At 42.1% G+C, this 144,179-nt stretch overlaps 4 protein-coding genes across 5 annotated transcripts; 1 reads left to right on the top strand and 3 right to left on the bottom strand.

Annotated features, from left to right (window-relative positions):
- Positions 1-5,310: 5,310 nt before the first annotated feature.
- Positions 5,311-10,239, bottom strand: dusp6 (dual specificity phosphatase 6). Its single transcript, XM_030053950.1, has 3 exons — positions 9,137-10,239; positions 8,381-8,815; positions 5,311-7,158 (listed from the first exon to the last, which is right to left on the bottom strand). The coding sequence occupies exons 1-3, from the start codon at positions 9,537-9,539 to the stop codon at positions 6,845-6,847; spliced, it is 1,152 nt and encodes a 383-aa protein (XP_029909810.1). The 5' UTR covers positions 9,540-10,239; the 3' UTR covers positions 5,311-6,844.
- Positions 10,240-44,050: 33,811 nt separating this feature from the next.
- On the bottom strand, positions 44,051-104,273 carry poc1b (POC1 centriolar protein B). The gene is made up of 12 exons (XM_030053142.1): positions 104,003-104,273; positions 102,811-102,895; positions 102,154-102,325; positions 101,406-101,585; positions 100,617-100,724; positions 100,219-100,334; positions 99,892-100,025; positions 99,700-99,768; positions 99,236-99,388; positions 97,893-97,970; positions 48,178-48,504; positions 44,051-44,918 (listed from the first exon to the last, which is right to left on the bottom strand). The coding sequence occupies exons 1-12, from the start codon at positions 104,015-104,017 to the stop codon at positions 44,760-44,762; spliced, it is 1,596 nt and encodes a 531-aa protein (XP_029909002.1). The 5' UTR covers positions 104,018-104,273; the 3' UTR covers positions 44,051-44,759.
- Positions 104,274-104,648: 375 nt separating this feature from the next.
- cep41 (centrosomal protein 41) lies at positions 104,649-117,832 on the top strand. 2 transcript variants are annotated; one of them, XM_030053143.1, is made up of 11 exons: positions 104,649-104,781; positions 106,652-106,715; positions 106,862-106,909; positions 108,088-108,149; positions 108,490-108,559; positions 109,288-109,438; positions 112,103-112,269; positions 112,827-112,894; positions 113,029-113,143; positions 114,323-114,519; positions 115,762-117,832. In XM_030053143.1, the coding sequence occupies exons 1-11, from the start codon at positions 104,749-104,751 to the stop codon at positions 115,897-115,899; spliced, it is 1,113 nt and encodes a 370-aa protein (XP_029909003.1). In that variant the 5' UTR covers positions 104,649-104,748; the 3' UTR covers positions 115,900-117,832. The 2 variants fall into 2 exon arrangements, with proteins under 2 accessions (XP_029909003.1, XP_029909004.1); XM_030053144.1 differs by having other exon boundaries at positions 104,651-104,781; positions 114,323-114,541.
- A 584-nt stretch (positions 117,833-118,416) lies between these two features.
- LOC115360439 (carboxypeptidase A1-like) lies at positions 118,417-139,414 on the bottom strand. Its single transcript, XM_030053358.1, has 3 exons — positions 139,205-139,414; positions 119,585-119,669; positions 118,417-118,678 (listed from the first exon to the last, which is right to left on the bottom strand). Exons 1-3 carry the CDS (start codon positions 139,412-139,414, stop codon positions 118,491-118,493), a joined length of 483 nt encoding a protein of 160 aa, XP_029909218.1. The 3' UTR covers positions 118,417-118,490.
- Between the last annotated feature and the right edge of the window lie 4,765 nt (positions 139,415-144,179).

Here is a 144,179-nt window from a genome sequence, read left to right as displayed (position 1 = left end):
TCACTGTGTTGACATACAGCAGAAATTAGTTTCCTCGTGATGTTGTCTGAACAGAGCTTGGGAGGCTGCTGAGCAGAGGATTATACATCTAAAAATAACAAAATAATAACACAAAAACACATGCTCGCTGGATACGTTTACATGGAGACGAGTAATCTGATTTTAGCTGATTAAAGCAACTCTCTGACTGAAGGAATTGTCATGGTAATGCATTACTCTGATTATTTTAATGGGTGCTGGCAAAACCAATAACCAAGATCAATCAGTCGCTTGGCTATGAAAATACTTCAGCATTTTATGATTGCATGCACCTTCTATAAAAGGTCATAGAAGAAACTGACCGAGATGTTTTTGTTTGTTTGTTTGTCTTCACTCAAATGATATGGCGAGCGGTGGTGGCTACAGCCAAAGTTTTAGGGAGAACAACAATGAACAACAATAACTTGCTTCAGGTTTATCTGTGCAAATCGGCACGGAAATCCATGCAAACATGGATTACTGAGGGAAATCTTATTTCTACGGACCATGTGAACACTTCAGTTCAATAATAACTGAATAATTTATTAATGCCAGTAGGAATATTCTTTTTGTTTTGCTCAGAGGTCAGGATCGGCTACGGAGCAGGAACTTTGGGGCTAGTAGGGATTCAGTGTCTTACTCAAGGACACTTCAGCAGGGCAGATGCTTGGTCTGGCCACTTGAGCCCAGATTTGTCTCCCTTGTGTAAGTCATAAGGTCAGGAATCATCACATTCAAAATTTATTATAGCCCTAACTTTAGCCCGCGCTTTGATCTCTCTTAGGATCATGTGACTACTCCTTAAACAGAAATAGAGATAAAGAAAAAGCAATTTTAAGCATTTTAAATTAGCATTTTTTTGTCCATAGATTTTTATTTTTTAACGTATTTTGTGACAGTTTTGTAAGTGCTCCATACATTCATGATTTTATATAAGTTAATAGTAATTCTTAGAATTTTTTCAAAATACAGAAATTTCTGACGTTGACGCTCAGGAAGAAACTGAAAAAGGAGCAGCCGCTGTGGCTGCTGAGCCTCAGACGCCTCCACATCAGACGCTAATCAAAGCAGAAGGGCCGACAGCGTCTGTGGGAAATCGCTGATGTTTGATTGTCAGCTATGACCTGGCAAGGCAGCTCATGAGAGCAAATTAATAGTTTCATTCCAAATTAAATATGCACACATGAAAATAGTGACAGACAGTATTACATAATGGCTAACCGCACATCACTGAGGTGAAATATGGAACATTTTAAAGCCTAACAAGTGACTCTGATCTTTGACAAAAACTTTTTAATTGCGTGAATACTGTATTTTTTTACAGGTTTCTGATGATGAGATGATGATATCAAATATTATTTTTTAAATTTCCCAAAGACATATAGCATTTTGAAATAGAACTCTGTCAAAAAATATAGCTCTCAAAGTATATACAAAGTGCCAGTCAGGAGAGACTGACCATTGTTCTCTGTTGCAGCCCTGTTAGGCTGATCATACATTTGTACTTTTACATTTAAATATTGCCTAGAGTAATTTTAATCTCTAACTAGGAAGTGTATGAATGCGGTGAACAATGACTTCAATATTTTTCCATAAACAAATCAGTCACAGTGTAGCATGGTTACATTCAAAGTTACACAGAGTTATACACGTAAGAAACTGGAAGCCACTATAGGTACCAAAACTTGTATTTAACTCTGCTAATAAGTGCAGCGGTCAATAAGTATTTTGTGTGTTAAACATGTCACATTGAAATGTTAAGACAGCCACAGTGGAGAAACCAGCAGGGTGCCATCTTTCTGTGTTTGCTCTTAATGTGCCACTGCCGTGCTTATTTCCAAGTTCAATAGTAGTTTTAATGCTTGTAGTGGCTTCTAGGTTCCTGACTTCGTGGTTAATTTAGAACATTTTGCTCACAGCAAATGTAAGAGCTCACCATCCCAACCTCAAACACATACAGGTATCACAAATGAGGCACTAGCGCAAACGACAGCCATATTCCACTTTGAATCTTCGCCTCACTATACTGTACTTTTAACAGCAGGCCTCTCAGTCATCTGACCACATGTCCACATGCCAACCCCCTTTACCCCCCTCACCACCTCCTGGCGCTCCCTGTTTCCAGATCCGTGTATGGTCTGCCCTGTCACAGCCGAGGTGCGCTGGTGATGAGGGTGCTGATGGGGTCTGCCAAACCCATCGACATGCCTGTCTAAAATTAGCCCTGGTAGTTTCCTGTGCCCCCTAATCCTGGGCATTAAAGCTGCGAAAGGCCAGACCGCGGACAGGAAGAGCAGCCATGAGTCCCCGGGGCGCTTGTCATGCCGCACATAGCCCCCCCCCCAGCTGTCAATCACATTTCTGCTGTGACATCACTGAGGCAGATTCTAACTATAACACCCTCTTCAGGCCTGGTTAGGCCTACAGGTGGCTTGAGGTGTGGCGGATGATATTGGGTGGCTAAAGAGACTCGTCCTTCGATCCCCTAGCAGCCGGTGTGTTCATATCTCTCAAAGCGTCCGTGAAGGAGACACTAAACCTCTACCTGCTCCTGGGCACGGTTAATAATTTTTGTCTTGAGAAATTACGCACCGATTATCACCGATTGTGGGTGCAATTTCTGTTTGTCATATCTTAAACACGTGCAGTGGTGATGTCTCCTTCTGACACTGTAAGCTGCACTTTAGTCTTTACGTACTGGAAACTCTATCAGGCTTACTTGGCCTTACTTGGCTCAATCCATTAATTTGTTTTCTCAAGATAACAGGAGAAAAAAAGCATGAATGAATTCTGCCCCCAGTGTTCATACTGCATTGTGTGCTGTTGTTTGTTTTGGAGCTACAGCTACTGGGTTGCCACATCTGATAGCTGATATATGGAGTTTTAAAAAGCGTTAAGTAATCTGACTTAAGGTGTTAAGACAGCCTAATGTATGCAAAGACTGGGCAAAAATCTAGGTTTGTTAACTAGGATATGCTTACTCTGATTATGACCTTACCCCCAATTACGTTAATGAGCTTAAAAAGCAGATATGACATTTTCTGTAGTGTAAAGAGTTGCCTTAAATGGGTTAAGATGAAATTATCATCGTGCATGCGAATGTACAACTCGCTCAATATACACAAGGGAAATTGTTTAGGAAAAATGTTAAGCTCTTTTCACTCTGCCAACTGTTAAAATATGATAAAGAATGGTCTAGAAAGGCCTTGGCTGAGAAATGTGAGATTTTATTTCTTTAAATACATTTACCTGATCCTATTGTGTGTGGCACGATGGATCAGTGGTTAGCACTACTGCCTCACTGCACGTAGACCTCGATTCCTGGTCCTGGCCCTCTCTTTGTGGAGTCTGCGTGTTTTCTCTGTGGGTGCCTCGGCTTTGTTTTGCAAATCTGTGGGATTGGAGCGTCTAAATTGCCCACAGGTATGAATGTGAGTGTCAGTGATTGTCTGTCTACCTGTGTTAGCCCCGTGATGGACTGGCAACCTGTTCAAGGTGTCTCCCTGAATTCTACCCAGTGGGATAGCTGGGATAGCAAGACCCACTTATGACCCTGAATTGGAATAAACATGAATAGAAAAGTAATACATGTTGATTCTTCTAACATAAGCTAACATAACATCTTCTAAAATAACACAAGTTATTTAATAATGGATATGAGTGGAGGTAGGCATGAATGGGGCTTCCTACCATAGCTACTACTGTGTTTTAGTCCCTTGCAGACACACAAATCCCTGTGTGTAATATGGCAGGTGAAGTGCTGTAACACCCCTAAAAACTAAATTAGAGGTGTGATCGGTACGCCAATCATCCCTCATTAATGTGTGTGTCCGCAGGTGGCTTTTCTGAGCGGCGCCACTGTGAAATGATTACCCAGGAAGTGGAAAAAGAGAGAGAAGGGGCAGGAGGGGAGTATGCTGGCACAGATGCGTGAGGCTTTTTTTTTTTTTTTTTTTTTAATAAATCATTTGCGTCAGGGCATGAGTGTGCAGGTTTAGTCTTTTGTTACATAGCCAATGATTCACTCACTTTGTTCACCTGCATATCAGATTGTAGCTGCTGAGTTTCCATTTAGTTGTTCTAAACTTTGCACTCTGAGGAGCTGCAGACATATCACAGAGCATAATGTAGACTGAGGGAGTGAGGCTATTTGTAGAGTCTGTCTAGGAGGAGAGAGTCTGTTTGGTACTCTGTTCCTGCTGTCCTGTTGTCCCTGTATCACATATCAGCGTGTTTTGTGAATCTCAATAAGTTGTTGATGTGTCTCTGCACCGGTGCCAGCAACATTGCACATGACAATCAAAGCCATTTGGACTTTTAACAGCAGGTAATCAAAGTAAAGGCTGCTGTTTGTCTCATATAGTGAGTCACACAATAGACCTCAGTCTGAGGATTTGATCCCATGACGAGTACGTACATGCCGCACACATCAAGGGCTCAGCAGACAAAGAGCTGTGAGTGAGTCAATCTTTCAAAATCACCCGTTTATAGTCAATCGACGTCCCATGTCTGCCAACTTTGATCTGCGATAATCAATGCCTCACTCATTGGGTTTCCCCTCGCTCCTGAGAATTAGCGCATTCAGTTACACACGCTCTTCTATTGGTGTTAATCAGCACATGTGGGAAAGCTGGTGAAGAGCGGGCAAATCTCCGGAGCTGTGAAGCGAGTTTCTGCTTGCGTGAGAAAACAAACCCCTCCCATCCCTCTGATTTTCAGTGAGGATCATCTCCCGGGCCTCCAGGTCTTTACTGCTTGTGTTTGGTGTCAGATAACACGTGCTTTCAGCCGCTTTTGACGCCCGGCTTTCAGCTCCAAAAAGGACCCGCCTTCAGGAAGCGCCCGAGGGAGTGTTTGTGTGAACCCAAAACCCTCACCACGGGGCAGGATCTGGAAAAACCAGTCAGGCTGTTTACAGATTGACTGGAATCACTCTGTGTTCTACCTGTTCAGTCACATTTCGCCATTTGTAAATGATTGTCACTTCCCCAGCAGCACACGGTGTGCTTGATGCTTTGTTATACAACCGTCTCGTGACACGACATTCTAATTTTGCATTGGAAAGTAAGGTGGGAGATGTGTCAAGTGCCGTGGTTAACAAATAGCGAGGCCTTTGTGAAGAGCTGCGTGATTCATGGCGGTCAGAGACTGTTTTTGTTGTCGTGACTTTGCCTGCTGGTTAACACTCAACTGTACTGCAGGCGAGGAGACACTTACATAAATGTGTTACTGTGGACACAGTCAAAACACCAACACTCGTGCGAACAGAAAAACAAGCATGGAAAGCAGAAAGTGTAGACAAAATAGCAATTTATTAATAACTTATCTTTTCTTTACATTCGTAAAAGGAGTGTGGAGGGGTGGCAGAGGTCGCCGAGATGGCTTCCTCTAGAAACAGGCCTTCTCTCTGGAGGGGAGGAAACACGACCCTCCGAAGCTCTGATTCTTTTCTCTCAACATGACAAATAAAAACTGCATTTCACAGAGTTTTTCCCTGAAGAAGCGAGGCGAGCAATGCCTCCTGCTTTGTCCACATCTCAGAGACTTTTAACCCTTGTACACAGATCGGTATTACTCGCATTGACCTTCAGAGAGCCCCGTACAGCCGGTCACAGGTTGGGATTCATTAATGTTACCGTAAAGCTTTTGCAGTAAATTTGTGAAGTACCAAATTACAAGTTGCTCCAGCACTTAGGAAAATCGGTCCTGTTAAAAGACGGCATAAGGTTTGACCTCTTTTTTGTTTGTGATAGAAAGAGTAAAATCTTTAGGATGCTGTGATATTGGGGGAAGTTGTGACAGCTGAATTAAGGGAGTTACTCTACAAGGTTAATGCGCAGTAAAACCTTCTGTGCACAAAACTAAGGCATACAACCAAGGTGACTTTGATTTGTGTGAGGGTGGGTGTAAAAACAAGGCCTATCGGCTGAATTCACACATAAAGCGATTATCAAATATATTACACATATACACATTTTTGCACAATTCTTGGAAAGCCTACTTGATTTTTGGCATAATCAACTTAATCATACTGATCAATATGCAGTTTGTTTGCTTACATAAAAGTAGAAGATGAAACAAAGAGAATCTTCAGTACCCACTTGTTGCAAAGGGTATATACTAGAGCAAGGCTTTACTGTATTGTCTCTTATATTAAGATATATACACAATGTATAAATGTTTCAAAAGACTCCACACGTGTAAAATTGAGTCCAGTATACTGTGCCATCTAAAACCAGGGGCTCTTCAACCCCACACAGGCAAGTCTTCACAGAAGACGAAGGACATATTGCACCCCGAAAAAGTCTTGAGGGTGCGAGTGCTAGAATCCCACAACCCCAAAACAAAAAAATAAAAAAGGGTTTTTATATTGATTTCTACAATTTGTCCATTTTGAACAATCATGTCTCTTTGGCACACCAGCCTAGGAATTTGAGGCATAACATACAACTGTCCGTCAAATCACTTCACGTTTCCTCAGATGCACTGACAAAAAGAGATAAAAGACTTCAAGAGTCTGACAGCGATATAGGATTGAAGAAAGTATCTGTGCTCTCTCTAAATGACTGTTCCCCTTTCTCTCTCTCTTTCACTGTCTCTCCTCATTTAGTCTGCAGCAGCTGCGTCTTGGTGTTGGCCAGACAGTGTTGGCCCTCCGGCGACCGCGCTTGGCAGCTGTCGCCTCAAGCCAGCTGTATCAATAACGTCAGGAGCCCAGTCACACGGCAGGCGACGGATAAAAGAGAAACTTTTTTGCAGCTTTTCCACAGGAGGCCCACGCACCTCCACTGCCAGTAAAAAGGGGGCGGCAGCGCCGGACGCGTCCTCACGTGGACTCGAGGGGGTCCAGCTGGAAGACGTTGTGGTTGGTTGGAGTGGTGAAGTAGAGCGGCTGGCTCGGCGCTGCCATGCGGTTGTCACACGGGCTCTTGAGGCCGAGCGTGCGCTCAAAGTCCAGGAGCTGACCCATGAAGTTGAAGTTGGGTGAGATGTTGGACTTCTTCATCTTGACGATGTCATAGGCGTCATTCATGGACAGGTTGAGCTTCTGCATCAGGTAGGCTACCGTCACTGTCACTGAGCGGCTGATGCCGGCCAGGCAGTGAACCAGGACGCCGCACTTCTGGCCACGTGCCTCGTCTGTGAGAGAGGGAACAGGGCAGAAAAATTAGAGCCCTCTGTCGGAAACACACAACAGATCCAGAGCCAAAACCTGATTAAAAAACCATCCATTTGAACTGAACTGAACCCCTCGTTGTTTTGAGCTTTTAATTTATGACCTGTTCAGGACGCATTTATGCAGACATGCAGATGAGGTGGTGTTTGTGTGTGTGTGTGTGGTAAAAGGCAACATTTTCCTACACAGACAGAACAAACTCTGTGATAAATGTCTGTCACATTCAAGTCAAGCTGTGGTGGAAGCTGGAGCAGGTCCAGCAGGGAGAGGAGCGGAAGTTATTATCCTGACTATCTCCCAGGCGTGTCAGTCAACAAACAAGGGCTGTGGCGGTAGCACATAAACAGAGCCGACATTCTTTCGTTTTGGCCTAGAGTAGCCGGCTGGGAAATTGACTATTACGGTCTATTAAACCATTCTTCCGCTCGCCAGGGTTGCTCTGACAATGGTGCCATTTGGGCGTGTAAACGTAGGAGTCATGAGGGCACCCTGTCAAGGCGAACAGGATGTCAACAGGCCCTGTAAATGGCTCTCTTTGTAATGTGGAGGGAGGGGGGGGGGGGCATTGCCATGTCCTAGATTACTTTCAATGCCACTTCCTTCCTGTTGCGCTCAAATTACCGCCCTCCCTTTGCTCACTCTCCCCCTTCTCCTGTTTCAACGTGGCCCTTTGTGTTGCAATTACACAAGCCCCAGGACAACAGACAGGCCAGGATGTCTTCTATTGAAGTCAAATCATTTGTACTGTGCATTTTAGCCAGCACTCCATTAGGGGCTCAATTGTATTCCTCTACCTTAGCACAATAGCCTTAATCTGCATACTGTGTGCGTCTCCGCTTGATTGACTGATAAGACAGCGGCTCAGGACACCTTCTCTAATCTCTATTGCACAATAAGAACCTAAGAACTTCCTAGTCATGATAAGGCCTATTACGTTAATAAAGTTATGCTCCTGACTAGGCCTCTGCTTTTGCTCATGACGTCTGCTTACATTCATGCTTGTTACAGTACTATGAATACTTTATATATTACTGTATTATATTAAGTACTGTGAGTGTGAAAAGGCGAAACATATGTGAATAAAGATGTAAATAAATGCAATAAGCGAGCAAACCAGCGGCCTGGGGATAAACATTTCTGCAGCACCAAAAGTTCAATGAGTTCTCCTTCAAGCTGCTCACTTACCAATAAAGCTGATGGCCTCGGGGAAGAACTGTGAGAGATTCTGGCTCCAGTGATCCGAGATGGGAATCTGTTTGTACTTAAACTCCCCTGCGTTTTCAAAGAGGTTGGGCAGGTTGGGCGTCACGTTCAGGATGTACTTGATGCCGTACTCCTCCAGGATGTCCAGGTTGGTGGAGTCCTTGGCGCAGCCCAGATACAGGTGCGGCAGGATCTCCACCGGGAAGGAGGGCTGCGGGTTGGACAGGGGGCTGCCGTCCGAGTCCGTGGCGCTGCTCGGATCCCGGTCGATGTCCGACTCGATGTCAGAGGAGTCGGAGCTGATCCGCAGCCCGCCGAGGCCCAGCACCTGGGCGGTGGGGGAGCTGCTGTTGGAAGAGCCGTCCAAGTTGGTTTCGCACAGAGCGGGGTACTCTGCTTGGAATTTGCTGAACCCACCTGTAAAACATAAATGAATGCATTAGTCACGTGCATTCTGAAAACAAAATATCTGAGAAGATTCCACTTGTTTCATGCAATAATTTCCTACTAATAAATATCTTGAAACAAATGAGATGGCCAGCTAATGCAAAAAAAGTGACATTACCTCAGATAGCATATTGTTTTTCAGAAATAAAATACAAGACTCAACACGAGATATAACGAATCATCTAAAGGAGCAGCGTATCTTAAACCCCCCTGCATCACAAAAAAAAAAAAAAAAAATGCGGCTTGTGAATGAACAGCGGGGCCCTGGAAACGTGAATGAACCAGACTCACCCTCCAGATAATAGGCCTTGTAACCCTCGTCCTTCATCCTCCTCAGCAATAAGCCCAGCACGGATCCCCCGTCCACGTTTTCGTTCCACTCCCGGCTGTATTCGTCGTACAGCACGATGGTGTCCGTCTTGCACCGCCGCGCAAATCTCTCCCGGTCCTCGCCGTCGGAGAGGAGCGACCTGACGGGCAGGTTGCCCTTCTTGAGCCGGCGCAGCATGAGGCTCGGTATGGCCACGTTGATGGCTGTCTCAACGTGCGAGGACTCATAGAGCTCCTGGGCCCGGCAGTCCATCACAAGCAGGCCGTCCCTGCGCGTCTCCAGCTGCTCCCGGAGCCATTCCACCGTCTTGCTGATCGCCATTACCGAGTCGAGCTGGGCGACGGGCTTGAGCTTGTCAAGCATTTATAAGCAGGGGTGTGGGGTAAAAAAAAAGATTAAAAGAGAGGCGAGAAAGAGCTGGAGCTGGACAGTTCCTGGCTGCAGAGAGGAAGCAAAAATAATAATAATAATAATTTAAAAAAAATCAGAATTCTTGCACAGTCGGGTCCGCTTTGGCTTCAGCTTGGAAGGGCCCTCAGCAACGCGAGCAACCCCGGCGCCGACTGGAGCAACTGAGGTGTAAAATTAAAAGAAGAAAAAGAAAAAAATACACAAAGGCTGTTTAAAAAAAAATCAGACGAAATCTTCTATTCGTTTCTGCGCCCTTGCGTGTCCGTGTGAGATGGATCACTTATTAAAAACGCGGGTCTCTTTCACAGATTTCCCTACACTGGCGCTCATTCATGCATCTGGCCAGAGAAAGCCCATGTTATTTATCAATGAGTCACACCGGCCCTGCGACGAGGTTGACGCTCTCTCCGCTCTTATATAACTCCCCGGATCGAAGCGCAAATATTTTCCACCTTTATCTTCCTTTTTAGAAATCCAAAGGAGGGGGGGTCTGGTCGTACAGCTGCGGATGTAAACCATGCGGGAGGCTATATGCGCGATTTCTACCGTCGGATGCCGTCTGTTCCCCCTCCGTCGGCGTTGTGAATAGACTCTCTACTGGCTCTCGCTTGATGTGCTCTCTGCGGCGCCAGGCTGCTGAATGGTTACAAACTGGAGGCGTTTCATTGGATACATTATGCCGGCCGGCCAATCAGAGGAGCCCTAATGGCGGTCGCCTTGGAAACGGGGGCCGGATGGAACGGCCCGTGTTGATGAATTGTTAATGAGTTTGTCATTCACAAAAACGGAGAGGAATTTCCGCTCCGGATCAAGTGAGTGCAAACAAACAGAAGAACTGCAGGGAGAAGGAGGGAAGGAAGGAAGGAAGGAAGGAGGGAATGAAGGCAGGAAGGGAGGACGGGAGAGTGGCCTTACTTCAGACTGAAGGAAGAAAAAGAGAGAGGGAGAGGAAGGTGGGAAGGGAGATAGGCCTAATGGATGTCAAATGAGTGCCATAACATTGCAGTGGGGTAATGCATTATAATTCAGTTGTTTGCAAATTACAGAGCTTTTGTTAACACTTCCAGGGCATTATAAAAGCAAATAAAGACTAAAAGAAGATTCTGACAACATTATCGTCAGACAAACAGAAAATGAAATGTAGTTTAACATCACTTCCTATGCACTTAGACAACTCCATTACATACCCACTCCCCCTGTTTTAATATAATTTTTAAACTGCGTACTCTTATTCTTATTGCTATGACAATTATCTTACAATGTTATTATGTTTTATAATCAAGTAGCCTAAAGTGTTACCAACTTTTTAATAACAATTACAGTAGGCAATTTAGAAAACAGTTGTAGACAGTTGCAGGTAATAGGGCCTAAATAATGTAATAGATAGCTATAGAGATCGGCGTTCTTGTTTGTTTGTTTGTTTGTTTATATTAAGAATTTTGGAGCTAAAGAAATCAGGTTCATGTAGGCCTGGTTTCAGTTAAATAATGTGGATAATAATTGGGATAGCACAAATCGAAGTAGGAGAAAATAAATGATTAATAGCTCTCTGATTGCGCTAAAAGATGTAATCTTAGAAAAGGTTTAGGCCTATAGCCTGCCCCACAGCGCTATAGGAATTTCGTTGTTTTACCAGACAAAAAAATCTATGAAATAAAATAAAATAACTTACAACAAGGTCATCACGAGCTCACTGGATGGATATTGCGGAAAATATGATAGCGATGACATATATCAAATACCATAAGGCCAATGAGTTCATCACCGCAGACACACTCAAAGTCCCCACAGGTACAGACTATTAAAGGGTACATTTGTCACCTTTTGAATGAAAGCCATACAGGCCCAGCCCATATCAGTGGGTTTGAATACAAAATGATTAAATAGGCCTAATTGTTCATGGCATGATGAGCAGACAATCATACTTGAGCTATTCCTGTCTGTAGCCTTCACTGGAGTGGAGGGCCTCGGTTTATGTGGGTGGCATCAGTGTAACTCTCTCTCTCTCTCTCTCTCTCTCTCTCTCTCTCTCTCTCTCTCTCTCTCTCTCTCTCTCTCTTACACACACAAACACACACACGCACACACACACACACAAACCTGCCTCATCCCTGTAGGGGCTTTTTGCGTGCTTGCAGCATTCTCAGTGGCGAGTCTATAGAACTTGCAGCTATTCAGGTCATATATTCTTTAGTTTAAAATGTAGTTGCATATTTGTATGTCTTTAGTAAGCTTGTAAAATCCATTATTGGATTTACTTTTTTTTTGATAAACACTAAATCGTCCCTGGTGTGATTTCCCCCTAATGGTGTCGGGGGCGGCGGGGATCACTCCATCTCAATCAGCCCGGATCTCCGGAATTGTCAGCTCCTTCGCACCCTTTCCAGGCAGACAGAGACGAAACCCAACCAGTTCATACAGTCATCAGGAGCGCTGATTGCTTCCCATGAGACTGTTAATGGTCTCCAAACCACATCTGACCGCATCTGCGCAGCAAACAAAAGCAGGTTGTGTGTTTTTAACCCCATCTGCGCTTTGTTCTCCAGTTTAAACACACACAGTTGATAGCCGGTTGACTTAAAATCACCCCTCCGTCTCACAAGGTTTAATTACATTCAAACCGCAATGACAACTAGACGCCCTCATCAGATTAGATTAGAAAACTGCTGTCATCTCGCGGAGAGAATCGTTTTATATAGGCTACATAGTGTTTGTAAGGATATTTTAATATTAATCATAAAGATAGGCCTATTAAGTCTCACATAAGAATGTTTACATTGCAAATAGCAGAAATCTCCTTTAGAAGAAAGAATAACACTCCTTGACTGCCATAATGCATTTTAGAAAGCTGCCGTTTAATTATCACAGCAAAATTTCATCTTCCTATAGGAATAATATTGGGCACCACACTATAAATCTCCATAGGGGTATTATAGGAGTATTTCAGTGACGCCATTTGTAATTTCGGACAATACCATACAGTATAATAAGGTCACTAGAAGCTCACTTTTGAGAAGTCAACTATACAGATACACTAAAATGAATATTATAAGAATAGGACTATTACAGGGATTTTTTGTTAATGTAATGGAGGCAGTTACACACAAGAGAATCTTTATTCATATCTGAGAAATGTTCAGTGATAGACATGCAGCTTGAACTGGTATGACTCTTCTTCCTGTACTGATACTGTTTTCAGACCAAACAGTGAAACGTGTAGTCTAATATTGACATCAGAGTTTAGTCTTGTATCATATTCCTTTCAACATACACTGAGGTGACAGCACCGACTTCTTGTAAAGCCATCCTGATAGTTTCAGTCCAAATATAGAGCTGTTTTGACAGCGGCCTTATCTCCCTCCTGTGTCCTGTCTGTCTCACACCTTTGGGCACAAACAACCCTGTAACAAAAGAGCATCACTGTGGAGGAGTGAGCCCAAGCCCCATATCAATCAGTGACAGCCCACGCTGACACACACTTCATATTCTGAGGGTTTAGCAGACATGCTTTCTGTTCCTTTGTCCAGTGCACAGCATGTGATGGAGCTGGAACTGTCTCCTTGTGCTGTTGAGGCTGAGGAGCAACATAGAAATCTGGCTTAGATGTTAAGAAACAGGTGGGTGGGTGAGCACAGGTATGTCATTGGGCTTATGTAGACGTCCCACTACAGATGTTTGGTTGAAGCACTCTGACAACACCTGCTGAGAGAAGCAGGACAGTGAAGTTGAGCCTATGCAATATAAAAAAAGTCAAACACAGTTGCAAGTATTTATTATTTCTCCACAATATCAGGGCAGAAAAGTCCCTGTAAAAGCATTTAGATCATCATCACACATACCTTTTCAATAGCTTTACACAAGGAACCAATTACAGATAACAATACTTATTTCAACAGTTAATTATAAAATACTTTTAATAAAATTTGTGATATTAGGTGTTTAATAAAAGACAAATATCAACCTAATATTATCAGGAAACCAAAGTTTCAGTAAAGCACTTCTAAATGTAATGAAATATGTGTAGCTGTGCTTGGATTAATGGTGACTTGCCAAAACATGTACGCATACATGCATGCACCCATTTACACAACAATGCAGATGCAGCACGCACACACACACACACACACACACACACACACACACACATCAGCTCAAAAGAAGCAGCTGTGGCGTGACTGTGTGTGTGTGCCAAGGGTCTGTCTGTTGTGCAGCATCCCTCTGTGAAATAAGAAGAATGAATATTGTTTGCAGGCCTACTGTGGTTACTGGAGTTTGGCCAAACACATGCACACACTCAAACACACTCGTTCTGTCGCTCCCTCGTAACACACTCTAAAAGCTGATTTATGGTTCTGCATTACAGCGAGGGGTCATCGTAGCTACGTCGTAGTTGCAAACATTCATAATGTGGAACTCCTGTGTCTTTGTGTGTCACTTAAATGCGAGATGGCAGTGTAAAGATTTGATTATTGTCAACATAGGGCAGATAAAAAGTGAGTGTTTTTTCATTCCCTGAAACACAGTGTCGACACATTTGATGGCGTCTAAACTATTAAATCCTCCAGAGACACTTAGAGGACAAAGTGTCCAAGTTCTTGCAGTTTTGTGTACCCCCAACACACAATTACATTATTGCCTTTTTTTTTTTCCACAAATTTTGAATGTTTCGCAGCAAGTGTGTACGAAAATTTAAGTACAAGACAAAACCGTAAGCTGTCATGACACAGTGTTCATGAAAATGTGTTCTCCTCCGAAACAAAACCAAGGCAGGAGATTGCAAGTGCTAGCTGTGCATGGCTAATTAACTGGCAATGTCCCAAAGCATGAAGGAATGGATGTTAATAGTGCCAAAAGTGATTTAAGAAAAAGACACTGTTGGGCATATACAACGTATCCAAGGCTGACGGCAGCTAGTCAGCATTAGCCTGGCTTCAACACGTGGTTTCTAGTATGGCTAAGTTTATGATCACACCATATCGTTGTAATGTACAAACTTCCAACTTGGAAAAATACATCACGTTTTCTCCCTAGTGGTATTTACTACTTGTAAACTCAGGACCAGCTTCCTCTGCACGATTTCCCCCACTTTGCTACACAATGTGGAGGATTTTGACATGCATGGAGTTCATCATGGGAGCATGTCACTCCGATCCCTTTATGAGTGTTAGAATACATGCATGCTTGTGTCTCTGGGGTGGGTTAGCATATGAAGTGTGTAGCGGTCCCAGCATTAACATTGGCCCTTTGGCCCCCACACCCCCACCCCCACCCCCAGCCCCAGCGTGACAGCAGTCCCTCTGAATAGAGTCAAGCTGTTCCTATTCACCTTCAAATGCATTCTGGTCTCTTTCACCAGCAAATCTCCCCCCCGACCCACTATCACCTCCCTGCTGTTCTGCCCTATTCTTCTTCTGTCCTTCTTTTTCTCTGTTTTTTTGCCCTTGGCCCCCCTCTCTCCCTCCTTCCCTTCCTCTCTCACCCGCTCCAGCCAATTTTCCTTCTTTTTCGCTTCTCTCTTTTCACATCACCCACGACGAGCTCTTGGGATCCGTGCATGCATCACATCAAATATGCCAGTCACCCACTGATTCTGACAAAACCTGCGGAAATGATGCATCTCACTCTTTCTTGCGGTGACATTTTGACATACTTTGGGATGCACCGCTTGTGTTGTGTACAATATCTGAAACGCTGCTGACTTCTGAAATTTTGTTTCAATGTTTGGAATTGGCCGATCTGAGTCGCTGCTCATCGCCTTACGTGTAGTGAGATTATCAGAGAGGTGCATGTAAGCCACGACAGCACCAAAGATTGCGAAGTAAACTGACCTTTGCTTTTTATGTTTGGTTGAGTATTTAGTTGATGCTGTTATCTGAGGTGATTTACAACAAGTTAATGATTCAAGATGAGTCAGTGGATTGAGGTTCAGTTCCTAGACCACCGAAAACAGGGAGTGCAAAGGTCAGGGACACTTTCTCCCTTAAACTGGCTCTCTTCCCATCTGCCCCCCACTCCCTCCTTCTCCTCCGCCCGCCTCAAGCCCCCCCACCCACACACACACATACACACACACACGCACGCACACCCACACACACACACCCACCTCCACGCCTCCTTCTCTTTCAGTAGCTAATCTTGTTGCCCTCCTTGTTTTTTTGCCACCAGCTGCTCGTCTCAGACGGGGAAATCCTTTGTCCTCAAACAAAGGCTCACCACATGCACTAGTCAGCCAGGTCTGGAGTTAACTCTGTGTGTGTGTGTGTGTGTGTGTGTGTACATGTAATGCTGTGGACACCTGACACACACACACACACACACACAGGAAACGAGAATGGGTTATTGTACATTATGTGTGTGATAAAGAGAGGAAGAAAAAGAAAGAGAGAGTGAGAGACAAACAGGCAACGATGGAGTGTGTAAACACGATGGCTGCGTGACAAAGGGCTGACATGAGCTGATGATACATAGGAAGTGAGTTTGCGATGTCGTGCTTCGTATACCTGTGCACGCGCGCACTCCACAAAGAAATGCATCTATGACTCCATCCATACCTTTCATCAGCCATCTACCAGCCCTGATGCCCTACAGCCAAGTCATGATAGCGATTCAGCAACCTAGAGGGCTCGGGATAGTAATCAGCAACATTTTCATATAACTGAACCTCTGTTTTGGTCATTCCAACATCTGATTGATGAAATAATAATAGTAATAGTGATTCAAATGATAGTCTATTCATGAAACCTTCATACATTCGCTGTTCTAGACACCTGGCATCTGGTAGGTCTTTACTGGGAATAATCCTCTGGTGCACAGGAAGCGAGGTCTTTTAGATTCCTTGTTGTTTGGAATAAGTTCATTGGGAGACAGGACATGTGAGACAATATAAGCAAAGAGCGGTTCTCGGATTATGTCAAGAATCTGGATGCTAATGTAAAAGAAATGTTGAACCAGAAAACTGAAAATAACATATAATGCTACTACTCCAGCAAAAAGACTTTTGGGACACGCTAGAACCTAAGATTCTTCTTTTGGTTGAATCATTCTGAGGAGCCGTAGATCAGGGAAACATATGGCATTTGGGTATCTAATCTAATATGTAGGCATAGCTTGAGTGTTTAGTTTGTTGGCTTGTGTATTTTTTTTATGCCCACAAATATAAACTGATGCGCTGACACAAACTGCAGTATGACCAGAAATACAGCTCAGACAGTGGAGTGGCTGTTTGGAATATGTTCAAACATGCATTGGCCTTTGTATGATGCTGTCACATCACAGCCTGCATTGACTGCCATTCATTTTGGGATTACTTTCCCTCCAGTACACCACCAAATAAGAAATAGCAATTGTATTTACCATCATCACCATCACAATGTGTACTCTATGTAGATATTTGCATGCATCCTCTATGAAGAACTGCACCTCACCACGTTTTGAGCTTGAATACTTTAATCAGATGTGACACAACCCAGTGCGAAGGCAGTGCTGGCAGTAGATCAACTGTCAGGGATTTCAAAGCAAAAAAATTTCCTCAATGGCTGATGGCTGCAGTGAGGTTTAGGGCTTAGGAGAGACAAAACACGAGGAGTTGCCAGGCTCCTGGTCAGAGATAATAACCACATGCTTCCTTCTCTTATCGCAGTGCTGATGCTATCTGTCTGTACCGTGGCAAGCAAGTGAACAGGAACAACACACACCCACACACATAGATGTGAAGCATGCAATGCTTGCGTCAGCTTATTTTGTACATACTGCTAACCTGGAAACAATGTCCTCATGTAGCCTGTTGCAGGGTCAAACGCTACGGGTTTTTAATGGCTGATGCTGGCGCCAGTAGTTTTGGACAATCAGTATCATAAACTAAGACGAACACCAATAAATAAATAAGAGGTATTTGGTGTTTCTCACATATTTAACTCCCAGAACAAAGAAAATCCACAAGACTATACTAAAAGTTACTGTTGAAACACAAGAAAATAAGAATAATGCATTCCTGCATGATGGTGTGTAATCTGATCAAATTATCACATTGGAATAAATTCCTAAGTATCCTGTTTCTGAGTTGAAGTCTATGGGAGTCATTATGACTGGAAATGAGCACAGCCCTGACATGCAGGGACTGACAGGAAGTCTGCGGCCCTGCTGGTATTAACATCTGTCTCAGGTGAGCCGATCACAGGCAGACAGCTGAGACAGGAGGGCTGCTCACTCCTGGCATTGTCTTGCATCTCAAATGCATCCACAGTGACCGCCTGTGTTCAGGTTTGTCTTTTCTTGCTTTGATTCTACTCTAGTTTCCTCCAATGTTATCCCTTCCTTTCTTCCTCCACACCAGTTTTACTATCTTCTGAATATTCCCCACTCATCCTATTCCTTTCCCTGGTCTATGCAGTTTTATATACAGGGGTCCCTCGTTAATCGCGGGAGTTACGTTCTAAAAATAACCCGCAATAGGCGAAATCCACAAAGTAGTCAGCTTTATTTTCAATTATTCTAGATGTTTTAAGGCTGTAAAACCCCTCACTACACACTTTATACACTTTTCTCAGACAGGCATTAACATTTTCTCACTGTTCTCTCTTGTTTAAACTCTCAAAGTTCAAACCTTCGTAGAAAAATAAGTCTGGTATTATAGCGATCGAAGATTTATGTAAATTTGGCAAGCTGAACGCATGCTGTACTGCACAGGCAGGGGCGCCGTATATGGGGGAAAAGTTAGGACAATTCCAAGGGCCCTTGCCTGACAGGGGCCCCAAAAATAGGTAAAAACAAATATAAAATTATTAAACCATCATCGAGTAAATATATATATATATATATATATATATATATATATATATATTTTTTTTTTTTTTTTTTTTTTTTTTTTCATGGGGCCCAAAATTCCTGGCAGCACCCCTGTGTACAGGAGACACGGCACGGAGGAGATTGATTGACAATGGTCGACAGTCCCTTAGCCAATTAGGACGCAGAAAACAATGCACAGGCTCTCCCTTAGCCAATCAGGACGCAGAACACAATGCGCTGTTTAAAAAAAAAAAAAAAAAAAAAAAAAAATCATGCAAAATTGCACTAAAAAAAATCCGCGAAACTGCGAGGCCAGGAAAGGTGAACCACGTTATAGCGAGGGACAACTGTATACTTTTTGATCACCAGACAAAGATGCTGTCATCTGACCACAAAAACAGATCACAGTGTGTGGTCTTTTGTGCTGTCAGGGATGCGTTGGTGTTCAGTGACATAGCTTCTCTCATTTTTTACCTGGCATTTCTGCATTATTCATGATCATTTTAGGATTACGCTTGCAAACACTTTGACTTCTGACTCTCACACCACTGGCATGAGGTTGCTTGTAAGGTTCTGATCTACTCTACTGTTGCCGTCACCGTAACTTGCTCTGGATTCGAGTCAGTCAAAGAGCAAAACTGTCCAGCTGTTTGTACACATGTGAGGTGAAGAGGTGGCAGTCAAACCTTTTCCCCTCCGGTTAAAGGCGCACCAGTGGCCCACAGCAGGGTTCACTCTCTCTGCAGGCCTGACAGCTGCTGGCTCCACCACCCAGACTCAGCCCATTCGCGTGTTAATCAAAGGGCCTGTGCATTCACACCTACAGCACTGTGGGATGGCACACGTAAAACACACATGCGGAAACACACACATGCACATAAACAAGCAGGCACATGCATGCTCTGCATGCTCCTTCCTACACATAAACAAGGCACTCAGGGTCCAGCTGAGAGTCCTAAACACACACAGGCACTCACACACACACACACACACACACACACACACACACACACACACACAGAGGCCAGTTTGAACTCTGTGAAGACAATGTGGCTCCAGTCTTATCAAAAGCACCATCACCCTGTCTCTGCTCTACGTCTGTTTTGCCTGTGTATCTGTGTGTGTGTGTGTGTGTGTGTGTGTGTGTGTGTGTGTGTGTGTGTGTGTGCATGTTTCTGTAAGGAGTTCATCTAGAACAGACACAAGAGGTCAGGGCCTGTGAAGCGAAATGGTCAGCTTCAATAGAGTGTCATTCTCTTACATAGCTCTGTGTGTGTGTGTGTATGCATGTGTGTGTGTGTGTGAGAGAGAGAGAGACCAATAGGGAGGATTTCCCCTTTGCTGGGTGTCCACTTCCCTCTGCCTTTGGCCTATTTCTGTCTGTCTGTCTGTCAAAGCTGCTCCCTCTCTCTCCATTTCCTGATTCTGCCCGGGTGGAGTTGGCCAGAAAATACCCTGCGGTACATTTATAATTTCATTCATCACTTCATTCATTTTCTCAATAAAGAAAATTGTGCTTAAAAAAAGGAAACTACAAACAGAGAATTAGGGATATCTGCAGGTTTCAAAAAGACAACCACAAGACACAAAATGACAGAGTAAGAAAAAGAACAGCAGGAAAGAAATTATGAAGGCATATGAAGTCTAACTGTGCTTAGTAAAGCAGATAGGCTTCATATTGTACAACTAATTCTGTGTAATATTAATCTGGGAGTGGACAAAGAAACATTTTATTGCACTGTGGAAAAATCAGACCTCTAATGACCGTATTTACCACATTTTCACCGTTTTTTAGGTCTCAAATTGAGACTTGATCAGGCATTTTAAAGGGCCTGCTATTCATTTTTAACCATTTTTTTTCCCAGGTAGCAAAGCAGTGTTTGATCACTCAGTTCCACTGTAAACTGCTTTGTGCTGCAACACTGGCTGGTATTTAAAAAATGCTTTTGAAGAGTTTTTCAGACTTAAAAAGAAAGCACTATAATTACAAAGTCCACACTGACTTTGTGGAAGCATTCTGCACTAAGTCTCTAGTGTCAGTGTGCAAATGAAGTGTGCAAATCCTTCCAAACAGAGATTACCACCAAAAAAAAAAAAAAAAAAAAAAAAGGTTCCTACTTTTATTAAAAATAAGACAAATGTTTTTTTCTTTCTCAAAAACATTGAGTAACTTTGGTCCTTGGTTGCCCCTAGGTTGTAAAGATATTAAATGGTGATAATGTTTAAATACCTATATTAATAACAGTGTTTTGGAAATGAACTCTTCCTGCTTGCGACACAGTTGGTATCATACTGTTATACTACAAATAGTCATTCTAAAATTTCCACCTACTGAAAATGTGACAAGTACAACATCATCGCTGACTCTTAAATATTATGAGTCATGTGACTATCTTGAGATTTTAAAGGAAATAATGCTAATTAGTCCTTTTGAAATACGGAGAAATGAGCAATTCTCAATCATTTTTTGCTCCAAAATGTGTAAAAACATTTGGAAAGAAACCCTGATGCATGGTCCTTTTGGAGACGAGGTGGAGCTTCATGAGGACATTTATGATTCATCCCTTGTTTATTTCAAAAGATCACGCAGATCTCAGGTTAATGCCAGTCTGGTCCCATAACACCGGACGAGAACCAAATCAAAACAAACAAGACCTGCCACCCACGTTCAGGTTAGGACAGGGACACAAGCGCATCTGCTGTTGGGATCAATGGATTTTCTTGCAAAAAAAAAAAAAAAAAAAATAGGGGCTGGGTTTGTATGTGAATAATGACCTTAATGATTGTATTAGCATGTTTGTATCCTATGTGTAGCGACAGAAAGAGCCCAAATGTGCCTATTATGTGTTTGGGAATCAGCTGGTAATATAGAATGGCACAACAAAAACATTACAAACAATAAAATCGCACGAAATACTTCATACTCAAAGGTGTCCCTGTAACTCATCTGTTTATCTTTATCAACCCTATCTCCTTTGTGATTGGGACAGATTTAATGATGGAAAAATGTGACACCAACTCTGGAAAAACAATTGCTGGCATGAAAAGAGTACATATTGAGCATTATATAAATTCCAAACTATTTTAGGATCTTTGTTTAGAAGATGAAATCATCCTTCTCCCTCTGACTTGACTCTTATTTTATTTCTTTTCTCATCCATGACTCATGATCACTGTCGGATCACAAGAGGGCTCTGTGGCTGTGACCTTTGACCCCCTTAAAATTGCCTTCTTGTAATGTTCATCATCTATTTTACTGCTGCACTCACTGTAAAGATTTTGTAATGTATTCCTATGTTGATGTATCTTATAGTTTCTTTGGAATGAAAGTAATGAGTGTGTATGTTTCAGATCGGGGCCAAATGGGATTTGCTGATATTTGTTATGCTTTGGTTTAGTCTGCTTAAGGGTGCCAGCTGGGTGCGCCTTACCATGCAGCACAATTAAGGCAATGTGTGCCAGAGGGTTTAGACAATCACAGGAAACCATTTCAACGCCACTGTGCTGGACTTTTCTGTGATCAGCATCTTCCATGATGTTATCTGGACTGTCCCGGTGCATTTCATCCAGGTATCATGAGGTTATTTTTAAAGCATTTACTAATTTTTGCCAATGTAGGATATGATGTGATTATATTTTGTGTGATCAAAGCAGCAAGAGGTGAGAGTACACTTTGGATGGGAACTCACACAGATAATTTTTTCTAAATGCTGATCTTGACTCTTTTAGAGTTTGTTAGTAAAGTTGCATGCATTCTGATGTGCAACCAGACATCACATTGATGTTTTTTTCCATTATAAAAGCATTAAGTGGTGAACATGAGTGTTGTATTATTGAATCTATCAGCCACTGTGGCTGATACATAAAAAAGTTAGATTCCTGCCCTGATTACACTGCTCTTAAAAGCACTTTTCACATCACCATTGGCCCTGGGCTCAGACCCGTCTTAGCCCACACTTTCAACTTTGAACACTGGGTATCTCCACCTCGTAGCTCAGGGTTTACTAGACCAAGATCCAGAGCAGGGTTAACCCTGTTTATTGTGGGATATCCCCAGAAATCTGGGTTAAGGCCTGCAGGGTGAAGTGAGGGTGGATCAAAACTGTACTACAAGTGTTCAGGACCATTTTAAAATGTGAGCCCTTAACCCAGGACTAGCTATGAGGCCTGGGTTCAGGGGTGCCGTATATGGGGGAAAAGTTAGGATAATTCCAAGGGCCCTTGCCTGACAGGGGCCCTAAAAATAGGTAAAAACAAATATAAAATTATTAAACCATCATTGTATGTGTGTGTATATATATATATATATATATATATATATATATAGATAGATAGATAGATTTTTTTTATGGGGCCCAAAATTTCTGGCGACGCCCCTGCCTGGGTTAATAAGTCTGAGTATGAACTAAACTCAGCCCTGGGCCTACTGTTGCTGCGCTAGGTTGCATATTGGTGGCCCCAAATGGTATTGAGAGGTAACAGTTTTAAGAACTTTAAGGATCTTATAAACACAATATCATATAACAGGACATCAGTAAACAGCCCGGTCCTAAAAAAACAAATGTCTTAATGTCTGGTGTGGGATAGAGGTGGTGAAGAGTTATGGGGGGGGGCTCCTGTTGCACTTTCGCTGTGGCCCAAAATGAAAACAGGAAGCGTCAGGCTGAAGGGCGTCCCACGAGAGTCCGCAAACAAACAGACCCGCTGGAAACTGAGTACAAGCATGGAGAAAACAGGAAACACTGAAGAGGAAAGGAGATCCGAAAAGAAGGAGAGAGATAAAGGGAGAGTGAGAGAGGAAGAAAGAGAGAGCTAAAGAGGGACATGGGATGGGGGGGAGACAACATGTGTGGATGTTTGTGTTGTTTTCATGGGTTTGTTTAGGTAGTGTTTCTACCTGTTGGCCTGTGACACTATGTCATTGTTTGATTATATGCCTTCCATAAATAAAGGGGATTTCAAAATTCATTTTAAAGCATGAACTTGGTAGTTTTTCAACACAGGTTGTATTGAAATGTTGATTCCCATCATTTATAATCAATGCATATCACAACTTCACTGCTAGTTTCAGTGACAAAAAAACACTGCAGCTTCTTTCGAGCCTTCAACACAGTCCATCAGATCACACAAGTATTAAAAATGGCTGTTTTGAAGACAGTAAACTCACAGGACAGTCAAATGTCTTGAAATCGTTCTCTGAAACAATACTTTTTCACATTTCTAGGTGTTATTTAGCATTATGATAACCCACTGTTTAACGCTGCATTTACTTCAACTTGAAACTCAAGATTTCCCACTTGTAAAGTTGTGTTCTGCAACAGCACTGTGTTCATGGTGTCATCTTGGGTCACTGGATGCCAGCAAGGACAGGAAACTGCATTCTCTTCCAGGGGAACTTGTAAGTCCAAGTTGAGTGGCTGTTCTGTTCGGGGTTTTTTCCACAAGTTGGAGCCCAGTACACTGGCCGATTCACAACCCAATGCTTCTCCAGCTCATCCGCACATGCTGCTGCCGCTGAGACAACAAGTGATGATCCGCTGCAGTCCTGAGCCTCTCCAGCCAGACAGCAGGCCATGTCCTGTCATGAGTTCTTAGCCCACACAAAGGTTCACTGTGTTACTATAAATCACTTTGCTGGGTAAACAACACAGCCACAACAACAATCTGACCCACAGCACTGAGGTAATGTAATGCACATTGTCTCACATCCTCTTGTATGTTTTTTACTGATTCTATGTTGTAGGCTATTATTATGTTTTTGAACTGAACTAAACTAACTGAAAAAATACATTAGTATTTTTCAAGCAACCAAACTCAATAACTCTTATTCTGAAACCATTTAATTGAACTACTTGTACATACTTAGGGCAGTAACTTGTAAAGTGACAGTGCTTCTACTTGAGAGTATTTTGGCTCTCTCTCCACTTCTGGCCATCAGGAAAATGTCTTGAAGGAATGGTCTATTAAGAAAAATATGCGCCTGAATGAAAACAAAAGACAATAACGCCCCGCGTGACAGCAGATGATGAGGTCTGTTGCATTCTGGCACCCTGTGCCTCCCTGCCTCCAGCCAGCCTCCATAACATCCCAGCTATCTGTCCAAAAACCCAGCAACCACACACCAGGAAATGAGTGGAGACGTACGAGTTCAGACACGACCTCGTGCTCCTCGACAGCTGTTTCAGACCTGCACACAAACACAGATACGTACACTCTCGCATGGTGCACAGCTTCCCATGCAATGAGGCTCAAGTATGGGAGGAATGTGGTAAACACTGGGAAAGGAAGGAGGCCCTGAAACAGGGTGGGTAATGACCCCCCGGAGCCGGGGATGATGGGATGGCGAGCAGGATGAGAGCCATTATGTGGTTGTTTGTTGGTGGTTTGATGGTTGTTGTGTGACCTTAAGTGAGGAGGCCCCTGTAATTAGGTTGCTGTTCCAGTTATTACTATGAACATCCGGCGGGTGGGACACACCAGAGCAGGACAACCTGAGAAGTACAGCTCTCGACATGAAGCCTGGGGTGTGTGTGTATGTGTGTGTGTGTGTGTGTGTGTGTGTAAGCAAAAAGCAGAGAGTATCTGAGTGGGGACAGAGGCTGAGCTTGCATCTATGTAGTTATCTGCAGCTATCATGTTTTGGAGATAATTTCGAATTAATTAATTTATCTCGCAGCTGCAGTATCACTTCATAATGTCACATTGTTTGGTAAATTGTAATAGCTCACTATGTAGCATTAAGAAAAAAAAATAAAGTGGGTGCAACCATTGACAAAAACATAATTTCTTTTAGTTTTTCAATATTTACAAGCACTAGAGGACTATGGAGTTTTAAATAGCTGTGATCAAATTTTCCTGTTCATTAAAACAAATTCAGAGCTGACCACAAATTGATGGCTGATGACCCCCGAAAAAGTTAAGCCTTGGCTTCAGACCGACAAGCTCGTTGACCATCCAGACAAAGTATCACTCAGCTCTCGGGGACAAAGCAAGCCAGCATTTATCACGGGCAAATCATACATTGTTAGTATGGAGACGTTAATTTCAGCCACACATGAGTAACATCCTTACCACATCCTGTCTGACTTCCCACACCTCCTCCAGTCTGTCTGGTTTCCTTTCCTTGCACGACTTCCGCACTGGAAAGAGTTGCACAAGGTGTCCAATCACACGAGTCTGTACCCTTTGACCCAACTTTACCTTTACCTCTTCTCACATCTTCATTTTTATTTTAGCAGGCGGTCACAGCGACATTAAAGAGTCTTTAGCAAGCAAGACTTTGTCAAGATGGATATAGATACAGATAGATAGCTTTTGAAAGTAACTAGCTCTAAGTTAATGCTAGGGTGTGAAGAGATATTTACACAGATTCACACTATATGCATGGCCGATGTGGTTTTGGCTGACTTTGCACTCATGTCTTTAACAGCCAGTTCTCCAGTTGATGTTTGGTGGTTCCCAATGTTCACTCAATGACCACATGCCCTTGAAGTGACTCCGGAGGGTTCTGGGTGTTCCACAAATGTTAGAGAAGGGTTGGGGGTCTGGTCTTCACAGCAAAACTAAAACACAGTCTGAATGACTTGACCCCCCTCCTTTACCCTGTTATTTGGAATGGACCACCCAGGCTGTCACTCTCTCTCTCTCTCTCTCTCTCTCACACACACACACACACACACACGCAGTGGGTCACCATTGTTGAGATGTCTGGAGTCCGTCCAGGGGAACAGGACTTGCTCCGCTCCATCCCCTTGAAACAATTAGCACAAGGGATGACCTTTGCCCGAATGCGCTACAGGGAAGAAATGAACTTCTAGGAACACAGAAGGCTACAAAGCCCGGAGTCTTACACACTCCTGAAGATAAACAATGACTGGGTTTTTGAAGAGGCCAGTTCATTTGCTGGAGCTGAGAGGATGTGGTCTCTGTTTAACTGCTCCAAAGGTGAGATCAAAGACAAAAGGTAATCCAACATTTGTGACCAGAGCCCCTGAACTTTGGAACAACCTGCTCGGGCAGAAGCAATTAGAAAACACTGTGTATAAACACAGTTTTATAAACTTTCAGTTGAATCACAATTTGTTTTTTATTATCATTATTATTATTATTATTATTATTATTATTTTTGCATTCATTTTTCTGCGGCTATTAGTCCAACATGGTTTTTGAATTTGCTATGGCTCGCTATGGGTATTAATCGAGCCAGAAACACTAACCTTTAACACTAACCTTTTTTTTTTTTTTTTTGCAGCACTTTGTAACATTGTTGTGAAAAGTGCTATAAAGTACAGCTCTGACTATGAAATTATCATTTGTATTGTTGCAATGTTTCCTTATAGTTCTTAAATGTCAGCAGACTAAAAAATAACATAAGCACTGGCAGTGGCTATTTTGAACATTAAATCTTGTGTATCAGTGGGGGCATCATTTAGCTGACTGTGTGCTTCATGCAGTCTGGGGCTTCAGAGACAGGGGAGGTACAGTGTACACACTGTTAGCTGATATGAATAAAAATGATCTCAGAAAATCCTTTCGTAAAAGCGCTATCATTTGGTTTCGAGCAATACGTTTTAGGTAACGGACACATGTCTGCCACATGTTGCTCCACCACATTAAAGAGGGACTGTGGGACACACTGAAAGTTACAGGTTAAACCTAGCCTGAGCGCTGACAGCGTTTTTTTAATGGAGAGAAAAGGCTGGCAAAGAACCAGGCTTAATCCATGCTGATAGACCTGTCCATTTGGACTGAAATAACGGCCAGTGGGTGGAAAAGCGGCTTCAAAGACATAACCAGCGACCATAACCAGAATTTAAACTGACATTACACAAAAGCAGCCAGTGATTGCTATCCTGTGATTTTTTTTTTTATCATTTATCTAACAAAACTGCGCTACACTATATCTACACTAAACTGTACTACACTACAGTCAAGAAAACTACCAAACAGCAAAGAAAAAACTAAAGTAGCCTACACTAAACACACTTGGAACATAGATGAATGCCTCATGTTAAGGTTCTGTGACTTCCAGCATGAAGGTGATGTAGGTCACTTCAAACTGATTGTCTCTCAGTTACTTTAACAACATGGAGCTTGGTTACCACCTAAGGCGTGGTGACTTCCAGTCTGCTGTAGTGATGGTCAGCGTAGCAGCAGCTGTGACAGTGACACACAACGTCGGCGAGCAGACAGACACTTTACTCTGAGAGCCGACTGCCGCTGGCCAAACACCCTGAGACACACACACACACACACACCGATTACCACTGTCACTGCACAGCATCCTGCTTCGCCAACTGTCACCACGCTAGGTCTGTAACGTTGCACACAAATGACAGGCTGGCACGTGGGCACACACACACACACACACACACACACACTTAGTCCTACAAAATGCACCAACTGTCCTGCTCATCATCATGCATACCTGCCACTCCACAAACAGCCCTCTATATAGTCATTCATGCATGCCATTTTGATCAAGCCAAAAGCACACATGCAGCACACATGACCCCCGCCCCATCCCGACCCCCACCCCCCTATTCCCCACTCCCAAACCGCCAAACACACACATATTTCCGTTCCCCCTGTGGCTGAAGGGGCAAACACCTCTAATCCCCCCACTCCGTGCCGGTGACGTCAAGGATTTGGCCAGAGCTGGCGAGGCTGACGTGCCAAGCCTCCCCCCACCACCCCACCCCCCCTCTCTCCCAGACCCGACTCCCGGCGTAGCCAGCACTCCCTGGCTCCTTCAATCCCATCAGCCCAGGGGGCCAGCTGTCCGCAGGTCTCGTGCATGGCTGCAGCATCTTAAAGGATCTCCCAGCCGCTAATGCCACTTAAGCACAAAGCAGTTGAGCCAAGGAAGGCTCAGCGTTGACGGTGCCTCCCTGAAGATCAAACGTCACCGTCCCGCTGCCGGCTGCTCGCTGGCTGGCCCTGTGCCCAGCCCGCATACTACAGCAGGCTGCTGAGGGAAGAGGGGTGGGGGTGCACTGTACCCGAGCCAGAGCTGACTGTTGGGCTATAGGAGGCAGCCAGAAGGAGAGCGAGCAAAGCAAGCCTAATATGCCTGATGGGACGTGAGGCTGAGGATGTCGGAGGCCAAGCCGCCTGTTTTGTTGAACTGTGTGAACTTCTGTGTGCATGGTCAAAAAGGATTTCACTGCTTCATTGTTGCAGGATAAATAATTCAGTTAACTTTATATGTTACTGTTGTTTTGGTCTTCCAGGGAAACAGGCAAATGCACAAACAGGGATTTCCCCATTCATTTTCAGGCCGGAATGAATTTAGCCTGCTAAGTTGCTGAGTTACACAAAGAAACAGGGACACACATACAAGCACACACATCTCTACCTATGTAAAAACATGCATACACATACAAATATACAAATATAGTAATGTGAGTAATGTAATGTTCAAGATAAAGCTTTGCCGTGTGTTCACAGCGCTTGTAGCCCAACAGAACTCTTTGTGGTTACCGACGCTGTTACATGCTTATCGTCTTTATCTGTATATCGCCACTTTGTGAACAAACCGTTCTTTGACTTGTTCCGAATGAGCCCTTATGTTTAAAGAAAAAGTGCTGAAACATTGTGTTTATGTGAAAACCCACTTCCTGCCTTCCTGGCGCCTGATCATGACATAGCCACAACAGAGGCCTCTTTCCCATCTACCCCTCTGTTTCAGGAAGAGCGGCTGCGAGGTCATGAGGTCCCAAGCTGTTTAGCAGAGTGTGGCAGCCGGTGAGACATGGCAGGGCATTCTGGGTATAGCAGGACCGGAGGCTCCTGATGGCGCATGACTAATAGTTCAAAAGTCTTTCATTAGATCAAACACAGGGAGGAAGCCCGGCTCTACAATCAAGATTTACGAAGCAAATTCTCTTGGACGTTTAACCTGAGGAGAGACAAAACATCTCTTGAGGCTGCATTTTTTTCCCCCCTGATCTTATTACAACATCATTCGGGTCGACCTTATGTAAGAAGTTAGATGACACACAATGAGTAGTTAACAAACCAGGAAATCATTTCTTGGTAAGCATGATTTCAGTCTCAGTGTAAGACAGGATCTTTACTGTAAAAAGCAATGAAATCTTTGTCTTCTCTTGTCCTGAGGCCCAGTTTAATACACAGTTATACCCACTTATATTGATATTATGCAACAAGCCGCTATGGAGGAAATAAGTTTAGGAAAACCCTGATCTGGAGACATCAGAGAGTTCACCGAGGTGAAAGCAGCCAAACGAAAATAAGATGTATCTGGGTAATAAAATCCGCTTGTGGGAGACCAATGAGAGCGTGGGGAGCAGACAGGAAGAGTCCTAATCAAATCAATCAATTGACCGAAGGAGGACTTTCCCCTTTGGTCACGGTATTGATGGGCTTCAAACTGGGCGGGATCCCCTTTTCGCTATCAATTGCTGATGGATCTTCGGTCCAGTGGGACCTCTTTGAAGTGAAGAACAAAGGGTTCCTATTGGGTTACACAGGTCAGGATTGATGATGCGTGAAATCAAACCCGGAGAGGAGGAAAACAGGGGAAAGACACTCTCATCCCACGGGAAGATTACTGTGTTTCTCCCAAAGATGTTGTTACCCTAAAGCTCTTTGGAAAACCACTTAACAGTTATGTCCGTAAAGGCGGGGGAACCATCAGATGAAAGACAACTTCAAAGCAGCGACGCAAGGTCATAGATGCAGGTTCAGGGTCTGCTGGAATTGGCGAAAGCATGGGCCAAGGCGGGATGACCCGACTACGGGGCATTCACGGCTTGAGCAAATAAAAAATTCCTGTTCATCATTTCAGGAAGCAGATATTAGCTCTTTTGACAGCGCAGGCCCACTCATCCAAGGCCTTGGCTGATGTTCTCCCTTTCTCTCGTCTGTCGTCTCCTTCCTCTCTTCCCTTCCCCTCCCTTTCTCCAGTCTGGGGGATAGACTTGCTGACAGATGGGTCTAGGACATCCGGACGCAGTGGGGTGGGGGGTGAAAAGAGCATAGGAAGGAAAGAGAGAGGGGGAGGGTGGATGTGGAGGGAAGGAAGGGAGGCGAAAGGGAACAGCAGCAGCAGTTGCCAGGTACAAAGACTTCCTCCTCGTGGGCAAATGGGAGACGTCCCATTACGGGAAGAGTGGGTTGATAAAGGGGTCAGAGGAGGAAGAGAGGGCTGAGCGGATGTGGGAGAAAGGTGTGTGTGCATATGTTTTTTTTATTTATTTATTTTTTTTTTATTTTGGGAGGTTGGGGGAGTGGGGGGGGGTTTGTTCCCAACACCTGGTGGGGATTAGAGGGGGGTAGGGAGGTGTTCTGTAGCCCAGCACTTTGCTGGATTAGAGGCTGGGAGTGGGTGGTTCAGATGCCGGGCTCTTCCACAATGCACACACAGCAGTTATGGATCTTTCATTCATATAGCTTTCAATTTTTAGATTTTGGACATTGTTTTTAGCATGACTTTGGTAGTTTTAGTTTCATTCTTCCTCTAACATTGTGTTTTCTTTAATGTCAGTTCTCATTTTAGAGTCTTAAGAGGAGGTGTTTTTAAGAAATAAGGACATAAGTTCAGAATAGGCCTTGTCCCACTTGTCTTTAGTGTTTACTCTGCACATAAGCTCCAAGATAAAAACCAAAAACATTTTGCCACTATATATATTATTTTAATTTGTTTTACAAGTAGGCAAGATAGTTTTGTTTTTCTCAGTGTAGTTTTTAGGTTTGTTTTGGAGTTAATGACTATGTTTTTTGACACTTAATTTTTATTATGGATGAATCCACAGGCCAGATAATAAAAACACCACCAACTTTTTAATACCAAAAGTTAAGTCTTCTTACTTTGGATCACACTATTCACCAACTATCATTCATGAAGAACGGAAAGGAGCACTTAAAGGAACAGTTTACCCAAAATACAAAAAAAGAGACAGTATCCCACAGACCTCCATTGCAACTTTCCATCTTGGTTTGTACTCATTGGGGGTGGACAGACACAGTTTGTCAGTGTTCTTTGGCAGGAAATAGTTCCTTGCTAAACTCGCCACCCCTGATGACCGTGGGTTATATATCTACAGTCATGGATATATAATCCGTATCCATGTCGTTGTTTTTGGAATGAGCTATTGTTGAGTTTTTACATGTACATTTTTAACAGTTTCAGCTTTGTATTGGGCAACAGGGACACACGAAAAAGACAACGGTACTCTGGAAACCTCATCAAATCACACAGAAAACGATCTTGATGGAAGTGTTTCTGGGAATGTTTTATTTTTTTCCTCATATTTTGGATGAACTGTTCCTTTAATCGGCACGATTTGCAGGCACGATTGCAGAAGGAAGCCATGGGAGAAGATGATATTATTTAGGTGGGAAGAGGGAGGCATGGAGTGTTTCTTGAGGAGAGTTTTCAGGTTACAAAAGGAGCTTGGGAGTGACTCTGCTGTCCTGACATTCAGTGGAAAGGTCATAAGACCGTTGGGGAGCCAGGGAAAGGCAAGCTGGAGTGGTGACACCAAACCCTTCCCCATTAAAATTTGCCCTACAGCACGAAACTCTGTCATTTTGCATCAGGCTGAGGCAGACAATAGAGGTGATGATGTGCTGTGTGGTAGAGAGTGAGACATTTATAGAGAGAGAGAGACATGAACAGAAGAGTTGGTGGATTGATGTTTTAGAGAACAAAAGACAAACAAGAACCAAACAGACTGAGTGGAAAAATTTAAACCTACCTAAAATCAGTCTTACACACCTTTTTTTAAGCTGACAAGCATATTTATCACCAAATGTGCTGTTAGTCATCAAGTACGATCAGACTAGTGCAAGTTAAATAATGACAGGTTTTTTTAGAGTGTCACGTTTTCATTTATCGCATGTCGCTGAACTAGGCAAAATAAGAGAAGGGGGCATGAAAAGAGAAAAAGAGGTTAAAATGACTCAAATGAGAGAAGAAGTAGAAAACTCAAGGAAAAGCAACAAATAAAACACAACAGAAGAGCAGAAAAAGAAGAGAAAAAGAAGAGAGAAAGAGAGAGAGAGAGATGGAAGGTCAGAAGTGAAAGTGGTAAACAAACAGCAGAGTGTGTCAGAGGTGTCCATGCCAATCCAATCAGTGGAGGTAAAAGGATGGAGGGATGAAGCAGGGAGAAAAAAAACAAGGGATCAGGGCAGGCGGATGACAGGAGACTTCGCTGTCACGCACTGGCAAGAGGGCTGCAGAGAAGTGCATTGTGGGAACTGACCCAGAGGCCTGAGGAAGCAGAACAGACAGGACTCTGGCTTAGTGTTGTGGAAGTACGAGAATGGACAAACTCAACTCCCTCATCCATTCATAATATCATCAACTACAGATTTACAGTTCAAAACCATTATTATATGAGTGTCCACTGTGGAAATAGTCTGTTTTCACCGAGTTATTAAAGTTATAAAAATGCATTTAAAACATCATGCATTCACAAAAACACATGTGTCAGTGTAGAAGGGTCAGTGGTGCAACTGATTTATCATAATTTCAAATATTGCACTTAGGAATAAACCAATTTAATTTTGGAGCTGCACATTCATTACTTTGTACTAGTGTGCATCTCCAGCAGTTCAAGTAGATCAAGATTTAACTTTTTTTTTCATTTTCTTGAGTAGTTTCACCTCACATATCTTCAAAAAAAAAAAAAAAAAAAAAAAAAAAAACGATACCAAAGCATCTCTTATTTGTATTACAATAATAAAAAGGATTTTATTACTGTATTATCCATTTTGGAGCAGCTTCAGTTTCAACATATTTTAGCTATCAGGGCTTTTTAAAGGCATTTTAATATTTTGTCATGCAGGAGAGTCACTCTGGTGGCTTTTCTTAAATTCTTTTCTTTCAGGATTTGTGAGTAACAGTTTGGGATTTTTCCCCGTTTTTGCCCCAGTGTTCTTTTACGTTAAGTTGCATCTGGTTCTTTCTACTGTCTTGGCATATGAATCTTATTTATTTAGTTATTTATTTTTTCGTGTTCCATCAGGGTAAATTGTCAATACTGTAAGTTTCAGCAGCAATGGCACCCAGACTTTTTCCGAACTTTTTCTTGTGCCAAGTGATTAAAGTGATTGTGGCTTTGATCTGCCCTGGTTGTCAACATGCAGGTAAACCAGAGAAGTGAAACTGAGCCTGGTGTGACCGGGTCCTGTGATCCCCTGCCATCCCCACCTCAGAGGGCCACACAGGGACAGACTGTGACAGGAGGCTTAGGGAAAAACCATTAACCAGGAGAGGATCCTCGAGTCTGGAGCCAAACACATGACTGAACAGACACATGCCGGCTTGGCGAGAGAGGGAGGGAGGGAGGGAAGACGCAGACAGACAGGGCCAGAGATGAGCTGACTGACACACTTACTCACGTGAAGAGAAAGCGTCACTCCTTCAACATCTTTCAGGTTCTCCGTCATTCACACAAGCATTTAGAAATTTAATCCAGGTTGACATTTAAGAGGATGTGTGAGAGGTGTGTTACAGATCTGCATTCTCAAAACATGTCCAGACAAGCCTACACAGAAAAAAAAACAAAAAACAAATTTAGACCAGAGGAGTTCATTACACCCCTGGTGTTTACATGCACATCAGAAACCTCAAGTGTGATTAGGGCAATAACACAAGTTAATCTTTGCTCTTGCAAATGGAGCTGAATTCTGAAAGTGAGCATAATCATGATAACAAGTGAAGTACTTCAGTTTGTTTTGCACCAATAAACATGTAAACACCATGGTCGCACCTCTATAGTCTGCACTGGGCTGAATGAACAGTCAAGTTGAGGGAGTTGGAGGGAGGGAAGACCGTTTGTGGTATGTGTGTTGCAAAAAATGTGATGTCCCAAGTCCCCAATATTTTCCCTCCTCCCAACATCCTGTTATAACAGGAAATACATAAAATCAAGGAGGTAAGATGTCATAAGGTCTCTGAGGACGGTGTATTTGTCACATTAGCTGAGCAGGTTTGCATGTTTTGGAAAGCTTAAAATTGTAGAAGTTCTTTTGGTAACATCTGATAGAGGCAAGACTGGAAACACGCTATTAAAAAAAATCTTTATCCCACATTTCTCTCTGCATAATCAAAGTAGGCACTTAAGTGCTTGTGCAAACTGTGTTACAATCAGGAGTTTTCAAATGATGGAATTATGTAAGTGGCTTAATTGGACTATTGCCTCACAGCATTGGCAACAGTCACATTCCTGTGTGTATGTAAATGTAACCACTGACAAACCTCCATAAGAGTAAGTGCAAGAAAAGGAAAACTTTATAGGCTCTGATAAACGAGACAGTCCTACCAAAGTGAATGGCAAGTGAATGGCTGGAAAATACAATTTACAGTTTAGGATTTAGGATTTAGACCACTATTCATTCGTGTGAATTAGGGACACTGTGTGTGTGTGTGTGTGTGTGTGTGTGTGTGTGTGTGTGTGTGTGTGTGTGTGTGTGAAGGGTAAATGGATATGCCAGTCAGAGCTACCACCCACAGCCCAGATGGCGCTTCCCGGAAATCTGCGATCCTCAGGCTCTACTTGGGCCAACACACACACACACAACACACACACACCACACACACACACACACACACACACAACACACACACACACACACCACCACACACACCACACACACACACACTGTGTACCGATAATTCGGCTTTTTCGGAGCAGGTTGGGGTTGTGAGACTGCGTTTAAAACACAGCATCTAGGTTTCAAACCATCATTCTGCTGAAGACTTCTGCTGGACGAATACCCATATTATTATTACCTTTGATAATGAATAATGGTAAAGTTTGTAAAAAGTGAATAAATGTGGCCTGAAGTAGCATAAGGCCACAGAGCTAATAATTAACCTCTTTCTTTTGATAGAGTAAACAAACAGGGGAGGGGAATGACAGGAGCTCTATTCTCCAGGTTGTAGATGGGGAGGCAGGAAGGATGTTGTGATCCTCTGGAGCAACCTTCGACCTACATGGCCCCTGGACCAATAACACACCAGGATGCCAGGAAGTCCGTTGCTTCCTTATCTGGGGGTCGGAGACAGCCTGTTCCCATGTTTTGCCCTTTATCCCAGAGAAAAGGAACCAGATAAAACAGCTGATAACTGAGCCATTTCGGAAGCCGGCAGTGTTTATGGGAAGGGAACAGGATTTTTTTCCCCCCTTTTTTCTGGGAAAAAGAAAAGAAATAAATAAAAGTGCTGAGACTTGACCTCAGTAAAGCCGGTTGTGTGTTACTTGAAGGTCATGCAAGAGTGTAAAGTAGTGGTTAGTTTTTTTTTGTTAGTTTTTATTTGACCAAAGGAAGTAGACTTAGTTTTCAGCATCGTCTTATTCAAATAAACACAATGTCCTCACACTGACAACCAAGAGTTGTCAAGTACGGCTACAGTCTATTGTTATCTGTAAAGTCCCACTGGAACAGTCAGGAAGAACAATACCAGTCCTAGTTTCACTATTTGTCAATAGCTGTAATTGTATCTATCCAGCACAAATATTGGTTGCATAATTATGGACAGAATATTCTTTGGTTGCTTAGCAGTCAAGACTAATTTACCCCAATTCACTCTCCCATTTATGTTCCAGAATTTTGGAAAACTCTTCCGTGAACTTGAAAGTTGCTATGCATAGCCATCTTGTGAATACTCGGCTAGCACATATGTTCTCCAAAATTATTGTTTAATTCTCTTATAATCACCTAAAATTTCCACTTCACACCAAATATGTTCTTCCTTCAAAGCTCCAAGACATTTTTGCTCCAGTGAGACTTAAGTAGCCTAGCTGGAGGTGCCACTTAGTTTAAGCATATTCTGGGCTGAATAGCAAGCATTACCTCTGTTTCTAGGTTACATGTAAAAAGGCTCTCTCCCATCAGGGCCGAGATGGCTGACATGACCACCCTCACCACAACCAAGGCATGTTCCACGCAGCTGCTGAGTAAGTTTCAGGATAACACAGAGTGGCCTAGATAAAGATCAAGGCAGGCCAATCCAGGATCATTTCCATCATTAAAGGGAAACTGTCAAATCAACCAAACCACACTGCTGGCAAGCTAATAGTAACGTTAGCCAAGAAGCGAGTCAAAAGCCTGGAATGGTAGTAAGATGCAACCCTGAACGACATGGAGCAAGTAGACCAGCTGAGGCAGGTCACCAGCCTTGAGACAACAAGACTGTGCTCCCTGGCAGACTGAAGTTCGGGTGTCCTTTTACCCTGTCTGATGTGGCCTCTAACCATCTGCAAGGTTCCAAATACAGAGATTGACAAGCTAGAAAGGTGATCATCTTATCCATAAGACAGTGGCTAGGTCTACCCAGGTGCCTCAGCAATATAGGGCTCTAAGAAATTAGAGTAGATTCCAATGGAGAAGTCTTAGCACAAACTGCCCCCACCCAGTCGACTGGCAAGATATGGACTCCATCTCATCATTGTGCGGTAAGTGTGGCAGGGAAGAGGAGGTCTTGGCCTTAGTCAAGTGATGGAAGAGATTCGCTGGCAAGATCAGGCTGCAAGGTGTGCATAGGCCATTGCATACACAAAGCAATGGCAATGGATGAGGGAGTTGAGAATTCGACAATCTCTTCTAGAGGGTTGTAGGACATAAAATCATTCAGAACCAGCTTCAGGAACTGAGCCACTGCTATGATGTCCTGCCATCTCCCAAGAACCTCAACCAATGGTATGTCGAAGGCCCTATGAGCCCCCTCCGTCAAAGCAAACGTCTGACCAGTGGAAAGTGGCTGCAGAGGCTTCATGGCCACGTCTATCATCAGGATGCTGAGGGAATCGGGAATATGCAGACAGGCTCAACCCTAAGCCTTAACCCCTTTCTGGAGCTGCTGAAAGGGCAAGACAGGGGCTCTGGATCAACACTGGGACAAGATAGTATCAAGGAGGATGAACCTGGGACACCAGACTTCATTGGTGAACCCTCTGGAGGCGTATTGGGATTAACAGCAAAAGGGTGGTGCCCACTTTAGAACTCTGAAGATGTCATCGTCATCGTCGTCCCCACTCAGATCATCTCAAGGTGTGTGATCTACAGTAGGGAGTATAACACCTAGTCCAATTAAACAGAACTGATTATCAAGACAATCTTCCTGGCTCTGGCAAAAGCACATCTAAAGCACATCCAACCCCTACCAGTGTAGCTATTGCTCATTTAAGGTAGGTAAGGGTATGCTGCATTTGCTTTCTTCTCTGATGCAAATCAAGAGGTCTTGTGGTTAAAAAAGCTGTTTGCTTTGCCGATGAGCCAGGAGGCAGAAGGCAGACGGCAAACTACGTAACTGGAAACAATTCAGGGTCACTAAAGTAGACATGTTATGCAAATATCTTAACCCAACGATATGCATGTGTAAGAAAAGGCATCCAGTGCTTAACGGTGGTTAATTAGTTCTTCCTAGAAAATGGCAAGGCTTAAGTACAAAGTATTGCTGGCTTATTGGTGGTTAAGGCCGTTATGTCAGCACAAGTTGGTTATAATGTAAATAAAGCTATTTGGGAATAGGTACACAGTGTGTGCAGGAAGTTTAAGGAGGAACAAATGACACTGTGTTGGTCAGTTCAGGCAGAGAAAAGGGTAAACCCATTGTTAGAGGCCTCGTGTACATGTATCCCTCCGTTTCCTGTGTGCAAAACAGAGGAACAGGAAGGCTGAAAGAGAGAGAGAGATAGAAAATCAACTCAGGGATCAAATGACAACAAACAGATCATGCAGGAGCGGAGGTCCCTTTGAACCTTCTCTGCGGAAGTCAGCTTTTTTTTCCTCCATCCTCTCTCTCTCTCTCTTTCCCTCACTCTTTATATCCACCAACCCTCCCACCCCAAAACACACACACACACATTCACTTTCCACCGGAGATGAGCTTTCAACACACAAAGCCCTGTAAAAACAGGCCATGAGTGTTTCAACTGAGACCCGTCTGCAAAGGTGTCACAGCACGCTACGTTGCATCTAGCGAGCCAGACCACTGCTGCTCGGGTGTCCCCCCACAATATGTGTTTCTCCTGGTGGTGTGATCTAGCTCTGGCCACAGCAGAAATGTGTTTAGTAAATGTCAAGTAAACTAATGCATGACAACCTGCTGGCAGAATTGATGGAAGCCTGCAGTGCAACAGAAAATCCTAAACAAGTGTGACCTCTGCTCATTATGAGGTATTTGGTAGGTTACTTTCAATTTTTCAAATCTCATGAAATGTTTAATAGAAGAATTTGAAAAAACAATAGCAAAAAAAAAAAAAAAAAAATTGGCTACTTTTTAATACACACTGAAACGGTTTTGTTATTTTCTCAAGATTGTTAATGAATGAATGAAGGGAAAAATCCACCCTTGTGCAGTATAAGAGTTCATCAATCTGTAATGTCCCATGCATCACAGGAACTATTTTGTGATTAATTGTTGTAATTTACTTCTTGATGTACCCCAGTTTCCTTAGCCTGCATTGTCAACTTCCAACAATTCCCAGAATGCATTTTCAACATCCTCTGCCTCAAGGCTGCTGATGGTGTCCTGCCTCAGCTGGTGTACTTACTCCATGTCCTTTACATCATACCACCATCCCCATCCTCCATGTAGATAGAGGGGTATGGAGATGTATTATGAACTATATTAAAATAAAAATTTAAACTTGAAAAGGAAAATGCAGTCCCCTAATAGTATTACAAGTTCCCAAATACGTATGCATTACTTAGGTCAAAACTAATAATCCAATTTTCATTTTCATGTACTATTAAAATCATTTAAAATGAAAATGGAAAAACTGTTGGAAATTTAATTTTCAAAGACTTACCATGGTCTGTGCTTAACAATATTCAAATGTTTCAATTTGAATATTAAAATGCTCCATAAATAATGACTGCTAGCAAGGAAAATAGCAATGGCGATGCAAAAGTGCTTTAAGTTGAGGGAAAGCTTAAGTTGTGATTCAAAGTCAAAATGCAACATGGCTGCATTGCATTCTGGTTAACTGAAGCTGCTGTCAGTGGAGAAATGGGTGTATTTGCCTCTTTTACAGTGGATTTCTTCCTGTGTGATTGGTAAGCAGCAGTGTAGAAAAGGTGAATCTGGAAAGAAGCCCCGCTCTTTGATTCTGAGGCACCAAAAGCTGACGTTTACTGTTGATGCTTTAAATCACTAAGAAATTGTGATTTTGTCTACATTTAGCAAAGTAGATATCTACTTGTATGAGACAAATGCACCACCAAATAATAAAAAGCTCTCAGAAATGCAAGGATCATCTCCAAAGCTTTTTCTGAACAGTGACTGATTTTTTCCTTTGAATGTCAAAGCAGAATTCAAACTATCCATTGCAAGTGCATGTTGCGCACAAGGTGGTCATTGTGGGAAATGTTTACCCTGCACTGTTCCTCTATGTGAGTTCCTGATGTGTGTCATTAAAGTCTGGGCTAATTGTAAGCTGCTAGGTCTGCATCCCTCAGACCAATCCTGCATGTTTATGGTGCTTGGTGGAAAAAAGGATCTGATTTTACCAGATCAGCAGTAACAACTTTACTGCCAATCATGTAAAAATGAAAGCCCTTTTTTCACGAGAGAGACAACAGAGGCAGGGCGTTAAAGCCTTCTGGCAAACAGGCAGCTTTTCTTCCGGCACAGGCCAAGTTAAACAGACATAAAAAAAAAAAAAAAAAAAAAAAAAAACAGAAGCTACTAGACCACCAGTGTACAGGTTTTACAGTTTACCTGTCTGCTTCTGCACCTATTTGAACAGGTGTCAGTGTGTGTGTGGGGGGGGCGGGGTCTGAGTGTGCATTAGGTACACTACAATCGATTATTGTGTGGCCATATCCTGAGTTGGGAGCGAGTCCGTGCCATTGTAATTCAATAGGCGTGGGTGCGAGGCCCCTCCTCTCCTCTACTATCTTCTCCCTCCTCTTCTTTCTTTCTCTGGTCTGTCGTTCCACTCCCTCCTTTGTCCCCGGCCTCTGTTTATCGCCTCAATCCCTGAAAGGGGTTAAGGGGGGAATTTCCTAAAAGATAATCCTTCTGTTTTTCAGCGCCAGGCAGGAAGCGGCAGCAGAGAGAAGAAGAGTTGGAGGGGGAGAGGAAGAGGAGAGAGGAGAGGGTTTGTCAAGTCAGTTGGGAGCTAGAGATAATGTTTACCTTCCGCCTCGCGACGGTGTTGTCGGCTACAGGGGAACAGTTTTACCATGCTGGGCCTCTGAGCTAGCAGCACAGCTGCTTTCCGCCAGTCTGACTTGCTCTGAAAATGCAAAACACATGCACACACACACATTCACACAATATTTGAATGCAGCGACACCAACCCCTTCCCCAAGAGAACACACACTCTCTCCTCCAGCACACAGGACAGGCTGAAGTTATGTACACAGGAAGATGGACACACGGAGTCCAGCTGATCTGGGCTTTTGCCAGCTAATATTTATAGATATTTACACTGAAACAGCCAATAGTTGATATTCACCCCCTCTGCATCTATTGTTTTCACTGTTATGAACAAAAAATCAAAAGAAGTCAGTTTTATTGCCAGAATTTTAATATGGGGGTATCATGAGATGGCAAAACTCTCCACTGAAAATCATCACTGAATAGCTGAATAATTACAATGCACAGAGAAAATGAAATGTCCCTGCAGCTTTCACTGACAGACAATGGATGTGCAATGCATGATTTTTGAATAATATTTAATAAATGGCTATAATCAGCAAACTGAACATCAATTTAAACCTGATGAACTTCAACTTTGCTTCTGCCACCTGTAGACCAGAAGACAAACATGCAAACAAATAAACTCTCACACACATACTCACACACGCACACACACACACACACACAAGCTGTAAACCTGCACTGTGCATTATGTTTCGCTGCAGGTCAACAGTCCCAGCTGTGAGAGCTCCTTCCACAATATCAACAGGAAGTCCCGCCTCCAGGAAGCTATTAACAGGTTATGGGATCAGACTGAGAACACACTACAGCAACACACAAGAGGATTTACATGGTGCTCGTGTGTGTGTGTGTGTGTGTGTGTGTTTATGCTTAGTAAAACAAGGCCTGTGCACACATAATGAAGCAGACATGGAAAGTGAAGGTGGAAGATTTTTTTTTTTTTTTTTTTTTTTTTTTTAAGCGTGTGTGTGACTTTCTTTGTGCACATGAGGACTTGGTTTGTGTGTTTGCCCTTGCACCCTTGTGTGAGAACCAGTTTGAGTTTTAGACATATCTGCAAAGTGAGCTCATTTCAGTTTGAAGAGGTGAGTTTTAGGTTTGGGATTTTGGTTCAGAATATGAAAAAAAAAAAAAAAAAATCTATCCTTGGATGGTCGCACACTGCTACAAATCATGAAATTATGTTGTAATTAACCTTGTTGGTGCATGGACTTGCTGCATAGAGCTGTGAGTAAAATGTGTAAATGCAACGTCATAGTGATGCTGAAGTTTTGGAAATTGAGATAAAGCAAAAGTCTCCCCAGTTACTCAGTATGCCTTGTGGCTGCACTGCATTCTGGTCTATGGAGGCCGGTGAGTGCAGAAAGTGGGACCTCTCCCCTCTCCTGCAATGGATTTCTTTAATCCATACTTCTCTAGAAAGAAGCCTGAGCTCTTTGATTTTGAGTGATTTGACACCAAACCCTGACATTTTAGGTCACTGAAACATTTCCTGTAATCAGCTTCACAGTTGCTTTGTTCTATAGGAACAAAGAAAAAAAAAAAAGTAAAATGGACCCCCCCAAATGCAAGGTACATCACTAGTAGTTGCTTTTAACAATATTGAAGTCTTTTAAAAATGGAATTGGGTTAGGGTATGGACAAGTTGGGTTTAGGACTAGGATACGGTTATGCTAAGATTACGCAGAGGCTTGGCTAATGGTATATGCCAGTGGATGGGGAGGGTCCTCAATTATAGTATAATATACCAAATGTGTGTGTGCACATGTGTGTTCACTATAACACAGGGCCTGAGAGGATATACGGAGAAAGAAGCGGATGCAAAGTCAGACATCTAAAATTATAGATGCAGTTTCTTTTTTCTGCAAATTCATGCATCTGTGTTTTTACATCTCACCCCATCCGTGTGTCTTGTTTTGTTAATGTAGCATGAAAACCCCAAATCCTCCTCCAGTCCCACAGTCACCCCCCCCGCCCCGGCCTATGGCCTCTCAGCGCCACTTTATGTAACTGGGAGGGAGGCTCGGAGGGGAAGGGAAGGATGTGGTGGGGAGAGCAAACAGCAGCCAGCGGACAGCTCCCCCTTTGTGTGGCTTTTTTACTGCTTCCTCCCGACCTGGCCGCATCGCTCACCACATCTCCGCCGCTGGAAAAACATCAACAGCTCAAGACTCCAGGCGGGGCGAGAGCGAGCCAAACATCTCACAGGCACCGACAGAGACAGAGGGCATTGTAGAAGTGACATGAATCGAAAACATAGGAGCAAAACAGTAGATATTATCGATTCTGTGACCCCTCGTGTTTTGCTATACCTTCCTTAAGTAGCTTCGGTGTAATCTTGAGTGAAATATTCAATGTCAAGTGTCATTTTCTGTGTCTTGTCTTGTAATGTCTTTTCCACCAATAGGAGCAGTTTAGAAGCAGGACCTGGGCAGGACGCTCCAGCAAAATGCCGATTAAGGGACAACACTTGTTGTGTTGGTTGTTAGTCTGGACAAACCTGTGGAAACAAACTGCTTCCGTTGTTTTTTTGTTTTTTTTTCGTGTTGTTCGGCGGTTGGCTCGCTCACATCGCGTCCTGATGATGCAGTCACAGGCCAAGCATGAGCAAGAAAGACTCATCTTGGCCCCATGACCTCTGACCCTTCTCTATACCAGATAAAACTAGGAATCTCAGACTGGGAAATCTAACGCTGCACTGTTTCACTCCTGCCTGGCCCATGACGATCATTACCGTGTGTGTACACTGAAGTTTACACTCATACATGCAGACAGTCACCATCTTTTGAGCTCTAATTTCTCTCCGCTGGCGTTTTCCTGTTCTTTTATTATGTAGTATGCTTGATTCATGCTTTGCTTGTTGCTTGTTTACTCTTTTTGCAATATTTTACTTTTGATTTGATTTGAGCTAATAATTGCCCCCATTGCACACCTCGCCAGCCTGGAAGGGGCTTCCCTGTTTCTGTGGTCCTTCAAGATTTATTCCATTTTTTTTTCCCCTTCTTGGCTTCTGAGGTTTTTGCGCTCTTCTTCTTGCCCACAATGAGGGTTCAGGTCAGAGGCTGTCATTTTGTTTTCTGTAACATGTGGGCCTCTGGAGCCCTTTGACACTGTTAACAGTGGCTGAACTGAACAATGCATTTCACAGAATGAATGTCTTGTTAACTTCTATGTTCTGTTTTATATATTCTAGCGGAAGATGAATAAAAGCGCTCAGGGGTTTATTTTCTCTCCTGCACATTTTTTTTCTTTCATTCCATGTATGTAGTCTTTACTTTTTTATATTTATGCAAATAAATGAAATCCAAATCATGTTTAGGATTTTGGCTACGAGACACAAATTGCATTGACAAGCATGAAAGTGTGTGTTAAGCATGTCATACTACAACATGTGCAAGGAAGTCAAGTTGAAAACTGGTGGAGTGGTCTGTTAAGTCTTCAAGACAGCCTGTCAACATTCTTTTTGTTACATTAGTAAGTGTGAGGAGACAATCAGCCTCTTGTGAAACAAAGATACAGACAACAGACAGCATTAGTGCAATATACCATTTATTTCGAATGAATATAATTTATATGCAGCACAGCTTGGTTTTAAAAATTAAATGGCATTATGCAAAGATGCGCAATAACACGAGCTGTAATAACTAAAATGCTGATCCACAAGTACGTACACACACACACACACAGAGACACACAATTTCTCTCTCCGTCTCACATGCACGCACCCGCACCCGCATACACACACACACACATACACGCAGGTCATACAGCAGCCAAACAACATCTTGTTTTCATAGCTGCAGCTGTCCTGGGTGGATGTTACATCCCCGTCAACACACACAAACGCACGCACACACACACACACACACACACACACACAGGCGCAAACACACGGAATGTCCCAGACAGACTGTGCTTGGCTGTACAGCTGGATATCCTTAAGAAGTGCAGAGAGACAGGCAGGAAATATTTTGGAGTTACATACAAATGCACACACACACACACACACACACACACACACACACACACACACACACACACACACTCTCTGACCACGCCCCAATCCTGATTAAGCCACTGACCCCTGAGAGAGACCACCAAGGTGGAGATTCAGAAGCACGCGCACACACACACACACACACGTGCACACACACACACACACACACACACACACACACACACACAAAGTCCAGTGTTCTTGTGTAAGCAGGAGGACTGGGAGGGGCGGGCCGAGGTCGTCTTTAAGTGAAACGGGCAGGAGAGGCGTTCTTCCGCCCTCTCTCCCTCCTCCCCCTCTCTTCTGATGCTCGCACGTCCTTCAAAACCTGCGACTGGTGGACGAGGCAGTCCTTCAGCTTGTCTTCTGTCAGTGTGAGGCGTTCCTCCAGCACCGCCACTGTCTGTTGATGGAGGACGGGTGTCAGTAGGGATTAAGTCATATAGCTGCACCTCTCTCCAAAGAGGATTTATTGTGATGAGCACGAGTAAAAGAAGCCTCAAATTGAAGCATCCGAAAATTAGGAGAGCAAAGGTCACAGCCTTCATTCCCTGAAAACACTCCTGCCACCATCATGTCAGTGCAAAGTGTAAAGAAAATAATAGCATAGAAGCTAAGGAGTGAGTTGCAAAGAAGCACTATGGTAGCGTTTAAGAGACAGTAAGTAACCTTTGTCTTAAGCAATGTTTTTACTTCACCAAATACTCAAGAATGGTGGCCAGGCTAAGAGACTTTGGCGGAAAAACGATGCTATCATATAAACAGTGCACATGAACAAATCTCGATTTCTCATCGAAGGCATGATTTTCTTCTAAAGTGTTAACTATGTGGAAATAAACAAGTTTCGTAAGGGTTTCACGTTGTTGTGTATGAATTTCATGTATGCGGCTGCATTAAAATGAAATCACTACTACATCTGAAATCAAGTACCGTGGTACTTTTTCAGCACTGGTACCAGTCAGTAATACTACACCAGAACACACAAGATATTTCAAAATCTGGGTAAACAAAGGGATGACAGTGATATTCATTTTTCATTCATTTTTTGCCCTCATGTGAAACTTGTTCGGTGAAGCTATTTCAATCTAGTTGTGAGGGTGCATTCAAGTCTCAGTGCTTTCAAAAAACTGTTTTAGCTAAGAGCTGCACCAAATGTTGGTGCATATTTAGCTCTTCAGGACTCAGCAGTTTGGCTTCCGAACAGGTTGATTATGCTGCACAGGCTGTTTGGAGTCATGTTTGTAGCCATGTTTTCCCTTTTTGGAACTATTCTCTTCAAAAGATGAGATGGAGCTATGTAACGCTGATGCCAACTCAAAATTATTATGTTTGTGCTCCTTTCTGTCAACAGTCAGTTTAAAAAAAAAAAAAAAAAAAAAAAAAAAAAAAAAAAAAAAAAAAGAGATGTCAACTTTAATATGGCAACTGCTTAAAAAAGGTTAGCCTGATAATGTGATACTTTAATGCTCTCCACTGGGAAATTTTCTTTCATGTTGCCTGCCTTGAGAGAGGTCAGAGGTCAGAGGCAGCTACAGCATCTCTGGAGCTGATTCAGGTTCCCTGCAGCTTTACACAGAGGACAGCACATACTACATTACTAAAAGGACATAAATCAAAATGCCATGTTATTCATTAACCATGTATGATGAGCGGAGAGGGTGTTCAGTTCTGCGGGGCAGAGAGAAAGCTTCCTCAGACGCTGGCACACAGAACTTTGGAAAACAAATCAGCAAAGCTATCATAATATTATTTTTGTAATACTATATCTGTTCTCTACCCCCTTGCATTGATTAAATTGAATTGGTTTGTCACACTATTTGTCATACAATATGTTGTGTATTTCATTAGTTTAGCCAGTTGTTATGCAGTAGGTTGTATTTTAAGTTCTACCTCAACATTTTCAGTCACTTCTGTAGAGTCTTCCCTCATATCATGACATATAAAACATACTGTGATATGCACAGAGGCAACTTGTGAATGCAGTTATCCACATTACAACATAAGCAACATTAAGCATTATGCCCAGATTATTTAGCTTATACCAATACATTAAACATTATCTGAGTTAAAATAGACATTGAATATCTAATTTATGAGTGATGAAATGAGCTGAGGAAATAGCTACTGCAGTTCCGGATCCCATCTAATTCAAACAACACTAACAACAACTGGGAACGTGAGGAAATGCACAGTTAGTATCTGTGCCTTCCCCCTCTCCGTGTCGAGGTGTCAGGGTGGTCTTCACCTGCACCAGGTGTTATAGAAGCTAATTAGGAACTAAAGTGGTAGCCTCGTTAGTCTGTGGTAACGGCATATTTGCCATTTCTACCCTCGTTACAAGCCTCATCAAATCTTATCATCTCTTATTGAATCTTATCAAATGATGCCAACATTGTAGAAAGGAGAGAGAGTAGGATGAGGAAAGCTGCGAGTTACAGCTTCCAGCAAAAATTCCTGGCCTGTGTACACACCTGGGCACAGTGTTTTACCCAAATCTAAAAAAGACAAATTACATAACTGCCGTGTCTGTGAAAAACATCGCTTTCTAAAATTCCTCTTCAGCCCTCAACAAGCACACTGACGTAAGTGGCACATTGGCTAAGCTGGTTACTGTTACATTAATCAAGGTTTTTTTTTTTTTTTTTTTGCAGTTAATTTGTCCAAAAATGGAAAAAGAGAGGAACAGAGAGGAGAGACAGTGGGAGATTGATGACATAAGATAGACCTATATTATTATATTATATATATATATATATATATATATATATATATATATATATATATATATATATACATATACATATATACATATATATACATATATATACATATATATACACACACACACACACACACACACACACACACATATATATATATATATATATATATATATATATATATACATACATATATATATACATATATACACACACACACACACACACACACATATACATATATATATATATATATATATATATATATATATATATATGCACACACACATAATACATATGTGTGTGTGTGTGTGTGTGCGTGCGTGTGTATATATATATATATATATATACATATATATATACATTTACATATATATAGATAGATAGGTAGATATAGATATAGAGATAGATAGATCTATCTCTATATCTATATAGAGATAGATATATATAGATATAGATAGATATATAGATATAGATATATACAGTACACATACACACAACAAGTTCAAGTGTGTACAGCCCCCCCACAATTTGTCTGGGGGAAACCCTGGCCTGCATACACTCATTTTTTTCTTTCTGTTTGGACCCTAAAAATACCTCATTCTGGATTCTTGACCTTGTTTTTAGTGCTTTTTGCCACATTTCCAACTTGTTAATTGACCAAAATCACAAGAAAACATGTTCACACAATATAACGCCAATGGAGAGCGACGGGATAGGCGGGATTTAATTGCACTCTGTCTCTAATGCATTGTGACATCCAGATCAAATATAATAATACCATGTTGCCTATGGAAGTGACTGATTGAAGGGCATGAAACTAATCTGTTTACCCACCACATTTACATATTTCACAATTCACCAGCTTTTCTTTACAGTGGTTAATGTGAATTTCTGTCAGCAGCTTGGGCTGCCAGGCTGGACGTTTTGCTGAAAACTAACCTGTGTGAGAATATCCAGCTGTTGAACAATGTGCTGCAGGGTGGTGTCCAGGGCCACTGGATAACCAGAGAGAACCTGCAGTGGGTATGTCTGCCCTCTCTCCTCCTCCTCCTCGTCATACTCCTCCACCTCCTCCCTCCTCCTTCCTCTTCCTCCACCACCGGCCCCAGCTTGGCTCCCTGCAGTCAAACTTGCCCCGTTGGCACGTTCATGCTCCTTCCATGCTTCTAGTCTTGAACTGGCAACTTGACCTGCTGGCAGGCTGTTGGAGTGGCGACTGTGGGTGGCTGCCTGTGCTGGCGACAAGCGTCTCCGACCGTTTAAGAGCTGGAAACAAAAGGGAGAGAGAGAGAGAGAGACACAGAGAGAGAGAGAATCTGGCGGTCAGCTGACTGTTTTTCACTGCACAGGTGCTTTCTTTGACATTATTATAGTGAATATCATCCGAGCCGTCCTCATCGCAGACGCATTGCATCCTCCAGGAAACTCGCAGTTAATCACAGCACCGTTGTGACACCCAGGTGTTAAATTGAAAGACATGCCACAGAAAACAATGAGCTCTCAAAATAATAGCCATTAATGGCGCCTTGAGCCTCCAACCTACTTCATCACCTCACTGGAAATGTACAGGAAGTACAGACAGGAGGAGAGGAATAAAACACAGGAGTATTAATTAGCCTGGCTAATGTGCTATGGTGATACATGGTGCTATACAGCCGACATCCTTCCTGTCTTATTGTTCTGTCAGGGAGTCTGTTATGACCCAGGAGCCTAAAGGAGGTGGATGACTCACTGCTGAATTGCTGACTGGATGACTGACTGGCTGGCTGAGGACGAGGGACAGAGTTCACAAGGTTACATTCCCACTGTAAGGCAGCGAGAGCCTTGGCGACATAGTGAACTCGTGAAAATCGGTTTCGTTTGTATCTGACCTTTACTTTTACAGAGAGTCAAGGGAGTCGATGATATTAGCGCTTTTCTCCCCCCTTTCGTCAAATACAGCATGACGGAAGGATGTAGCTACCACTGCGGAGAGGGAAAAAAAAACAACCTGTTTTTGCTTCAGACACTTTCTAGACAGCTGGACTTGGCTCAGTGTCTGGAGCCTACACATTAACTAACAGCAGCGAGATAAGCCAAGCGGGGCTTTGCGCCAAAATAGTGGTCGGGTAATATCTGTGTGTGTTGTTGTGGAGGTTAAAGGGGGATGGAGGGGAGGCGGGGGTGGAATGGTAAAAAAAAAAGAAAGAGGGAGACGGTGGGAGGAAGGAGGAAGGAGGAGGGTGTCACACATTCCTCGTCTAATGCATGGAGCAATCGATTCCGGCTTGCTTCCTGTGCACTGTCCTCACTTCAAAGAGAGCGAGGAGGGAGGGGAAGAGAGGAAGGAGAGGATGAGTGTGTGTGTGTGTGAGTGTTTAATAGGGGTGAGGAGTGGCGGGGGGCGGAGGGGGTTACTCCAAGTCCTGAGTGGAGGTGAACAAAGCTGTCACTGTGCGTGAATGGGGAGTCTCTCCCTCTCTCTCTCTCTCTCTCTCTCTCTCTCACTCTGTCTTTTTTCCTCTTAATCCATCTACATACATTTTCGCTCTTCCTCTCTCTTTATCTTCTCTTTTTATCACGCACACACACACACACACACACACACACACTGGCACATCTGGCCTACATCTGCTCTGATCATTTATGTTCAGCAGATCCAGACCTCCATCAATTTCGCTATGAGCCCAAACAAATTATTATTATTATTATCATCGTTATTATTATTATTATTATTATTATTATTATTGCTATTGTTATTAACACTGACACTGATGTCAATGTATACCTATTTTGTTTCTGCACTTCCGTTGTGGATTTTTGGTTGGATATTAAAAGATGGCTTGCGTCACACACAATTTGACTAATCTTGTGGCCTCATATTGGTGACTGAGATGATAATAATAGAAACAATGAAACAATAATCACAATAAGGGTCCTCTTTGAGATTACACCCATCTGCCCGGCTATGAGGAATGCCAGGGGTCATATCTCAGTGCAGCCGTGGCCACTGGTAACGGTAATGTGATAATGGTGTGCTGCCAGCCATGCTTTTCTTCCCGATGGGAGATGAGTGGGCGGTGAGACAGGGCTGGCACAGCGCAGCAGAAACCAGCCTGGATAATAAGTGGGGGCAGCGGGAGAAATGTCTCAGTGCCCCGGTGCTCGTAGTAAGGAAACAATGTTTGAGTCCTGTGCGCGTGGTGTTGGGAACAGAGCGCTGTTTACGAAATCAGGTTCCCAGGTCACAAGGGACATGAGGCCATGCTGGTGGCACGCAAACGAAAAGGATGAATGGCAGTGGTATTGCCTCTATTGAATGGCCGACATAGTCGTGTCCACATTATTAGTCCATATTGTGCGGTGTTCTCACGCTTTGCTGCACTTCAGTCTTTGTTTTGAAGATTTGCTGGAGCGCTCGCTATCAAATACAAAGGGAGAGTGAGAAAGAATGCCAGCTTGAGTGACCATTTGACACTTAATAGCAGGTAATAGTAGAGGGCTACTTATTGTTGATAAAAGCAAATAAATGTTGCGAAGGATGGATCATTATAGCTGCTGTCTTGGTATGAGCCAACATCAGCTTTAAGAAGCAATAACGCTATTAATCCATTATTATTTTTTACTGGTGATGTTTGTCTGATCATGAAATTGACATATTTATAACTTTGTTTCCCCAGGGGTTTTTCACTTAATGCAATGGTAAAATCAGCAACAGTGAAACTAACATGGTCTTAGTCATCTTACACAAGTTTTTACAGTTTTCTTACAAAAATGCATATCGGTATCAGACAAACATATTGATCCATCCGTATCTGTTGCAGTACTAACCCAGCCCCTACCATTTGGGTGGCAAACTTTGCAGTGTTATCTGAAGAGCGGGCCAGAGCAGCGGCTGTGATGCTTAGGATCAAAGGGATTCTAAGCAGAAAGCAGATCAAAAATAGCACCTATCCCCTCGATTTTTTTTTTTTTTTTAAATCAAATCACAAAAGATGCCTGATCAAAAACAAGATTACCATGAGCATCAGAATTAGCTGCTCGCTCTCTCTTTTGGCAGGCAACCTCAGACACTAAAATGTGACCCTTGAATAAATATTAAAAAAAAAAGCTGTTTGATCTTATCTGAATAGCCCCTCTGATGATGTGCCTCCTCTTTCTCCCCGCTCTATCCCCCTGCTCCACCTGAAGCCACATATTCATCTTGTGGGAAAAAAAATGCTCATTAAAAAATACACATCCTTACGTCCTCTAAAATCTTGCCGTTATATGCGCAAAGGTCTTCCGAAAACTTGTAACTCAACAATACTTCATATGTAGTTCCATGCCAGCATTCATTTTGTCAGATGTCGCTACCTTAATTTTCAAACATGGTGCATATTTTTCTTTAGGGAGAACCCCCTCACTTTTCCCTGATCATGCTCTAATCTTATTTAAAAAAAAAAAAAAAAAGTCCAACTTTTCTATTTTTCTGTATTGCACTTGTCATGATCTTTATGCCTGTGGTTTTGTTATCTTGGTTGTCTAAGGAGTTTACACTGACTGCTAGACAGCTCTGGCTAAAAGACTAAAATGTAAATTGTAAAATGTAAATCAGCATGGCGAGAGCGCCTTATAAGGTGGTCTGTCACGCTGGTCAGAACATTCTGTCCTGACACTGAAGAGGACACAGTTGGGCTCTCAGCATTGTGATGTTCAGTATTCACACAATGCTGCCTGTTCCCACGTACCAGGCTAACACAATTCCTGGCTATATCTGCATGCTCACAATAATGCCACTATTTCCAATATCAAGCACGAGTTAACACATGAATGACTGAAATAAAGGAAAGTGACAACTATTACAATCCAGTTTACATGTATTCAGATAGAAAGACAAAAAAAAGCCCAATCCCCTTGCATTTTCAGCTACTTAAGAACAGAGGGCAGTACTGAGAGAGAGAAAGAAAACACATAAAGTGGGATTATTATTACACTTATGATGTACAGGTGAGTTCTTTGTTAAACCCATGACCACCTGCCCTGCCAGGAGACCCACTGGACCCATTTTCATAACACCCTGAACCTGTCCACTACCTGCCACCACCCAAAGGGGAAAATATACACAGGCAACCGGATAATTTTCCAAAAATTTTCATGTACGAATGCCGTGTTGGAGAAAACGGAAAACAAAAATGGTAAAGAACACAAAGTTAATGTTAATGTCTTCTCTGGGATTTAATCTATAACTATGCTGAGTGTTGACTGCCCAATCCAGCCGAGCTGCAAAGTGTGCGTGGCTATTTTAGGCAGCCAGGATTCATGAAGTTAAAAAAAGTATTTTGCTCACCTGATTCAATATAAGATTGCATTTATGAGTACAGATATTTACCTTATTTTTAACAGAAATACAGAAGCAGCCACTTGGATTTTTTTTTTTTTTTTTTTTTTTTTTTTTTTTTTTTTTAACATGTGCGAGGCGTCCGGTTAGACACTTCCGGACATTGGCTTTCTAACTCACTTTTCACCACAGACAACCCAAAAAACTGACTTTTAGAAGAGCTCCCACAACATTGTCCAATACGCTGGTCAAGCTAGTTAGAAAAGATATCAAACAGAAGTGTGGCACAAAAAAAATAAGCTGGATCGCTGGTGTCTTCACCGTAGTAATGATCAACGAGGCTCAAGGGGACTGTAGCATTTTGACATCCTGAACCAACGGAAAAACGCGATCTCTGTGAAATGACACTGAAACATTTCTTTATCCAAAAGACTCCCATGATTTAGTGTTTGGTATTATTTTAGTTATTGTTAAAGATAAAAGTCCAAATGGGGAACAACAGTGGAGAAAATATTTCTAGAACGTGCAGTTCCGCCCACCTTGAAATTCTATAGTCTAACAAGAGTTTTAAAAGCATTATTGTCCTAATTACACCATTTTATAATGTACGCATATGTAAATGTGGCCATTAAATGTAATATTTTCCTGACCATTGCTGGTCATCACAAACATGCCTCTCTTCTCAGCTCATTCTGAACACTGGGCAAACTGAACAGACACACATATACAAACACGAATGTGACTTCATACACACGAGTACACACACTCCAATTAGGCATATTTATGAGCTCTTCCAGCAGAGTGGCCTGAGCACTTCAAACAATCAGCCAATCAAAGAGGCCTCTGGTCGCTTTTCTTTGTCGCTGACTGTGGTGGAGACAGGAAAGGGATGATTAGCCCCCGCCAAGCCCGAGCTCCGCACATTAGGAGTGTGGTAGAAACTGTTGCTTTACTTCCTCCTGAGCTTTTTGGCCGGTGTGCCGTGATGACAGGGCAGCTTGTTATGTCGCACGTCTTTATTGGATAGGGAGTGAATGCTAGGAGGGTACTGGAACACAGCTGAAACAAAGAGACCCGTGTGTCTATAAGTGTGTGTGTATGAGTCCACATGCTGTTTAGAGAGAGTGGTGTGTGTGTGTGTGTGTGTGAACATGTCAAACAGAGCATGAGAGCCATATATAGGCGAATATTGGCGTTTTATGAAGATATGATATCAGCTAGTCACCTATGATAGTAATAAGATACCGTTTGAACATGATACTTTCATTCACTGAATAATTGACAAATGATGCACTGGCTATATCTGGGAAGTCATTAACTTGAACTGGTTCTAAAGCAACAAGTTGAATGGATTAGACATTTGAATGCAAGAGTATGCATGAATTGAGTTTTAGTGGAAATATTTAGCATCCCATACGAGCCTAAATTCTGTTTCTACCCTGTCAAGGATAAAATTATGCAGGAAACATTGAATCGGTGCAATTTTTAAGAATGATTGTTATGAAAATGATAAAAAATTAGATGTGCTGAATACCAGCAAAAATATTTGGCAGCATCAGTGCAAAAAATATGGGTATTGGCCATCAAAAGCTTTATTAGTCAAACTCAGCTGTGGAGATGAGTATCCATCATGTAACCTCTCCCCTCCCTTCCTGTGTTAGAGTGTCGGCGTGGCGACTGAAAGGGCGACTATGACCGGTCCGGTGATGGGGAAGGGAGCGCTTCCTGGTCACAGGGCGCCATGTAATGCCATTAATAAAGCAGGCTCCACGCTGGAGGAAATCCTTGTTAAAATCAAAGGAGGCATTAGTCGGCCCTGACCTCCCGCCCTGGTGTCATTTTCCTATTTTCACACAACAACACACACACAGGCAAATGGTTGTCCTTTCCGCACAAACACACACATATGTTCACACATGCATGACTAGCACACAGCCACATACACACACCCTCTCTAGTCAATCAGAATGGACTTTACTTTGTATTCATCTCTATGTGGTGTATAACAACAGCAAAAATACAATAAATGAGTGAATAAATGCCGTCACTGCAACAAAACACACGGGGAAAACAGCACAAGGACCTAATTTCTCTTCAAAACACAAAGGAATCTGAACATGTACACTTTTTTAGCCAGTATTCCTTCTAAGACACAAAAGACAGGAATTAACAAATACAATAAAAAAAAAAGTCTTGTCATGTGGTATACAATATAGAATGCTAGTTGGCATCGTATAAAAAAGCATTTAAAGGCAATGTTTTAAGCACTCCAAACGGCACTACAATCAGAGCTAGGGCCACAACAGAGAAAGATGTGGAATGAAAACTAAAATTATCCCTCCAGTCAGCACTGATGCATAAAATTATAGAAATTACAGAGGAAACACTGGAGTGGTTTAGGAGGTGGCTGCAGAACCAAGCAGCCGCAGTAATAGTAGTAGTAACAATAACAGTCGAGTGAGTAACTGCTACCTGCTGGGATGGACAACTCAATTATCCTTGCTGCTGGACCAGAAATACTGCTGGAATCTTTCAGGAATGAGGAAAAGAAAACTTATTGTCCCATTCAAACACATGTATGTCTGACTGAAACTACAAATGAGCTTGAGTTACAGGTTTTCGGCTGTGTAAAGGTTAATTCCAAGCTGGAAACACATCAAAACTGCAGTTGCAAGGTTTCTTAGCAGCTTCTAAAAAGGCCGACGTGTCTTCTCAGGCACATGGAACAGCTCTCCTAAAACAGTACTTCATGTCCCTAAATCACATTCCTTCCCTCTCTATTTCCGCTATGCCTATCGTGACGTTGAACGAAAAAAAAAAAAAAAAAAAAACTCTCTACCTACTCAGCTGTTATTTCCTCATATTTTCGGTCATACACAATGTCTTGGGCTGCAGGAGTTTTTGAGGGACACAGAGAAAATACTGCAATGGCAAAGGGAGAAATGAGGAGGACAACCAATGCCAGCAGGCACAAACTGTCTGGATCTGGAAAATATTTAGGCACAGGGGTCATTCTTATCCGTGAGGAAATATATACTTGAATAAAATCAAATGCTGGATACCTTGACATGCACTGTGGAAAATGAGCTTAATGTCAATTAAAGCATTTACAGTTTGCAACACTTCTCTCAGTGAGTCTCTTGTAAGGTTTACATGGATAGCTGAGTAAGTTATGGTCAATGAGTGTGATGTGATTTTGACACTTCATTTATTATTTATCTTTTTGTATTATTATTTACCGTTCATGTTGATGTTCTTGTATCGAACGCTTAGAGAAACCCTTCCAGTGAGGTCAGTAAGTGGGAGTATTTCACTTCCATTTCACAACAGGCTCAGGGGTGGCAGTGTGAAAAATCTGCAGTGCAGCTTCCCTCAGCCTGCCTTAAAGCTGAACCAGGCAGCATTTATAGTATAAAATACACTCATCCTTGTCTAAATTGCACAGTGGGGCAACAGCATACAGTTGCATCTCTTCTAATTGAGATTCTGTAGGTTAAATTTGTCAGATTAATTTCAGGTGTTGGGCATGGTCACAGGTGTCTGTGAATACCATTACCATTTTTCCGACTCTACCCAGACTTAGATAAAATGTTCCATACCTTCTTCACAAATGTGCATCTAGTGGTTCAGTTCATATAGGTATCATTTTGTGTTAGCTTGGCATAAGGACTTAAAGGCTCCATCAAAGTGAAAAAAAAAAAAAAAAACTTTATTATTATTTATGCAACGTATCGTGTTTTTGACATGGGACAATACATTTTTTTGACATCATATTCCCTGATGTCTGAAACTGAGTGAAGTTGTAGCTTTAAGGTGCTTTTAACCCTAAAACTTCATGAGTTTTACTTTGCGGCAAACTTTCCTTTTAACCAGGATGAAATTGAGTGCACACGTTAAAGTGTTCCCTTTATTAAAACAAAAGCCAGCTCTTGCCAATGAGCAGGCTGAGAGCTGAAAGTTGTGAAGTGATATCAAATTTAAGTGTCCTCGAAAAGTAGTCTACCTCCTGGGTGGTTTAGAGCGCCAACAGCAACAACCTCCTCCATGACCTTTGACCTCCAACAGGAAGTCAGGTGGCAGGTGGAGCTGGCGCAGCATCTGAAGCCTCAGCTTCCTGTCGGGCTCACCAAGACGCCACATCAGAGGATTCACTGCCATTCATCTCTGCCACACTTAATTGTCATGGACCCAGGTGCTCTGCTGGGTACCACGTGAATGAACACACGCACACGCACAGACACACACAGAGTTTTCCATGTTGGATGGAGACCAAGTTTCTGATCATCACATGTGGGGACCACCCTCTCTAAAAGTTTTAGAGTTATGAAAAAAATCAGGCACACACACGCATGCACACACACACACAATATACATGCGCACACACACAGAGATAAAGCCACACTCATTCATATGAAGCATATCACTCAATCTCGCACAAGCACATACCACTCAAATAAATACACACACCTTGATGGAACCACTGATCTGATGCAACACGACTTCAGCCTGTGTGGTTCTGCTGACGTTTTTTTAAAATGCCGAAGCTGAAAGACGAGCAGGAAGCGGAGAGGAGCTTCATGTGGCTTTGAGGAAGTGGATACATCCTCTTTATCTCTCACCCTCCCTCCCAGTCTCATTCTCTCGCTCTATCTTTCTGTCTCCAACTTCCGCACAGCAGCCACCCACACACACTCAGACGAAAATATCCTGCTTGGCAGCAGATTGCCATTAAATACAGTGTGTTTTCTAACTGCGTCACACGCACGCACACAAGAACAGGGCCAGTAAACACCTCGACCATGGCCAATGAAAACTAGCACCGCCCTGCCAGGGTTCAAACGCAGCAGAGCTAGATTTCTCTAGGTCAAATCCACAGACACACACACACACAGTGATTCACATAAAAAGTGTGTGATCACACATGCAGAAGATCACAATCATGAATGTAAACGCTGTGAAACACACAGAAGTTAGTTACCTCACAAAAACACAGACCACATATTGAAGCATGAAAACACACACACACACACACACACACACACTGAACACACCGGCAAACACTAAAGCATGCAATCACCTACACAGCAAGTTAAAATATTCAGATATTGTGATTTAAAAAAAAAAAAAAAACATTGAAGAAAGTGCTTCAAAAGTTCTAAACCGTCGATGTGGCTGCACTGCTGAGAGTTTGTTGAGGTGATGAGCTCTTCTCTAGCGTGCTGCTTCTCTGAGGCTGTTCCCACCTGGTATTAACATCCGTCCAGAGAAATCCGAATATAAGCTGACACCTCTAAATACAGGTGTAAACAGCAGCAATGCGTTATGAGTGAGCAAATCTCAGGACACATTCAGAGGTGGCCTGGGATGCTTGTGTCCACATCACATTAGAGGTGTAAACGGACATGTGTCCCAGGACGCACTGAAGGAATGCCTACTCACCTGACGTCATCTGTCTTATCCAGCCCAACACTCCCGAGACGGGCCACACCACCACTTTTCCAACAGAGAAAATATCTTACCTGACACTGGCCAGCAGCTGAACTGTCAGCTGATGGATCAAATGCAGGTCACCTAAAACAGCTGCTTAATGAATAAAAACTCCCCTTAATAAGACATGAACTCTCCTAAAAACATGTTGCAAGACATTTGGATAGTCTCTAAAATACATATTGACAACATGCAGGGTTTTTTTCCATATAAAATTTGGAGGTGGAAGCCTTTCTTAAATTCCGTGTCTTGACGCAATTAAACACTCTCTCTCTAACCCTAAACACCATACAGCTACTGTAGGAATACTAAAGAAATATTATAGCGACTGTGAGCATGTGTGTGTTGCAGTTAGTACAGGAGTACCAAAGAAATATTACAGGTCAATTTATCCACCTAAAGTGATCAGGTCCAGCCTGTAACAGATATGAAATACATATTCAGTGATTGACACCCACATTAAAATGAGGCTGGAATGCGCAAGGATGTGTCCTGTTCCTCAATACCTGCTGCCTGTTAAATGCCGTTTTATTTTTGGCGTGGAGAGAGGAATAGCAAAGTGGGAATTTCATTTCTCCCTCTCTCTCTCTCTCTCTCTCTCTCTCTCTCTCTCTCTCTTTCTCTCTCACTTTCTAATGATACATGTTTATTCACATGTAGAGCAGGAAAGTGAGATCCAAATACAAGTGGACAGGCGAGACGCCTGTGGAGACACGCATGTTATAATACCAGGTGTGTATGGACGGACTGACAGCTGTTCACTTGAACTCGTATTTCTCTAGTTGGTTGTTAATACCAGGTGGCAACAGCCTCACTCCCTCTCACTGTATACGTGTGTGTGTGTGTGTGTGTGTGTGTGTGTGGAGGAGGAGTTAAGCCCTGTCCTCAGTGAAACACAAACAACAGTCAGAAAGGACAGAAGCTGCAGCAGTGTGCACATAAATGACACCAAAATACACTGTGGTTTCTGTTTATTCACTTTGCTGTGCAGGGCTCAAAATACCCACCTGCAGCCTGCAATTTGCAGAAAAATTTTTGAGATTGCAAAAAAAAAATAAAAAACAACTTCAACAAGAATCCAGGCAATCTGGCTTGTAAAAGGTCCAATAAAGAATAAAGATGGTTATAAACAGTTTTCAGTGTGATTTCGTCTTAATAAAATTTGTGAATACACCACATAGATATGAATTCAAAGTAAAATATTTAGTGCGGAAGACGCAGGTAACGTGCTCTGTTCACTTCCGTGTTGTAAAACTCCCTGGGAACGAGCAGCTCTCCTTCCCGGTATGCTGTCATGTGACACTTACATCGCCAGCACACCAAATATGGAAGAAACCGTTAAACTCAAGGTAAATGCATTGAAGTCGGCGAACATCGGAGCCCTTCGGAAACTCGCGGCAAGAAAAAAAGTCACAAATTAAGATTTGAAATAATTAGTCTTTAATTCACACAATGTAAATTTTATTCTTAAGATGTCCAAAGACATGTATCATGCTGTTGTTAGATTTGCCAGGCTAGGTAGGTTATAGTAGGGCAGGAATAACAGCTTGGGTATAAGTTTTTCCAGATTGCAGAAAATTTTTTTGACAACTTGCAATTTTGCAGAAAACAGAAAAAAAGCATTTCGAGCCCTGCTGTGTGTGTGTGTGTGTGTGTGTGTGTGTGTGTGTGTGTGTGGTGGGAGGGGTGGGGGGATTGTAATGGTAGGGAAATCCCTGATTGCATCCATATTCCATCTGTATTTTCTGCACTGTGGAAATTACAGGGCCCTACCTTAAGTGATATACAAACTGTCTTGTTATTTTCCTGATGAAATACTGCAATATTCAATAATATTTGATGGTATTACTCCCTCGTGGATACATAAAAAAGGCACGAGGAGTTATACATGAATCTAAAATAATGTTAAGCTCTAATATTATAATTAATGATAGTTGTTTTAATTAGGGATGTTTTTCGACTATGTGACATAAACACACAGAGAATAAAGTGGGGAGTATCTGAGAGAGCCTTTAGAGATGCCACAGTACAGTGACAATACCCGGCAATACATACTGTCACACATACATAAACACAAAGAATGTATTTATTCATATACACACAGGGAATTTCCAAGACAAAAATCACAGTCATAGCAACTGTATGTGGCTCTTGGCCTCCATAAACCCAAACGCTGATATATAGATGTTGCATTCATTCTCACAACAGTCCTTGGTTATTCATTCATAACTAATGCTCTTCATTCAGAGGCTTTATCCGTCAAGTTTCCTCTTTGTACTGTACCATGCTGGCAGTGTTTTAGCAGGCATGACTGTCCTGAAAATTTATGCACAAACACTTCTTTTAGATGAAGTGTGAATTCATCGCCTATGGCAGACATTCCTGAAAATGTGTGAATAACCACAGGAGAGACCGAGTGAGAGAGAGTGGAAGAGAGACAGAGATGCAGACTTTTAAGTTATACATATGGGTGATTATGTACTAACGTATAATTCATGTTTTCAAGCCAAATAATGTAACGTCAATGTGGTCTGACTATATAAGCTGTTGTTTGTTGGTTTTCAAAATGCAAAAATGCATGCAACAATCATGCCAATGAAGTCACTGCATTGACAGAGCAAGAGACAGGGACCATGAGAGAGTGACAGAAAAAAATGGAAGCGAAAAGAGAAGGGCTGGTAACGCTGATGATGACAGATGGAGTGAGTGTAAGAGAAGAGGGAGATAAGAGAAAAGGGGTGGTGTGACTTGAGTGACATGAGAATTGGCAGCGAGCAGACAGTCTGAGAGGATGGGGAAAGATGGAGTGTGTGAGAAAGAGCGAAAGAGAGAGACAGAGAAAGAGAGAGAGAAAGAGGGAGAGAAAAGAGGAAGAATGATATAGTGGGAAGATGAACACGGCACTCTGACCCACTTCTGGAGGATGAATGAGAGAGCGTCTGTCGTCGAGTCCCACCAAGAGCGAAGATGACTCATGCTCCATTGCTCAGGGAGAAATAGAGATAGGGGTGGAGAAGAGAGACCTACAAACCCCTTCCCGACCAAGCTGAACACTTGTACCCGAGAACAAGAGGAGGCACCGACTTTTCACTTAGCCCTGCTTTTAGGTACCGCAGACACTACTGAGAATAATCATAATGTCGCCTTACAAAAAGAAGTTTAGCCTTCAAGAAAGTTATCTGAATGTTGGCCTCATGTTTGCCTGGATTTCCTCTGGATGCTTTGGTATCCTCCCAAAGTACTGTTTCCACCTGACTTGCATATCTTTGATATGATTTTCTGCATGTCTTTGATATGCAAGTCAGGTGGACAGGACAATACAATGCGATACAGCTCAGACTACACAATTTCTGCTTGCGTACAGTTTTTAGAGATGGCTGACAAAAATCCCAGATCAGGGAAAATTGGCACTCACGTGAGCACCGGAAGTAAGAACCAGTGGAAGTAAGTGTGTGTGAAGTGCTCAAAGACGCGATCCGAGAGATTTGCTGATGTATCATAGACCCCCGAAAGATACCCAGCAGGCTAAATATATGGACATATCGGAGAGCCCCAATCCTGCAGTGCAAAGAGCTGCGAGGAGCTACAGCCAATGAGAGCACAAGACACGCGGCAAAGGGAAATCTTACTGCCCACCTCTGCACCTCCTACCTCTTCTTTTCCATCCTTGTTTTTTTCTTTTTTTTTCTTTTTTTTTTGCTGTAAATCATCAAACAAACAACTTGGACCATGAACTTCTTGAAGACATTAAGACACCTCTGTGTTTTCATGACAAAATGGAGTTTGGAGGCCAGACAGACTTGAAGAAGAGCAAAAATCATCATGCTCAACTAAGGTGGTGGGGTGTGTGCAAGCCACCGAACAGTCCAGGGCAGCCATCATAAACCACTGTAGTGTAAGACAGATCATGGTATCTGTACCATGGTCTGTAACATGCTTTTGTGCTCTGAAATTCTAATTCTCAGTTGGCAGGGGATGTTTTTCCAACACACAGTTTAGGACATGGACAGTGTCTAATACTGTAGATATATCACATTCATTGTAAAGCTGTTGAGGTAAACCTGATGATGCATTTGACCTCAAAATGCTCCTCCATCTACTTGATGAACAACAAAGTCTTTTGCACATTATGGTAAATAATTGCTGAAAAAAATGTTGTCTGGTATATATTCTATGACTGCATCTGACAGCAGAAGAATTATAAACAGTTGATTTCGAATTTTAGAACAATCTGATTGCAAAAAGATGTCGAGATGTCAAAGATACATCAACTACATCAATCAGTCTGTGGCATAGTTCACTTGAGAAGCATTCAGTGAACTTATCAAGGTCTGATCCCAACACACACCTACAAATGCACAGCATTCTCCTTGTCTACAATACGTACGAGAAACCTTAGTCAATGCAAGACCACCCCAAAATCTGCAGGTATTTAAGTCAAACAGTGGTTATTTGTCTCTGTGTGATGTTGCTGTTGTTGATGTTTTTGAGGTTGAATGGGCTGGAGTCACTGTGCCTGGACCTGTTACTGGCTTAAAGACGATATACACCCCCCACCCCCCCTTTATATAACGTCATGCTGAAGATGAGTCATCATCAAGGGACACAGAGGTTAAGTCTCCTGCAGTTCTTGTGAAAAGCAGCACTATTGTCATGGCAAATGTGTAACACAAAACATTCACCGATAGAGAGACATAAAACCACACACAGACACATGTGCACACTGACTAGACACTAGACGTTTAAGGACACTCAGTTCATATGAAAAGCAGAAGCATGATCAAACACACACACACACACACACACACACACACCAACTGTTGTGTGACTGTATGAGTTGGCCAGGTTCACACATGGCAGAAATGGACTGAGTGACACGAGACAGGGAGAAAGAGGGACGGAAGACGGGTTGTGTATGTGTCTGTGTGTGTGTGTGTGTGTGTGTGTGTGTGTGTGTGTGTGTGTGTGTGTGGTGGTGGGGGGCAGAGGAAGAGGGCAGAATGACTCATTCATCTTTAACCATAGTTGTCTTAATTAGATGGAAGTAGAAGGATGTTCAAGGAATGTACCAGTAATGATTTCCTGTGGTTCAGATACTTGCAAGATGCAAAGTATGGTGTCAAAACAGTATCTCATGATCATGTATGAGGCATTAGTCAAAACCCACCAATGACAAAGAGCTAGCGGTGCATTTTTAATCAGGTGCATTTAACAGCAAAGTTGGCCCTTGATGAGTCATTTTCTGACCTAGAGAATAAATTAGCAGACAGTGACCATAAAACTGACACCGACACTGTTATGGTGTCAGTATATTATTGAGCTATATACATGTCTGGGTCCATCCCTTAGTCTCCCGAAAGGTTTTATCACAAAGCAGTTTATATTTCCTAATGTTCACTGTTGAACATTTGCTAACCAAAATGATTACATCTTCTAAAATGTTGGTATTTAAAATATAAAAGGCAGAAGGTAGCTGATAATTATTGAATACTGAATTGTTTCCAGCCAACAATCACTGTTTTGAGAGGGCATCACATTCTTCCAAAGGGAGATGTTTCTTTTTCTTATTCATAAGCGATTCAAAAGTATTGGTGGAACCAAATCAGTCATATGAATGGTGTGTGTATGTGTATGTGTGTGTGTGCATGTTTAAGTTTTGAGCACAGGTCATTCATGTAGTGGTGAGGTTAGGCAGGCAGGCTGTGCCGGAAACAAACAAACAAGCGTGGTGGTGCAGCTATAATACATGAGAACAGGAAGCCATTAACATGGCATTACCAGACTGAGGGACAGGAAATTAAATTCGGCTGCCTTCAAGAGGGTTATGTCCCAGCCCTCCCTCATGCTGGGTAATTGATTATTATGGCATTCTACAGCGAGGGCACTCCTGTAGATACATCCTGCACTCCTAACATGTACTCCCTAACATATTTTACACTCAAGAATTACATGTTTCCAGGCCCAGAATTTTAGATACTGCCCTGTTCACTCATTGTTTTATACGTTTGACAGTATGCTATGCTTAGTGAGCTACACTATGTCTCTTTTAGACAATAGAGTATGCAGTGTAGTAATATATTGCTGGACATATAGAACAGTTATACTGAAAGCTGCAGGCACAAGGCATATAGGTTACTACTAGGGCTGGGTATCGTTAAGAACCTCACAATTCGATTCGATTTCAATTCTTTGGGTAACAATTCGATTCGATTTCGATTCGATTCGATATTGATTTAAACACTTCATTATCGATTCTGTAATAAGTCGAAATGCATAAATAATTTTTGCTATTGACGTTAACTTGGAGTGACACACCCCCAGCTGAAATAAAACATCTGCCAGTGAGTTTATTAAAAGACAGATGTTTTTATGGCGCCGGCACTGGAAAGCAGTAGCCTATATTTAAATATAACTGTTAATATAAGTTAGTTGTAGATAAAAAAAAAAAATCAGCTGTGTTGGTGAGTTGCTGTCACGGCACCTGTTAGATTAAAAATGACTGAGAAGTCGGCTAAAGTATAACTATCAGTCCATGAAAAAAATATTTTTTCCAGCGGATATTCTAGTTACATGACTGAGCTAGCAGAGCAGTTGGCTGGCTGACAAGGACTAGTTAACGTCAGATCTCATGTATTTCCGCAGAAACGGAGAGAATACCGTCAAAAAACATTGATATTCTGAGAGCGAAATGCTCACAGTATGAATACATCTTGATTATACATTTAATTTTGTTGGTAATAGTTGTATAATCGCATTATTACACGAGAGGGTGTGCTTGACCGTCATTATTGTCACTTCAGTGATGCGCCCGTCAGCATCAAGCACACTCTCTCGTGTAATAATGCTTAAAAGGATAAAGGACGTGTCGAGTTGCATCTGTTTGGTTTAGCCCCAGGTTGCTGCATAACATCGGCGTGGTGTCGGCTAAGGTGGCTGCACAAGTTCGTGGTATTATTGCACTACCTTAATACTGCCTGGCACAGTTTACACACGACTTGACTCTCGTCTGTTACCTGTGTTCTGGGGTTACATTTAAATCCAAAGTGAGCCCAAACGTCAGATTTTAAAGTCGCAGGCGCCGACTTAATGCTGCTGCTACTTGCTTCCATGTTGTAGTTGTGTACAGTGCGGCTTCCGTCCGCACAACGCGAATCACACGGAGGTGTTGCTCACCGCGCCCCCTACTGGTTAGGAGTTGAATCGATTCAGAGGCTTTTGTGAATCAATATTGAATTGTGAAAAAAGATATTGCAATGCATTGATGAATCGATATTTTTACCCACCCCTAGTTACTACAGTGCAACCAATGAGACAAACGTGAGTAAATGTGGTTTAGTGTTTGTATAATCGACAAGAACATTGGTATGAAGTAATGATAGTTTCACTTCAGCTACGGAGGCTGAGGACCGGCAACCAAATTCAACCCATATTCACTCATGGACTGCCCATATCCCATGCCATGCTGTGAGAGTGACGTCTAAGTTTTGAAACACGCTAACTGAGACCATTACTGTCGAATTTAACGAAAGTTAGTGTTGGTTGGCACAGTACTTCACGCAAGAGTGGTGTGTGTTAAATAGTAATAATAATAATAATAAAAACTAAAAAAGGCACAGTCTCTTGCTGCAACTAACTGCACAAAACAAATATCTGACATTGTTTACTTCATTTTGTGCTTCATAACATGGCACAGCATTTGAACTTTGGTGGGTACTTTAATCCATAGTGGTTTATAGTGCATGAGTGTATACATTTCTAGCATGTGGCCCCAGTGAGTCACACAAATAAATGTGTCATCATATTCATTGTACCTTACAAAAACATGAAAGTGAACTGATATGACTAAGGCTATGGTTGGACAGGACACAAGCAGAGACATTGCAAGCTCTCTTACGTCTGTTTTTATTTTTCAGCAACACTATCCCCATTTGCTAGCTTGCCAAGTACATAGCAACCAGAGTCAAGCACTCTGTGTAACTTTGCCCTGTTTACAGGTGGCACTTACCTGTGTGTCCCCTGTTTGAAAAGAAAAAAAAATGTGATCATAGCCTAATGGTTCAGTTAAAGCGGTCCAACTCTGATGAACACCCCTTATAAATGACATGGCATATACCAGATGGCACAGGTTAGGGGTGGATTATACAATCTATGGACAAAAGTATTAGGCCACCCCTCTTAATCATTGAATTCAGGTGTTTCATTCAGTCTCAATGCCACAGGTGTATAAAATTAAGTACCTAGCCATGCAGTCTGCCTTTACAAACATCTGTGAAAGAATGGGTTGTTCTAAAGAGCTCAGGATGCCACTGTTGCAACAAGTCAGTTTGGGAAATTTCTTCCATCCTAGATATTCCATGATCAACTGTAAATGGTATTAATGCAAAGTGGAAGCATTTAGGAACCACAGCAACTCAGCCACCAAGTGGCAGACCATGTAAAGTTACAGAGCGGGGTCGCTGAGCACTGAGGCGCATGGTGCGTAAAAGTGGCCAACGCTCTGCTGACTCAATACCTGCAGAGCTCCAAACCTCCTCTGGCATTAACATCAGCACAAAAACTGTGTGCCGGGAGCTTCATGGCATGGCAAGCACAACGCCAAGTGTCAGATGGAGCGGCCGCCGCTGGACTCTGGAGTGGTGGAAATGTGTTTGGTGAATGCCAGGAGAACGTTCCTTGCCTGACTGCATTGTGCCGACTGTAAAGTTTGGTGGAGGAGGGATAACGTTATGGGCTGGTTTTTCTGGGCTCGGCCTCAGTTCCAGTGAAGGAAAATCTTATTACTTTAGCTTACAAAGACATTTTGGACAATTCTTTGTGAATTCTTTGTGTGGGACCAGTTTGGGGAAGGCCATTTTCTGCCCCAGCATGACTGTGCCCCAGTGCACAAAGCAGCTCCATGGCTGGCTGAGTTTGGTGTGGAAGAACTTGACTGGCCCGCACAGAGCCCTGACTTCAACCCCATCCAACACTTTTGGGATGAACTAGAACAGAGACTTTGAGCCGGGCCCTCTGGTCCAACATCAGAGTCTGATCTCACAAATACTCTGGATGAATGGGCAAAAATTCCCACAGACACTCCAAAATCTTGTGGAAAACCTTCCCAGAAGAGTGGAAGCTGTTCTGTTGCAAAGGGGGACCAACTCCATATTAATGCCTGTGGATTTAGAATGGGAGGTCAGAAAAGCTCCTGTAGGTGTGATGTGTAGGTGGCCCGGTACTTTTGTCCATATAGTGTATGTGTCTAAGGTGGATTATTAACTGTGTGTAACAATTCTACTTTTCACAGTTGATAATGGTACAATATTAGTAAATTCGCAATACTATAACATGTCATTTCATTTTGCATTTTTCATTTTGCTAAAAACCAAACTGTTGCTATAATGCACCTGACAAATGGTATAATTTTTTTTATAATTTTGCTTCTCAAATCATTGAGACTAATAATTGTAATTAATAATAATGATCACAGTACCTCTCAACTATCATTAGCCACATCTGTCCAGCCCTAACACAGGTCATACAGGTACTGATGCACCTCCTTCTCATTGATGGTTAACGTTACCCAACGCAGCCCTTGTTGAACATTAACCCCAAACAACTGTTGGATCCTGCCACAACTTTCCATTCACCACGCTTATCAGGACAACAACAGAAGAACATTTAATGTCCTAAATCAAATATGATATTTATACATTTTTTTTTAACACTGAACGTATCAAGTCAAGGTCATAACAATAAAAATAATTAAGTCTTTGACTAGGCCGCTGTTTATCATTAAAAAAAAAAAAAAAGGGGGGGTGGGACCTTTTCTCTTTGGTTTCCTCTTTGATCTGACATTTAGGTGATAATTATACTTCACTGTGACTCACTATGGGTCTTCATCACCATACAGAGAGAAAGAGAGAGAGAAGGTGAAAGAGAGAGGGAGAGGGAGAGAGATAGAGCAGATAGAGCTGTGATTATATGCAGTTATAGCTGATGTTGTAAGAATATGTTGTCCTCACACAGCCATACTTCACCTCTGCGAACTCCCACAGAGCAAATAAGGTCATCCTACACCCAGCACGTGTTGTAGAGACCTGCTCTTCAACTTCACCTACACACGCTACAACATGCACGCACGCACATTCACATCATCAGTATATACAAACACATATATCCATTTATACACAATCCCAGATTCACACCCAACACACCCATGCAAACACACACTATCTCAGGCCCTCATGTTGTATCTTCAGGTTAATGACACTTCACAGTGAAGTACAGAGCCAAGTACATTTGCTCATCTATGCTTCTGCCATCAACATGTATTATTTTCTGTGTTTGGAGTGCTATTTAGCCTCCCTGTGTCAGGATGTTGGTACCAGCTCATTTATTTCATTTAAGTACCTCATGTCCCCCACGTATTGCAAAAAGAAGCCCCAATATGCTCTTATGAGCAGGAAACATGTAAGTTCAGGGTCCTAAATAAATCTGCTAAAAAAAAAAAAAAATCTTTTAAACTCCTTCCTCAGCTCTTATTTTTCTTGACTCCATCATTATTTCTTGCATGCTGAGCTAAAAAGGATCTTGACCTGCTGACTATGGAGGTCAGAGGTCAGGGTCAGCTACAATAGAGTTCTACAATATTCAGCCTTTTGCTCAAGGACATTTGAGCAGTGAGGGTGCGTGCTGTCACAGGGGCTTGAACTTTGGCCATCCAAAATAAGGAAGGCAATCCTAGTTCAAGTGTTAGAGGAAAGGTTCAAACAATAGGGCATATAAGACTAAGGCTAAAATGAAGCCTGCCCTTCCCATGAGCTGGACTAATAACCATAAACACGGAAGGCAATGGCATGACCTCAGAAATTTGCATTCATAAAAATAAACAAAGACAAATAATTTAGACCCTCGACCCAGATGCTCTCCGGAACAAGGTCCTTTTTTTCCCCCTTTGCTGTAACTTTCTGTTCCGTTCTTTAGCTCTTGTACATGCTGTGAATTAGTCAGCACTTCTGATTCCCCTTGTTTCACTGCTCCCTCAATATTTCTCCCTCTCTCTTCTACTCTTCTTCCTCTTTCTACTTCTGTTTTTTTGCCGTTGCGTGCAAAGTACCAATGTCTCTTTTTTGTTATCCAACTCTCTGTCCCTGTCTGGGTGTGCCCTATAATAACTGTCTGATAATCAACCTTGTAGGCCGCCTATGACTCAACAGCACAGACATAAAAACGGGAACACTGTGTGAAATAAACCGCTGCTGTTCAGTTGTTGTTAACGCAACAAAGTGAGTCTAAATATTTTGAAACTAGTCATGGTGAATTTCCTCAACCTTCCCATCATAGACACTTACACTATTGATAAGCTGGTCGAGTTTGCATCAAGCCTCATCAGTTGCTAATTACTATCATAGGAAATTTCTTGCCCTGTCTTAAGAGGGCTTTCACACCTACCTCATGGTCCGGACTTTTGGACTTTTCAGTTTGATCCGAACCAAAATTACAGGTGTGAAACCCCTACGCGACCACGGTCCAGGCCAAACACAGCCTATACAAACTGTAGTAGGCTGTAGGCTACTCTTGTAATTTCAGCTCTTTCTGCGTCTGTCAAACTAAAAGCCACGTAGCGTTTCAGAGGACATAATCCACTGATCTCCTATGAAACTTTTATTGTGAAACATTTTCATGAACATGTCGTGGAAAATTCAGAGGCTTCGTGGATCTCAAATGATACTTATGTACATATGTAGCGACTGCAAGTATGTCTGATTCTGATTCTGAGCACTATGTTATTACAATGAGAGAAATAGAACAAAAAAGTATTGACTATTGTTGAATTCATTACATTTAAGTGACGGAAATATTTCTGCATTAATTCATCACTCCGATCTAAGGCAGAGTTTATGCCTCAGTCTCTTACACACCCGAGTCTGAAGTGGAGGCGAATCCTCTCACGATGAGGAAGTGAATGAGCGTCATTGTGGCTTTGCATGAGATTAGCCCATTTTAAAGTCCCTTAGTAAGATTTACCCGCATTATTCACATTTTAATGGACATTCCCACCCACATATACACATGGTGACTCAAAGACAAACTTTGTGGCAAAGAAATATAGCGACAGGAGGCTTAATACAAGAAATCTAGGGTTCACTGACCTCCCTTCAGTACCTGTATTATGTGGATAAAATAAGATGAATGTACTGAACAAGGAAAAATGATACAAGTATTGCACGATTGGTACAGTGAGCGTGAATACTGGAAGAGCATGAAACAAACTATTTTTGAGTGTCTATGAGTTTCAAAATTCCTTTAAAGTGACTGTGTTTTTAAACTGAACTAAACTTTAAATTTCTGACAGTATACAGTCATACCACCAACTTTTCAATGTTTTTGTGGCAATGCAAAAACATCTAACCATGGAAGGCTAACAAGCCCAATAAGCCATTAAGCCACTTGCTTAAGCACACCCTTAGTGCATAAGAGGTCAGGATTGTTATCTCTCATAATGCTCCCTCTGTAGGTTGCACTACTTTCAAGATCCGGTTATGCAATAGATATGTACAGTAGCGTGAGAGGTGGAGCAAAGTCCCATTCAAGGCCCTGTAAACAAACAGCCTTAGCAAGCTGCCACCTGCTCAAAGATTATTTTCAATTATGTTTCCACTGATGTATTAAAAAGGAGCAAGTATTTCTTTGCTTGTGTTCATCTTACATGACAACAAGACTTCTGTGGGACTACTTCGCTGTTTAGATAGAAAGGGGTGATACTACCTCACTTTACTAACATACTAACAAGTGCTCAATGAAATGTCACAAAATTACAACATAAAACTTTCAAATTTGCATTTTATCCATTTAGCTGATGCATTTATGGAAAATAACTAATAATGTGTTCAAATGCAAAAAAAAAAAAAAAAAAAAAAAAAGAGATCACCATATCACAAGACACCAAGTCACACAGCAGTCAGATAAATCAATTCTGTATCTAATCTGCAAACAAGTCACATGAAATGCCAGGTGTTAATGTGGTGCCACATATTAACACAGCTTCTTGTGTTACTTGCAAACAGGACTTACTGCTAGTTGTACCTTCTTTCCTCCCTCTGAGAATGTTAGGGGTAGGCATGTTTGTATTAAGTGAGTGTATTAAGTTAACTATGGTATAGGCAAGAGAAGTGTGGTGACAACACTGGCAATATTTGGCAATGACCCCCTTAAAAAAGGTCTGACAGGGCATATTTCCCCTCCAACTGACTTGGACACTGTGCAAAAGTCTTATAATGGCAGGGAAAACAGTTTTTTTCTGTCCGTGTATATGTTGATCTGACTGCAGCTAATATCGTATACTGCTGGGCCTATCAGCCTTAGATTTTTTGTTCACAGTTATGACTTTATGATCAGAGACCGCTTATGGTTGCTGTGCTTTAAAACCTTTGAAAAACCTGTTTTATACCACAATTTAGTGCTAACTCTTCAGCTTCAGCTTCAGCTTTTTTGTCAAAGTCCAAGCACTTCAAAAGGGGAGATACACAGACAATACCTCTGCATTTCCTTTCTCCCGGTAGGTGAAAAAAGGGGGGTTTGTTGCCAAAGATTGAGCACGGGAGAAGGGGAGATTCATCAGACGGAGGACTGCACTCTGAGTGCACTATTCCAGTTTCGACATGCTTCTCTCCTACTCGGTGTAATACTGATAAACAAATAGTGCTGGTATTGTACCACAACCACATCAGGGCCAGCACCAGTTCAAAGCACTGGGGCAAGAACCTAAAGACACTTCTGAGAAGACACAATAACAATGGAAAGAACAAAATATAGCTTATGGTACATGCTATACTGAGGAGGTAATCTGGATGTAGTTAACAATATGTTGTATTTGCTTGACCAAAACTGTAATATCACAAGATGAACGTATAATTGTCATTTAATTGTTGCAACAGCAATGTGGAAACAACTACAGGTAGAAGTTTTAGTGCCTGAAAAATATGACATACTGGGCTATCTAATTGAAATGTCAACAACCCCTTCTGCCCACTACCTCTGCTTCAACACCACCCCGTCTGAAATGCCAAACTGTGGGAAACACTGATATGAGATGGCTAAATGATTGACAAGACAGGCCGGGTGATTGGGCTAGAGAGGGCCTAAAAAAAAAGAGAGAGAGAGAGGCAGTTATCACCACTACCAGCGAGCAGCATCACAGTGGGAGTGTTGGTGAGGGAAAGTTGGACCTTGTGATTGGCAGCTCGAGCGGTGGGGGGCGGGGGGTCATGCTGTGCCCCTGCCCTTCACAGTAATGGCAGGGGGGGAGCAGAGACAGCTGCCCAAGGCCCTGGCAGCCACAGGTGGGCTTTGTGTCTGCCATCATGGGCCCTCTAGCACCAACCTGCATCTCAGGCTTCTATCAGAGGGACAAACACCTCTAAGGAGCTACTCACATTACCAAGTTTGTACCGTGCCCAAGCACATTTGCCCCTAAAATCCGGATTATTTGACTACTGTGATCGCTCCGTACCGTGCTGGAATACAGTACACTTCCCCCGCTCTGGCACAGTTAGAAGGGGTGTGCTTCAGCACGGTACGGGCGCATACACGAGCACATGCACGGTCAGGCACTCAGCGCACGTAAATCATACAACTTTCCTCCTGCCTCTGCAAAATTGTTTAATGCACGCAGTGTGATTACCGGCGAATCGCCGCGTTGCGCAATCAATAATCAACCATGTTATCTGTGTCGTTGTGCGTTGTGCTGCTGCAACCGCGTATAAACAAAAGTCGGTTTATAATGAAAGTACAGCAGTCTCTGCGCACACAGACTGCTGTACACCCGGTCAGGCCTGGTCTGCCGGATCTGACAGGTGCCGCTCCGGCTGTCAGTTGGACCTTTCTGAAGAAGGAGGACGTTACCTCCGAAACTGTCAAGGTAAATAAACATCCTATGTCTGAATAAAAGGAACAAAAACGTCTTTTAGTTAAAAGGAAGACATGATGAATGTATTTGAACTATATTGATTTATGATGACGTCGGACCATGCCTGTTGTCATATTTCAACGTGATGACGTCCATACCGGGGGCAATCGTGCTTGGGCGCGTTTGGGCTTTAAGAAATGTGAGTGCAGGCCAGCCGGGGAAAGGGGAGGGGGGAATTTTTGCTTTAGCAAGATATGGAGCAAATGGCCCTAATGTGAGCAGGCCCTAAGTCTATTTGTCGGCGTGCATACATGTGTCCATGTGTCTTCTTGTGTACATGAATGTGGGTGTAATCCCACCTGTGTATTTATGCAAACAACAGATAGTTTTTGTGTTACTGTGTGTGAGCATGTGGGTGTGTCGATGTGTGCATGTATAATAAAAATGGCATGCATGAGAGTGATAGCAATTGATGTGAAGTGATGAGTAAAAATGAGAATATCTGAAGCGTGTGTGTGTGCATGTGTTTGTGGGTGTGGGTGTGGGTGAACAGGATGTGAGGAAAGTGTGGTACATTATGTAAAGTGTGTGGAAGTGTGTGTGTGTGTGTGTGTGTGTGTGTGTGTGTGTGTGTGTGCACTGTATGTGAGTAGAGGTGTTTGACGGTAGTGTGCTGCTACAGTCATGTTTTAGGTAACTAGTGTGACTGCCTTTACTCTGCCTTCGAACCCTCAGCCTGCTACAGCCAACCGGATCTGAGAGCTCAGTTGTTGCTGCTTTAACAACAGTCGGTGCTTTCCTGGAAGTGCAGAGCACATAAACAGAGTCACATGCTGTTGTTTGTCTTCAGTTGACCAACACAGGCCCCATCGCTGTGACCATTACAAGTTTTACTGTAGGTGCAGGAAGAAAGAATGATTTGATGATAACCGCATCTGCTGGATGACAGACAGCTGACAGAAAGCAGGTCAACAAACACTGAGTTCTATATATTGGAACCAAACAGGTCACGCTGAACACTGTCGAACTGGCTGACCACTAACATGCATTAAATGCACCGTATCATTTGTGGTGGCCTTTCCAATAGCACAGACTGAACAGACCACTAGCAGTTATTTTGAAAGAGGTTAAAGTCATACATGTTGTTTTATATGTTGACCACTGCTAAGTAGAGCTGAACAATAAGGCAAACATTCATATTACAACAATGATAAAAATATCATCACACAACTGTGGCTTCCAGGGAGTTGTCATTTCACTGAAATTTTATTCATGAGATTTTTTTTTACAACTGGAACATGAAGAACTTTGAAAACCCCTCATTTAGAAAACAGAACTGTGTATCACAATAACTTTATTTATTATGATCCTACTGAAACAAAATAATACTGAACTCTAATCCAGCCCTACTGCCAATTACACTGCAGGCCACATTATCTGAGTTGGTATTACTGCTACTGGTAAACAACTAATATTTTAACTGTTAATGTTCATTGTTTAATACTAAGAAGTCAGTGTGTTCTTTGTAGAGCACAGTTCTACAAACAGAAGTTTCCTCAGCACAGATCCTCTCTGGCCTGGGGACTTTTGGTGCCAACTTTGTGTGATGAACATCTGAATGGCCTTTCTTTTACTTGCAAGTGTTTCTCTCTTTACTTCTTTCCTTTCATCTCCATTGCTCCTTTTGCTATTTTGTTTTTGCTCCTTGTGTTAAGCCTCATCCTTTCTAACATCCTATTCTGGTGCCAGCACTGAGGGGTCAGATTAGGTCCTGGATGGGAGAGCTAAATCGGGCTGACATCCGCTGCTAAGATCCTACACATCAAACGACGGGATGCACGCCTGACCATGATAGATTTCCTGAGTGCGGGAGGTGCCATGCAGTGTGTGTGTGTGTGTGTGTGTATGTGTATGCTCACATTCACATTAACTGTAATCTGCAGTTCACACAAGAGAAACATGAGAAAACACAAGAGAAAATACATTTGACATTGTCTGTGGAGTTTCTGTAGAGGGGTTACAGCTATGATGAATGAGCTGATGGTCCCTGCAAAGCAAGTGAACGTGTCCTCAAATCAATTCCTGCCCAACAAAACAGCTTCAGCTTTTGATCAAACTCCTCCTCCAAGATGTTTGACAAGATCCAAGGTTTTATTCCTCTAATTAATTCCTCAGCAGTTTTAAACAAATCCACTGTCTGCAAACTGTTAATCTTGCATACTATGTGCTTTACAAGATGCTGCCAGAAACCAAGATCTGCAGCTTTCCATTGTGTCCAAAGCTGATTAATCTAAATGCCAAAATCCCTGCCTGGCCCATTTCTCCCAGCACAACTTTCCCACCATCGAGATTCATGCTTTGAGAACGTGCTAAAACATTAGTAAGAGCTCACTATGAATCAAGTATTAATCAATCAAATGTGGATGCGGTGTCAGTGTTTTGCACAGTGTAGAACTGGTGAGCTGAAGGCTGAGCATTACTCAGAGTGGGTGGTGAGGGTGGGTGGTTCTGAGGTAGGAAATCTACCTTCTGAATTTCCAGGAAATGTCACAGGATTAATTCAAGATAAATAGCAGGCAAGGTACCTAATGGTAACCCCAAAGATAATTCCTGCCCCCACCCCCTCCTCCAACATCAGTTTTCCATGTAGGTGTTTACTTTAAATAGCATAAGGGATGGTTACATCAGATCCTGCATATATTTGCTAAAACATCTCATCCACTGCTCTCTATGAGACAGGGGTGATAATGTGTTTCAGTTCTCAGACTTTACATCTTTTTTAACAACATGGTATTCTCATCTCTCTCTTGATGAACTAATTTGCTAATTTACTTATCCATTCCAACAATAACTGTAAGGTAGGAGTTGTTGCTGCGAAAATGACAGTCTTAGTGTTTGAGACAAAATAATCACAAAATAATTTCATTTTGAAAGGCCACTAATGCATGCCAATGTAGTGCCATTGTAAACTTTCAAGTTAACTTTGTGTAATCATGCCAACAATTAATTTATGTTGGTAAAAACATGATATTACGTTTACTTGGGCCATGATGTCAGCATTCATGGAGCTTTGGGGCATAAGCTAAGTACAATCTACAATGCCAGGCATTTTTTTTTCTACTGGTAAATGAATAGGAATCTGGCTGATTTACAGGGAACAGGGAGATGCACTTCTCACACAAGAACTGGAATCTGGAATGGAGTGTGCACAAAGCTCCCTACTTTTAGCATTATGAGGGTACGACTGGCGTCTAGGGACCATCATGAATATCTAGTGAAGTTAGCGGCCAACAGAAACAAACAGGAAAAGGGGGACATGCCGGAACGCTGAGGCATTTGGGGAATGTGGGAAAACTTCAGCTGCAATGCATGACACTGACACATATATATGTGTCAGTGCACAGGCCAAGGCATGCACTTGCACAGATACAAACTCACACGCTAAAACCTCATGTCTGCACATAGTCACTCAAACAAGAGTCAAGTTAAATCTAACAACTACGCCACCAAGATGAGAATAAAAAAGGAAAACAGTGGAACAGGCAGGTTGACATAAAACAGTGAGCACCCTTGATGGCCCTAAACGTGTCAAGCACCATTGATAAGCTAATGTCAGTTAATGGGGGGATATGGAGATGTAAACACAGGGTCACTCACAAGCACAGACTAATGAATGAATAGCATATCCTACACTATATCCTATTCATTCATCATTTTAAAGAGGATAATGCGGCTTTGAAGAGGACATTGTGGAAGAGAGAGAACACTCCAGAGTTAGGAAAAGGCCTTCTGGGCAAACGCTTGAGACCGGAAAAACATAGCTAACAGTGGAGCCCTTCTTGTCTTGGTCAGTTCACCACCTCCACAAGGACCAAGGGTTAAGTTAAAACAGGCCAAACCTTCAGGCCCACTCTGACCTGCAGCAGGTGGATCAACAGACTGACAAGTGTTTCCTCCTAGGCCCTCACACAGACCACGGTTAATGTGTTCTACAGTGAGTGGGAACAGAGGAAATGTAGTCTCTCAGAGCCTTGCATTGGTTTGGAAGAAGGCAGCAGTTTGGCCTATTGGTTAGGCCCACATACTGTACAATACAGGAGAGGTTTTGGTGTGAAAGAGGTGGGAGGTAAAGAACAAAGATGAAAAGAGGGAACAAAGAATAAATGGAGAATGTAGGATAAGTCCCACTGGTTAGGGAGACCAATGACTAGAAGGTCATTGGTTTAAAGAGCCAGGTGTTCAACTTAAGTGTCTTTGAGTAAGTCACTGAACTCCCTTTACAGCTCATATATTTTAAAAATTGAACTCTGGTAGAGTGTAAGGTGTTAAATGAGTACACATCGTGTTGAAATATCCTCATTAGTTGCTCTGTGCTGCCCTGTGCTGCTAATCCAGAATATTGTATTTATATCTCTCCATTCACTTCCATGAATGTGGCAAAACAGGTCCCAAAAAAACACTATTAGTGCATGAACGAATGTGAACAAAGTGGATCATGCCAACATGAAAAACAACAAGTCCGCAGGTTTGGAGAAAGTAAACAGCCCTTGACTTATTATATTCCTATTTGAATTTGGAACTTAGGTCTGACAGGTAGTGTCTGCAGGCAACCTCTGCATAACAAGAAAGGACTTTTTTTATATATATTGGCATGATCTGCTTTGTTAGCGTTTGTTATGTGTTATTTTGGGAGCTGTTTCACTGTGCTGTGAAAGTGGATGGAGATACAAATACAGTATTGTGCATTAGCAGCCCAAGGAAGCACAGAGCAGCTGATGAGGATAATGCCCAGGTAACTGTGCAACCAAACCCTTACCATACATCAGCTAAATCCCAAAAATGAAAATGTAAAACAAGTCTTGGAAAATGGATATGCTGTATATTTGTGGAAAATGTGTGAGAATCTTGTGCGCTCTTTGGAACTCACAAATGCAGTAGCCTTCATCATTGTGCTACTTCTTCCAGCTTTTACTGGGAGGGGATATCATTTGTTTCAGGGAGTTTGAATCCTATCCAGTTTAAAAGAGTCCCATTATTTTTCAGCACATGCAACTGCAACCAATTTTAATGAACTATACTGCTGAGGGTATTGCGCCATGTTGTGATTGCAAAGATTAATATGCCTCTATACCTTTTCCAATTTTGATACAATCTAATCACAATGGGAAAGACTTTGTGTTGTGAATAACACAACAGAACAACAGGATATTAAGGCCTTCAAATTATCTTTCAAACTGTGAATACCTCACAGTTCCTCAAAGTTCCCAGACAAACTCAACTCAAATCACATCTCACTCGACACAGATTGAAGAAAATGAATCATAATGTCTCTGATCTTTGCTGGCATGGTTGCAGCAGGGGTTGGTACTCTCATGCACCAATTTTGGCATTACCCAGCTGTGAAAAGAATTTGATGTGTTGTGGCAGGTTTTCTATGAACAGTCTTAGGTGTGAAAGTGCTACTATACCCTAAAGCGTGTCTACTGGGGACAAAGTTGGCCGAAGTTGGTCCACATGTACTACATATTGGCCTGGCTTTTCTCTCAGCTAAACAAACAGTACTTATTACGTGGAAAGTGAGAACACCCAGTGGTCTTAGTTTGGGCAACTGGCTCAATCATTACTTTGATTTGGTAATAGTGGGTTTTAGCTCCTCAAGAGCGGCTGCTGTTAAAATCTCACAGAGGAAAAGCTCTTCTCATCCACAATGACTACAGTCAAGATGAGGAAAGCTTTTCCCCCACGAAAATATTACTTTTCTACTGCGTAGCTTGCAAATATTTATTAATGTATACAACGGTACAAATGTGAAGCAGAATGTTGCTTTAATGCTCAGCATAACCCTTCCCTGGATAAACAGAGGTAAAACGTCTAACAGATATTGTCACAGTGCATCTGCTGCAGCGGCTGATGTGCATCATTTAGCATCAAAGAACATACGACACCATATGAATTCCAGGAAAAAAATTGAGGATAATTAGATTCCTGAGGCATAATCAGATTGATCCATGCCAAAATCAGGGACGTCACTGTGTCACTTGTTGTCCAGATGTACTCGCCGATTGCCCTCACATGAGCCATTCCATACATAATTTGTGTAAAAGTGTCACAAGATTACTGGATGTTAGGACTTCTTGACAAAGGGTACGGCTGTCAGTTCAGACCCAGGGCCTTTGAAGTGGTGCAACTGATTCTCCAGAGGCAAAGGCGCTTTCTAAAAATAACACAACTGTAGAAAGGGAAATAAATGGGTGACTTCCTTTCATTAGGCTCACTTAAGCGTTCAAATATAGCTGGTCACAAGGGGCCTTGCGACACAAAGGTGGCATGTAGACATTCACGGACAGAGAATTGTGTTGGGTCAGAGTGAGGACATTTATGCAGACTTGCCTCTATTTATACAGCAGAACTTAGGCTCTCTTTATGACAATATCCTTCCATTGTTTTTAATGTTAGAGATGTACAGTTGAAGGATTCATTCTAAGACACTTACAGAAAAATACAGACAAAGAAGAAAAAGACTTGCTTGATGTTCATTGTTATTTTTATACTGTTGGATTTCTAAAGGTATAGCTGATGACTTAATATGAAAAGTAGTATTTTGTGTGGTCAGGGCTTAAAGGTTTTAAAGCAGAGGTCTCAGATAAAACTGTTTGAATATCTTTTATGAAAGCAGATTTGTACAACATGATCATAGCTCGTCCCAGTCAGCAGTTATGTGTCAAGTAATGCTATAGTAAGAAACAGTCCGCTGTAACACTGACCTGTGAGAAGCTGTCATGTTCCACTGAATGAGTTACATAATGCTGGACAGCTGGACAGTGGGTTAATACTTTAACACTCCTGTTGTGGCCAAGGACAATGAATGAGAGCGCCAGTAAATCATAGAAGGCCAGAGGCTGAGAATGTCCTGAGAGGAAACTTGAATGTCCAAAAAGGATAAAACCAAAGGAAGAACTGTACTTTGTTATCAGGTGGCATTTCTATTGTTTTCTAGTTGCCGTCTTCTTGTGTTTTATCGTTCAAATTTAACTTTATCGACCATACCGAACTAAAAGAGAGGGAGAATTTGTGCTCGAGGAAGAACTGCACTGCCATATGGAGGGCTTTGTGTGTGTGTGTGTGTGTGTGTAGGCCAGTAGTAAGTTAATCTTCCCAAGTAATCTGGACAGATCCAGGCATAAGCGTGACTCACATCCTTTTACCTCACTGACAAAGCCAACCTGGAGCTGACTGGACGAGACTAATGTAAACAACACAGACAGAAGCAGGGACACTTGGAAAGACAGAGAGAGGGGAGAGAGAGAGAGAGAGAGAGAGAGAAGAGAGAGGACAAAGAAACCGGCATGCTGTTTCTTGAAAAAAATTTCAAGGAACAGCATGCCGTTCAAGTTTCTTGAAAAAAGTAAAATGACAAAAGAAAGTCATGATGTTTTATGATGTTCAGTTTAATTCCAGCAACACCTACAGTAGGTTTAACACGTTCAGCGCTCAAGATCAACAAGCTACGCAACTTCCACAGGTTGTTCTGGTGTAACCACACACACACACACACACACACACACACACACACACACACACACACACACACACACACACACACACACACACACACACACACACACACACACGCACACACGGCTTGGCAGGGTGCATTCTTTTTATTGTGCATGCACTTTATTGATGTCATTTGCACCAGTCATTCTACATCAAACAGACATTACAAAATTGAATGCACGTGTTCAGAGAAAATGCATGAAGCTGGGGAGGAGAACAATATGAAGAGATGAAGGTTGGGGCAGATGTGCCAGCAAGAACGTCAATCCACCTTCACCCCTGACTATAACCTGATAACATTAAAAGCACTGATGCACACAGGAAACTGCCGCAAGAGGGTGTCCATGTGGACGGATCAGATTGACCCAAGCTGCATTGCCACACAAATGCCTGCTAATCAGCTTTAGCACTTGAGCTAATACCAATAGGACTGTAAAGCACCTGTGGGAAACTCATTTGCCATTCAGTATAAGCCCACTGCTAATTGCCAATTGTCCCACTGTAAGACAAAGTGAGCTCCAGGCCAGCCCTGAAACCCCTCTCAGACTATGTTAGCGACCTAACCTTTCCCATGTTCCCACACATACCAGGCTCACCACCACCACAACACACTCAAGCATCTTTAAGAATTTTAATTGCAAGACCTGACCGGACAACTTTGAAACAATAATTAAATAATCAAAAACAACAACCTTTTAGAACACTACATCTAACAATAAAAACAAAAAATTGGCAGGCATGATCCTGGCACTGTTTGACCTGAAAATGGCATTTCTTGGCTGATAATAGCTTGAATCTTAACCTACGACACACCTCTCTCTAAAGAACAAAAACAGATCAGTGAGGTCTGGGAGACAGCGGGGGGAAAAAAAGGTAATATTTGTGCACAGTAGCTCACATAGGCTACTGTGCTGAAATCCTCATCTCTGGAATTAAAAAACATGACTAATAAGCTGACCCACATGCAGTGAATTCAAGGTTATGGAAAATCTGAGACGGATATGGGCAGCAGGTTAATGTCAGCAACAACTGAGGATTGAACACAAGAGCTGGGTGGAATGTGGAGGCTTGGCAGTGAAGGGCCCTTTATCCTGGTCCCCAGTTTTCTCTCTTCTCTTTTTTCTCAGGACTGTCTGTGAAAGCAACTATTTGGTGTGTAAGTGTTAAACATATATGCTCTGGACTTTGTCTAAAAGACAGGTTATTAGGCACTGTGAAATTACATTAGACCAAAAACTCTCAACTGATGGACAAAAACACAGCATTTTCTAAACACTCCATTTTGTTTTTGTTTTCCCTCTCCACACCACAATGCCATGTCGGCATTATGCATTCATATGATGTGCTTGTTATTCCTTGTTTTTAGATTTGTGTTTGTGTCATTTGTTCTCTGCAATTAAAATGCATTAAAAATTTTGACTTGACTAGTGGGGTTCATCTTCAAGGTATGGAGTGTCTGCGTTACAATGTGGGTTTTCCCTGGGAATATGCAAGGTGCAGTGTAATTTAGCATGTTATAATTAAGAATTAGAGACCTTATGATGAGGTTATAAGTCACGCAGAGAGCTTAAGCGTCATATCCTGAGAGAGTGGCATGAAGCCATTAACTAATGCTAAGGCCAAATGTATGTTTTTGCAGCCTCTGGTAAGATTTGAAAGAGGTCTGAGACGGTGTTCTAATAATAACGTGATGCTTCATCAGTCAGGGTCAGTTACACTGTCTTGCTCAACCCTTTTGGTTGAGGGGTGGTAACCCCTCGTCACTGAGCAACCAAACTGGGAATTTTCTAGTACATGCTTGATTTTGTTCACTTGAGGAACAGTTTTGTTTTTTAGTTTTTTTATCAGTTTGATTTAAGTGCTACAACAACCAGTTTTCAGTTAGATAGGTAGGGTGTGAGACATGAGCTGAGAAGGCTAAGGGGCATTTGGCCATGTGTAACATCCCAGATGTGTGGGATGCAGCCCTGAAATTAATGTAAAGAGTAAACTGATAGAAAATATGTGCCTGGTATCATATACTATATATACACTCACCACCTTCAATCTGATATCCAATCCATGAATTACATCTGGATTGAACCCAATACCAATACCACAACTAGGATCAGTGCATCCCTAAAAGAGGGGAGAGCAGGGCAGGCTGTAGTGAGAAAGAAGAGGAACATCAACGAGAAAGACGAAAGACTGAAAAAGTAAAACTGATTTAAAAAAAAAAAAAAACAATAATAACAAAGAAACTGAAGAAAAAACTGGAGGGTGCAGGAGAGGTTGCAGGGAGATGGTAATGAAACCAGTACCATAGGTTTGACTGTTGCAACAGACACATACCTCTTTGTGTTGCTTAAAACGTGAGACCGAAATGGGAGATAAATGCGTGACAAGTAAAATTAAGCAATAGGATAAACTGTGACAGAAAGACTAAAGAGATATAAAAGAGCAGACAAGATTTACCGAAGGGAAAGGAGTATATACATCAAACAATAAAGACCCATTAAGCATATCCATCACTGACTGCAGTCAGAAGTGTGGGAGGTGGGGGATGTTGTCATGCCTCTCCAGGGAACAAGGAGATGAATGACTTCCTAACAGGTGGACTGTGGGTCTGACAGGGCAAGAAGGGAGGGGAGGTGGGGGTTTAACCTGGGACTGAGGCGGTGTTAAGTTACAGCTGTACCTCCGGAGAGAGACCGTGACCCCGTGGCTTTCTCAACTCACAGGAAATGGATTTGTTTTCCTATCGCTTTCCCAGTAATCCTCCCTTTCACACACACACACACACACACACACACACGCACACGCACACGCACACGCACACGCACACGCACACGCACACGCACACGCACACACGCACACACACACACACACTAACTAAAACACACAGAAAACACACAAAACCACACAAACACACACACATATGCACAAGCACTTACAAATACACACGAAGATTCAAAATGCATATGCATATAGGCATAAAAAGAAATGTGCTGATGTGCACATGTGTGTGTAACAACACATAAACAAGCTGTCTAAAATGTACACAGGGACTCAAATGCACATGCAAAATCGTACAAAAAGAGAAACAACACAATGTGGGAGGAACACACAAAATATTGATTTAAGAATTCATATGTCAGCGATATCAGCTCTGGAGGAACTGTTCCAAAACCAGCTCAAGCTCTCAACATACATGAAGTGAAGGGAAAAGCATGCACACAAACAGAAAAGAGACAGACACGACTATTCTCAATCCACCAGCGTGCTATTAACGGCAGCAAAAAAAAATAAAAAAATGGCTGCAAAATACAGTGAAAACAAGACCCTGTCTCAGGTAACCTTTGCATGCGGTAATCCGAGGTCTGTATGTAGTTGCGTAGCAGCAGGAGGAACAGAACATAACATCATAAAAATATTCTGAAAAATCAATAGCCTGTTTCCCTATAAGCCTAGATGAGTGCTACAGAAGTAAGCCCACCCGGCGGCAGAGCCATGAGGCGTCTGATCCGCCCACGCGGTTCATCGGGCCACATCCTCTCTGCCTCCACTCAGGGAGAAAATAGCATCAGTGAGCAACACTGCCAGATAATAAGGTAGCCTGCTTTTTCCACACACACCAGTGTTTTCGTTATATTTCTTTAGCTGCGGTGGCCCACCACAGTTGGAATACTGGACCCACAGCTAGAAAAATAGAATAGGATAGAACAGAGTAGAATCTAATCTTTATTAGTCCAGAGCAGAACTTCATCTTTGACTTCACCAGAGAAGACTATTCTCCTAACCAGCCCAAAACAATATCAATTGCATTTGAAATTACTACAAATCTACACACACTTAAAACCAGCCTCAACTGGCAGCATAGATGGTTAGTTCCTAGATTCATACAATTCATTTAATTGGAAAACCCCTCACAGATGTACTATACAAATGGGTAACTTAAGGAACTGAATTCCTTCTCAGCACATACACTCCTGATCAAAATTTAAGACCAGTTGAGAAATTGCAACATTTGAGAAACTACAATTTACATTTTGCACTGTTGGATCTTAAGAAGGTTTCAAGTAGAGCTTCAAAATGCAAAAAGAAGAAATGGGAGTGAGACGAAAAAAAAACTGGTGTCCAGACATCCCTTGTAAACATCCCTTGCCATCCAACCCCAAATGTTCTCAATTGGATTTAGATCACGGGAACATGCACGATGGTTCAAAAGAGTGATGTTATTTCTCTGGAAGAAGTCCTTTGTCAGGCGGGCATTGTGAACTGCAGCGCTGTCCTGTTAAAAACCCAGTCATTACCACACAGACGATGGCCTTCAGTCATGAGGGATGCCCCCTGCAACATCTCCACATAGCCAGCTGCCATTTGACGCCTCTGCACAACCTTAAACTCCATTGTTCAATTGAAGGAAAAAGCCCCCCAGATCCCCCCTCAGGTGGGATCTCCTTGTCATGCCAGTAACGTTGGAAGCCATCAGGACCGTCAAGGTTAATTTTTTTCTCATCAGAGAATACAACTTTCTTCCACCTTTCAATGTCCTATGTTTGGTGCTCTCGTGCAAACTAGGGTTGAACGATTAATTGCATTTGCGATAATATCGCGATATGATAAAACGCGATTTCCTAACCGCAACTTGCGCGATTATAAGTTGGTCACGAGACGCGAGCTACAGCGAGTGGAGTTCTCAGGTGCACCAACTTTTCATCCTGCCCACCTGTTGCGCAATGGCCTCTGGCTCAATGGAGCAGTCAGAAACTGATGCTGCGTTCCAGGCCACCCGTAACTGGTGATTTACTGGTTAAAAGTGGGCGGGGCTATAGCCAAACCTGTGAATTCACGCCTGTGAACTCGATTGTGCTCAATGGACTCCCACATCCTCGTTCGACGTCACGCAGTTTATGTTTTGTACACAAGAATGGCGGCCCAACTGGAGACGGTTGTTCTTATCAGTTATGCCTGGAACGGTTTGAAGTCGTGACTCGTGACTTTGAAGTCGTGCTTCACAGGTACAATTCCCCGCTGGAACGCAGCATGACACAAGTGAGACTTTAGTCTCGAAGAGGGACAGCACGTCGCTGGTGTGGAATTATTTTGCTTTCAAAAAAGATGTTGAGCAGTGGCAGGTGTTGTGCAGAACATGCCGTGCTACCATTGCTACTTCACGGGGCAACACTTTCAAACATTTCGGTCAGTGATCCCTGTCTTGAGGTATTTGGTTTGCTAGGCGCACTGGTGCTCGGTATTTTGGCCAGACAATTGTCATATATGGTTTTGTGGTATTTTTTTAAGCGCTGGAACAAGTTCGTAGTGTTATCCTGTGAAGTAGCAACAGTACCACGGCATGTTCTGCACAACACCTGCCGCTGCGCAACATCTTTTTTGAAACCAAAATAATTCCACACGATCGACGTGCTGTTCCTCTTCGAGACTAAAGTCTCACTTGTGTCAGTTTCTGACTGCTCCGTTGAGCCAGAGGCCATTGCGCAACAGCTGGGATCTCCACAAGGAAAAACATGTCTGTATCACGACAGACAACGCATCAAATATGGTGCTGGCTGCACAGCTGAATGAATGGATGAGGCTCCGGTGTTTTGGGCACACATTACATCTTGCCAATGTTAAGTTATCATGTCATGTGTGTGTGTGTTACTGACTTGGGAACAGTAAGATAAGACAAATTTTGCACACAGTTTAAAAAGTGCATGCCTTGTGTTTTTATTTTTTACACTACCTTTTTCTTACAGTGACTTTGTTTAAATTACTTAAATGCAAAGTGGCAAAACCACAGATTTGTTGTTCTTATGTTTCTGTATTCTGTAATGAGCAGTGAAATAAAAATATCATTTATTTCAAGTCATACATCTTTTAATTTAATTCTAACAAATAGGCCCAGCCTATGGGAAAGAACATTGTATACAAAATGTATCTAATATTGTGTTGGCCAAATTTAAATCAATCATTACGATTTTTGGGGGGGAAAAAAAGAGGATAAAATAAAAAATCGCATATTAAATCGCAATCGCAATATTGGGGGAAAAAATCGTTCAGCCCTAGTGCAAACTCCAAACAGGCAATTTTGTGCCGTTGAAGGAGATGAGGCCTTTGAAGATGTTTTTTGTTCTTAAAACCCTTCTCTCGCAGATGCCGTCTGATGGTTATGGGACTGCAGTTGGCACCAAGCTTAATTTGGGCCGAGGATCGTCCCGTGTTTTGACGGACAGCCAATTGGATCCTCCGGCTCAGGGCCAGTGACATTTTATTGGGTTTACCACTTGACTTTTTTGTTCTATTACCCTCAGGATCTTTTAGGAAGTTTAAAATGACTGTCTTACTGCATCCAACCCATTGCATTGCATTTTGAAGCTCTACTTAGAACTTTTTTAAGATCCAACAGTGCAAAATGTAAATTCTTGCAATTTCTCAACTGGTCTTAAAATTTTGATCAGCAGTGTACAGACACCTCACAGGGCATGACTTAAAGATAAGTTATGTGGATTTTCTTACGGTCATAATTTCCCTCACACAGACATATAGTAATGTTGTTAGACCCCCGATGTCAATGTTAAATACATTTATTACCCGCAATTTTTTATGTTTATCAGGCTACAATGTTTACATCTGAATCTCAGTGAAGAGGTGTGAAAAGGAAGCTCCAAACCCTTCAACATCACATCAGTGCTTGTGACATACTCATGTGTCTTGTCTTTGTGTTCATGCATAAAAACCATGTGATATATATTTTTGTTGTGTGGTGACCAACTTTGATTAGCTAGTGCCAGTGGTAGCCAAAACCTCTACCAGGCATCTTTAACATCATTTCTGAATATCATCACACAGCAAACACTCGTTTCTATAGATCAGCAACTTTTATAACTGGTTTATTTGACTTTCTTTTATCTTCTATCAAAATACACAGTAGAGGAGAGGTAGTGAACAGTGCAACTCAATTTTCAAAGCTGACACTTTACCAAAGTTGTAATTTAATCAGGGGATCATATCTGTGCTGAGTTCAAGCCACAGGATATGGTCTTTCTGATACACATAAACATGCTGTACAAAGAGTGAAAAGGAAAAAAAATGTGGAGCTTTCAGTCTCAGTGACCTTCACTGGTGGCTACATGAAAGAGAATGGACCAGGTAAAAGAAGAAAAAGAGAATCTGCAAACCAAATAGCTCAATGCTTGCATGACGACAACAAGGTTTGAAAGAACAAGTTGGGAATTATTTTTAAAAAAGATAAGATGACCACTAGTGGTAGATAGAGTATCATAAATGGCCTCTGTTACATCTATCTCCTCTCAAGGATCTCCCAGGCAAAATGATGACAACATACTCAAATCTCGTGTGTTACTTTTTTCTCTCTCATTCAAGTTCTAATCTCATGTCTCGCCCCAGCCCCCCATCCCCCCAGGCAGGGATAAAAACAGCAGTGTGAGAGAGATGCAAGCGGCAAAAATAATGTCCCATCATTTGCCTTTCAGGTGTCCCCAGTACCTGTAATACACGAGCCTGGCTATTTTTAGCCTCCTGCATGGAGTGACTGTCAGCACGTTCCCAGTAAAGGCCCCGCAGGGTACAGGCTGTACCTTTGGGACAGTGCTTTCAAAGGGTTGGTCGGATGTGGAGGGATGGAGCAGTGGATATGGTGGACAGGAAGACAGGAAAGCCCTTACAGTCAACAAAACTAAGATGAACGCAACGCAAGATGAAACGCATGAAGGCAACTGAATTAGTGGCAATTAAAGAGTTGTTTAAAAACACCATTTAAGTCAACATAAATAGGGATGTTGTGGGACACCATCTTCGAGGGGTGGGAACTGAAATGAGGGGGAGCTGTTTAGCACTGGCTCTTCCACATGCTGAATTATTCTTACAGCTCAACGGATAAAGCCATCAAGACTTTATGATAATGACTCAATGCTGAGAGCCAAACCCAAAAACAAGAGGTCAAAGTCTGAAGAAAGAACATGCTTCATGAGTGCGGCATTCATTACATTTTTTACTACTGAAAACAGTCCTTGTAAAAGACCTAGGCATGCAAGAACTGAGACAGATGAAGTTGAAGTCCCTGTGTTGACACCAAGAGCAGAACAGAATACTGTATTTGTTTCTTTCCATTCACTTCCAATAACACAGCCAAACTGGGACCAGAATAACACTTTTAGAACACAAGATGAACAAAGCAGATTATGCCAATATAAAAAAAGAGTCCTGGTATCCATTTGTCTGTGAAATTACAAATATTTGAAAAAATAATAAGAGGTCATTTCCACCTGGTGCAAGGCTATGATGCAGAGGTTTCCTGAAGACGCTACCTGCTGGATCTACTTTCCAGTTTAAATAGGAAAATAAGTAAAGAGCCATTTAATTTCCTCAAAAAAAAGGTATCAGGACTTATATTGGATATTTTGCCACCATGTGGACTCACACTGCCCGTTTAACTTAAATTACAGCATGGCTAATCATCCGACAATTCAGTAAATCTCTCAAAAAAATAAATTGTTCCTATTTTTCTTTGTACGTAAAGTTTGAAAGGCAGTTTCCTCAGTGACCCGGAAGTGTATTTTTCAAGCAAAATTTAATTGATGGCCACAAGAGGGAGACAAATCATACAGAGCTGGAAAGTTCCGTGCTGCAGGTTTAAATCAGAAAAGTAGTCCAATTTGTCTCATTCAAAGGGTCTAAAATAATCACACATGAAGCCCATATTTACATAGCTGTGATTTTGCAGTATGATGCATGATTCTCCACAGAAAAACGAAGAATGAAGGCGTTAAGCCCAACAGTTCAAAAGAGGAAAAAGCTCTTCTCTTGCTGAGATATGTATCCTGTAATGGCACAGCCCTTGAGCAAAAGCCTGCTTCCCATAAATGAGTGTTGCGTAAGGTCAAGATAAAAGTTGAGAGGAGAAAAGAGAAAGGGGACAGGCAGGAAGGGCGGGGGCAGAAGGGAATCCAAAGAGAGAATCCTCCTGAATTAGTGATAAGGCTTGCCCTCCTCTTGTATCTTTGATGAGGAAGATCAAGTTTTTGGCCAGTCGCATGCCAGCGTCAAGGAGACTGAAGCCGATGGGCACTGGGGGTGTGGTGGCAAACCAGGACATTATGAGACGTGTACTGTGTCCCAGGACGAGTTTCCGTTTTGACTCCAGTGCTGTTGCGGCGATCGGGTGGTCAGAAGGTGTCATGCAATATTCCAGTTACCCAACGTCCCGTCAAATGATTAAACGCGTAATGCTTACGCGGACTCTGGCACAAGAGCAAGAGCACCTACGAGTATCCAATTCAGTCAATACAAATGTTCCAACTATAAAATGCGCATTGTGTGTATGCATGTGCGCCAGCGAGGGTTTGCACTAGAGTATGAATGCGAATTAGAGGCAACTGTTAAAGTGCACATGAGAATGTGAGTATGTCAAAATGTGAGTAAGACTGTGCTGGAGACTGAGTGTGAAAAAGTGTATGTATAGTGCAAGTATGTATATGTGTGTTTTTAGAATTGTGTGTGTATTAGTAAGGGAGTGTGCGTCAGTGTGCATGTGTGTGTGAGTGAATATGTCTGCGTGAGTGTGAGTGTGAGGCTGTTAGGCAGCCTCTGAGAGCCCTCATCCCACTGGAAAGTGAACCTTCCCCCTTGGAGCTGTTGCTATCTTTAGCTCTTTCCGTCGTGTCTTGTCACCCGTGTTCTCCTCTATAGCACTTAAATCTGGTATCTAAACCTCTGGGCCATCCAATATCCAGCACTTTTCCCGCACAGGAAGCCAGGGTGGTCAGGGGGAGGGGGCTCGGACACACACACACACACATATGCACACGCAGCATGATTACACAGACATTCATGCTCTCACATGAATTGCTCTGCGTTGAAAGCACCCAAACACCATCACAGTGATAAATGAAAATAACACACGCTCACTTAATACACACTTACTCAGGATCCCCCTGACAAATACACATTCATACCCTCATGCTGTCACACAGAGGGAGAAGGACATGCAGCCCCACACACACAAAACTAGGCGATCACTGTCTGCTTATACGTACTCATGCACGCACGTATACACACACTCACAGAGGCTAGGGTGAGTGTGTGTGTGTGTGTGAGAGACCTGTTGGTAGCGGACACCTTGTCCGGTCAAACTGGCGTCACAGCTAACGTCTACAGGGACACAGGAGATGGCGGTAAGTAACCAAATCTAACCTTCTGCTATCTAATCACTTCTTATGCACACGCATGCACACAAATGTACACACACATTTGTATTACTCTGCTTGTGAGAAACCTCCATTATCAACACTATTTCCACAACACCTAGCCCTGACCTGAGCCTTTACAAGAGACAAAATGTCAGCCTAATTCTAACTTTAACCCTAAAGCACTATCGCTAATTAAACCTTAACCCCCTCATTAAACTAAAACTACTCCCAGTTCTGAACTGAAGCCCAAACCCTAATGTGGTCACTTTGGAGAACTTCTGTCTTCCTGCTGAACTTTTGTGGACATTTGGTCCTCATAAAGACAGAGGTGCAAAAGCACACACACACACACACACACACACACATGCGCAGACTCACACACACATCATAAGAGACCGCTGTTTTCCTTGGCCTCATTTCACGCTTGTCATTCCTTATGTGTTTCCCAGCTTACTTGATATCTGTTCGCTGCAATGGATCTGACACCATGTGTGTCCTCGCCTCCTCTCACCTGCCACTCAGCTAGAGGAGACTCAGGCCGCCTGCTATACTACATTTTGTGAGGACGCTCATTCACAGAATTCACACAAAGCCACGTGACCTTACACTGTTATTGTTAATGACATTTTACTATTTTTGAGTTAGGGCTATTGAGAAATGCGCCGAATTTGCTATTTCTGCAGATCAATACTGAGTTAAATTCAGCTCAATGCAGTACAACTCAACTCGCATATCACTTACCAGAACGAGACGGGATTGGGAGGAGGAACAGTGTGAATGGAGGAGCAGCCTGTGTAAATTTAACAGTTGGATTCTCATGTCTGATTACAAGGATATTTTCCTATGAATTCTAGTTGTATTAAAGTATTCCCCATTTTGATGTGAGGCAGCCTGGAGCCCCTTCAAGTGATCCTGATTCCCAATTTGAAAACAACACTTCATACAGTCATCAAACTGTAGTTTCTAGAATAAGTGAATGAATGAATGAATGAATGAATTATTATGATACAATTGTTAGACCATCAAAAGAAAAAATGAACGATATACGTATGTTGGCCATGTCATCCAAACAGCTACACCTGTGAAATATTAAGCACATGCCAGTATCCATGGTAGATTACAAAGAGTGAGCAGGGTACTTCAGGGTGTTACTTAAGGACACATAGACAGGAGCTGATGGACACACTGGCTGCTGCAGGATCAAGAGACGTGGTCTACCAAACTACTCTCTGTGACAATGGAAACTGAAGGCACCCTGGGCTTCTCCCCTGCTCAGCAGTGACGTAGCATTTGCCGCTAACACTCCATTCAGAGTCACTGAGCCCTGCTAATTCCACTAGCTCACTTCAGAGCTTAATGGCTAAAGCACAGGGAGAGAGAGAGCCTGAGAGAGATACTGAATGAAAGAGGACAAAGCAGCAGCTGATGTCACATGAGTGTCATCATGTCATAACTGATGCCATCGGCTGTCTATACCATGTTGATGCAAGTAAAAAAAAAAAAAAAAAAAAAAGAAAAGTAAAGTTAAAAAAACACACACACATACTGTAGGCCTCATGCATGATTGCATGATATTGCTTTTGCAATAGACCCTGGCGAATGACTTTGACCAACAACAGTAAGCAGTGACAGGTCATGTTAAGAAAACTGAACTCAAACAAAACCACAAGCGTGCCACATTATTAAGTTTTGAAAAGTAACGTAAAACCATAACAATGAAAAATCAAATCTCCAACAGTAGCTCACTATCGCAATTAATGAAAATTAACTTCATAGTGAACTTCTCAACTAAAGATTACACCCAACATGTCCAACAAATAATGAGCAAAACCTAAATGAAGTAAACAACTGCTGTTAAATGACACACCAGACACTGTCTTGTAGAGGCTGGACGAACACTTCCACAAGCAAACAATCTCAAGTGTGGTGCAATGTGAGGTTTCAACCAGGACAGGACATACAGAGACACTGAAACACATGCACATCTATGTGGGTACACTCAAATAAAGGGCTTTTCAAGTCAATAATCACCCCCATGTGCTCACAACACACACATACTAAGAGGAAATGGCCTTAAATTAAGGACAAAGCGGTCACTGATGGAAGCAGCTACTCTCTGAGTGCAGGAAAATACCCCCACTGCCACCGCCCCCCTGGCAATTTGCATCTCCTAACCCCCCCACACAAACCCGTCTCTCTGCTTCTGTCTCTCTGTACCCATTAGGGTGATGGAGGGGAAACATGGATGCAGGGCGGAAGGGAGAGCACTCTGAGCAGGTCAGCAGCAGTAAAGGGGGAGAAGGAAAGGAGATGAGAGGGATCAGAGGAGGACACAGGGAGGAATGAAGCTGGAAAAGAGAACAGGAAAAAAGGAGAGGAGGAAGAGAAGAGCATACAAGGAGGAGGAAGAGGAGACGAGGCAAGGGAAGGAGAGAAAAATAAGATGAGGAAAAAAGGCATGAAAGCATGAAGGAGCAGGAGGAGGAAGAAAAAAGGAGAGTTGGGATGGAGATCAGAAGGAGAGATGGAGAGGACCACAGAGGAAGAAAGGAGGAGAGCATGCAGCGAAGGAAGAGAAAGAGGAGAGGACAGAAGATGAAGAGAGGAGGAGGATGAAAGTAGAGAAGCAGGGGAAGAAAACAGTAGGAAGAGAGGAAGAGGAAGAGAACTTGCAATGATGGGACTCAAGTGATGAGAACTGACAGGAGGAGCAGGAGTAGGGGCCCTCTCCTCTGAACTGATCTAAACAGATCCCATGGACACACACACACACACACACACACACACACACACACACACACACACACACAAGCCTGTACAGGCTGCTGCAAGCTGGCAAGAAGAGGCAGGGATAGGGGATGGATGTGTGTTCAATGAGTCAGTAGCTGTGTGTGTGTGTGTGTGTGTGTGTGTGTGTGTGTGTGTGTGTGTGTTCTTCCGGGGCTTATTTGTATAAGTGTGCAAATGAGTCAGTGGGCATGTGAGCAAGTGAATGAGACTGCATGTGAGTTTATGCATGTTTTTTTTTTTTTTTTCATTGAGTATATTTCTGTAATGTGTGCATTAGAGTGTGCACACGAGTCAGCGGGCTTCAAAGTGTGAGCATATAATTCTGTGTGCATGTGTGCCTCCATGTGTGTGTGTTTTTGCATTTGTGTATTTCTTGGCTGTGTGTGTGTGTGTGTAAAGGTTTTACATTTTAATATATTTCAGGGATTTAGCTGACATTCTTATCCAGAGTTACTTACAATGAATGAGCAGCTGTCAGTGTCTTATTTGTCTGTTACAGAGGTGAAATCTATGTATGTGATGTGTAATCTGTGTGTGTAATCAGTGTGTGTGTGGGTGCATGAGACAGCGAGACCAGGGTGCAGTGAGTTAGTCCATGAGTTAAACAGGCAGACAGAGCTCTAGCTAGTCTATTATTAGGGCTGCTGCTGCGGCTGTTGCTCCCCAGTCGGGGGCCCCCGGGGGCCCGGGCATCGGCACGTGGATTCCTCCTCTCCCCACTCTTCTCTCTCTGATCTCTCTCTTTCTCTCTGTGTCTCTCTGATCTCTCTCTCCTTTCCCCTGGAAGGCATGGACCTCTCCAGTCAGCCACGCTTGGGCAACTCGTACAGGGAGCGCGGCAAAGACAACCTCACTCAGCGAAGAGGAGGAGGAGAAGAAAGAGGAAGAGGAGGGGAAAGAAGCACGGGAATCTGAAAGAGACCCTGCTGCTGAGTGCAGAGCAGCCCTGAGTCAAGCTGTATTCGCAGATACTTTTTAATGGCTCTTTTTACCTTTCGGAAGGTGCCGGATAGGTTTGGGGTTTGCCGCATAGGACGGCACAATAAGAGCCGGAAAGTGAAGATAATCACACTAAAAGTTTTAAAGCTACAGTACAGAACTTTTACATTTAAATAATTCATGTATTTTATCTAATGTCAAACAAATAAACACAATGCTGATAAAGCCTATCATGCACCAATAAAAGTCCCTGCATTTTGCATTACAAGTTGGTGTTTGTGGAGACATGCTCTGCAAATGCAAACTACCCAAATGCTCTCATATTTATTCCAAACAAACTACTGTTGCTGCCGCCGCAAAGGTGAAACGAAACATTTTCCTGGGCACAAGAGAATCTTTTGGAAAGATTATATGTACATCAACCTTAGTGCTGTACAAATTATAAGTATCCACACAAAAGCATACTGCTCTAAGACATTTATTGTGAAGGCAAAGCTACATTTTGACTGACATCAGAGAATTTTTTTCCAGGAAAGACCAAACAGACACTGAAGCCCTGTTTACTGAAGCCTTTTTCAGGTGTGCAAAAACTTTTCAGTATCTGCAAAACCAGTAACATAACCCCTAATCGATCAAGAAGATTGTCCTTCACCTATAACAAGTCTTAACAGTGTCTTTGAATACTGAAAATACTTTAGTATCTACTAATTGTTTAAGTAAATAGATAAAAGCTGCCACAGAAATCATGGACTGGGCATTGTATCAATCAACACTTATTTATATGAATTGAGGGCAACTGGATTCGTTTGTAGATTCTAAAAGAGGCATCAGTTCTGATCCAAGAAGCTTCTTCAGTTCAATGAAAATGTCTGCCTCTGCCATCTGCCATTACCTGAACAGTCCTGATTGGGTAAATGGTTAGAACAAACACTAAACTTGTTGGTGTTAGCATCTTGCTCTACCCACTGGGCAACACAGGGAACTGAAGCTCTGAATCTGACAGTGTTATGGCCCTTTTCCACTAGTACCTACTCGGCTCGACTCTATTCGGTTTGAGAGCTTTTCCATTACGTGGTAGTACCTGGTAGCAGGTCCCATTTTAGGACCTACTCAGCCGGGGTTCCAAGCGAGCTGAGTCGAGCTGAAAATGTGATGTAAACGCCATGCAGGCAACTGATTGGACGCAGAGTGACGAGAGTGACTCCTGCACGAAAACAAAAAACAGCAACAGCGAGCGTGCGCATTGATCATCACTGAAGTTAGCAAAGTCGGAAAATGGCAAGCAAACCGGTACCGCGGTCAAATGAAGAGGTGGAGACTCTTCTGTGCTTGGTGGCGGCCCAAAGAATCCAGAGGGAGCTGGATGGTGCGCCGCCTTGCTATGACGACTCCACCCACGGTGAGGTGGTACTCAATTGTAATGGAAAACCACCCAAACCGTGTAGAGGCGAGTAGAGTCGAGCCGAGCCGAGTCGAGCCGAGTAGGTACTAGTGGAAAAGGGCCATTAGGGAACCATACGGTCCCATGTTACCATCAGAACTACTTCAAGACATGAATGGCTGTTCAGCAATCATGTTCACTGCAGTCATCCACTGACGCCACTTATCTGACTTGGCCGTCATCATTCTAAATGACTTCCACTTGACTTGGCCCATTCAGGGCTTTCCTCCCACACTGCGGCCAACGGCACTGAACAAGATACCAAGAGAGAGAAGTAAGGGCTGCAAGCTTTTTCCACTGAACACAACCAATCCGATATGAAATTTAATTTTGAAATATATGTGGACACAGTGCTTTCAACAAATTTTCATTTCATTTCAGATTTACATACAAGGTTCAAAAAAATGAAGGATGGTCAGATCATGAGTTGCTAATCTTTATTGTTCAATGGGAAAGAATCAAAAGTCATTTGTCTTTGGTAAAATCTCATTATGAATATAAGAAATAAATCCAACCTTGGACCCTGAAATGAAGGAAGATTTTTGTTCAACTTAATCTGCACGCCAAGGATTTCAAGCCTTGCCAGTTTAAGAGACTTTTTGAAACACCTCTTTGAGGCAGATTTATCATTTCATCATTTTCTCATTTCCATGTTTCCCATCACTTAGTACTGAGACATATATTGTCATTGATTTTGCTAGAACTGTGGCCAGAAAGAGGGTTGAGAAATCATTATTATCCTGCATTCGGTGTTTGTTCAGGTAGCCCAGCCTTAATCTGGACAGAAGAAACATACAGTAACTTCTGGTAATGTTTAAAGATTAGGGAAGGCCAACACAGGTATCCACGAATACAGGTCAGCTATGGACACAGAAATGCCTGAGCGCTCTGCTACTTCATATTTTGCCATTGGACCTGTATCTTGACACAGAGACCAGCTGTCCTCATTTCCTTGATGTCACTGAGATTTCACTCACTAAATCTGTACATTGAAGTCCACCTACATCAATGTCATGTTTCTACATGATTATCCAGGATCAGCATTTGTGAAGTAAGCGGATAGTACTAATTCACATCCAGGATTTCAACTTGCAACATGATTTGAACTTGCTACTTTGGCTCAAGGCCTGACCAAGGGCCTGCTGGCCCAGATGACTCCACAAAGAAACAGTGATACACACATGGTCTGGAAAACTCAAAAGTGAAATCCAGTGGGTTACTGGGCTCAATAAATAAATAAATAAATAAATAAATAAATAAATACACACACATACACAAGTGCGAGAAACAAGGCAAGAAGTTAGAGAAACAAGCGGTGTCTGATCTGAACTCTTTGGGCAGGGAAAAAAAGAAACACATATTCTCTTCTTTTGACAAGTAGATTTGTGGCAAGACAGTGTGTAAAACAGGATGTTGCATGATGTTTGAAAAAACATGAACAGCAGTTTTGTAGCCTCCTGACATCACAACCTCACTGATAAGCAAATGGGTCACTGTACAGACACTGGGACTGCACTCATTGAGACTCTGCTGCAGCCACTGGTCTGCAGTGCCACCTGGTGTTCACAAGGTATGACCAGATATAAACCATCATGTCATCTCTCAGTTTCTTTTTGTTGTTGTTGTTGCTGTTTTGTTTTCATCTTTTCTTTTGCTTTTTTAGTTAGTTACACAATTGACAATGCGAATTTCCCAGCCATTCTTTATGGCTGTTGTGAAACAATATAATTCTGTTGGCTGACAGCATGACTGACAGGTAGATACTGGTGCTGTTGTTTCAATTGACTTCAGCGGTGTCCTTGTTGCTGAAGGTGTTATTTGTCATGCAGTTTGCTTCCTTGCTTCCTTTGATTACCTGTGTATCTATTCAGCTTTTGCTTGCCTTACTTTACTTACTCTTTCAACATTATTTCTTTATGTTTTCTGTTGCTTTCAGTAAATGGATAGACTTCTTCTCTTATCTCCCTGTTTGGGTTTCCATGTTCCCTTTCCCCACCATGTCTCATTCAGTATGAATATTCAGTCACATATGTCATTGGCGAGAGGTTTTTGATGGCTTACCATGGTATTGTAAACAGCTTGGCCTAGCTCGATGACATGAGGGTCGATAGACCTGGTATCGGCCACTGTCGGACTGATCTGTGGAGAAAAAGAATGAAGCTGACACAAAGCGTTAAACTCCTTCCCCTTAACTTCAGTCTTCTACAAAAAATCCTCCACAGCTCCACTATCTGTCTCAATAACAACACCAATTAAGCCAAGACTCTAGACAAAAGCTGATTTGGCAGAAATTCCATCAAGAGCCCTCAAGTAGTGAACATGTAGTGGACTCTAGTGTTTGTACTGTATTGATCCACTAACTCACTCTCTGCTATAAAGTGGTACCTTCTTAATGTTGATCTTTACTGTAAAACAAGCCACTGGAGTTTACCAGTGATTTTAGAACAGCCCCTCTGATGTCCACTGGTCAGTCTGACAGATAAAGGTTACTATTCTACCGTGCAAAAGCGGTGCGGTGCTATTTAAAGAAATACTTAATCCCAAAAAGAGACATGTATATCGACATATTTTGTATTTGTCTTGAATGCCCAATGGATAAACTTTATAACTGTACGCCTCACAGAGAACAAAGTTTCTAAAAACTGTAGACATTTCTGTTAGAATAGATAAGATAAGATTTGAAAACATCAGTTTCAAATTTTGAAAAACTGTTCATCTAGTGTAATCCAAGTCTTAACTCTCCATTTATATCTTCAGTATGCCCCAAATCAATGTACTTTGGCTAAAAGATTTTTAAATAAGCCACTTCTGGAAAATGCTCTCTCATGCACAAGAACCTATGCACAACTGGCTGTATGTTCACAGAACCGAAGATGCACCTCCAATATGTTCTACTCACTAAGTGGCAACACTGATGCTTTCTGAAGCAGGACGTGCTTTATTTACCAATTTTTTTAGTGAACGTACAGTGGTCTGAGACATATTGAAAATACAAAGGAGGAGTCAGGATCTTGTATTACGCTGCACAAAGAATTTAAGAATTTGAAACAGACTTTTTCATATCTTTTTTGCTTCTGTTTGTCAAAGTTGCCAATCCACTCCATTCTAACAAAACTAGCCTTTGCTCTCTATGACACATGCAATTAAAAACTTTATTCATTGGACATTCAAGACAACTTGGTGTAAGTTACTGAACCAAAATCTACTGTTTTCGAGTGAAGTATTCATTCAAGCTGTGATTTTTGGGTAGTACATTGAATATTTAAATTTAAAAATATCTGTTTACAGATGCACTTACTGAATTTTACTAAAACACAACGATTCATATTATCAGATGTGTTTCTGTAAACCTCATCTGCAAACCAAATTCCCTTTCCTTTGAAGTGAAGTGAAATTGAACTGACCTCTATGGTGGATGGCTGTGGGAGGTGAAGGTGGGGTCCTCGAGGGTGGATGTCAGTCAGGTGGGGTGGTGGGTCGGGGCTGGACCTCCGACTGTGCTGGCGCAGGACATCCTGGTAAGACTTGGTGTCAAAGTTGGTCCTCCACATTAGTACCTGGGGAGCCATAGAACCAGCAGCGCTTCTTTGACCAAAGTTTTCTCCCAGTGCCCCAAGGTTACTAACATTTTTCATTTAATTATTTCAAAGGGTGCACTGATATCAGGGCCCATGTATCAGCTAAAACAAGGTTGCATATTTGTACATGTACAAAACCACATGTTCATTCAACAGTCCAGCCACTTTACTAGTGTGTCAATTGTCAGAGTAAAGGACGCTTTCAGGTGTTAGTGCTACAATGACATTCTTTCCAAAGCTATGGCTGGACATATGAACACAAGGTTGTTATGTTGTCATGGAGCACCAACCTGACCGTCAGCTCCTCCTGAGGCGAAAAGTTCGCCAGCTCTTGAAAAGGCCACTGTCAGTACAGAACCCTGAAAGAGAGGAAAGTTAATGTGGCTAAAAACACTTCCAGTCACAAACAAACAATCATCAGTGAAGAAGAGGGACACAGCCTCTGTTGTCTGTGGACTAGCTCAGCAGTGCTCTGTCGCCACCTTGTGTCCATGTAGGGTGTAGATAAGGCGTCCCTCCAGCAGGTCCAGAATCTTCACAGTGCTGTCGCTGGAGGCGCTGATCAGGTAGTTGTTGGACGGATGGAAGGAAAAGCAGTTGATCCCCGCACTGTGGACTGATTCAAAATTTACAGGGCCGGATGAAGTCAAAACAATTATAAACAATCTATAGCACCCCATGGTAAATAAATTAAGCCTAGTTGATGAAATGAAAGCATCTTTACAGAATGGATTCTCATCATTTTGAAGAAGTTGAATAATGAAAATGAGGGGATGCCTTTATTTTTGGAGTGCAACTCCTCAAATCACCTTGATAATGTTGAATTAACTTGTTGGTCCGTAGATCCCAGATTTTCAACGAGCTGTCGTCTCCAGAGGAAGCAATACAGGTGCCATTTGCGTTGAAATCAACAAACGTTGCTGATCTGGAATAGTAAAGGCATCACCCAACGGAGTAAGTGACCTGCAGCAACGGTATGCAATATGCGACAGTGCCATCTAGTGTGCCATCTACATACACACCGAGCAGAGAGACAAGACAAAAACTAAACTATAATGTTTATAGACCTTACCAACTAAACAAAACTACAATGGAGTAAGTAAATAATACAGCAAAATTTCAGTCACTAAAACAAAATCAAAAACTGCTGGGAAAATGAGGAGCAAGACTAATGAGAGTGAACTAAGAGAAATGTGCTTGGACTTACCCTGTATACTCTGTCAAACAGTTGATACACTGTCTGGTGGACGTGTCCCACAGCCGGACGGTGCGGTCATCGCCACAAGAGGCAATGATCCGTCCATCAGGAGAAAACCTGTAGTGAGAAAGAGAGGAAATGGTATAGCACATTTTCTGACCTTTATGTATCAAAGGGCAAGCACATATACACTTTTTCAGCACTGCCTTGCTTTATATTCATAAAAAGAATATAAAGCTACCGCCTAAGCAGCTGAATAAAATGAATGAAGCAGCTGTGTAACCGGAACATTCTGAAAATCTGGCATGAAGGCCATACTTTTATTTATTTATTTATTTATTTATTTATTTATTTATTTATGTATTTAAATTCAACAGCTGTGTAGCCTGCATTGCAGTTAGCCAAAATAACAAACTCTAGGCTTTAAAATCATTGTTTGCTCTATATGCAATGTAAACTAATTTTACATCCCCACAGAAAAGATTGGTTGGAAACTAAATCAGGGAACATCACCACAGTGAAATAAACAAAGAGTAAAAGAATATTCCTACTTTGTGTTCAATATTCGTTTTTAGAAAACTATAAACTAAGAGAAAGTTCTTGTTCATTCACCTGTATAATCTATTTGAGCAGACCACAGTGCAGGATCTACAATTTCCAACAAGCAGACACCAAGTTCTGACTAAATTTGTCTTTGGCAGATTAATGAACAGAAACTGAGGCGCACACACACACATACACACACAGACACACAGACACACACACCACATGGTGTCATGGTGTTGTGCTGCTGGTTACCTGGCACAGCGCACCCAGTTAGTGTGCTGGTTGAGAGAGTAGATGAAGCGCTGCCGGTGAACGCTCCACACTTTGACGGACTTGTCGTCGGATGCTGTCACCAGTCTCTGGCCATCATGGGAGAAACAGACGCTGCGAACGGTCGCCGTGTGTGCTTTGAACACGGCTGACTCTCCTTTCCTGCAAGAGACACCGGCACACAACAAAACAGTGAGAATGTGCTGTAACATAAGAAGAAAGAATTTTCAGTAGGCCAAGTTGATTACACGTCTGTTGCAGATTTATCTCAATCTGTAGTCAAACTGTTTAATTTTAATCTTGCAATAAAAAGCAAAAGCTAAATTGCACAAAGCTTTTTGGTGCTGGTCTCAGCCTGGAGGATGAGCACCTGTTCATATAATTATGTGACTCCACCCAGTTGACAAATGTTCAAAGTGTGGCATAATGAATGTTGAACATTGTGTAATTGTTGAATAATAAGTGCAGCCTACAGCAGCAGTTTTCAAAATCAGGTCTGGGGACCCTCAGTGGTCCTTAAGGGGGTTGCCAGGGGCCCTCATCAAAATGACAAATAGATTAATATTAATTTCACTGTGATTTAATTCACAAGAAACTGTTGCAATATAAAAAAAAATGTATGAATTACTATGCACCTCTTTACTAGTGCAACAGACTGTTCCATGTACCTTTACTGTACTTGGCAAATATAGTGATGGTGATTAATGTATTTTAAGTGACTTGAGCATACAAGCAAGGCGTCCACAGTCGGACTGTCCTGTCTTTGGAGCAAGTGGCCACCAGGTCACCAAAAGGGGAGAACTGCACCCCAGTGATGATGTCTTGGTGACCCACAAAGCGCAGCGCCCTGGCCTTGGTAGCCAGGTTCCAGATCATCAGGCTCTTATCCGCAGACCCTGTGGCTGGAGGGACATTTTAAGAAAAAGATTGATCAGAGATTCAGAAACAAATGACACAATAAATATTGACCACATTAGTCAGCTGAGAGTGGCAATGAATTGAAGTATAAGATATGGTAATCATCTGCCCAAGGTCAATTCAGTTTGCATTTATGTTCCATGTTTGTCACAGCCAGAGACGAGACAAGAACCTGTCATATAGCCTAACTGCATGTTTTTAAAGTAAATACAGAAATACATGTTTGTTACAAAAACAATTATTATCCTAGATTTGGTAATCTTTAATAGCAGCATGAATGACTTTGGGAAAAGTTCACAAGTATCACACTTCATAATTTTATATTGGCATACTGACTATCTTCAACTATGGCAGATATTATACAGGAAAAGAAATAAACTATAAATAAAATATCTGAGTACACACAATTAATTGCACAGCCATATTTCCTAAGGGTATAGAAATCATAAATTTGTAAGCAGCTAAATACCCAGCTGTTTGCAGTTGGGGTTGAAGTCTGCACAGGTAACAGCATCTTTGTGCCCCTTGAAGTGTCTCTCGAGGGCGGGGTCCTCCTACAACAGACAATATTCACAGTTAGCCGAGCCAAAACAGCTTTTTCTCTCCTCTTTTATGAAAACAGCGGTGCTTGGCAGTTGGCTGCTGTTCGTCGACAGTTTACTCATCTGTTACTGGCACTGCACATTCTTTGTCACCGTGAACTCTGTCCTACAATAACAGTCACTTTGATATCTGTCATAGTCACTGCATCACTTTGTTTACTGCCAGGCACTTTATTTTTGTACACTTTCATCACCTCATCTGAAATAGTCCATTAATAACTGTTTTTGTCACTGCACACTGTTTTTTGCACTATTATACATATACTGTGTTATCCTTCTATGCTGCATCAAACATTTAGTTACTGCATCAACAGTGCCTTGTTTATGTACATAGTGCGGCCATCTCTTCAGGATATGTGTTTTGTTTTGTTTTTTATGTTATTTTATTTTGTATTTTATTGTGTTTTTCTCATGCACAAGCTAACTTGTCAGGATTACAGGCTATGGAGGTGCTTTGGGCTAATGTGTGGTATATGGGCCATTGTTTTATGCTCAGGTTATTTTACTGTAGGCTACAAATATGGTGTGCATTTCTGATTTCTAATGGGGACTGAGTGCATTTACAGCATTGTGTGTATTTATTGTACTGAGCTACTGGATTTCTAAAGTTCCTCCAGGATCAAAAAAATATCTATCCATCTATTTACCTATCTAGGTTCAATTGTAGTCCCTGTTTGGACTATGTGAAGGCTAGGAAAGGTCTGGTGAGGGTGACAGGTTTGTTATGGGTAAACGCAAGTTAAGGATGAACTTGGTGCTAATTAGAGTCCTAAAATCCATGTCTGTTGACCCGAAACTTTGATTTTCAGGGTAATGACACCGTACGAAGACCTCAAGAGCATTACAATAGTTTACAAACTCGCATGTCAATGTTGAATGAACCAGAGAGAGAGAGAGAGGACCCAAAGTGTTTGTGACAGTCCCGAGCAGCAAATCCTCTTAAACTTAGCTAGCAAATTAGCCAACTCAGCTAACTTACTATTAGCAGTCATGCAACTTATCAAAACCCACCCTTTTCCTCACAAGCCGTAAAGACTGTATAAAAGCGAGCGCACTTACCATAACAGACGCCATTGTGCACACTGAGATGGATAATCCTTAACCTTGCAGAGCATTTGTTCCCAAACAAAGCTAATCTTGTCTCAGGGAAAGTTGAGGCAAGCCGCTGCTCCTCACTTCCATGACTGTCAAACAGAGCGCCCTCGGAGCGACGCGGCTGCTCCAGACCTGGCTTGTCGATCCCCGATCGTGAGGCGATTGACTTGGCAGACTTTTCCGCAGTCTTGGATTATATCAAGTTGTGTAAATTCTGCTTCAAAACATTTCAAAATTAGTTTTTGTTTAGCGACAGTGTAGGATGAACGCTGCACTGTAGACACTGCTATTAAGTCCTGTGACAGCGAAGAGAGCAGTGCCGCATTCAAAACATATGGGGAAAACGGTAGATAAGAGCTTCCACCTTGGAAATATCGGTTCGGGACGGTGCAGGTCTCTATAGTTTGTGTAAACAAGACATAGATAACTAGATAACTATTTAATTTTGTTTTTAGGCTACAAGCAAAATTTCAATGTGTGGTAACCGATGTGGTTTTGACGGTTATTTCTATTTGACTTGAAGTAGGCATAGCATCAAGGTGGCGCGTCCTCCGCTGCTAAGCAACTAGCCAGCCATTCAGCAGCCACATCAAATTAAAGCTGCACCGCAGTATCAGCTTCTGTGATTGGCTCTAGTATCCGCACCGGCTAATCAGCGGCGTGTTTGTTAGCATTCGGGAAACTGATGTTTTGCCTCTCAGTTTGAAAAGATGTCGTACAAGAGGGACGCTGGAAAAACAGGGGTAAATGACAAAAATAATTGTTGTTTTTCATCAGCAAGCTAAATGCAGTGATAATGTGGCTTGTTCATATGTTATTCATATATTTAGCCATAGGTCGTACGTCGATTAAGGAAAGCAAATGTTAGCTATCGTTAGTGTTGAGTAACCATGTCAACAGAGCTGAGCCTGGACTGGGCTCGGACTTCAGCCAACTATATTTACTGTATTTACTTGATTTACTTACTTTACTACTTGTGAGATTCGACTTGACTCGACAAAGACTTGAAAAACTATGTATAACTGAAAGAGAACGCACCATACCTGTGTTTTTTTAAATAACTGAGTCATATGCGCTGTCGTTCCTTGGTAACTGACAATGTCATATGACCTGGACTGGCTCTGGCACTAAGACAGGTGTGGTTCTGTTTGGTGACGGGCCCTAAAGCAGAGGGAAGATTTTTTATAAATGGCATGTGATAGTTCCTCAGTGTCATCCAGACCAACTAAAACAAATTTTGATATTCCTTGTATGTTTTATACAGCTAAAAAGGCCTGTTGTCATTTTGTACATAATGAAACACCATTGTGCACAAAATGTGTACAGATCATTGAAAACATGTCCTGTTATTTTTATGTTTACCCACTTGTCCCCTTAAATTAGGAGAAGTCATCAAAAAAAATGTTAATTGTGTATTTAGAGGTGTTAAACACTGGATGGGGTCAAATTGATCTCAAAGATAATAGGAGGGTTAAAGAACTAAATGGATAATAAACATTGGTGGTATATCCTAGACTACTGGAGACTACTTTTCTATGATCAGCCTGAGGTGAACGCATATGCTGCAAGCCCATGTGTTTGGCAGAAAGCTACAAAGCAAAGAAAAACTGCCTCCCAGTTCAGAACTAACTAACCTATGGATTATGAGATGAAATAACATGAGCAACTAATATATGTTTCTTTGATGTTTATATATTTTATTTTAACTTCATGTTAAGCATATTTTGAGCGAGATGTCTACAAATTAGCAAGTCTAACTTCTACACACTCCTCCCCTTCTTGTATTAATACTTTTTTTGTTGTTGTTTTTAATAAGGTAAGTACAGATGCCTTTTTTGTCTGTATATTTAACCTGAAACACTGAGAAAGTGATCAGGAGAATCTCTCAGCTTCATCACCCCTCATTAAAGATCGACCTGCTTGACTTTTTTAGGATGTTTTTCTTCATGTTCAAGCCAGCTAGGCTTACATGGGTAGTGAGGGCGTAAGGGTTCAATAAACCAATGGTTTGGTTTGTGTTGTGGCTTTCTGGGGTCACAATTTCACTTTGTGTTTGGCTATTTTGTACATCAGGGAGAAAAAAACACTACCATTCCCAGTGTTTTCTGTATTTTGCCTTATTTGCAAATTTTTTTTAAACTTTTTTACATTCTTAGATTTGGAATAACAATATCAAATCAAGAAATACTCTTTCAAAGGCAAAAGTGTACTTAAACTATTAAGACAAACATAAAATTACTTCCAGTATGGTCATTAATTCATCATCTGTGTTGTTAGATGGCTCTCATACAGTTTGCAGCACTGCACTCTGTAGCTTATATTGTGTATGAGCGGTTTGTTTTTTTACAGTTCAGTTTTACACCCCTAATGGCAAGGGGAGAAAAAAAATGTAGTGTCTAGAAGTCCAAAGAATAGTAATAAATACTGGGCTATTGTAATAAGGTCAGCTTTCACACATGCAAATAAAGACTTATGAGTTGCATTTATAAAACTTAAGATGTGATTTTTGACTGGCTCATAAAGACTTGTGACTTGACTTGCTTCGACAGACTTTAACCACAGTCTCCCTTTCTTCAGGTATCTCAAACTAATGTTGTTTTGTCCCCGTTCCAGTACCTGAACAAAAGGGTACCACAAAACCCCAAGTATGAACACATAAAAACAAAACTGGACACAGGTATCTGTTACCTGCACAGACACCACACCCTAATTTACTGTATATCATATACCAGTGCATTTGGACATGCCTCAAAAAATGTTGTTGTTTACAACTGAAAAATTGTCTGTTTATTATTTATATAAATCCTTTGTCTCCTTTGTCAGGATGCAGTGTGACAAAGTACCTGGAAGGACAGAAGGAGATTAAAAAATGTAAGTCTGTTTGAAGAAGAAATCTAAATGGCAAGAATAGAAGAACAGGCAATGTTTGATTGTGACATATCATTGAAACAAGTGCAGGAAGACAGTAACCTCCAGGATGTGACCTTGCAGTAATGGCCTTTCTAACCAAAAGACCACATTGCCTCCTTAGATTTCTGGTGTGGGAAGGCTGAAAGGCAATCTAAGAAGGTTAGAGTCTTATACTGTAAATTCTGCCATTCTGTAAAACTAAGAAAAGGCTGATCAGATTACCCAGTTTGGCAGAACGCTATGAAATCTCGTGTATGAGCTCATCACAAGTTACCACAATCCCTCAGTTTGTCCTTACCTATCAGAAAATCAAGAGCGAGGTGAGCCGCACTGAGCGTCTTTTTCTCCAATTAAAGTGGCAACTGTTTGTACTACACTTAACTTTAGGCTTGCCAACTTGGCATGGGCGTCTTTATTCCAAAGGATGTGTGGGTTTATCCATCCTATCAGCCACTTTGGGAGCTAAACTGGAGAAGCTCTATCCTTGTGATATTTTCCAGCCTAATGACTGGGTCAGCCCTGCTTGAATAAGTACTTTGTGGCCGGTGGCCGTTTTGTTTTGGCTTCTCTTCCGATTTCTCAGGGATAAGCAACACTGAGTCCTTCACTCTCCAATGGTTGATTGTCCTGTTGTCCACAATTATGCCTCTGTGGGACGGGATGTAGGGCATTGGGATACACTGTTCAGGTGCCAACAACAGGGGCTTTTAACAGAGTGCAGAGTGAGATAGTGAGGTTACATTTGGAGGTCACATCCGTATCAGCGGCAGTGATAAAAGAGAGCCTGAGCAGCTTGGTTTGGATGTAGTTGTGGCAGCAGGAGCTGGAAGGTAGCATGGGAACAGATAGAGCAGAGCTGAGGTGCGGTGAAGTGTTGGTGTTCGAGGAGGAACAGAAAGTGGACCTGCAAGACCCAGGTAGGATGGCTGAAATGGTAATTTTGCTAGGTATTGCGATGATTAGTCTTCATGATTTGAGGAACAAGCTCATTTTATTACATTAAATCATTATCCTGACTGTTCTCAACCACAGGGGACGTTAGAAATTAAATTAAATGTTTCAAGTCTGTCATCAGGACTGCAAGGATCCTTTTTCCAATATCCTGTCTTAGAATTAATTGAATTATTTGTTTCTCTCAGATTACAGGTATCAAAAGGATGAGCTCTTTAAAAGGCTAAAAGTGACAACTTTTGCACAGATGGTAAGAGAATTAAAAACATTTTTTCCTTGTAAAACTGCGATGTTTTCTCACCCTGCAAAATATCTGTTGTAGTCATTGGAAAGTCAAGCTAATTGCAAGTCCATTTTTGTGGCCTGCATTTTGGACAAGGACATGAAGGCATTGACAAAACTTGATCCGTTTACAGTGTTTAATAATTGATGGCAGTGCTTGTGAGGATGCTTTTGCACTTTAGCCAACAATACTGATGGATAGTTCTGAATTAACGTAGCTTGGTGTCTTACTTTCATTTACAGACTCCATGATATCACTTGTAGTTTGTTTGTTCACCCTAGTTCAAACCCCCTTTTTTTCACTCCAGGTAATTCAGGTAGCTACTGTATCAGAGCAGAATGAAAGTCTGAATGGAGAACAATCAGCCGTCTCAGAAGGTAATGAACTAAATTACTCATTCATCTATTTGAAAAGATGATTTTTTTTATTTATAATTTTTTTAACCCTAACCCTAACTCAGCAAAAAGAATAGGGTTTAGCGCGGAAAAAAGAAAATTGGAATATGAGCACACCAATCTGACATAAAATTAGAAATGAAATCATTACAAAGCAATAAAAATAAAATGTAAGCAATTATAGGAGAGGATAAATGTGTGCAGCTCTAATCTCAAGAGGAATATTTGCTGTGTAGTGTTCAGGTCACTTGTCCTAGACCAGTTCTTCGTAGGCTAACCTCAGGATCTACATTTGACCTAATTAAGTCACATAGTCTACACATACACTTATGTGAGAGCCATTCAGTTTTATTTTACAAAATGGAAATTACAATAATCCACGAGGCTCTCATGTAAAACACAACATAAAAATGTGATGAGGGCTTAAAACCCAATGAATTAAAAAGTCACTAAAAGAGCAGGTGGAAAGTAATTCAGGCCTCTAAACCCTGTTTTGTGCGAGGCATTTTCAAACATCTCAATTTATTTTTCATCCTAAGAATCTTAATGTAAATTTTGCTTGCACTCAGTCACAATATTTATTTTAAATGGGTCATTTAGGTCTACATTGAGTTTTAAACTGAATTTGACTTAAATTGCTAACATGGGATTTACAGCTTTGTGGGATTTACACTAAATGACAGTCTGTTGATTACCTCCCCTGTTCCCAGGCTGTTTGTCTGTGGTGTCCGATGCAAAGCGGAAGAGTGTGTCTGAGCTCACCAACGGCTCCCCCCAGGCTTCACCCGTGTCGCTTCACGTCCCAGACCACAACAGTACAGCGGACACCAGCGGCTGCCTCCGCAGGTCCACGCTGCAGAAGTAAGGCTTAGCACCCTCAAAAGCCTCAAGGGCTGTAACATATGTTGCACAGCATATGCCACTTGGTGGGCGCCCCTTTATTCAGAGGGTCTCACTGCGCTGTGATGACATATGTTGTGAGTCTGAGCTTGCACCAGTGGGAGTTGTACCCATAGCTCTAGCAATGTCAGTGCCATGATCTTCCCATTGAGCTATACAGGTGATTTTGTTTTCTGTCCACTGTGGCAGGTGAGCTGCAAAATTCACCAGCTGCTTTTACCATCCTACAAGCTAAACTGAGGCTCATAGTAGAATAGCATCCATGCAGCAATGAGTACGTTTACATGCACACCATATTCCGGTTCGGCTCAATATTCCGGTTAAGGTAACTGCGCCGCGGCAACTGGAATATTCCGTTTACATGTTACTTGGCATGCCCCCATGTTTCGGCGTATTCCACTCTCTGACGTAATGCGACACTCAGCCGCGGGGGGCAGCAGTACGCGTATAGGCGTCTGGTCTGCCGGAAAAACAGACGAAGAAGTCTTCTTCCTCGTCTTCTTCTTCTTTTTCTTCTTCTTGTGTCGCTATTTCTCTGTTTTCTCCCATCGATATCCTCCATGATATTTAAGTCTTTCATTAGCTGAAGGCGGACTGCAGTCTCCTGGCTCTTGCTGCTGTTCGCCCTGCCGTTTTCCCCACTTGCAGGTAACCATAGCAACAAAGACGCCTTGTGAGTCGAGCATGCGCAGTCGTGACTGAATATTCCGGTTCGGGGAGTTTTCCGACTAAGGTGGTTACATGCCCCAATATTCCGGTTGGAACAGGAATATTCCAGGGGTCTTATTCGGAATTCTCTCCAACACGTGCGCAACCGGAATATTGCGAATATTCCGGTTAATACAGGAATAAGGTGTGCATGTAAACGTGCTCAATGACTGTTACGTTGTTCTCTCCCTTGACCATGTAAATACATGTAACCAAAGCCCTCTTCTTTATTTAGATAGCGTCTCTCTTATTAAAATATTAAAAAGCTAATAACAGACCTTTTCCACAGCAAAAATTTGGACATGAAACAGCAGGGTAGACCCAGCTGTTACTAATGACATTCATGAAGGTTCTCTTTCATTCACGTCTTACAGAAGCACAATTAATGTCATTAGTAACACCTGTGTTTGACCTGCTATTTGCTGTTGAAAAGACCGCTGTGAAAATGAGCTATACATACATATATATACAGTGGTCCCTCATTAATCGCGGGAGTTACGTTCTAAAAATAACCCGCAATTATTATAGATGTTTTAAGGCTGTAAAACCCCTCACTACACACTTTATACACTTTTCTCAGACAGGCATTAACATTTTCTCACTTTTCTCTGGAATAGTGGAAACTGCCATGCAAAGGAATTAATTGAAAAAAATGACCTGGCTGTAAACTGTTAAACTATCGTATGTAGTGTAATACACATACAGCACGCACATAATCAGCGTCTCACCTATTATCCAGCGGTCACAGGCTGTAACCCCAAGCACACCTGTAACCGTACACCCACCACATCTATGCATGCACTCCATTCACTCCATCACAGTATCCCAGAAGACCTACTCCCCCTCCAACACCGCCCACACATACACACACACACACACACACACACACTCTCGCCTTCCCCGTTTCCCCTCACCTGCACCCTAACGTCTCTCCACCTCAGGAGTGAAACCCTATCTGTGGCCGCTCCGGGGGCCACAGCCAGGGCCTCTTTCATGGCAGAGCATTCATATCACCTTCACTTTTTTTGGAGATAGATGGAGTGAGGGAGTGTGAGGGTAAACCTACACATGAGCAAAAAGGTGTACTTGTGCTCAGTTCCACACTCCATTCTGCTCCATTTGCCGTAGTGGATTTTATCACTGTGCACTGTATGTGTACAACACTTAACCTAAAAACAGAGTGCTTTTCATTAAATAAATAAATAGATAAGAATACAAAATTAATGGAGCAAAAGGGATAGGAATAAATTGCACATAGATTAAAAATAATTTAAAAGATTAAAAAAGAGATATAAAGGAAAAAATACAAGAAATGGAACAAATTAAAATGGAACATTAATTAAAGCCAGTCTGCCAAAAGGGTTTTAAGTTTGAAAGATGGTACTGATTTGGCTAACCTGAATAGTAGGGCCACAAGGTGAACAATTTTGTTCATATTGAACTTTAGTAGGATCCATGGAGATGTTGAGGCACTTTCCTATGAGTATATACATTCTGTGATGATTGCATTGCTTTTCTATTGTGTGATTTGTCTGTCTCGATGTCTTTGTGTGGCTGTGATTTTATATTGGGATTGCTGAGTTCCTGTCTGCACAACAAATTTACCTTCTACCAATAAAGAAACCTTGACCTTGACCTTTCCCTGTAGGCAAATAATTGCACACCTTAGGGGCTTAAATGATGACAAAAATACCAAGACACCCTTCGGGGACAAAATATTGATTTGAAAAGCTTTGGAAGTGTCCTTGGTGATTATTTTTTTCCTGCTTTGTATAGGTTATAGAATCTGATCGAATCTGATACAAAAATGCAAGCACCACACAATCTGATGTCCCGGGGAACAAAATCACAAAATAAATGTGTTTTAGGTACAGTCTGAGTCGGGGCACATAGGATCTAACCTTTGACCCCTCTCAGTGTTATCAGCGGTGTAGGACAGCTTGACCTGAAAAAGAAAAGTCCTCAGATGAATGTGACACCAATGTGTAGTCCGCATCCAGCTGATGGGCCCTACCCTGACTGTCCCTACCTGCTGTTGGACGTCCGGGACCGCGAGGAGTACGACTGCTGCCACATCATTAGCGGTAGGTGGGGGGGAACACGGAAACCACTGGACTGGACATTGATGGGATTCTTGTGCTTAAAGGTGCACCAAGCACCGTTGCCAAGGATCAGTTAAAGTGAGAAGCATTTAGACTCAACTGACAACAAACTTGGAATAAGCATAAATCTGTCAGTATTGGTCCAACGATTAGAACCATCAAAACATGTATTTCTTCCACCTTTATTGTCAGTTCAGCCTTCAGGGTCCTCACTTCAGTTGACCCTCAGCAGTTTTGCATAGTGCACCTCTAAAAGCAAAGCACCAGACTCACTACTTAATGTTATTTTTGCAGGGTTTTTTTTGTTTGTTTTTTTTTTTGCAATATATAGAGCCTCAACCAACAAAGAAAGAAAGAAAGAAAGAAAGATACATACATACATACATACATATGTCCTCAATCTTGTGATATAATGGACCCACTCACATAGGGAGCCTCTCATTCTTGTTTTTTGGTATTTTATGGATTTCGTAGTAAATGACCAGAGTCAGTGTAATTTTGTCATGTCTCTTATTGTTTTAACTCTCTCTTCCCTGAAGCATACAGTTACCCCATCACCACGCTCCATCGAGCAATCAACCCCTACACCAGAGAAGTGCTGGATTATGTATCCTAACGCAAACTACCCAAAACCCTTTGTCCTTTCATTTGTGAATTTTTCTCCTTGTCGAAGTCGAGGCTTTCTTCAGTATTTCTATATTTCAGTGTTAGACTTGTTAGGCCTTAACCTAAACTCTGCAGAGAAATGCGCCAGAGAAGATCATCATCTTGTATGATGAAGATGAGAGGAGAGCCAGCGAGGCAGCTACCGCCATGTGCCAGCGAGGATTCGAGAATCTGTTCATGCTGTCTGGAGGTAAGTTCTCATGTCGCTAAAATTTTCCAAACTGCTCCCAAATTCCCTTGGAAAATATCTAATCCACACTGAGGATGTCATCTCACATATCCTGATGTTTCACCAGTAATTGGTTTTAGTTGGGAGAGGTGCTGGAGTGAAGAGCTAGTGCAATGTACAGGTGCACACAGGTAAATTCACATGATATATAAATGGATGGTAAAGTAAAATATGTTATTGTTCTTTATTATCACCACTGGGTGTAGAAATCATCATAAAATGGTGAGAATCTGAAGTTCTTTCTGTGCAGAGAGAGGCCTGTCAGTTTATTTCTCCTCAGTCAAAGAAGTGGTTATGTTTTCACATAATAATCCCCAAAATCTGGCCAAACTGATTTATTTATTTATTGAATTTATTGATCAAAAATTTATTGACAATAAACAATACAAATGAATTAATTCACAGTTGTAACAATATTTTTGTTCACTATAATTCTTAAATATGGCATAATAAAGAAACAACATTTTAAGTGTTCACAAGTGCACTACAACACAGATACAAGGCAACAGAATACATCCTACCATCCTACAATACAACTATTTTCCACTTCCGCTCTCTGCCCACAGCATAAAGGAAGGTGTATGCAAGCAATTAGCAACCAGCTACCAGAGCAGCCTGGAGAGAATAAAATAGATAACAGAACAACTAGCATTATATTCAAAAGAAAGACAGAGCTTATTTATGTTAGAAATGCATATTTATATATCAGAACGGACCTATTGTTATTATGATTTCCGTCCTGCCCACTTCCAATTACTTTTTTTTTCCCTGTCCCATCCCAGTCACATGATAATTAGTGAAATTGTCTCCTGTTCCCCAGGAATCCCCCGGGAATCCCACAGGTATCCCGTGACCCACACGATTCCCACAGAAATGTCAGCCTGTAGTTTACATGATTAAGGAATGCAATTATGAATACCCAAGCCCATCTTTCTCTGCACAACCCAGTCCAAAACTGCCCAATCTGGCAGCGCTGGTTAGAGGAAAGAGGGAGGGATGAGAACAAGTATGTGTGTGGGATTATCAAGTGAGCACTTACAAGGGCATTCTTTGAGTCAGAAATATTTGCATTTGAGTTGATTTTAGATCCTCCGTTAATGCTGATTCCAACTGTCATCCTGCTCTGCCGTCTCATCTCAGGTCTCAAGTTGATTGGTCAAACATTTCCAGAAGGGTTGACGACGGGCTCCTTCCCACCCTCGTGCCTGCCATCTCCCACATCAGCAGCGGGGAAGAAGAAGAAGCACTGCCCGTCGCAGCAGTCGCTTCAGGCAGCAGAGAATAGGTGGAGGTTTACATCGGACGAGCTAGCCAAGATCCAGCAGCAGCTGGACAAGGTCTTCACCTCCAGCAACTACAGTAATAAGACCACACTTAACACCTTAACACTGAATCCAGCAAAGTTTTTATGTGTAACTCCACACATCTAAATCAGAGGAGCGGGATGTTAAAATCCTGCAAACCATGTAAAATATACATTCCCTATGTTTAAGCTCAAATGACCTTTTTCTGACATGACTATTTTGACTAACAGAGCCAGGCTCACTAGAAAAACTCTGATACACTCAGATGGAACAGAACCATAATTAATGTTATTAGGAACACCTGTGCTTACCTGCTATTTCATGTGGAAATATCAGGAAATTGGAAAATTGGATCATTGCTGTTGTGGCCTCTAGGTTTACAGTTATAACTGATGAAAAGAGGGAGATGATTTTAGTTTGGCGAATTGTTGTGATGAATTATTGTTTGGTAACCTCTGTGTATTTATTCAGATAGTTCCTATTGTCCTCCCGTCTCCCATTGATGGAATTAAATCGTAATACATGTATAACAGGCACAGCCTGACTGATATCAGACAGCTGACATTATGAACCATACGTCGATAGTATTGGATGGTCACAGATATATTGATATCAGTCAGTGAGAGTTTGCCCCACAGAACCCATTGTTGACAATGCTTGGTACAGCACTGAGTCAGCAGAGCAGTGTATTACAACTCAGCAGCTTTTGGTGCAGAAGAAGTTTATTGTGCAACTGTAAAATGTCAAGTCTCAAGGACAAATTTTTACTACAGCCATTAAGACACCAGTTTTGATGATTCCTTGCTACAAATGTGTTTTTAAAAATTACAAAAATATCCCAACATATTGTTATCACAAGTTTTTTCCTCCCTGATATCAATATCAGTATCAGCCTACAAAAACGGACTACATCAGTGGTGACATTTTGTTGCTGCTAAGTTTACTGTCAGTCATTCACACTGAGTAACTGTCTCCATCATGATTATTGGAATTATAGCTTAAGTGTACATTTGGAGAAGAGCGAACAGACTCATGTCACCCAGTAGGAGAGGAGTGGATTCCAGTGGTTACTAAGAATAGTGAATGATGATACAGAAGCATCTGCAAACAAAATATTGCAACATAATCATTTCCTTCCTGACAAATAAAAACAGACCAAGTTCCGTTTGCTTTGGTATGGTGTTAAAACTGAAGCTATTATGAAAAGATACTATAGACATTATATTTTGTGTGTGTGTGTGTGTGTGTGTGTGTGTGTGCACGCGTGTGCTCCAGGCCACATGTCAAGCCGGATGTCAATCAGCAGCGCTCAGTCCAAAGCATCAAGTGCTCGGAGTCGACAGAGTTCCTGAACAGCCGGGACAGACGGCACCAGGGTCCAGAGGAACAGCCCAGCACAGGCCCTGGAAATAACAACTGCCCTCCCCCCAACACCCACACATTCATGCATGCTGACATGTAATCTTTTTGTTTGTTTGTTTGTGTGTGTGTGTGTGGGTCTGGGTGTGTGTATGCAGCCTTATGCAAATTAAACCTCATGATGATTCCTACATTTATGAGCAATCCCTGGCATGGAACTATTAATTTGAATCATTTTTTCAGTCTCTCCTGTTTTTTACTCTACAAGACAACAAGCATCATCACTACGTTCTTGTAACAATTATTCAAGTGAACTCTGCCACCTTCTATTGTACTAATCTCTGCTTGAGGCAGATTTCATTGAAGTAACTGATTATATTATGCCCACCACAACACTGAAATGATAAACGTGATTCCTGTGGCACAGCACACAAATTACATCATTTTGAATATGAATTCCCTTTGGCGAGAGGGCTGCTATACAGGTCTGTACAGTCTGGAGAAATGTGGAAATGACTAAAAAAAAAAGTCTGAAAATGTGGTGGGGGTATGTTTTCCATCCTGTTACATGTATCACTGTACACAGACTTGACAGTACCCAGCTACCATTAGCATATACTGTATCATAATACCAACCAAAGTCGTCATATCCATCCAGAAAAGAAATTTGAGATGAGTTTTGAGATGGAAAATGTGTTTGAAGCTGCAGACTCAGCAGTTCTAGAGTGCACTGTGCAAAGTTACCAAGCTGTCTGTGATGCTTTACTTCTCAGACATGATCGAAGGCTGTAGTATTTTCAAAAATGTTTGTAAATACCTTATATTTGAATGTTTGCACAGTGCCTTATCTGAACTTGAGAAATGATGGATTTTGCACTGAAATTAATTTATAGATGTTTCATATAAAACAATAATAGTCCAGTATTTCATTAGTACACTCATTTGTTTCACTTTTTAACCATTATTTGCCTTGTTTTAATTAACATATCTCCACAAGGTTTAGTTCCATTGATGCACCAATGAATTAAATGGCACTCATAAGAGTTATTAATTTATATTGCTTAGAAAAGAAAGATCCTTATGCTATATATTTTATGCTATATGGCATAAAGGATATACTTGGGATTTGGGTATCACGTGCGGTATGTACAGTTGCTGGAACAGCACACAACCTATATTGTAAAAATGAAGAAAAGTTGTACTGTATTTTCTGTACGCTCTATTTTCTCACATTGTCTGATGCTGATTACTAAATAAGCTGCAACTTCTGCTTCTGCTTGCTCTAATTTCTGACTTTTTTTTTTCAGTGTCAAGTTACTGCGAAGTGAAACCCCTAGTAGAGGTTATTATGTACACCAATACAGCAGCAACAAAAAAGAGTCACTAGGGGAAGGAAGTGGACATTTCGACTTGGCTGTATTGATAAGAAAAAAAATATACAATTCGTACTTCTGTTCCATTTGAAAATATGAATGACAGTATTGCTTTGCTCATTGCTACTGTGTGGCCTCCTGTGGTGTGTTGCTAGTATGCTGTTTGCTTGTTTGTTGACCCTATTGGAAAAGCAGAGATATCAGTGGCAAGCTCAGTTTGAAGATGTCGATGGCAGGTCAGAAGTTAATAAAACAACGAACTGGGAGGTTGGCAGTTCCCTCGGCAACCACTGTCAAAGTGCCCGAGAGCAAGGCAGTCAATCTTCAATCTAGGAGTAAAAGACTGCCCACGCTGGGCAACTCCCAGGTGGAAATCTGTGAAGTTGCTGAAAAAGAGTGCAGTGTTTAGTCTGTTTACCTTGGATACAAACAATCCCACAGTCAACTATTAAAATATGTTTTTTGAGGTGTATTTTATGATGAATGTGTGTGTTGAGCTTACAGTACCCCTGGATGCCTTGGGTGTTATTCACCATCAGTCTTAACCCACATTAACTGATTGATGATTTATTTCTCTTTTTGTATATGAATGTCAAATAAAGTGTATAATTGTTTGCTTTTTGTATGATCTCTTTTGGAAAGAAGAATGAGAAGGCGCCATGCTCTGCCAGAGCAGTCTGTCCTTCTCTTCTAATATCACCTCATGAGTAGACGTCAGAGGTGAAATGAAATGTTTAAGAAAGTATATTTTTTATTTATTCATTTCTTCTATATCAGGTGGAGAGGGGGTACGTTCCCAGCACACAATAACCCATTTTGGAGTGCTATATCAAAAATGTCATCAGAAAAATTTTCTAGTAGATATTGTGAACCACTGTGTTTTACAAAATAATATGATTTTTTTTTCTTTTTTAGTACATACTGAAATGGAAGCATTTCAAAAGAGAATGCAACAAAGTCTCACAGTTCTGGGTCAGATATCGTTGTTCATCTTTTGGTGTTTCAAGGATTTTTGCTGGTCAAAAAATGGCATTTGTTTTTGTGAACTTGGGAAAATCATGAATGCAGCCATACCCCAATAAATCCATCTGAATGACACTACATGCACTCATATGTAACGTAAGACTTTCAAAGTCAAAAAAAGAGGATACAACAGTTTTTACAGTGCTCATTTATTTGTCTGTGGCGTTAGTGGTGCTTCAAGAGCAATTGATGTTCATGGTGATGATATTAGCTAATAACAGCATCTCAGGGATTTCCACTTTACACACATTAGTTGGTGTTCGTGCTGGTGTGATCCATGATGGCCATCAGAGCCAGCCAGGTCTCAGAGGCAGTGGGGATGATATGATTGGCTGGCAGGATGAAACCATAGTCACCAGTGTCCCTCAGCTCAAAGGTGTAGGAGTACTTGATGCCCTGATTGTAGGTCCAGTCAATGCTGCCGCCACTGGCTTGGTCTACAATTTAAAGAACATTTTTAAGTGTTTTGTGCTTCACATATAAATCAAATCATGCTCTGCTGTTTTTCACTGGGACCTTTTTCACTGATTCCCTGCTCAATTTAAATAATCCCAGCTTTTTAGGTTATCATATTTTCTAGTATTAAAGTTTTTTTGTTAGGAATTGAACATAAGCTCATATACAGTGTTTATAGATTGAAGCATTAATAATTCCTATAGTTGCATTACCATTGCACTATGACCTGCACAAGCTTCAGTTCATAGAATATGTGTCATCACAAGGGGTTCAGGGGCTAAAACCAAAACAGATTAACTGTATCACTGGTCCTGAAATGTAGAGATAAATTTCATTCATCAGACTGTTTACATTTGCTGAACTGAGCTCCACCCACACAGGAAACTATTTTCCTTTTATAACCTGGTTGTTTGGATATATTCAGCTCAACACTGGACCTCCATGATGGCGCCATGGCAACATGGTGCTAGGAGATTTGTGATGCAACTGAAAAGCATTTATAGTCAGTATAATATAAGTTCTGGAGGTGGTAGGGATTCAGTGTCTTGCTCAAGGACAGTTCAGTGGAGTAAATGCTCGCTGACAGGGATTTGAACCCACATCGTCTGGCTGAAGCCCCAGTGTTTCCGCTGTGCTGAATTCTCTTTGAAAATGAGTGTGCTGTCCAAAGTCATCTGTTTACCTTGCTCTCTCATCTATGCATTTTCAACAGAATTTTGTGGGGGGGGGTTTTTGTTTTTTTTTTTTATCTGCAACTTTACATTCACAGCAAATCCTAATACATCAGAAAGTGTTATACTGAATTATTTATCAAAATGGATGATAAATTACTTGTATTACATGGGCTAAACCTTTCAGATATTGGAACTGGTGCTGCTGAAACTTACAGATGGTGTTGATGATGCTGCCGTATGTGTAGTTAGTGCGGTGCATGGAGGCGAGGTCAGTGATAGCCTTCTTAGCCAGGTCATCCTGTGGGAAGGGAAGACATTAACATAATCACAAATTTAAGTTTTTCTCCCTAGTTTCTTAAAACTTACAGTTTGTACAGTAGCACCTAGACTTAAATTCTTAGATTGCCAATATTGCGACTAGAACATATTATATAGTGCAAGGATCAAACCACTACAGTCCAGCAAGAGACGCAACATGCAGTGGTGGAAAAAAGTTTTAGGACACTTAAAATTTTACACAATCTCAAATATTATTATGAAATTTGTAGAAAAAATCTTTTTGTGTTTCAAAAGGTGTGGCTGCATTAGACAGATACAAACAAATACAAATTATATTTTTTTTGTTTATTGTTTACAAGAAAAACTAACAAAACTAAATTCTTGACAAATTCTTCTGACCACAGAATCTTCTTCCAGTTGCTGGCTGTCCAGTTCTTGTGTGCCTGGGCCCAACGACGCCGGGCTAACCTCTGTCTCTCATTGATCAGGGGCTTCTTGATAGCCTTGTAGGGCCTTAAGCCATGATCTAAAAGTTGGCCACATACAGTGCGGGTGGAACACTGGAAACCAGCTTGGTTTGACCACTGCTGCTGAAGCTCCTGTGATGTCATTCGACGGTTTTGCCTGCACATGCGGATCAGGATGTGGTCATTTCTTGCTGAAGAAACCCTTGGACGCCCAGATCTTGGTTTGTCTTCCAAGCTGTTGGTTCGTCTGTATTTCTGCAGTGTATCCAACTGCTGAAGGACTGCATCTTCAGGCGTGTTTCCTGCATTAGGTTCCTTGTTTTAGCCATTTTTGTGTCTGAAGAACTGTCAAATGTACTGGCTTTATGGAGACACAAAGCTTGGCAACAAAAATTGTGTCTTTCAATAAAAAGAACGACCTTCATCACTGGTACCAAAATGACCCAATACTCAAAATTTCTTATGTATTTTTATGGAACCAATCAATTTTAAGTTTTTAATGGCTTTGTAGGATTTGTTTAGTATTTTGGCTGTGACTGTACTAAAAGAAATTGCACTTGAAGACCTAAGACTGATTCTTAATGCAATATTTCACAAATGCATGGGGTGTCCGAAAACTTTTTTCCACCACTGTACAGTACATTCTGTATCCATAGCATGATCAGGGAAGTGCAAGGTGAATTAATAAGAGAAAAGCACAGAAGTTTTTAGAACGTTGGTGTTGGAATTGTGACAACATAAAGGTTTTCGAATGTCGTTAACACGGGACAGTACAAAGGCTCTAGCATGTTGGGGTTGCGGTTACGAAAACACAAAGGATTTACAATATTGTTAACGTGTGACAATACAAAGACTTTGAACAGGGGACCGTACAAACGCCCTAGCATTTAGTGTTTGTAGTGACAACGCAAACATCTCCCAATGTTGCTAACGTGACAATTCCGAGGTTCCGGAATGTTGCTGTTGGTACTGTGACGACACAAAGGTTTTACAGTGTTGTTAACATGGGACAATACAAAAGTTCTCCCATGTAAGTGTTGGCATTGTGACAACACAAAGGCTTTAGAATGTTATGAACATGTGACAAAGCAACAGTTCTAGAATGTTGGTGGGGGTACTGTGACAACACAAAGCAACAGTTCTAGAATGTTGGTGGGGGTACTGTGACAACACAAAGGCTTTGGAATGTTGTTAACATGTAACAATAGAAAGCTTCTAGAATGTTTGTGTTGCTATTGTGACCACACAAAGGCTTGACGGTGTTGTTAACGTGACAATGCCACAGTTCTAGAACCTTGGTGTTGGTATTGTGACAACATAAAGGTTTTCGGATGTCGTTAACACGGGACAGTACAAAGGCTCTAGCATGTTGGGGTTGCGGTTAGGAAAACACAAAGGTTTTACAATATTGTTAACGTGTGACAATACAAAGACTTTGAACAGGGGACCGTACAAACGCCCTAGCATTTAGTGTTTGTAGTGACAACGCAAACATCTCCCAATGTTGCTAACGTGACAATTCCGAGGTTCCGGAATGTTGCTGTTGGTACTGTGACGACACAAAGGTTTTACAGTGTTGTTAACATGGGACAATACAAAAGTTCTCCCATGTAAGTGTTGGCATTGTGACAACACAAAGGCTTTAGAATGTTATGAACATGTGACAAAGCAACAGTTCTAGAATGTTGGTGGGGGTACTGTGACAACACAAAGCAACAGTTCTAGAATGTTGGTGGGGGTACTGTGACAACACAAAGGCTTTGGAATGTTGTTAACATGTAACAATAGAAAGCTTCTAGAATGTTTGTGTTGCTATTGTGACCACACAAAGGCTTGACGGTATTGTTAACGTGACAATGCCACAGTTCTAGAACCTTGGTATTGTGACAACATAAAGGTTTTCGAATGTCGTTAACACGGGACAGTACAAAGGCTCTAGCATGTTGGGGTTGCGGTTAGGAAAACACAAAGGTTTTACAATATTGTTAACGTGTGACAATACAAAGACTTTGAACAGGGGACCGTACAAACGCCCTAGCATTTAGTGTTTGTAGTGACAACGCAAACATCTCCCAATGTTGCTAACGTGACAATTCCGAGGTTCCGGAATGTTGCTGTTGGTACTGTGACGACACAAAGGTTTTACAGTGTTGTTAACATGGGACAATACAAAAGTTCTCCCATGTAAGTGTTGGCATTGTGACAACACAAAGGCTTTAGAATGTTATGAACATGTGACAAAGCAACAGTTCTAGAATGTTGGTGGGGGTACTGTGACAACACAAAGCAACAGTTCTAGAATGTTGGTGGGGGTACTGTGACAACACAAAGGCTTTGGAATGTTGTTAACATGTAACAATAGAAAGCTTCTAGAATGTTTGTGTTGCTATTGTGACCACACAAAGGCTTGACGGTGTTGTTAACGTGACAATGCCACAGTTCTAGAACCTTGGTATTGTGACAACATAAAGGTTTTCGAATGTCGTTAACACGGGACAGTACAAAGGCTCTAGCATGTTGGGGTTGCGGTTAGGAAAACACAAAGGTTTTACAATATTGTTAACGTGTGACAATACAAAGACTTTGAACAGGGGACCGTACAAACGCCCTAGCATTTAGTGTTTGTAGTGACAACGCAAACATCTCCCAATGTTGCTAACGTGACAATTCCGAGGTTCCGGAATGTTGCTGTTGGTACTGTGACGACACAAAGGTTTTACAGTGTTGTTAACATGGGACAATACAAAAGTTCTCCCATGTAAGTGTTGGCATTGTGACAACACAAAGGCTTTAGAATGTTATGAACATGTGACAAAGCAACAGTTCTAGAATGTTGGTGGGGGTACTGTGACAACACAAAGCAACAGTTCTAGAATGTTGGTGGGGGTACTGTGACAACACAAAGGCTTTGGAATGTTGTTAACATGTAACAATAGAAAGCTTCTAGAATGTTTGTGTTGCTATTGTGACCACACAAAGGCTTGACGGTATTGATAACGTGACAATGCCACAGTTCTAGAACCTTGGTATTGTGACAACATAAAGGTTTTCGGATGTCGTTAACACGGGACAGTTCAAAGGCTCTAGCATGTTGGGGTTGCGGTTAGGAAAACACAAAGGTTTTACAATATTGTTAACGTGTGACAATACAAAGACTTTGAACAGGGGACCGTACAAACGCCCTAGCATTTAGTGTTTGTAGTGACAACGCAAACATCTCCCAATGTTGCTAACGTGACAATTCCGAGGTTCCGGAATGTTGCTGTTGGTACTGTGACGACACAAAGGTTTTACAGTGTTGTTAACATGGGACAATACAAAAGTTCTCCCATGTAAGTGTTGGCATTGTGACAACACAAAGGCTTTCGAATGTTATGAACATGTGACAAAGCAACAGTTCTAGAATGTTGGTGGGGGTACTGTGACAACACAAAGCAACAGTTCTAGAATGTTGGTGGGGGTACTGTGACAACACAAAGGCTTTGGAATGTTGTTAACATGTAACAATAGACAGCTTCTAGAATGTTTGTGTTGCTATTGTGACCACACAAAGGCTTGACGGTGTTGTTAACGTGACAATGCCACAGTTCTAGAACCTTGGTGTTGGTATTGTGACAACATAAAGGTTTTCGGATGTCGTTAACACTACAAAGGCTCTAGCATGTTGGGGTTGCGGTTAGGAAAACACAAAGGTTTTACAATATTGGTAACGTGTGACAATACAAAGACTTTGAACAGGGGACCGTACAAACGCCCTAGCATTTAGTGTTTGTAGTGACAACGCAAACATCTCCCAATGTTGCTAACGTGACAATTCCGAGGTTCCGGAATGTTGCTGTTGGTACTGTGACGACACAAAGGTTTTACAGTGTTGTTAACATGGGACAATACAAAAGTTCTCCCATGTAAGTGTTGGCATTGTGACAACACAAAGGCTTTAGAATGTTATGAACATGTGACAAAGCAACAGTTCTAGAATGTTGGTGGGGGTACTGTGACAACACAAAGCAACAGTTCTAGAATGTTGGTGGGGGTACTGTGACAACACAAAGGCTTTGGAATGTTGTTAACATGTAACAATAGACAGCTTCTAGAATGTTTGTGTTGCTATTGTGACCACACAAAGGCTTGACGGTGTTGTTAACGTGACAATGCCACAGTTCTAGAACCTTGGTGTTGGTATTGTGACAACATAAAGGTTTTCGGATGTCGTTAACACTACAAAGGCTCTAGCATGTTGGGGTTGCGGTTAGGAAAACACAAAGGTTTTACAATATTGTTAACGTGTGACAATACAAAGACTTTGAACAGGGGACCGTACAAACGCCCTAGCATTTAGTGTTTGTAGTGACAACGCAAACATCTCCCAATGTTGCTAACGTGACAATTCCGAGGTTCCGGAATGTTGCTGTTGGTACTGTGACGACACAAAGGTTTTACAGTGTTGTTAACATGGGACAATACAAAAGTTCTCCCATGTAAGTGTTGGCATTGTGACAACACAAAGGCTTTCGAATGTTATGAACATGTGACAAAGCAACAGTTCTAGAATGTTGGTGGGGGTACTGTGACAACACAAAGCAACAGTTCTAGAATGTTGGTGGGGGTACTGTGACAACACAAAGGCTTTGGAATGTTGTTAACATGTAACAATAGAAAGCTTCTAGAATGTTTGTGTTGCTATTGTGACCACACAAAGGCTTGACGGTGTTGTTAACGTGACAATGCCACAGTTCTAGAACCTTGGTATTGTGACAACATAAAGGTTTTCGAATGTCGTTAACACGGACAGTACAAAGGCTCTAGCATGTTGGGGTTGCGGTTAGGAAAACACAAAGGTTTTACAATATTGTTAACGTGTGACAATACAAAGACTTTGAACAGGGGACCGTACAAACGCCCTAGCATTTAGTGTTTGTAGTGACAACGCAAACATCTCCCAATGTTGCTAACGTGACAATTCCGAGGTTCCGGAATGTTGCTGTTGGTACTGTGACGACACAAAGGTTTTACAGTGTTGTTAACATGGGACAATACAAAAGTTCTCCCATGTAAGTGTTGGCATTGTGACAACACAAAGGCTTTAGAATGTTATGAACATGTCACAAAGCAACAGTTCTAGAATGTTGGTGGGGGTACTGTGACAACACAAAGCAACAGTTCTAGAATGTTGGTGGGGGTACTGTGACAACACAAAGGCTTTGGAATGTTGTTAACATGTAACAATAGAAAGCTTCTAGAATGTTTGTGTTGCTATTGTGACCACACAAAGGCTTGACGGTATTGTTAACGTGACAATGCCACAGTTCTAGAACCTTGGTATTGTGACAACATAAAGGTTTTCGGATGTCGTTAACACGGGACAGTTCAAAGGCTCTAGCATGTTGGGGTTGCGGTTAGGAAAACACAAAGGTTTTACAATATTGTTAACGTGTGACAATACAAAGACTTTGAACAGGGGACCGTACAAACGCCCTAGCATTTAGTGTTTGTAGTGACAACGCAAACATCTCCCAATGTTGCTAACGTGACAATTCCGAGGTTCCGGAATGTTGCTGTTGGTACTGTGACGACACAAAGGTTTTACAGTGTTGTTAACATGGGACAATACAAAAGTTCTCCCATGTAAGTGTTGGCATTGTGACAACACAAAGGCTTTAGAATGTTATGAACATGTCACAAAGCAACAGTTCTAGAATGTTGGTGGGGGTACTGTGACAACACAAAGCAACAGTTCTAGAATGTTGGTGGGGGTACTGTGACAACACAAAGGCTTTGGAATGTTGTTAACATGTAACAATAGAAAGCTTCTAGAATGTTTGTGTTGCTATTGTGACCACACAAAGGCTTGACGGTATTGTTAACGTGACAATGCCACAGTTCTAGAACCTTGGTATTGTGACAACATAAAGGTTTTCGGATGTCGTTAACACGGGACAGTACAAAGGCTCTAGCATGTTGGGGTTGCGGTTAGGAAAACACAAAGGTTTTACAATATTGGTAACGTGTGACAATACAAAGACTTTGAACAGGGGACCGTACAAACGCCCTAGCATTTAGTGTTTGTAGTGACAACGCAAACATCTCCCAATGTTGCTAACGTGACAATTCCGAGGTTCCGGAATGTTGCTGTTGGTACTGTGACGACACAAAGGTTTTACAGTGTTGTTAACATGGGACAATACAAAAGTTCTCCCATGTAAGTGTTGGCATTGTGACAACACAAAGGCTTTAGAATGTTATGAACATGTGACAAAGCAACAGTTCTAGAATGTTGGTGGGGGTACTGTGACAACACAAAGCAACAGTTCTAGAATGTTGGTGGGGGTACTGTGACAACACAAAGGCTTTGGAATGTTGTTAACATGTAACAATAGACAGCTTCTAGAATGTTTGTGTTGCTATTGTGACCACACAAAGGCTTGACGGTGTTGTTAACGTGACAATGCCACAGTTCTAGAACCTTGGTGTTGGTATTGTGACAACATAAAGGTTTTCGGATGTCGTTAACACTACAAAGGCTCTAGCATGTTGGGGTTGCGGTTAGGAAAACACAAAGGTTTTACAATATTGGTAACGTGTGACAATACAAAGACTTTGAACAGGGGACCGTACAAACGCCCTAGCATTTAGTGTTTGTAGTGACAACGCAAACATCTCCCAATGTTGCTAACGTGACAATTCCGAGGTTCCGGAATGTTGCTGTTGGTACTGTGACGACACAAAGGTTTTACAGTGTTGTTAACATGGGACAATACAAAAGTTCTCCCATGTAAGTGTTGGCATTGTGACAACACAAAGGCTTTAGAATGTTATGAACATGTGACAAAGCAACAGTTCTAGAATGTTGGTGGGGGTACTGTGACAACACAAAGGCTTTGGAATGTTGTTAACATGTAACAATAGACAGCTTCTAGAATGTTTGTGTTGCTATTGTGACCACACAAAGGCTTGACGGTGTTGTTAACGTGACAATGCCACAGTTCTAGAACCTTGGTGTTGGTATTGTGACAACATAAAGGTTTTCGGATGTCGTTAACACTACAAAGGCTCTAGCATGTTGGGGTTGCGGTTAGGAAAACACAAAGGTTTTACAATATTGTTAACGTGTGACAATACAAAGACTTTGAACAGGGGACCGTACAAACGCCCTAGCATTTAGTGTTTGTAGTGACAACGCAAACATCTCCCAATGTTGCTAACGTGACAATTCCGAGGTTCCGGAATGTTGCTGTTGGTACTGTGACGACACAAAGGTTTTACAGTGTTGTTAACATGGGACAATACAAAAGTTCTCCCATGTAAGTGTTGGCATTGTGACAACACAAAGGCTTTAGAATGTTATGAACATGTGACAAAGCAACAGTTCTAGAATGTTGGTGGGGGTACTGTGACAACACAAAGCAACAGTTCTAGAATGTTGGTGGGGGTACTGTGACAACACAAAGGCTTTGGAATGTTGTTAACATGTAACAATAGAAAGCTTCTAGAATGTTTGTGTTGCTATTGTGACCACACAAAGGCTTGACGGTGTTGTTAACGTGACAATGCCACAGTTCTAGAACCTTGGTATTGTGACAACATAAAGGTTTTCGGATGTCGTTAACACGGACAGTACAAAGGCTCTAGCATGTTGGGGTTGCGGTTAGGAAAACACAAAGGTTTTACAATATTGTTAACGTGTGACAATACAAAGACTTTGAACAGGGGACCGTACAAACGCCCTAGCATTTAGTGTTTGTAGTGACAACGCAAACATCTCCCAATGTTGCTAACGTGACAATTCCGAGGTTCCGGAATGTTGCTGTTGGTACTGTGACGACACAAAGGTTTTACAGTGTTGTTAACATGGGACAATACAAAAGTTCTCCCATGTAAGTGTTGGCATTGTGACAACACAAAGGCTTTAGAATGTTATGAACATGTCACAAAGCAACAGTTCTAGAATGTTGGTGGGGGTACTGTGACAACACAAAGCAACAGTTCTAGAATGTTGGTGGGGGTACTGTGACAACACAAAGGCTTTGGAATGTTGTTAACATGTAACAATAGAAAGCTTCTAGAATGTTTGTGTTGCTATTGTGACCACACAAAGGCTTGACGGTATTGATAACGTGACAATGCCACAGTTCTAGAACCTTGTGTTGGTATTGTGACAACATAAAGGTTTTCGAATGTCGTTAACGACAGTACAAAGGCTCTAGCATGTTGGGGTTGCGGTTAGGAAAACACAAAGGTTTTACAATATTGTTAACGTGTGACAATACAAAGACTTTGAACAGGGGACCGTACAAACGCCCTAGCATTTAGTGTTTGTAGTGACAACGCAAACATCTCCCAATGTTGCTAACGTGACAATTCCGAGGTTCCGGAATGTTGCTGTTGGTACTGTGACGACACAAAGGTTTTACAGTGTTGTTAACATGGGACAATACAAAAGTTCTCCCATGTAAGTGTTGGCATTGTGACAACACAAAGGCTTTAGAATGTTATGAACATGTGACAAAGCAACAGTTCTAGAATGTTGGTGGGGGTACTGTGACAACACAAAGCAACAGTTCTAGAATGTTGGTGGGGGTACTGTGACAACACAAAGGCTTTGGAATGTTGTTAACATGTAACAATAGAAAGCTTCTAGAATGTTTGTGTTGCTATTGTGACCACACAAAGGCTTGACGGTGTTGTTAACGTGACAATGCCACAGTTCTAGAACCTTGGTATTGTGACAACATAAAGGTTTTCGAATGTCGTTAACACGGGACAGTACAAAGGCTCTAGCATGTTGGGGTTGCGGTTAGGAAAACACAAAGGTTTTACAATATTGTTAACGTGTGACAATACAAAGACTTTGAACAGGGGACCGTACAAACGCCCTAGCATTTAGTGTTTGTAGTGACAACGCAAACATCTCCCAATGTTGCTAACGTGACAATTCCGAGGTTCCGGAATGTTGCTGTTGGTACTGTGACGACACAAAGGTTTTACAGTGTTGTTAACATGGGACAATACAAAAGTTCTCCCATGTAAGTGTTGGCATTGTGACAACACAAAGGCTTTAGAATGTTATGAACATGTGACAAAGCAACAGTTCTAGAATGTTGGTGGGGGTACTGTGACAACACAAAGCAACAGTTCTAGAATGTTGGTGGGGGTACTGTGACAACACAAAGGCTTTGGAATGTTGTTAACATGTAACAATAGACAGCTTCTAGAATGTTTGTGTTGCTATTGTGACCACACAAAGGCTTGACGGTGTTGTTAACGTGACAATGCCACAGTTCTAGAACCTTGGTGTTGGTATTGTGACAACATAAAGGTTTTCGGATGTCGTTAACACTACAAAGGCTCTAGCATGTTGGGGTTGCGGTTAGGAAAACACAAAGGTTTTACAATATTGTTAACGTGTGACAATACAAAGACTTTGAACAGGGGACCGTACAAACGCCCTAGCATTTAGTGTTTGTAGTGACAACGCAAACATCTCCCAATGTTGCTAACGTGACAATTCCGAGGTTCCGGAATGTTGCTGTTGGTACTGTGACGACACAAAGGTTTTACAGTGTTGTTAACATGGGACAATACAAAAGTTCTCCCATGTAAGTGTTGGCATTGTGACAACACAAAGGCTTTAGAATGTTATGAACATGTGACAAAGCAACAGTTCTAGAATGTTGGTGGGGGTACTGTGACAACACAAAGCAACAGTTCTAGAATGTTGGTGGGGGTACTGTGACAACACAAAGGCTTTGGAATGTTGTTAACATGTAACAATAGAAAGCTTCTAGAATGTTTGTGTTGCTATTGTGACCACACAAAGGCTTGACGGTGTTGTTAACGTGACAATGCCACAGTTCTAGAACCTTGGTATTGTGACAACATAAAGGTTTTCGGATGTCGTTAACACGGGACAGTACAAAGGCTCTAGCATGTTGGGGTTGCGGTTAGGAAAACACAAAGGTTTTACAATATTGTTAACGTGTGACAATACAAAGACTTTGAACAGGGGACCGTACAAACGCCCTAGCATTTAGTGTTTGTAGTGACAACGCAAACATCTCCCAATGTTGCTAACGTGACAATTCCGAGGTTCCGGAATGTTGCTGTTGGTACTGTGACGACACAAAGGTTTTACAGTGTTGTTAACATGGGACAATACAAAAGTTCTCCCATGTAAGTGTTGGCATTGTGACAACACAAAGGCTTTAGAATGTTATGAACATGTGACAAAGCAACAGTTCTAGAATGTTGGTGGGGGTACTGTGACAACACAAAGCAACAGTTCTAGAATGTTGGTGGGGGTACTGTGACAACACAAAGGCTTTGGAATGTTGTTAACATGTAACAATAGAAAGCTTCTAGAATGTTTGTGTTGCTATTGTGACCACACAAAGGCTTGACGGTATTGATAACGTGACAATGCCACAGTTCTAGAACCTTGGTATTGTGACAACATAAAGGTTTTCGGATGTCGTTAACACGGGACAGTTCAAAGGCTCTAGCATGTTGGGGTTGCGGTTAGGAAAACACAAAGGTTTTACAATATTGTTAACGTGTGACAATACAAAGACTTTGAACAGGGGACCGTACAAACGCCCTAGCATTTAGTGTTTGTAGTGACAACGCAAACATCTCCCAATGTTGCTAACGTGACAATTCCGAGGTTCCGGAATGTTGCTGTTGGTACTGTGACGACACAAAGGTTTTACAGTGTTGTTAACATGGGACAATACAAAAGTTCTCCCATGTAAGTGTTGGCATTGTGACAACACAAAGGCTTTAGAATGTTATGAACATGTCACAAAGCAACAGTTCTAGAATGTTGGTGGGGGTACTGTGACAACACAAAGCAACAGTTCTAGAATGTTGGTGGGGGTACTGTGACAACACAAAGGCTTTGGAATGTTGTTAACATGTAACAATAGAAAGCTTCTAGAATGTTTGTGTTGCTATTGTGACCACACAAAGGCTTGACGGTATTGTTAACGTGACAATGCCACAGTTCTAGAACCTTGGTATTGTGACAACATAAAGGTTTTCGGATGTCGTTAACACGGGACAGTACAAAGGCTCTAGCATGTTGGGGTTGCGGTTAGGAAAACACAAAGGTTTTACAATATTGTTAACGTGTGACAATACAAAGACTTTGAACAGGGGACCGTACAAACGCCCTAGCATTTAGTGTTTGTAGTGACAACGCAAACATCTCCCAATGTTGCTAACGTGACAATTCCGAGGTTCCGGAATGTTGCTGTTGGTACTGTGACGACACAAAGGTTTTACAGTGTTGTTAACATGGGACAATACAAAAGTTCTCCCATGTAAGTGTTGGCATTGTGACAACACAAAGGCTTTAGAATGTTATGAACATGTGACAAAGCAACAGTTCTAGAATGTTGGTGGGGGTACTGTGACAACACAAAGCAACAGTTCTAGAATGTTGGTGGGGGTACTGTGACAACACAAAGGCTTTGGAATGTTGTTAACATGTAACAATAGACAGCTTCTAGAATGTTTGTGTTGCTATTGTGACCACACAAAGGCTTGACGGTAGTTGTTAACGTGACAATGCCACAGTTCTAGAACCTTGGTGTTGGTATTGTGACAACATAAAGGTTTTCGGATGTCGTTAACACTACAAAGGCTCTAGCATGTTGGGGTTGCGGTTAGGAAAACACAAAGGTTTTACAATATTGTTAACGTGTGACAATACAAAGACTTTGAACAGGGGACCGTACAAACGCCCTAGCATTTAGTGTTTGTAGTGACAACGCAAACATCTCCCAATGTTGCTAACGTGACAATTCCGAGGTTCCGGAATGTTGCTGTTGGTACTGTGACGACACAAAGGTTTTACAGTGTTGTTAACATGGGACAATACAAAAGTTCTCCCATGTAAGTGTTGGCATTGTGACAACACAAAGGCTTTAGAATGTTATGAACATGTGACAAAGCAACAGTTCTAGAATGTTGGTGGGGGTACTGTGACAACACAAAGCAACAGTTCTAGAATGTTGGTGGGGGTACTGTGACAACACAAAGGCTTTGGAATGTTGTTAACATGTAACAATAGACAGCTTCTAGAATGTTTGTGTTGCTATTGTGACCACACAAAGGCTTGACGGTAGTTGTTAACGTGACAATGCCACAGTTCTAGAACCTTGTGTTGGTATTGTGACAACATAAAGGTTTTCGGATGTCGTTAACACTACAAAGGCTCTAGCATGTTGGGGTTGCGGTTAGGAAAACACAAAGGTTTTACAATATTGTTAACGTGTGACAATACAAAGACTTTGAACAGGGGACCGTACAAACGCCCTAGCATTTAGTGTTTGTAGTGACAACGCAAACATCTCCCAATGTTGCTAACGTGACAATTCCGAGGTTCCGGAATGTTGCTGTTGGTACTGTGACGACACAAAGGTTTTACAGTGTTGTTAACATGGGACAATACAAAAGTTCTCCCATGTAAGTGTTGGCATTGTGACAACACAAAGGCTTTAGAATGTTATGAACATGTGACAAAGCAACAGTTCTAGAATGTTGGTGGGGGTACTGTGACAACACAAAGCAACAGTTCTAGAATGTTGGTGGGGGTACTGTGACAACACATAGGACGCTTCTAGCATGTTTGTGTGGGTGGGTGTTAACATGACAATAGAAAGTCAGACAGTTTGTTTTAACATGTCTACAACAGCATTGGGTTGTAGAACGCAAGGCTTCATTACCTGCCTCATTTGTGCTAACGTACATTTAAGGTCAACATGGGAGCTGTGCAACAGGGTTTACTGTGGTCACAATAGCAACACAAACATTCTAGAAGCTGTCTATTGTTACATGTTAACAACATTCCAAAGCCTTTGTGTTGTCACAGTACCCCCACCAACATTCTAGAACTGTTGCTTTGTGTTGTCACAGTACCCCCACCAACATTCTAGAACTGTTGCTTTGTCACATGTTCATAACATTCTAAAGCCTTTGTGTTGTCACAATGCCAACACTTACATGGGAGAACTTTTGTATTGTCCCATGTTAACAACACTGTAAAACCTTTGTGTCGTCACAGTACCAACAGCAACATTCCGGAACCTCGGAATTGTCACGTTAGCAACATTGGGAGATGTTTGCGTTGTCACTACAAACACTAAATGCTAGGGCGTTTGTACGGTCCCCTGTTCAAAGTCTTTGTATTGTCACACGTTAACAATATTGTAAAACCTTTGTGTTTTCCTAACCGCAACCCCAACATGCTAGAGCCTTTGTACTGTCCCGTGTTAACGACATCCGAAAACCTTTATGTTGTCACAATACCAAGGTTCTAGAACTGTGGCATTGTCACGTTATCAATACCGTCAAGCCTTTGTGTGGTCACAATAGCAACACAAACATTCTAGAAGCTTTCTATTGTTACATGTTAACAACATTCCAAAGCCTTTGTGTTGTCACAGTACCCCCACCAACATTCTAGAACTGTTGCTTTGTGTTGTCACAGTACCCCCACCAACATTCTAGAACTGTTGCTTTGTCACATGTTCATAACATTCTAAAGCCTTTGTGTTGTCACAATGCCAACACTTACATGGGAGAACTTTTGTATTGTCCCATGTTAACAACACTGTAAAACCTTTGTGTCGTCACAGTACCAACAGCAACATTCCGGAACCTCGGAATTGTCACGTTAGCAACATTGGGAGATGTTTGCGTTGTCACTACAAACACTAAATGCTAGGGCGTTTGTACGGTCCCCTGTTCAAAGTCTTTGTATTGTCACACGTTAACAATATTGTAAAACCTTTGTGTTTTCCTAACCGCAACCCCAACATGCTAGAGCCTTTGTAGTGTTAACGACATCCGAAAACCTTTATGTTGTCACAATACCAACACCAGGTTCTAGAACTGTGGCATTGTCACGTTAACAACACCGTCAAGCCTTTGTGTGGTCACAATAGCAACACAAACATTCTAGAAGCTGTCTATTGTTACATGTTAACAACATTCCAAAGCCTTTGTGTTGTCACAGTACCCCCACCAACATTCTAGAACTGTTGCTTTGTGTTGTCACAGTACCCCCACCAACATTCTAGAACTGTTGCTTTGTCACATGTTCATAACATTCTAAAGCCTTTGTGTTGTCACAATGCCAACACTTACATGGGAGAACTTTTGTATTGTCCCATGTTAACAACACTGTAAAACCTTTGTGTCGTCACAGTACCAACAGCAACATTCCGGAACCTCGGAATTGTCACGTTAGCAACATTGGGAGATGTTTGCGTTGTCACTACAAACACTAAATGCTAGGGCGTTTGTACGGTCCCCTGTTCAAAGTCTTTGTATTGTCACACGTTAACAATATTGTAAAACCTTTGTGTTTTCCTAACCGCAACCCCAACATGCTAGAGCCTTTGTACTGTCCTGTGTTAACGACATCCGAAAACCTTTATGTTGTCACAATACCAAGGTTCTAGAACTGTGGCATTGTCACGTTAACAATACCGTCAAGCCTTTGTGTGGTCACAATAGCAACACAAACATTCTAGAAGCTTTCTATTGTTACATGTTAACAACATTCCAAAGCCTTTGTGTTGTCACAGTACCCCCACCAACATTCTAGAACTGTTGCTTTGTGTTGTCACAGTACCCCCACCAACATTCTAGAACTGTTGCTTTGTCACATGTTCATAACATTCTAAAGCCTTTGTGTTGTCACAATGCCAACACTTACATGGGAGAACTTTTGTATTGTCCCATGTTAACAACACTGTAAAACCTTTGTGTCGTCACAGTACCAACAGCAACATTCCGGAACCTCGGAATTGTCACGTTAGCAACATTGGGAGATGTTTGCGTTGTCACTACAAACACTAAATGCTAGGGCGTTTGTACGGTCCCCTGTTCAAAGTCTTTGTATTGTCACACGTTAACAATATTGTAAAACCTTTGTGTTTTCCTAACCGCAACCCCAACATGCTAGAGCCTTTGTAGTGTTAACGACATCCGAAAACCTTTATGTTGTCACAATACCAACATCAAGGTTCTAGAACTGTGGCATTGTCACGTTAACAATACCGTCAAGCCTTTGTGTGGTCACAATAGCAACACAAACATTCTAGAAGCTGTCTATTGTTACATGTTAACAACATTCCAAAGCCTTTGTGTTGTCACAGTACCCCCACCAACATTCTAGAACTGTTGCTTTGTGTTGTCACAGTACCCCCACCAACATTCTAGAACTGTTGCTTTGTCACATGTTCATAACATTCTAAAGCCTTTGTGTTGTCACAATGCCAACACTTACATGGGAGAACTTTTGTATTGTCCCATGTTAACAACACTGTAAAACCTTTGTGTCGTCACAGTACCAACAGCAACATTCCGGAACCTCGGAATTGTCACGTTAGCAACATTGGGAGATGTTTGCGTTGTCACTACAAACACTAAATGCTAGGGCGTTTGTACGGTCCCCTGTTCAAAGTCTTTGTATTGTCACGGAAGTTCTCCCATGTAAGTGTTGGCATTGTGACAACACAAAGGCTTTAGAATGTTATGAACATGTGACAAAGCAACAGTTCTAGAATGTTGGTGGGGGTACTGTGACAACACAAAGCAACAGTTCTAGAATGTTGGTGGGGGTACTGTGACAACACAAAGGCTTTGGAATGTTGTTAACATGTAACAATAGACAGCTTCTAGAATGTTTGTGTTGCTATTGTGACCACACAAAGGCTTGACGGTGTTGTTAACGTGACAATGCCACAGTTCTAGAACCTTGGTATTGTGACAACATAAAGGTTTTCGGATGTCGTTAACACGGGACAGTACAAAGGCTCTAGCATGTTGGGGTTGCGGTTAGGAAAACACAAAGGTTTTACAATATTGTTAACGTGTGACAATACAAAGACTTTGAACAGGGGACCGTACAAACGCCCTAGCATTTAGTGTTTGTAGTGACAACGCAAACATCTCCCAATGTTGCTAACGTGACAATTCCGAGGTTCCGGAATGTTGCTGTTGGTACTGTGACGACACAAAGGTTTTACAGTGTTGTTAACATGGGACAATACAAAAGTTCTCCCATGTAAGTGTTGGCATTGTGACAACACAAAGGCTTTAGAATGTTATGAACATGTGACAAAGCAACAGTTCTAGAATGTTGGTGGGGGTACTGTGACAACACAAAGCAACAGTTCTAGAATGTTGGTGGGGGTACTGTGACAACACAAAGGCTTTGGAATGTTGTTAACATGTAACAATAGACAGCTTCTAGAATGTTTGTGTTGCTATTGTGACCACACAAAGGCTTGACGGTATTGTTAACGTGACAATGCCACAGTTCTAGAACCTTGTGTTGGTATTGTGACAACATAAAGGTTTTCGGATGTCGTTAACACGGACAGTACAAAGGCTCTAGCATGTTGGGGTTGCGGTTAGGAAAACACAAAGGTTTTACAATATTGTTAACGTGTGACAATACAAAGACTTTGAACAGGGGACCGTACAAACGCCCTAGCATTTAGTGTTTGTAGTGACAACGCAAACATCTCCCAATGTTGCTAACGTGACAATTCCGAGGTTCCGGAATGTTGCTGTTGGTACTGTGACGACACAAAGGTTTTACAGTGTTGTTAACATGGGACAATACAAAAGTTCTCCCATGTAAGTGTTGGCATTGTGACAACACAAAGGCTTTAGAATGTTATGAACATGTGACAAAGCAACAGTTCTAGAATGTTGGTGGGGGTACTGTGACAACACAAAGCAACAGTTCTAGAATGTTGGTGGGGGTACTGTGACAACACAAAGGCTTTGGAATGTTGTTAACATGTAACAATAGAAAGCTTCTAGAATGTTTGTGTTGCTATTGTGACCACACAAAGGCTTGACGGTATTGTTAACGTGACAATGCCACAGTTCTAGAACCTTGGTATTGTGACAACATAAAGGTTTTCGGATGTCGTTAACACGGGACAGTACAAAGGCTCTAGCATGTTGGGGTTGCGGTTAGGAAAACACAAAGGTTTTACAATATTGTTAACGTGTGACAATACAAAGACTTTGAACAGGGGACCGTACAAACGCCCTAGCATTTAGTGTTTGTAGTGACAACGCAAACATCTCCCAATGTTGCTAACGTGACAATTCCGAGGTTCCGGAATGTTGCTGTTGGTACTGTGACGACACAAAGGTTTTACAGTGTTGTTAACATGGGACAATACAAAAGTTCTCCCATGTAAGTGTTGGCATTGTGACAACACAAAGGCTTTAGAATGTTATGAACATGTCACAAAGCAACAGTTCTAGAATGTTGGTGGGGGTACTGTGACAACACAAAGCAACAGTTCTAGAATGTTGGTGGGGGTACTGTGACAACACAAAGGCTTTGGAATGTTGTTAACATGTAACAATAGACAGCTTCTAGAATGTTTGTGTTGCTATTGTGACCACACAAAGGCTTGACGGTATTGTTAACGTGACAATGCCACAGTTCTAGAACCTTGATGTTGGTATTGTGACAACATAAAGGTTTTCGGATGTCGTTAACACTACAAAGGCTCTAGCATGTTGGGGTTGCGGTTAGGAAAACACAAAGGTTTTACAATATTGTTAACGTGTGACAATACAAAGACTTTGAACAGGGGACCGTACAAACGCCCTAGCATTTAGTGTTTGTAGTGACAACGCAAACATCTCCCAATGTTGCTAACGTGACAATTCCGAGGTTCCGGAATGTTGCTGTTGGTACTGTGACGACACAAAGGTTTTACAGTGTTGTTAACATGGGACAATACAAAAGTTCTCCCATGTAAGTGTTGGCATTGTGACAACACAAAGGCTTTAGAATGTTATGAACATGTGACAAAGCAACAGTTCTAGAATGTTGGTGGGGGTACTGTGACAACACAAAGCAACAGTTCTAGAATGTTGGTGGGGGTACTGTGACAACACAAAGGCTTTGGAATGTTGTTAACATGTAACAATAGACAGCTTCTAGAATGTTTGTGTTGCTATTGTGACCACACAAAGGCTTGACGGTATTGTTAACGTGACAATGCCACAGTTCTAGAACCTTGTGGTATTGTGACAACATAAAGGTTTTCGGATGTCGTTAACACGGGACAGTACAAAGGCTCTAGCATGTTGGGGTTGCGGTTAGGAAAACACAAAGGTTTTACAATATTGTTAACGTGTGACAATACAAAGACTTTGAACAGGGGGCCGTACAAACGCCCTAGCATTTAGTGTTTGTAGTGACAACGCAAACATCTCCGAATGTTGCTAACGTGACAATTCCGAGGTTCCGGAATGCTGGTGTTGGTACTGTGACGACACAACCAGGACTCCCTGGAAGAAGAGACATTGTGTCTCAATGGGACCTTCCTGGTAAAATAAAGGATAAATAAATAAAAATAATACAGTGTTATTAACATGGGACAATACAAAAGCTCTCCAATGTAAGTGTTATGCAATATGTGCAATAACACTGTAAAACCTTTGTGTTTTTCCTAATACCAAGGCCAACAACCTCGAACCTTTGTACTGCCCAAATGTTAACAACATTCTAAAGCCGCTGTGTTGTCACAATAACATCGCCAACATTCTAGAACTTTGGCACAGTCACATGTTAACAACACCGTAAAACCTTTGTGTCATCACAGTACCAACAGCAACATTCGGAAATCTTGGAATTGTCACATGTTAGCAACATTCTGAGATGTTTGTGTTGTCACAATACAAACACTAAATGCTAGGATGTTTGCACTGTCCCCTGTTCAAAGTCTTTGGATTGTCACACGTCAACAATTTTGTAAAACCTTTGTGTTTACGTAACCCCAACCCCAACATGCTAGAGCCTTTGTATTGTCCCATGTTAACAACTTTCTAAAACCTTTATGTTGTCACAATACCAACACCAACATTCTAGAACTGTGGCATTGTTACATGTTAACAACACTGTAAAACGTTTGTGTTGTCACAATAGAAACACAAACATTCTAGAAGCTTTCTATTGTTACATGTTAACAACATTCCAAAGCCTTTGTGTTGTCACAATACCCCCACCAACATTCTAGAACTGTTGCTTTGTCCCCACTTGGCCTCCTTCCGCTTCGGCACCCTCCAGAGACCCCGCGCGCAGGAACCCCGCACGCCCGCAAGAGCAAGCACGAGCTCCCCGCGGGGTCGTTGGGAGCTCGTGTTTGCTGTTGCGCAGCGTGCCCACCACCGTCAGGCGGCAGGCCAGAAGGTGCTGGGCCAGCTCGTACGACTTGAAGAAGTTGTACCGCGTGGGCTTGCTGGGCATGTACTGGCGGAAAGGGCATCGGCCTGCGAGTCGAGAGAGAGAGAGAGAGATGGGGGGGTATCACTGAAGGACAGTGTGAATGTTGTCAGACTTCATATTTTCCTCTGTTTCGCTTTGCTTTATTTTCAATGTTTCACCGTTTCAATGTTCTTTTGTTATTCGTTCACCCGAACGTGCCTTTGCTATATTGTATGTGATACAGTTGCGCAGATAAACCTTCATCGAATTAAATTGCGCTGCTGAGAGGAGAGGGAGAAAGGCAGTCCGCTCGGCCGGCTGGTCCAGAGGCTCGCCTCCAAACTTCAATTCTATTTGACTCTAAACAGACAGTACTCAGCGGCAGGTTATCCGAGCACCGTAACACAGCAGAGACTGAGAAAAATATTAAGCGTGCACAGATTCAGCATCGGCAGCCTGGCCTCAGAGAGTGGCCGACACAGATAGACGCGGCTGCCCAGAGGGGAGCGCCTGTGTCCGCTCTGTCCGCAGAGAGAGGTGGAGACAGAGCAACACTCCCTGCTGAGACGCAGCACGTACGAAGACATTAGAACAATGTTTTTCACAAAAATTAAATGCAGACTCCAAAACTTTGACACGCTCTTTGACCAAGAGAAAATTCAACGTTTACTTGGAGAAAAAAGTGTCAGTGCTGTAGAAGCGGCAAAATATGCTGATGCCTGTCAGAGCCTGAGAGAAATCCTGCTCAACACATGAGAACAGTCTCCTCACAACCCAAGTTCTGCCTTTTCATTCACTCTCCTTCCTTGTGTTTTTCTTTTCTTTTTATGTAACCAAGGGGCACAATAATGAGGCTAGTTTATTTGACAACGCCACCTGAGTTTAAACCCCCAAGAAAGACTAACTACAGGAAGATACGGGTTTCCCACAGATAGTAACACAGAGACATGGATTTTGGCTGGCGGACGGTTTATTAAACACTAGTTAAAAACATGGGTTTCTTGGACAGTTTATTAATCACCACAAAATATAGACAAGCTGTAAAAGACAAATGTTGATGTCAACTTGCCCGGCACTAAAAAGACGATAGACAGTTAAGGCAATTAAAACACCTCCAAACCATCAGGGTGCCAGAGATGCGGGGGTGCACCCTTAAGTGCTACCGGGGGGGCTAACCCTAACCCGGACACCACACACACACACACACACACACACACACACAAGTGCTATCACTTACACACAGCAAAAACACACAGTAGTGAAGATTACAAGTCCACACGTAGCCACAGCAAACCACATGCAGTGAAAGGGGGAGGGGCACCTCCAGTGCACCACCCTACTCATCTGGCAGGGCCTCTATAAAAAAGAGAAAACAGAGTAAGGAACTGAGATTTGCACGCGCAATAGAAAGAAATACAAAAACATTAACATTAGCAACTGCTGGCATCAACATTTCTCATGTCCAACCCCATACCAGCTGAGCCCAGTACAACTTTAAACACACAATAACATAAATGGCAGTGTAGTAGATTACAGGCAAAACAGCAGTGGCTATGACCCCTAAAATGACAAAGCAGATTAGAAAACCCAGTTAGTACATGTAATTCAAGACTAACTAATTAACTGAGAGTTTTAGATTGATTACCTCGAACAATGCAGTATCTGGCAACCCAGATCTGGTTCCAGTCACTGCTACCTCAAGCAAAGCAATCTCAGGATGTTCAAGGCAACTGCAGTATGATAAACCATTGTTATACATCAGCCAATATATACATACACATGTAAAAGTGAATAAACTACAAAGTCACTTTTACCTCTAGATTTACAACTCCCAGTGCCTTTCCTGTGGTGGGCTCCAGCACACAACAGCTACCTATATATATATAGATATATCTATCTATCTATATCTATATCTATATATCTATATATCTATATAGATATATATCTATATCTATAGATAGATATAGATATATATAGATATAGATATAGATATAGATAGATAGATATATCTATATAGATATATGTAACACCCTCGTTCAGGCTTTGACCACCAGTGTAAATGAGGCAAAAGACAGACTGTTAAAATCTCACTTTATTTAATATTACTAACAATAAATATGGATAAAAGAAGGAGGCCCAAGTCGAGGGAGGGGGAAATCTTAACTGGACCAAAAAGTCAATCGCGGGCAGCTTGGTCTCATGTCCGGGCCCTGGCGAAGCCGAGTGGTCGTCCGGAGCACCCAGGTAGCTGGTTCTGCTGTGTAGCCGGTTGCTGTTGCTTCCTGTCTGGAGACTCGGGGGGTTACACCAACGGCTGCTCCGCTCACCCGTCTCCACAGCACTCACGGCCCTTGGGGGATCTGCAGTGCCAGCAGCTGCCCAGAGACTTGGTCCTGCACATGAACGAAAGCCCAGCAAAACAAAAACCTGCCGGCAACTCTTGTGACTCCACTAAATATGCTGCAGAGCATGAGGTCCCACACCTCACACACCTGTGACCCATCAGCCCAATTACCAACCACTGCACACCACTCGTGAAGGACACACCCCAAACACACTGCCACTGCACACCACACGTGAAGGACACACCCCAAACACACTGTCACTGCACACCACACGTGAAGCACACATCCCAAACACAATGCCACTGCACACCACACCACTACCACTGCATACTGTTCCAAGCAGTCACTCAATTTGGCAAATACCAGTCTATCCTGTTACATATATATGTGAAACGCTTAAAGTCCTGTTATCCCACAGCGCAAGACCTGGATAAGCTGGAAAAACAAGAAGTCCTGGCTATCTTCAAGGAGGAGAGTGATGATGAGGAATTTCTAGGCTTTCCCTCTAGTTCCCCTATCGCCTTTGCTCCGCGCCGGGCAATTGATTATACTGACAGAGATGAGGAGAATGAAACACCTGCTGCTAGTTGCAGCTTCTCTCCAAGGGGGGGGGAGTGTGGCGATCGGCGCCTTGATAACCTGTACTCCCCACGTCACACAACCACACCCTTCACCCGAATTTATCAATGAAACACCGGCCGGCCTCTCCGACGTCACACAACTACACCGTCCAATCCGATGAATGAAACAAGCCGACCTCGGTGTATGAAAAGGGGCTGTCTCATTGAGAAGAGCGGTGTGTGTTTGAGTACGGGCGCATGTAGTTGGCCTACCTCTGGTCCGTGTCCTCCAAAGTCCGGTTTAGCCTAGCTTGCTCCGTCGTTCATCCGGATCCTGGCTTGGACGTTCTCCATGGGGATGTAAGGCTCGACTCTACCAGGGAGCTCCGCAGCGACTCAAGCGTCGGATCCCCAAACGGTAAAGTGCCGGCTCTAGCAACTGTTTGCCGACCGCTGCTAGCTCCTCCCGTGGTCTGCTCCAAACTGTCGTAGGCAAATAGACTCCTACGGTTTACGGCTCTTCCGAGCGGAATTCGCGACATTCACCAGACTGTGTTTCCAGACTAAGACTGTGACAAATATTGGAGGATTGGTGTGAACTGTGTATGAACTTGTGTCCACGGGGAAATATGGAACTAGGGGTTTTGAGGGGAGCACTGTGAAATATACGAGGGTAAATTGGAGAATACTGTGTGTGTGTTTTTCTTATATATTTTGTTTTGTGTGTTGATGGTTTGGGTGGGACTTAACTAACAGTCCCTTGTAGGGGTTTAGGTGGAACTGGTGGTTAATATATTGGTTTACTATAATTAAGACTTTTGTCAGACTGAGACGCTGACTGGCACCCCGCAGAAACAAATCACCCTGCCGGTAAACCGCTACAGTACAATGTTAACAATCACCTGTTGCCATTTGTTATCCTAACACATTAAAACAAGCCATTGATCATACCTTTCAAACAGATTATGCCGCCTCTACTAGGCTTGGCCAACAGGTTGCTTACAGTGCCTGTAGTAAAGAGGTCAAAATGGTCAATAAAAGTCTTTAAAAGTATTAAACAAGGTGAAGACAGAGTCAGCTTAAAACATACCTTCTGGAAGACTAGTCTCTTTCCTACCCACACACACAGGACCAAATGCATCAAGAGTGAAAACCTGAGTGCTACCTATATACCAGCTCTTAATGAGACAACAGTCCCCAGGTGTGTGCCTGCAAGTGAGGGAAAAACAGAGGGAGGATCCCCATGAAAAGGGGCTGAGCTAGTGGCCTTACCAGGCCCAAAAGCCTACCTACCACATTTACATGTGACGACAGTGTGAATGTTGCTCTGTTTTATTTTTAATGTTTCACTGTTTAAATGTTCTTTTGTTATCTGTTCATCAAAATGTTCTTTGGCAATATTGTGCGTGATACAGTCATGCCAATAAAGCTTTATTGAGTTGAATTGGATTGAGAGGGACAGAGAGAGAGAGAGAGAGAGAGAGAGGCGGTTGATATTCATTTATTAATTTCCCACACAACATATATCTTATGTGAGGGGAGTTATACTGCAGTAACACTAGCGGCGCCCCTCCGGCAGATGGCACCGTAGGCTAGCCTAAACCGCCTACGCCCGGAGCCGGCCGGCCCTATGTGTGTGCGTGTGCATGTGTCTGTGTCTGCATGTGTTCATCAAGGGCGCCGGCTGGCGGTTTGTTTGATTTGCCTGCTTGCTTGCTTACCTTAATCTATCTTATCTATGTGCACTATTGGATTCTAGCAACTCACAACCGTTCAGTTTAACCAGTTCACTCGCATTATTGATACTAAGGGCTGTTTTGTACTTGCCCTGGATAATTACGGACTGTTTACATACCCCTTCGGCCCCCTCCAATTGGTCCAGTTTTCTACCTTTGGATCTAC

Source organism: Myripristis murdjan, chromosome 6 (assembly GCF_902150065.1).
Source record: "Myripristis murdjan chromosome 6, fMyrMur1.1, whole genome shotgun sequence".
Taxonomy (NCBI): domain Eukaryota; kingdom Metazoa; phylum Chordata; class Actinopteri; order Holocentriformes; family Holocentridae; genus Myripristis; species Myripristis murdjan.
The sequence above is the reverse complement of the archived record's forward strand: the minus strand, read 5'-3'. Positions and strand labels throughout refer to the sequence as shown.

Bases quoted from the DNA above. Each gene is read 5' to 3' on its own strand.
- dusp6 (XM_030053950.1), bottom strand. From the start codon at position 9,539: ATGCTTGACAAGCTCAAGCCCGTCGCCCAGCTCGACTCGGTAATGGCG. The intron at 8,816-9,136 runs GTGAGTCTGGTT...TATGTTTTACAG, and splicing joins CAAGGCCTATTATCTGGAGG to GTGGGTTCAGCAAATTCCAA. The intron at 7,159-8,380 runs GTAAGTGAGCAG...CCTCTCTCACAG, and splicing joins CGAGGCCATCAGCTTTATTG to ACGAGGCACGTGGCCAGAAG.
- poc1b (XM_030053142.1), bottom strand. The intron at 100,335-100,616 runs GTAAGTCCAAGC...TTACTATTCCAG, and splicing joins TGTTTGACAGAGTATACAGG to ATCAGCAACGTTTGTTGATT. The intron at 99,769-99,891 runs GTGGCGACAGAG...CCTCTCTTTCAG, and splicing joins ACACCCTACATGGACACAAG to GGTTCTGTACTGACAGTGGC.
- cep41 (XM_030053143.1), top strand. From the start codon at position 104,749: ATGTCGTACAAGAGGGACGCTGGAAAAACAGGG. The intron at 108,150-108,489 runs GTAAGAGAATTA...TTTTCACTCCAG, and splicing joins TGACAACTTTTGCACAGATG to GTAATTCAGGTAGCTACTGT. The intron at 114,520-115,761 runs GTCTTCACCTCC...CGTGTGCTCCAG, and splicing joins TCCAGCAGCAGCTGGACAAG to GCCACATGTCAAGCCGGATG.
- LOC115360439 (XM_030053358.1), bottom strand. From the start codon at position 139,414: ATGCCCAGCAAGCCCACGCGGTACAACTTCTTCAAGTCGTACGAGCTG. The intron at 119,670-139,204 runs GTGGGGACAAAG...CCCTTCCCACAG, and splicing joins CCGAAGCGGAAGGAGGCCAA to GATGACCTGGCTAAGAAGGC. The intron at 118,679-119,584 runs GTAAGTTTCAGC...TTTAAATTGTAG, and splicing joins CAGCATCATCAACACCATCT to ACCAAGCCAGTGGCGGCAGC.